The 110,974-nt window shown below is 45.6% G+C and overlaps 3 protein-coding genes across 6 annotated transcripts; 1 reads left to right on the forward strand and 2 right to left on the reverse strand.

Moving 5' to 3' along the window:
• Positions 1-294: 294 nt before the first annotated feature.
• B4GALT4 (beta-1,4-galactosyltransferase 4) lies at positions 295-27,850 on the forward strand. 2 transcript variants are annotated; one of them, XM_035314803.1, is made up of 7 exons: positions 295-418; positions 16,579-17,068; positions 18,383-18,615; positions 21,928-22,115; positions 24,422-24,544; positions 26,584-26,688; positions 27,169-27,850. In XM_035314803.1, the coding sequence occupies exons 2-7, from the start codon at positions 16,795-16,797 to the stop codon at positions 27,308-27,310; spliced, it is 1,065 nt and encodes a 354-aa protein (XP_035170694.1). In that variant the 5' UTR covers positions 295-418; positions 16,579-16,794; the 3' UTR covers positions 27,311-27,850. The 2 variants fall into 2 exon arrangements, with proteins under 2 accessions (XP_035170694.1, XP_035170695.1); XM_035314804.1 differs by lacking the exon at positions 295-418 and adding an exon at positions 3,497-3,613.
• Positions 27,851-28,589: 739 nt separating this feature from the next.
• On the reverse strand, positions 28,590-42,434 carry LOC118160254 (beta-1,4-galactosyltransferase 3-like). 2 transcript variants are annotated; one of them, XM_035314807.1, is made up of 6 exons: positions 41,984-42,434; positions 35,077-35,312; positions 34,002-34,192; positions 33,258-33,380; positions 30,451-30,549; positions 28,590-29,550 (listed from the first exon to the last, which is right to left on the reverse strand). In XM_035314807.1, the coding sequence occupies exons 1-6, from the start codon at positions 42,219-42,221 to the stop codon at positions 29,409-29,411; spliced, it is 1,029 nt and encodes a 342-aa protein (XP_035170698.1). In that variant the 5' UTR covers positions 42,222-42,434; the 3' UTR covers positions 28,590-29,408. The 2 variants fall into 2 exon arrangements, with proteins under 2 accessions (XP_035170698.1, XP_035170699.1); XM_035314808.1 differs by lacking the exon at positions 41,984-42,434 and adding an exon at positions 41,196-41,428.
• Positions 42,435-46,311: 3,877 nt separating this feature from the next.
• Positions 46,312-73,271, reverse strand: LOC118160253 (galactosylgalactosylxylosylprotein 3-beta-glucuronosyltransferase 1-like). Of its 2 annotated transcripts, none has more exons than XM_035314805.1 (6): positions 73,126-73,271; positions 55,806-55,956; positions 55,041-55,579; positions 53,477-53,773; positions 52,863-52,970; positions 46,312-49,699 (listed from the first exon to the last, which is right to left on the reverse strand). In XM_035314805.1, the coding sequence occupies exons 2-5, from the start codon at positions 55,915-55,917 to the stop codon at positions 52,884-52,886; spliced, it is 1,035 nt and encodes a 344-aa protein (XP_035170696.1). In that variant the 5' UTR covers positions 55,918-55,956; positions 73,126-73,271; the 3' UTR covers positions 46,312-49,699; positions 52,863-52,883. The 2 variants fall into 2 exon arrangements, with proteins under 2 accessions (XP_035170696.1, XP_035170697.1); XM_035314806.1 differs by having other exon boundaries at positions 55,806-55,952; positions 73,126-73,262.
• Between the last annotated feature and the right edge of the window lie 37,703 nt (positions 73,272-110,974).

Below are 110,974 nucleotides of genomic sequence, written 5' to 3' on the forward strand. Positions count from 1 at the left end.
AACGTGCCACATCTCCAGAGGAGGGGCTTCTCCTAACGTTTGAAAACCACCAGCAGCGCAGCAGCGCAGCAACGCCCGCAGCCCCCAACCCCCCCCCCCCCCCCCACCTTCAGCCTCACAGCGCCCCTCAGTACAAATAAATAAATAAATAAAGCCCTGAAAACCCGTCACAATTCCTGGCTCCCAGCCATAAGCACCCAGCGCACCATCTGACCCGCGCTGATTAAGCTGCGCCTCCCGAGATTGCTCCGAGGTGTAATGCAAACAAGCGGATAAGGCCCGGCGGCCCGCTACTCCCACCGGCCCCCGGCCGCCATGAGGGGGTAAGGGCAGCGCGCCTGCGCGGGGGGCGCCCGCCGGGCTGCGGCCGGCCCCGCGGAGCGGAGCCCGGCCTGGGGGGGCCGGCCTCGACCTCACGGTGAGAAGGGGGGAGGCGGCGGGCTCGGCCCGGCGGCGGGGAGGGGGTGGCGGTGCTGGCGCTGGGGCTGGCCGGGGTGGGGGTGACGAAGTGGGTGTTTCCATCGGCCCTAAGCCCTTAGCGAAGGGGGGTGTGCGTGGTTAGTGGTGTTTAGTGCTGCAGGTGTGATCTTGGAGGCTCCAAAAGAGTGGTCGGAGGAGGCTTGCGTGGGTTCCTGGGAGGAACCAGGTCCGGGTGGGCTGGGGGTGATGGAGAGGTGTTTGTTGGCCTTGGGGGAAAGCGCGTGTGGGGCTCTGCAAGGAGCCTTTGGGAAGGGTTGGCTTCTGTGTCGATCGATGCAAGCTCTGTTACAGCATCGCTCTGGTATGGTTAGAAACCTTGGAGATGTGTGATTTTTACAGCACCGTGATTGTGATACTCCATTAGCAAAGAAAACACCTATATATTCAGCTTCCTGCTAACGTCAGCTTGCCTCAAAGAGTTAACGGCAAAGCTCTCGTTTGCGGATTTAACTTTCTTTCCACCCTTTGGCTTAACAGCTAAGGAAGTTCCCAAGGGACAGGCTGAGGCTGGCTAGAAGATCTCAACTTTCAATAGAGAGGATTAGAGAAAAGAAAGGTGAAATTCTGCTATAAATGAGAGGGCTTCGTTTTTTTTTTGTTTGTTTGTTTTTTTGTTTTTTTTTTTTTTTTTTAAAAAAAAAATACATTTTAGTATCTGTTTTCATTCATTAAATATGTATGCTTAGTGGTAGTTATGTGAGATACTCTTTCTCTAAAGAATTTCTTCTCTGCAACTCTAATCACAGTTCTTTAAGTCTGCTGTTATCTACAAATACTCTGATTAGATTTAGAACGCTGAAAGCATGGCTTGTGAATTGTTTTATTCTCCAACTATTCAACTTAGTGAGACTGTTTTATAAAACCTCTTTTAACACTGAAGTTTATCCCTTTTTATCCAAGATAGTGCAAATAACTGTTCTCGATAAGCATTTTCTTTAAGTATGATAGGTCATGTTTTTGATTTATGTGGGTATTTCCTTGTTGTTGTTGTAACAGCTGTATTTCATTTCACAAATACCTTTCAACTTAGTGAGAAAGAAATCTATTGCTTCAACTTTAAAACGTTTGGATTTCTCTCTCTGGTTTGAGTTGCCCCATTCTTCTTTTAAGTGTCAGAAGAAGAAATTGAAGTTGAGAGGTGCTTGATTTCTGGTTTTGATTACGTGAGCCTAAATCTAAATTGCATGAATGAGTTTGAACTTGGCTGGAGATAGGGAAGTTTGGTTGAATGACTGCCTGCTTGATTTAAGTGTTGTGTTTTTTTTCTTTCCTTTTTTTTTTTTTTTTTTTTTTTTTCCAAACACAAAAAGCCCACCCTGTTGTTTAGGCAAATATGGAGGCCAAAAGTCACCCGGCAGGGTGTGTAACTGGCCATCTGGGCTAGTTGTTTTTTGTTGCAGAAGCTGTGTTTGTTTTGCTGTGTGTAAACAGGACCTTGAAAACTTTGTAGAACAACAAAAGAGAGCTTCTGTCCCACTTCTCTTTAGTTTTTAGTATTTTTTAGGGGGGGTTATAAGAATCAGGCCTTCATGCTTCTTTTCTTTTGTTGGAAATACTTTGGAATACTTATGCATAGCATTAATTACATCTATGATAGTTTCATCTCTGTGTCCTTAATTTTTTTTTCTTTACATATGTGCAGTGCTGCTGTGGAGAGTGACGACTTCTGGGTAGTATTTATTTGTCAGGCAGTGAATTGATGAAGTTATGCATTAAAGGGATAAAGTTAACATGCATTGTAATTCAGATAATCCTTTTAAATGGAAATCACGATGAGGATTCTAACCGTTTGCAGTGCTAAATAATAGCAAAACTCTAGGATCTGACGTTGCTGGGGCACGTGCGGTACAAATCTTCTGTTCCCTTCTCCTGTACCTCAGTCTTCAGTCCTATGGTTGTCTTCCGAACTCTTGCAGCTAATTCTATTCATCAGTGAGATGGGGAGGGGTAAGACCTGCACAACAATGAGGAAGTGAAGGGAAAGGAGCCACGTTTCCCTGCTCTGCTTCTGGGTTGTGTTGTTCCCTTCCCCCCTGCCTTGTTCCTGGAAAGAGCTAGGGCCCAGCTGCTGCTTGTGTGAGAAGGAGGGTTGAAGAAGGGGCAGTAGGAGAGGAGGACTCCCTTGCCCCTCACCTGTAGTTTTCCATACTCCCCAGCAAGATCAGATTAGATGAGACAGAGAGGTTGCTAGCTGAGTGGGAGCAATAGTGATGCGCTATCCCCCACTGCCTGAAGGTTTGCTGGGCTGCTTGTCCAGAAGGCTTGATAGTAATCTTGATTGACAGGCATACCATGGTAAGTGATCAGAATAGCTGCCACAAGCAGTTTGAATAAATCTGCTTGTTTGTGGCTTGAACTAGAACTGCTGAAGCAGTTTTAAGTTCTTCTCAAATGCTGCGCTAGACAGTATAATTTATGAATGATGCAAATTATAACTCTTACTTTGTACATGTGAACGTTTTTTTCTTCCATATAAAAATCCATCTGCAATTGGGTTGGAAATCTGTGTTGCTCTCAGTTGTGTTCTAACACAGAAAAAGGTTCTGGACGTTTAAGAGTTTATTAAAGTCATACCAGGTGCATTGTAACTTGATAGCTGTCTTTGTTATTAGGCACTGGCAATTTGTAATCTGTAATGAGGTAAGACAAAAATAATCCCTTTGTGTCAGAGGAAGCTTCAGCTGAAATGACTTTGTAGTTCTCATGCCGAAGTACTTTGCTGAGAGAGAATGGGATTCTGCTTCTAGTTACACACGTGTAATAAGATGTACGACTTTAAGCTTTGTGTTTTTTATGACTTTTTATAGAAAGTTACGCTTATAATTTTGAGTTTACAAGTATTGGACACAGATCTGCACTTCTTTCTGCAACTTCTGTCCTGTACTGGCTGTGGTTGGCACTGTTTAAAAAAAAAAAAAAAACTATTGTGAAGTACTTAAAGCTGGAGTAAGAATGTGTGATGATTTAATTCAATGTCTGCCATGGATGTAGTTATGCTGCCTGGCTTTTTGTGGAGAAAGGTGGGTGAGCAATTTGGCCAGAAATGTGTTCAGCTCTTCTGTAAAGTGGCAGGGTGTCTGGCATCTGTACTAACTGGCTGCTGTTCCAGCAAGCCAGCAGCTGCTAGAAGAAGGTAGGGTACTGCTGAATTCAGTCCTATCTGCAGATTTCCGTCATGTGTGAGATCCCTGTGTCTGCAGAAATCAGTTTTACGATGTGTATTTTCAGAGTATTCCACTGACCATGGAGGAAAGGTGTTTTAAACTGTGCTGTATTTTTTTTTGAAGTTGTCCCTGTGGAAAGTAGGGAGTGCCCAGTTCTGATTTCTGTACGCCTGGTACGCTTCCATCTCTTTGCACTCAGTCTAACAGTGCTGTGTCTTTTGCACTGAGGTTGTGGCTCAACTGTGTAACAAGGGAGGCCATTGTAACTGTGTAACAAGGGAGGCCATTCATAAATGTTTCTTGGCCTGGAGAAGTCAGATGGTGTTTTCCAGCCTAAAGCCAGAGTTCGTTACGTTTTAGGAAAGTGAGAACTGTACTGGAGCTTTGGAATAGCACCCACTCGGTTGGCCTGTGCTTGATGATAATGTTGGGTCACTTGCAGCAAAGGCTTGGGCAGTCTCAGAAATCCTAATGTGAAGTTGCAGGCACTGAATATTTGCCAAAAATTGGGCCTCTGTTTTATAAGTGAACTATGAGTAAATTAAACTTGTACTTGTGTTGAAGCTACACAAGTATTGCTGGGTGCCTGCTGTGGCTGGAGGTACAGGATGGAGAAGACTCTTTCTGGCTACTGGTACAGCCAGTTGCCAATGATATGTTTTCCGAATAAATGTGAGTTCATTAAGAAACCATGTATCTCAAGCAACGCACTGGATCTTTTAAGCTGCTGTTAATATTTCACTTCAGCTAAAGAAATGCTGCGTGGGTTGCAGGTGTCACGGTGTTGGCAGTGGAGAACCTGCAGAGCTGGCTCCTGGGAGAAGAAACCAGGGGCTGTATGCCCGTGTCGGACACAGCCGGTGCCAGCCAGCTCTGACACAGATCTTTTGCTGGAGCGAAGTGGAGCAGGTCAGTCAAGCTGGTGGCACCCTGGGAAAAACATTTAAGAAACAGCAAAATGCTGTGAGAGGAAGGAATGGGGGTGTGGGACAGAAATGGGAGAAAGGAGCAGCAGAGGAACTGTTACGGACTGACCACAGCCCCTGTTCCCTGTGCTGCTGGTGGTGGAGGAGCTGGGAACGAAGGAGTGAAGTTGAGCCCTGGAAGAAGGGTGTGGAGTGAAAGGTATGTTAGTTGTCGCTGCTTCTCACCATCCTGCCCTAGTTTTAATTGGCAATGAATTAAAATAACTTTCTCTAAATGAAGTTTTTGCTCGTTGGCAATTGGTAAGTGATCTCCCTGTCTGTATCTTGACCCACAACCCTGTTATTTTCTCCCAGTGCCCTGCTGGGGAGGGGAACTGAGGGTGTGCCTGGGTGGGCATGGGGCAGGCAGCCACGAGCGAACCACAGCAAATGCTCTTCTGGCTTTGAGCTAGCAGAAAACTAGTTTCAGGACTGACTTTGTCACTGAAGTGAGTAATCTATCCATTGTACTCGTCAGATGAGAAGAGAAGAAAGGCCGGTTGAGGTGAGGAATCCATGTAAGCTGAGTCTTTTCTCTCTCTGCTTGTTCGTGTCTCCCCTTTGTAAAGTAGAAGTAAATATTTATCTCTTAAATAGAGTATCTATCGGTAAAAGTAAATTATGAACCTGTTACAGGATTCTACGTGAAGTTTTGCTGTGTTGCTTTAGCGAGTTGTACTGTTTTGCTTGTAAGTCACCTTAGTGACATATACTGTGAAGACAACACACCTGGTAGCGTGTCATTTGGTTACAACCTGGTCGTTTTGGCTGTTATCACAAAAACAAAACTTGTTTCCTTATATTACTGATCAAAGAGTTCTGCAGCAGTAGTGGAATTAGAATATGGAGAAAAGTAGGTGGGCAGGTGGAAACTGCAGGTGGGGGCACGTTTTTCAAGGGTTGCTCTATGCAGACCTGCAAGCTATGCTTTGTGGTAAGACGCAAATACAGTAGTGCAACCTGTATTTTTGTTGGCTGTTCGCTGTTTGAGGCCACACTTTATTAATAGATACTGGAATTCTAGACTGGACTAAAAACTGCAATTGTTCAAAAATTGTCTTTACAGTGCATTTGGAGTACAGAGCTAATGAGCCTTTTTTTATTGCAGCTGAGTGCTCTAGTGTGTTCACCGGCTGCATGTTTTTACCTCCTCCTTTGAAAGGCTGCTTATTTGCACAGAACAGTTCCAGCTAGCTTCTTGTTCTGTGTCATCTTATGCTGCTTTAGAATTATTTGTTTGTGAGCCTTGTCTCTGACATCTTTCTGTTCTTTTTGTCAGGCATCTACTCTCATAATTTAAAGCCCTGGTGAGCTGGAATCATGTCTGCTGCATCTGCTTGCGCTGTAGCTCTGCGGGTGCTTAGGGAACCTCATGACTGAGACTGAGTTATGTGGATGTTGGAGATCAGAAGCTAGCTTTTATTTATTTACTTCTTGTTTACTAAAGCAATTAGGGTATTTGACATCAACTTCTGTAGTTAACTTTTAACATTTGACTGTATTCAGACATCTTCAGTGATGGTAAGCTAAACTACCGGGTGTCTTACGATGTTTAGTGACCTGAGTGCCATTTCAGAATGGGAGTGTGTAAGTTAATTGTTAATTTTCCATGTTCTGTTTTTTTTCTGCATACATTTCCCTGTCTCTTAAACAATAAGATTAATACCCTAAGCATAGTGATGCACGGAGATCAGAAGCTGTGCTTGGATGTGCTAGATTTACTATTAAAAGCATCCCCTTTACTGTCTAAATTCAAATTATAACGATAGGATGAGGAAGTTCATAATCAGTTACCATTCATTACATTCTGTTTCGGTTCTCATTTGTTTTTATTTTACCTATTTTTTTTCTCATTGCTATAGCTGTAGTGAGTTTATTCCTGGTCAAATTTGGCTGAAATCGATGCAGGAGCCAGAGTTGCATATAAAAGTTACTACTCTTGCAGAAGTAGACAGTCACAGAGAGGGAGGATTTACGTAAGGAAGAACTTAATCTCCTCTTGAGAAACCTGACAGCCAGAGAGACTGTGGACAAAACTTCTAGACGCTAAGGAAAATCAGTACCATGTACATCCTAAGGACAATGGACTTCATGTATACCAGCACTTAAGGACTGCTTCTTCTGTCAAGTGCATTTGCCGTGGAGAATTTTTTCAGATCTTTGATCATGAACCAAAGCATGTTGAAACGCAGGAATTGCGTTCCTCATTTGGGGCAGTGTTGGGCATAGGGATAGGTGAGATACTGACATGCTCCTGTTTTTTGTTTGTTTGTTTTCTCCCCTGCATGGAGAGTCCTCTTTTGGTGTTTTTTTTTTTCTAAGATGTTCCTTTTATGTGAAATGTCTTTATTTGGTTGCCAAGCCTTTTTTCATTCATATCTGCTGCAGTCTCTTCTGTGATGTTTGCATATGTGACGGTAATAATTTATGTAAACTGAACCACTAGATTATTTCATGCTGTGTTAGTATTCTTTCTCTCTTTTACTTTGTAAATCAGGGTGTTGAGGCTGCCAGTACTTCTGCTTTTACCCTCAATATCGAGTGGTTATCAAGTAGTAAGTAGCAAGAATAGTGTGCAGCCAGCGAGCACATCTGCTTTTATGTGAGGCGTTACTGAGTTCTTTATCTAGTAATGGCTGTTACTCATATCAGACCCCACAACTGCACTTGGGTCCATTTCTTTTTAACTTGTATGTTTCTTCTTTGAAATGGTCTGGTTTCCAGGCAATAACTGGCAACATTCTAGGAACTGTCTGAAATGTAATTTTGTACAGTCAACCTCCTAAAATAACCATTCCTCTTTAACAGCAAGCTGCGCTACTGTTTCTATTCTCCTTGTGCATGTCTTTTGACATCTTCAGTGGGAAGACCTGTCAGAGGATCACAGAAGGCTGTTAGAAATACTGCTTGCTTCCTGATCTGTCTAACCCCATGTTTGCATGAGAGTTAGTGCTGGTGCAGAGCAGGTACACTTTGGGGATCTGCTCCACAGAGTGGACAGGAAGGTGAGCCAGTAACAGTCGAGATCCAGGGTGGTTTGATTTTATGTGGTTGGCCAGATAAAACCAGACTGTAATCCTAAAAGGCCTTTCCAATACGGTAGGTGTCTGTAATGAGTTTTTCCCACAAACTCTTGTGCAGTTCTAATAATAAATAAGGTCTTTGTGTCACAGAGAAGGCTTCCTGGCAGGGCTTTGTATGTCTACCTGCTTGGAGCAGAGTTGCACAAAGAATTCAAACAAGTCTTGAATTACATTCGTCCTCTCTCTCCCTGACTCTAATCCACCCACCTTAGTTCTGTATCCAGTGCGTACTCAGGCCTCTCTCATCCTTGTTAAGGTGTTTCATTGTCATCAGTTCTTGTCTAGAAGTTTGAGGAAAGTATCACCCTAGCTTAGGTGCAGCTCTCCTGGTGTTTACCAGCTTAACATACGGATGCTGGGGAGGAGGCCTAGGGAAGGCTGGCAACAAAGCTCTTCCAAACTGGAGCTTGGCCAGCACAGCTAATGCTGCCACAACACTACTCTGTTAGCCTGGGAGAGCTCCTGGTGAGCAAGATGGTGAAGACACCACAACAGTCTTCATCCTGTTGATTCTGCAGGGTTGCTGGAGGGCATATTACGGGCCCACGTGGTGGGAAAAACACCAGTAAGAGGTGACCTTTTAACCATAACAGTATAGCTAAACCAGTTACTTGTTAGTCAGATGGCTTATTACAATAATTACTTATATTGCAGTACTGCTGCTGGCCTGCCACTCTGTCCAGATATGCTTGAGTGCCCCCTGTCCTGGTTCCCTTGCTGGGATGGGAGCAGAGGGAGGGATGTGTGGGATGGCACTACAGAGCCTCTTTAGGGCTGGGGAAAAGCTGGTTATGCTGGCTTTTTTTGAAGTCATTCTGCGAGTTTTGAGCTCACTCTTTCCTGCAGCGTGTGAGAGGTAACAGAGGGCTCTTTATGGTGTGGAGTTTCCTGGCTGAAAAGTGCCTGCTGCTTGCTCTCTATGCTTTTTGCAGTGACTGCTTTGCAGGAAGGTGGGACGTGACAGCAGCAGCAACAGTGAGTGGTTTAATAAGCTTGTTTTCTTTGGCTTGAAGTCTGGAAAGAGGGGTAGAAAAGGTGTTTGAGGATTGTGGGGTTTGTTAAATAGCCTGTGACTTCACTGTTACTCAGTGCAGTCAGTGTTTGTTTAATAGGAAGATGTAACAGGATTATACAAGTATTGTTTGAGAGGTATTAAAACCCATTACTGTAATGCCTGACAGCTAAAGAGGAAGAAATGCCTGCAAAAGGAACAGCTTTAAACTCAAAACTCAACGGCTCAAACTGTTTAGCATAGGGAAGCTGATGCTGTATAGTGATCCTTCTATCTTATCACCTGTAAAGCATTTAATTACTTCGTGGAGGGTTTAAGGAAGAAGCTTGCTATGCTTACCTATTGACACTTCTGATTTTTGCCTGGATAAAATACTAAATAATAGTCTGCATAGTACTGAGCTGATAGTCGCTGCTCCAAGGAACTCTTTCGTGACTCATTTCCTGCTTTCACTTAAGAGGGTTTTTCAAGTTAGATTCAGGTGAATCCTTTTCGCTGCTGTACCTGATGTGTCTGGAATCTGTGCGTTTCACCCAGTTTGAGGAGGCTGCAGAGGCTTCTGGAAAACTTGCATGATAAGAAAGGTCTCGTTACCTGGCAGTGTGAAACAGGAAGAGTCAGAAGGTTAGATTGCATACGTTCCAAAAATCACCTATTAAATGAATTTTCCATGCATCAAACAAAAGTCTCTCTAGAGCTGTTCCCCAGGTGTTCTCTACAGGGTGAATTGTTTTACATACAAGCACGTGAGAAAAAGAACTTGGGCAGCAAGTGGTTTCTCACTGATAACTTATCAAGCAAATTTAACAGTAAAAATTACCACGTGAATCTAGGTCTTAGTATAATTGTCATAATAAAAACCTTTATCTTTAAAACGTGTTGGTGGAAAACAAGTGTTTGAAAATAATAAGGTTTTTATCAACTCCAGTTGCATATCAAAGTTTGCTTATAAGTTAGTTTTCCTTCACTAATATAGAGATTAGGGCTACTGCTAATCCACCTGCTGATACTCTTTGTCTACCCAGGATTTTTGTCCAGATGAAAAAACAGCTTTTATTCTAGGGTTCCTGGACAGGCTATGTTTCATAGATCGATTAAACAAATCTTGCTATAAATTTTTTTGTATTGAGATTTTGTTCCTGTTTGCAAGTGATTTAATGTCTGACTGGGTAATCTCACCCCCATTATATCTGCCATGATTTGCTCACCTTCTGTACTTACTTGGTGATGGTTTAATTTTACCTGCTGGGAAGTTATAAAGTGCAGTTCATCTGCTGTGTTATTTCATGTGAGTTGTGAAGTGACTGTTAGACTTCAGGGCTGGATTACTTCAAGGCTGGATTCCATGTAATTATTCTAGTCGGTATTTTATTAAGGCTATTCTGTTTGTTATGGCTGTAGCTTTTATGCTGCTACTTGAAGTGTGACTTTAATACTAGACCCTGGGACTAACTTTCTTTTCCTTAAAAAGGCCAACACTAGTGCTCTCAAGTCTGGGTTAGCTGCCTTAGCAGGTATGCCAGTCTTTCAATGGTGAAAGGTCACTTTTTCAAACAAAAAAAGTTGTTATATGTAGCAGAACAGAACACGAAGAGTCCTTAGCTTGAAATGGTAAAACGGCATGGAGAGGCAACAGTCAACTTTTCCTTTTGTTCCTCTGATGGAGTCTAAGTATTAATAAAGACTTGTCTTTCTTGTCCTTTCATTTTCTCTTACTGTCATCTTATGTTCAGGTGTTATCCATTGTTAGTGGAGGCCATAAAACACCAGCTCTTCACCGTGTTATGCAACTGATTTCATTCAAGAGGGTGCAGTTTGAGATGTGACATGTACCCAAGGGATCTGTTCCGTGACAGGCCCCCCTTGGCAACACAACCTGAGGTGTTGGTGACACCAGGGGGGCTTGATGTGCTGACCCTAAGAGAAACACCACGGAGGGTGGGGCGGAGACACCGTGGCCGGGCTCTGCGCTGTCACCTCAGGGATGGGGAACTTGGTGACATTATGGAACTGATAAACTGCGTAGCCAGCCCTGAGCCAAACTGATAACCTCTGGGTGAACTCCTCATTATAAACTCATTATAGTGAAAATTCTCCTCATTATAATGCCAAAGCACACCTCCTCCCCAAAGGCTGCCCACCTCCACAGCGTGACCACCCCTTGCTGCGTGTGTGCTCTGAATTTCTCCGGGCCTATACCTTTAAAGCAGAAGCAAGGAAGTTTTATGCTGATCATGATGAAGGTACGCATGACTAAAATCACTTAAGCTCCACCTGAAAGTAAGAAAATAATATAAAATGTCTCGAGAGGAAGACTGTTATGGAAGACACCATCTCAGACAAGTCAGGAGGGCACTGCTGACTTCTGGGATCAGTTGACGGGCTGAACCTCTCTTCCCCCCATAGGGGTAACTATTAGGTGAGATCTGAACCCTCAGTTATACCTTCCCTGGGAAACTTAACGTTCTCTTAGAGATGTTTCGTAAGTTAACTCATTTGCGGTTGGCTCTATCAGTCTTGGTATCTGCGTGTGCTTTGCAGGCGGTGTATTTTATCACCGGCAGTCCAAAAGAACCTGTATTCCTGCTGCTTCAATAAACTGCCCCAGTCATTAACTTAGTAGACTGAAGGTGTGTTGTGCTATTTGTGCCTCTGGGATCATGGTGATTCAATATATCGAATGCAATTGGACTTAGTGCTGAACTGGGCCTCACTCAGAATCTAAGCCCGGCTGCCCCCAGCCCCTCTGATATTTCAGGGTGAGCTGGAACAGAAGGGGCTTTAGGTCCTGCCAAACCTTTTTACCCTTTAATGCAACAGTGTCTAAGGGGAAAAAAAAAAAAGCCTTTTAACTTGTGAAGCACTAACATAAATTATTGTGGGTAAACTGAATCATGTCTCTCCTTCCATATAAAAATACTCAGAATATCCCCATACTTTCCATATTTTGAAATACATACAATATTCCCATTAAAAAAAAAAACATCAAAATAACAACCTTCAAGTTTATGAAACATGAATGCGCTTCTGCATGTGTTGTGATGAGTTGAAAATGACTAATTGTTTGAGATGGTGCATGCATATTTATGCCACTCTGTAGAAGTGCTCAAGTGTTTTTTAAGCAAGATTGGCATTCAGTTACTGCCACAGAACTCAGTGAAGGGGTAGCTTTGGTTACCATATGAAATAATTTTGATTCTATGACTATTAATACTACTTTTAATAATAACTGCTTAATAATAATTAACTTTTAATAATATCTGCTTGCAAAGGAAACTCGTAAAACTGGTATGTGTGAGCTTCCACCTAGCTGAATAGTAGGGGAGGAAAGTAGAAATAAGATTATTGCAGTAAGTTCAGAGTTTTTCATAATTTATCCTTGTATCCTAGCAATTTTACATCTAAATGCTATTAATGATATAAAAAATAAATCTGAGCAATATTTTCTTCTGATACTTCTGATATGCCTCCCAATGTTTTTTCTTCCATCCAGGTGTTTTTCCCCCTTTGATTTTTATTTTTTTAGTGTATTTATGTGGGGGAAAAAAATAAATTACTATGGGGGAAGGCCCATCTGTGCTAGGCTGCGCATCAGAGTTAAGCGGCTATCTTAACTTTTTTAAAAAGAATAATGTAGTCCGCTTCTGAAAGACTGTATTTAAGAAATGGATTTTGATCAAACACTTGCTGAGAGTCATTCCTGCATTTTAAGTTTGGTATCTTAACCTGATGTCATCTGAGCTGAGGTTGGCCTAGAACAAGTAGGGGAGAAGCAAATGCCCCTTACAGGTGCTGATACCTTTGGCTTACTGAGAAGAAATTACCTTGATTGGGGAAAGTGCTTCAGCTGCGAGATGGTGCACAGTAACAGTGGGATTGTAGAAGGCAGTCATCTAGATCACTCCCTAGAAGCTTGCAAGTAGAGTTTACATAAGCAAAGGCCTTGATTCATAACTCCAGGCTCACATTGTCCATGGAGTCCACAGTGTTGACTGTTCTCAGGTCATTTGTATAGGTTATCACTGACAGCCTTCCTGTATGTGACTGCTGCAGGGTGAAAGCTGGCAGGGGATGGAGGGGTGGATGTCCTCGCTTTCATTGACATACCTATTGTTTTGGTGATGATGTACAGTGGGGTAACAGGGTAAAGCATCTGGGGCTGTTACTTCTTCAGTCACCGCAGCTGTGAATCGGAGTCCAGAGGGACCAAGCTGAAATCACTTCTGTCATGCAGCAGCCTTTTCCTGGTATGACAGCTAATTAGGAAATGATGATGGGCTGAAAGGAGCACGCTGATGTTTCAGCAAGCAGTATTCAAAAACAAACATTATCCTGTTTAATGCTCATTAGTCAAGCTTGAAACTGGAATTATTTAACTCAAAGTGTATCAGTATTTCTGCTGTTACCTCCCAGGGCATCATGGCTGCTAATTTCTGTTATTATGGCACGTCTGCCAGCAAAGCTCAGAGGAATGTAGGAAGTAAAACTCATCACTGAAATAAAATGCATACATTGAAAATCTCAGCATTTTTGTCTTCCATTGTCTTCCTGTAGTTTTCCCATTTAATTTCATTCCAGTCACTTTTATTTTGTCTTACACCTTGTTCCCTTTGGTATGTGATACATGGTAGTTTTATCTGCAGCTTGTTCTAGTTTGGGTGTTTTTCCCCCAACTCCTGTTACAGAGATTGATTGAATTGAGGTTCTAGCAGCATGGGGAGTTTTTTTAACTGATTTTAATCTATGTTACTGTTTAAGCCTGTATCGAGCTTTGATTAATTTTTCTTAATTTGTAAAGCAGCAACTACTTTCTTACAAAATTTCCTGGGCAAACTGTAATATTCTGCTTGCTGGAAAGTGAATTTCCTCTTCCCCTCTTTTTTTCCTCTCTTCTTGAGATGTTCCTCTTCCCTCTGATATGAAAAAAGCAACAGGCATAGTCTGCTTGCACCCATCTTCACGCATTCCAGGTATTGTTGTTCGTACATTATTTTGATACCTTAGCTGTAGCCTACACATCTGATGAGGAAAAGAATAAAGAATGTCAGAATAAATGGTGATGATTACTGACCGCAACTGCAGTTATACCGTAAAGGGTAAAAAAAAAAAAAAAAAAAGTGTTCAGGGCTTATGGAAATTCTCATCTCTAATTTCTGTTGCCATGCATTTAACCGGTGTACAGGTTTGAATATTGAGTTTCCTGCACGTTGCAGGCCTGTAGAACAATGAATTCCACCAAACACTTTCCTGTTCTGCATACAGGTGAAGAAAGAATGGTGTGCTTGCAAAGTAACACAGTAATTAGAAAACTCTACCTGTTGTAAAATAATACCTTCAGGTTCAGCTGTGACATGTGAGGAACCTCTGAAAGGAGGGCAGGTGGTGGCAGCACAAAGGAGCAGAGCCAGGTAAGGCAGCCTTTGGAGGCACACGGCGAGGGAAGACGAGCAGCTCATCCACCTGAGTGGTCAGGATGGCATAGTTTCGGGGAAGATGCAGCAGGGCTGTTACCAAATGCTACATCTCACCTTTGCAGGGGTTAGAAAGAACAGTAGGACTACGAAAATACCACAGCCTCGGTCTGTGTTTTTTTTTTTTTTTTTTTTTTGGAATGTGTATTTGCAGGTCTCCAGTGAGCATAGCAATCTTAACATGGGAAAATAATGGAGTGAGGGGTCTATTTTTGTCTTTAAAACATGGAGAACCACCACACTGTAATAAGGTGGTGAAGCTTCTGTAGAACAGGTGTCAGATGCCACCCTTGAGGGACAGAAGCTAGAGAATCCTTGTGCCTCACTGACCTCACACTTTTCTTTCTTTATTAATGACTTTTCTTCTGGGTATTTTGAAGGCTGTGTTTGAGGAGTTGTTCACAAAACTCAGAGCCAGTAGGAAGATCACCAGGTCCAAAGAAGCTTTGTGTATTTAAAGAGCATGGCAGAAATGTTGGAGACTTGAGACTTGGGCTCGCAGTAGTGGTGGTACCCACTCAGGCACTCAGCTGGCATGTGTTATACCCTGTGCTATACATACCAAAAGCTTTGGGACAGGAACCAGAAGGAGAATTGGGCTGCTGGGTGAGTTGGTGTAGACTGGCTCCTGTGCACCCTGCAGTAGGGACCCATGCTGTCAATACCTTACAGGCTGTTCTGATTATGTCCCATGAGGAAAAACGGGGGAAGGATGTAAATGAGAGCACTAAGCTAATCTATCTAAATCTTAAAACAATGAGGCAGAGACCTAGGTGGTCCTCGGTGTCATTTATCAATGAATACAATGAATTCACTGAAAATGTGGTCTCAAGGGACAAGAGACAAGGAGGGAAGGATGAAGAACGATTCAGGCTTTCCTTCCTGTTTTTTGGTGATACTTTGAGTCCTTGTGATATTGAAGACCAGGAAAAAAACAACAGCCACGTCTAAACCAGGTTATTAGCAAAAAGTGTATACTTTTTCCCTTGAGAACGTTCTTCTGTTTCTTTTATTTTTTTTCTTTTAACTAATACCATTTTCTCGCACATAGCCACTCTTTTTTGCTCTCGTCTGCCTGTTGTTGAAGTACCTGTGGAGTTCCCTCACTTGTAGCGGGAAGGTCACTGAATTTTTTCTGCCTCTTCCTTAAAGCAGCATGTGTAATGCGTGTGCTTGGAAAGAGGTCAGCCGCTCTGCAGGATACCTCCTGGGCACTATCACGGCTGCTCATTCCCAGCAAACCCTGAGGAGCTCAGGCAGTGTGTAGAGGAATTCATCTCCTCAGTCCTAGGTTTGGCTCCCATATGCATCCACATGAATCGGCAAACTTCTCCAGAAAATACCAGGGCTAAACTAACAGCAATGTTACTGTATTCCTTCTGTCTGTGATGCGTCTCCAGGGTCCCTTCTGTATTTTCAAATCCAGTGCAAAATAACCCTCTGTGGTTTCTGCGCTGCTGCTGTTTTTGATCTAGCCTCTTTCATATGCGTGGTCTTTAATCAGTGCTTTTGTCTCACTTAGCCTCCGTCTTTGTTCTTTTCACACGTAGCAATTTTCTTGTGTTTTCCATATCAAAGTTTTCTTTTAATAAAATTCTTTCTCTGCTGTGCTCTGCCAGACAGAAGAATTAGCACTGTAACTTTATAGTGTGATGGCAGCAAAAGCTGGGCTCTTAAAAAGGTCAGGAAACAGAATAAAGAATTGGACCCTTACAGACCTGACATTGAAAAAGTGAACCTTTCCCTTGAAAAGCAGGAAGATTTGCATTGGTCTCATTTATTTCTCATTGTAGTAGAAGGATGTGTGAGAGGAATACTGGTTGAAGATGTGAAGGTGGTATCGTCAGGCAGCAGATATGGAGGAAGGAGTTCTGATACTGATTGTTATTCACACTGCATTGCACGTGGCAGTGCAGCATGGGTTATATAGGGGAAGAATTTAACTGTGTTCTTCTGAAAGAGTTACCTCATGTTTTTCATTTTGGTGGGGAGAGCTGGCTTTATTCGTGGCCAGCAGAATCCCATGTCTTGCAGCGGTTGTTAGCTTTGATAGAAATAAAAGTAATACAATCTGTGTATTGTCAAGAATTGTGTACAGACATAACATGGGGTAGTGGTTGCACTTTCTGATCTTAAAAAAAAAAAAAAGACAGACTGGGAGTGGGGAACAAAGCAGGTAAGTGATTTGCCTAAAGTCACACAGCTGGTTGCGGCTGAGCTAGGACCAAAGCTTAGTTTCTGATCAATAGTTCATACTTGCTGTTCCTTCCATATTTTGGTGGTTTAATATTTGGTTCTTATTTCTGATCTCCCTTGGCTTTCCATGAGCTCTTTTCATAAAGTTTGAAGGTGCAGCGGCAGAGGGCAATAGAAACCAACTTTTCCCTTCCCTTTTTTTTCCAGGTACGTCATATTTTCTGACACTTGAAGAACAAACACCACTGCAACTCCGTGAATTGCAAAACCACACCAAGTGTGGCAACCCTCCCTACCTCCAGCTTCCCTTCTTTACTGTGACGTTCTTCTTGGGACCTTTGGTTTCATCCCTGCTGGGTGCACAGCGAGGTGCCTGCCACCAGGGTCAGAGCGGAGGAAGCAATTTGCAGGTCAGGGAGAGCCATGGCCTTGAACTTGTATGTCTTTCACGTCTTCTATAAATTCAAAGTGCTGCTGCTCATCACACTGTGTCTGATGGTGCTATGGGCCACATTCAGTTACTTTGTGGACTCTGGACAGACCGTTCCTAAACCTAAGAATGTGGTGGAGGATTTCAGAAAGGCAACTAGCCTGCAGGAGGAAGGCAACAGTTGGAAGGACGAGAAGATGAAATTAACTGCAGCAGTTCCTGCAACATCACCTCAGGGTCACTGTCCAGCTCTGTCTCCATACCTGCGTAAGTGATGTGGCTTTCCTCTCCTTGGGTTTGCTTTTCCTCCTTGCTGTTCTAGTTAGACACTTTTCCTGTGAAACAAATACCACACAACCAGGTTCAGTAAGTGCTTCTGGGTGAGTGGCTTGTGGCACTGAGTGACTGTGCTGTGTCGGGCTGGGATAGCAGCCCCACTGGTGCCATCCATTGCATTTGTGGGTAGAATGGCATTGATAACAGTTCTGGCTATGGCTGAGCCAATGTACACAGTATCAAGGCTTTTTTTCCTCTTCCCTGTCTCTATAAAGGCCAAGAGGCCGGGAGGGGACACATCTAGCAAGGATATAGCATGCAGCTGAGGTTGCGAGGTGTGGAGATGTACAGGGCATAGCTCTTTGCTGGGGGTGAACTTCAAAATACAGCTTTTAGTGTAAGCAAGCTCGACCAAGTCTGTATTTTCAGGCTGAATGTGGTAGAAATCCAGTAGTGTGAGCCATGCTAGTGCTGATAACTCAGTACTGCAGGCCTTTTGTGCATCACTTGTATTTATCTCCAACATAACCTGGCACGTGTTCTTGGCAAATTCCCTATTCCACTGCTGTTGTGGTAAGATGAAGTGGAAGGTGTTCCTACTTGCTGATATTCTTTTGGCTGAAAATAAAAGGGTACAAAGCCAATGGAGGATGCATCAAAAAACCTGCAACAGCCCAATATCTGTGCATTAAGCCTTACTCTGGCCTGCTGATCGGCTATTTAAAAGTATGCAGAAAGTTGTCTTAGCTGCTTACAGCTGTGTAATCTGCAGAGCTGGAGTACAGCTCATTACCTGAAGTGATGAACTCCACAGCAACAACATAAAGGAAAAAAAAGCCCTCTTCCTTTTCATGAACCTAACATAGGACTTCTTTGGGAAGCTGTATTCTTCCCTCCTCCCTGTAGTCTAAAAGCTTGCGGTCTAACAATTCATCATGTTAAACCTGCAATGCTTTTGTTCGTGTTTTATGTGGAGATGAATTCTCACAGCCACAGTCCTATCTCTCTCTCCATTTTGCTCTCCTTTGTCCTGGCAGCTGTTTCCAGCCAACCTTTCTGCAGCAGGGTGGAACTTCTCTTGGAATTTGCATGATCAGTGCTCAGTTATCAGTTTAAGTAAAAGCTCAGCACCTTCTCCTTCCACTGCTCCTATAATATCCTTCTAGCACTGCTTTTCTCTTAGAAAGCCAAGGAAACCAGCTGTGGGCTTGAATCTGGGTTTCTTATGCCAGTTACAGAGCACCTCATTAGGTGACTGGGCTAGCCACAGACAAATCAGGAAAATTTCTTGTGCTTTCTCTACAGGAGGTGCCAGCAAACTGACCTTCAAGCCCTCTCTCACACTAGAAGAAGTGCAAAAGGAGAACCCTCAGGTGGCCAAGGGCCGGTATCATCCCACCGAGTGCTCAGCACTGCAGCGTGTGGCCATCCTCATCCCGCACCGCAATCGGGAGAGACACCTGCTGTACCTCCTGGAGCACCTCCACCCCTTCCTGCAGAGGCAGCAGCTGGACTACGGCATCTACGTTATTCACCAGGTGAGGCAGCTCTGCAGAGGTTGGTTTGGGTGGGAAGGATGACACTGCTGCCACCTCTGCTGTCTAACATCTGCAGCTCCTCTGCCTGCCTGGAGCACTTCTGCTTCCTGAGGAACACAGCAGTGCTTGCAGCCATTGCTGCAGGAGCTCAGCGGTTGGTAACAAAGCTGGGAAGAGTTAACAAAGGGTGTCTTAGAGAAAGAGACACTGGTTAAAGTAGCTTACTATTTCTGAGGTACTGCTTAAGGTAAGCGTCTTCTGCATTACTCAGATCAGAAGTGCACAACTCGCTTCCCTTGCAGTATACATGCATGCAACTAGGCTGACATGCTTTTTGTCTTTAACCTCGGGGTTGTTTCTATCAAAGGCTTCAGTTTGTAGCTAGGTCTTTTCTCCCATCTTGCTGTCATGCTTAGTAAGCTCCGCTTATCATGTGGTCATACTTCTATCTGAAGACTAACCACACCAGCTACTGCTTGTAGGTGATTTACTTTGCACAGCAAGGGCCGTGGGAAGAAATTGTCATGGTAGAGCATTTGGTTCCATAGTGGTTTAGTAATTTCCTATTTTATATTCTTTTAAGCTCTGTGGAGTCAGTGGCTAACATCTGAGCATACAGACGTGTTACATTGTCTTTTTTTATGTGCTTACATTCTGATCACATGAGATAAAAGCAGTGCAGATTTCTCCTGTGTAATATGTTGCCCTTTTCTTGAACTCCTGTTGTATTTGCTTTCTTTTACTATCAATATCTGTGTTCTGCTTGGATTCTAAACAGGTATTTCAGGCAGAAGGAAGAAAAAATAAGGTGATTATTATAATTTCTTTTCCCCTCTGTTTGAAGAGGATGGAGTCAAGCAGAGGCAGCACAACTTAGGTGAAAGCTTACAGTTTTGCTCAATGGGAGTTGGAATTCAGTTGGAATGTACAGTTCCTGCATCAAGTGGCCTGTAGAGTGGAAAAGTGAGGCTTTTTTCTGCATTAGTATACACAGTAATTGGACGAATAATGCCTCACTCCAGCTTGCAAGTAGTGGTTACCAAAAATTCATTGGCAGAATGGGCATATACCTTATTTATTGAAATATGTGATGTGGGGACAGGCAGTTGTCATGTTAGCAGGAAGTAATAGAAGAGCCTGCAGGTTGTGTCTTATGTGAGCAGCAGCGCTGAGTCTGGACTTGTTCATTCAAGCTTTTACTCGGAAGAGTGGGAACTCTGGCTTAGCCTTTCACTGTGGCTAGGCACACCCAAACACTGCAAGGTGAGGCTAACTAAAACACTCTTTGTTGGCAAATCTGTCTTCACTCTCCATTTGTGATGTCATTAGTTGTTTTAAGTATATTTGGGGAAAGAAATAGAGGAAAAACATGCTTTAACTACAAAAATATACAGAGCTTGCTTTGCAGGAAGATTAATAAATGGGCCCTTTGTACTTTTCTCCTCTTTATGGGCTACTTCTAACATTTCAAAATCATATTTTGCCGCACAGACATGTGCGTACATGAGTGCAGTACAGAAAAAAAAACTTGTAATCTCTAAAGGGTGAATAACTTCCTTCTCAACATTAGTTTGTCATGTAGTCAGTGTTATGTTGAAAGTGAGGAGGAGAATTCTGTCTTCTGTAGCTGATGAGAGTAGACTTTGCTGTTTGTTCAGCACTGAAATGGCTCTTCCTGGAGGGCAGTTTTACTGCTGTTTGGCTGCCTTTGTGCAGGCTGGGGCTGTGCTGGCTGACTGTACTAGTGAGGGAGATGCAACTAGCCACTGGTAGATGCTGCTACTGGGTTTGATACACAAGTGGAGTTCTCTGTATGTACTTCACCAGTTACCTGAATTGTTCTGTTTTTCACCCCGTTACATATGTTTTCAGCATTAGGAGGAAGTTTTCTGACACATTTCTTTTTAATATCCTGTATATATCCTGGACTTTAAAATCATAAATTTTTGGGTGAATAGTATCTATTTTTTCTTGGGAAATATGCTTCTTCCCTGACTCAGAATGGAAGCAATTGATTATCCTTATGTCTCTTTTCTCAGAACGGGTCATATTTCCCAAAGGGTATGTACAGTAAGCCATAAAGCTTGTAAGTCACCTTTGCCTAGGAGCAGATAGTTGGTGGTAACAGAGAGCAAATTCCTTCTTTGAAGCAAAGTGTTACTTACTAGAAGGATAAAACATGTTATGTATACAACTACTTTTCCCTACAGTTACCCATCCCTCTGTCTGGGGATGCCAGCTTCTTTCTGATTTTCTGCGGAGCCTCTTTCTGTCCAGACAGCTTCTAGCAAACGAGCCCTTTACCTTGGAAGATTACACTTTTTACTCTGTCAAGGACATCAGGTCTGGAAAATGAATGGCCTTCTGGTTTCTGAAAGCACAAAGCCAGGCCTTTTGACTTGTGGTTAGAATTTGAAGCAATTTACCACCTTGTCCTCAGGAGCAGAAGGTGTTCTACAGGCTGGCTTGTGTGTACAGTCCAGATAAAAAATAAATAGCAAGATAAGCACCCTTGTTGCTTTTGAATCAGTGGTGTTGTGGTAAGCTTACCAAACTGCCAGGTGTGTGTGTATATTTATATAAGGTGGAAAATGGTACTTTTTAAAAGTGAAGATGCACTAACTTGATGTAAAAGCAAACAATGAAGATTAGTAAAATTAAAGTGAAGCTCTATTCTAAGAGGAATCCCTGTGCAGCATAATAATTTAGTTATAGGAGTGAATTAAAAAGGAAGAGACCTGCATTTTATTTCCCACTCTGCCACCTACTGTGTGGCTTAGGGAAACACAGTGTACTTCTTAAACACTGCTGTCCTCTAAACTGAGCGGCAAGCATAAGTCACCCGTGTCGAGTGTTCTGACATCTTTAAACTGGTAACTATAGGTTTAATTTTTTTGAAGCTTTCATAAGCCTTGCTGACACAGTTGCATGGATTGCCAGTTTCTAAACTGTTTACTGATACCTCTGTTGTTAATGTAATGCTTGATGAAGTGACGGGAACAGCAATCGTAGTAGAATTGCCCTGTGCAGCATGCATACTCCTCTGGTGGCCTCACAGCCTTAGGCTTTCCTGCCCCTACCTATGTTCACTCATGACAAGCAGAGGCCGCAGAAACACAAAACACTGCATCAGTGGCTATTTTCATGCTGTATCTAATATTATGGGGTAGCTCTTTGTGCAGTTATTGCTGGAAAGGCTTTGAGGTGCAAATGTGGTTGTGAACGACGTGATTAGAAGAAAAGCCTGTGAACAGTTCTAGTTAAAAAGGTTTGACACATTCTTCAGAGTTTTTTTTCTATTCTTTTCCCCAGGCTGGAAACACCAAATTTAATCGAGCTAAACTGCTGAACGTAGGATACCTCGAGGCCCTGAAAGAAGAGAACTGGGACTGTTTCATTTTCCATGATGTGGATCTGGTGCCAGAGAATGACTTTAACATTTACATGTGTGACAGACAGCCAAAGCACCTTGTAGTTGGCAGGAACAGCACTGGATACAGGTAGGAAACCATGAACATGAAAAGAAAACCAGCTGGAAAATGCCAACATACTGATAATATTCCTCTTCTCAGGGAGCTGTAAAAAGTGTTCCCTTCTATCTGACACCAGGTTTCTGGTGGTAATGCTCTGTCTTTTTGGAGCACCTTCTGACAAGATGCTTACAGACATCTTTGAAGTTAGCTCTGTAATCATCTTTAAGAATGGGCATTGTCATTGTTCTGATTTCTGAGGGTGTTCTGAAAGGAAAGCCACATGCCAGAGACCTTATGTCAAAGGTAGAAATACATTTGCAGTCTCGTGGTCCTGTGGTTTGACAGTATGATTTTAGGATTGTGCTGATAAAATTTGCCACTTTCCTTTTGCTGCTGAAGAGGTAACTTCCAATACTGAGATCTGCTCAAGTGTGAAAACTTGCCAAGGGATAGAGTTATCCTTTAATTATTTGGCTATAGGGTTGTTCTCTTTTTAAATGGATCAATTAAGTGCTACTGTGATGTAAATAATTTAAAATGAAAAGTCAGGTTTGGCCCACCTTAGAGGAAAAAGGGCCCCTGAGCTTGGTGAATTTAATGACTAGAGTGGTTTCATTGAACATCAGTTTTTCAAGCTTTCAAGATTCACTTCTTATGTCATGTCAGTCTAAATATCAATGAGTTTTTCAAAAGCTGATTGCAAAGCACTTTGAAGTAAAGCCCTACTTCACTTCAGTGTATCCTTTGCTAAATATATGAGAAAGAGGGGGGAATGTGCAAATTCTGATACGGAATAATATGTTCCAGTTATTTCTGGTCATAACCAGTTTTCACTAAATAAATTAGGTCCCTGACAGACTTCTGGAGGGCTGCGCCTTGCAAAGAGAATGATGAGGGTTCCAAGATAGTCAGTACAATAAAACAACAAACATTGCTTTGGTTATTTGACAGGCATGTAGAACTAGTAACATGGCACAAAACTTGAGGTGTTTAAATTAATAAATTAACCTCCTTAGTTACTGCAAGTGCTTTGGTGAGCTAAGCATGCAGATGGATTATTGCTTTTACTAAGGGATCTTCTTATGATTGATTTCCTCCGATTTCTGTTTGTGGAAAGGATCTGTTAGTTATAAGTCAGCTTCAAGTTTTGGCTTTAAAGAGTCTTATACTAAAAAAAGAATTACTGTTATTATTGTGAATACCCTGTGCCAGTATTCACTAGGATACTGGTGGTTTGGGTTTGATTCATACGTTCACTTCTGTGGCGCTGCCTCTGCTTACACATCAGTGAAGTGGGGATAATTGTGCTTTACTCCCTGGGGAATTCCTCTGTTTGTTTGAAAGAATAGAGATCCTGGCCCCAAGAGAGAGACCACAGGTTAAGATCTCAGTTGGGTGGCCTCACTGTTGTGCTTCGGCTGAGGTGGGCATGCTGAGATGCGTCGCTCGGATGAGGTTCAGAAAACTGAAGTCATAAATGTCCTGTATTAATGCAAAATGCCCTGGGCAGGAATGTGGTGTGTCTTTTTTTGGTAGGGTTGTTCTCTGTTCTTTTTCTTCCAGGGGAATATCTTCTATGGTGATGCTGGATGTGGTAATCTTGGCAACTGTACTCCTCTGGAGAGCAAATACATTGTTTAGTTATATAAACTGAAACTCAGATTCTTTATGAAAACATTTGTATATTCAATCTTTGAAGGCAAGGGGGTGGGAAAACTATTTGAGCTTAGCTATTTCCCTGAGGCCATAATATCCTTTTCTAAGTGACCATTTTTAATGTATTTTTATTAGTCCAATTTTAAAGATCCTAGAGGATCCAATGTTTTCTTGTCCTTGCAAGAGGCTGTTGAACACTGGGTTTACACCATATATCTGTGGGACCTGATGGGATGTAGCCATGAGCACCGAGGAACCTGGTTTTGCCATTGCAAAACCACTCTTACCTTTGAAAGGTTTGGGGGAGGTTCCTGAAGCCTGCAAGAAAACAAACGTCACTCCTGAAACAAATGTCACTCACAGAGGGATGACATTTGGGCAGTGAGGTGAACTGAAAACCAGCTGAACTGCTGGGCTCAGGGTGTTCCGACTGGTGAATGCCTTCAGTAGTGACCTGGGCAGTGGGGCAGAGTGCCTGCCCTCAGCAAGTTTGCAGAAGATACAGAGCTGGGAGGGTTGGGGTCCATACACCGCAAGGTTATGCCCTGCTGGAGAAGTTGGCCAACAGGAATCTCAAGAAGCAGATGGGTCTAGATCCAGGGTTTCAGGGTGGTATTCTTGGTGGTGGTGTAATTCAAGCTTTTAATTCTTCATGCGCTCTTCTTGTGTATTTCCAGGTTACGTTACCAGGGCTATTTTGGAGGTGTAACTGCTCTAACAAGAGAACAGTTTTCCAAGGTGAATGGATTCTCTAACAACTACTGGGGTTGGGGTGGAGAAGATGATGACCTTCGAATCAGGTAAAGGCTAGAGGGAAATGGGTGTGAGTGTTGCTGCATGGGGATTTGGAGTCCGAAGATGCAGTTCTGTAAATGGTTTCCTCTTTGAAAAGATGAGGCATGCTTAAAATCCGATTCTCCTGAGAGTTGGTTTTGTTTTTTTGGTTGTTTCTGCTTTTTGTCTCAGCCATAGAACATTTTTAATCTAGCTTGGAAATTGGTTGTAAGTGAAATAAGATTGCAGTCTGTGTTATGATTTTGCCAGTGACACATGTATTGAGTTGCACTACTTTTGTGGGAGTGTGGGAGTATTTGGGTTTTGGCTTTTTTTCCATTCATTGACTACCCTGACTTTCTCAGAAGGGCTTAGTTTGCGTGTGGGTGGTGTTGATTGTAGTTAAGATGGTGAATAACTTACATTTTAGAAAGGCTGCACATATATCCATACGCCCTTTGCTCTTGTTCAAACTAGTTTTGCAGATGTGCCTGGCAAAGTAGGAGAAGCGTGTTGGTTTGAGATATTGGGTGGTACTAAGAGGACTAAAACTTTCAGGTTGATCTGTCCCCCTTTGCTTAGGAGGAAACCTATAAACCAGCATTGCTATTGATGAAAGGAAGGAAAAAAATAAACTCTCATTTTGTAACTTGGGTATGCTCTGACATCCTTAAGTGGTTATCCTTTTCAGTTGCTTAAAAATGCAACCATACATTTCAGGGACATAAAATTCATACTCCTGGTGACTTTAAATGATCACACTGAAGAAATCGTGTGCTAAAGTTAGGAACTTCCAACCAAAAGCTTTTGTTTAGCAGGTTGGTCAGCTGTGTCTCAAGAAATCTACAAGGTCTACTTGGTGACATGAATTTCTGTCCCTTTTTATTAACTCCTTTCCCATTCCCCAAAGCTCTAGCTAGAGACACCAACTTCTCTGTGCTATCTTGGGGGCTGGAAACCAAATCGTATGAGCCAGAATGCATGTTGCAATTGGCTTTAGCTCGTGCCTTTCCTCCTGGGTAGATCTTGGGCTGGGCTGGTTATGGCATTTGTGGTGGGTAGGGAATGGGAAGCTTGCTTTTTCTCAATAGGGTGTTGTAGAGATCCTTGTAGCCTTCCTCTGCAAAGGCAGCAGATGGCAGCAGCCCCTGCAGTATCTTCAAGAACTCAGGGCTACTACCTCCTGCTTGGCTTCTGTGTCCAATTGATTTGCCTCAGTGCTAAACCTGATGCTCTCTTACGGGCCCCTTTACTCCAGTGAGCATCAGAAAGATTTTTCAGATCATTTTTTGTATTCGTTTGATAATTTACTGCTACAAACAGTCATTGGAAGGCTATAGGGGCTGGTTCTTGGGTTCTTGTTGCTCCTTCAGCTGCTGCTGTGTGACTAGCAAAGACCTGGGGTATTCCTTAATTCTACCGCTACAAAATTAAGCCTTTCTGCTGCTGACAGCAAAATTTTTGTGTTCCACAGATGTGTTTAAGGCCAAAAGTTCCAATCAAGTGCCTGTTGTCAAGCATTAAAATCTATGCATGAGACTTAGTATTTTTGATGCTGTTCTCAGAAATTTTTCTTCATGTGGACAAAGTTCAGAATTGTAGGGCTGTCTGCTAGCCATTAGAAAGCAAGCTTTCTTCCTCTTTTTGGTGGAGAACTATCAAGTATAGAAGCTTTGCTCCATCAGTTGAAATGAACTTGTTGGAAAATCTATAATCTTGCTATAGACATCCTAGGTTAACATGCAGTAGTAAAACTGGACCAGAAAATACTAACTTAAATGATTTTGGTTGTACAACATGTTCTTAAAGTAAGCTCTGTGATACCTGATGTAATTGCTACATGTTTCATTTCAGAAGATAGGGGTATGTGTCACCCTCCTGTCCTGAAACCCAACTCTGTAAGCTCATTTTCTAGCAAAATGGGTTGTGGAAAAGACAACTGTAGGAAACATCTTCAGTGCCTGCTTCTATGGCACCTACCAAAACTGAAGTGCCAGAATGTCATTTCTCCTTAAGAGCTGGCTTATAGGGGGTGTTTTGCTTATGGCGCTGTTGTTTCTTCTAGGGTTGAGATGCAGAAGATGCGAGTGGTGAGGCCATCTGCTGACGTAGCCAGGTACACGATGATCTTCCACAACCGAGACCATGGCAATGAGGAGAACAGAGACAGGTGAGTTAAGAACAGAGTTCCACTTTGCATGGCCATGGAGAGTGGCTAGGAGCCAAGCCAAGTGGTGGCCCAGTTCCTCACATTAGATCAACCAGGCATTCTGTAGTACCCAAACTCTCTGGGTGGTGGGTTTGACACCACTGTTAGCAGCTGGCAGCTGTTCTTCAGTGCACGAGAGCTGCCTATAATTGAGTGGGCAATGTTCTGTAAAACCTGAAGCTATAGTCACATGGATATGACTTAAACATAGATTTTGGAGATTAAATGGCTTAAACTTCTCCTCCCCAAACTGTAGGATTATTTCCCCATTTCTGACTGTCCATGCTGAGGACAGGAAGAGCATCAATTTACATTCTGAGTAGATACAGACTGGCTGTAGCTCTGCCTCTAAGGTTACTAGACATGGGAAAGAGCTCAAAACTCCTCTTGTGCATCTCAGTTTTTGTGCTATGAAGACTTTCTCCTCTGCTCTGTCCTCAGGATGAAGCTTCTACGCCAGGTATCTAAAATGTGGAAGACAGATGGGTTGAATTCCTGTTCATATGAACTGCTGTCAGTGGAACACAACCCTTTGTACATCAACATCACAGTGGATTTCAGCATACAGCCAAAGATCTCGTAAGGGTGAGCACCACGCAGGTTACAGGAAATGGCAGCTATCTTGTTTGTAGTTGCTGGTGCAGCAACTGATAGGCAGCACACTGCTTGAAAGAGTACTTCAGTAGCACAGAAGAAAGTTTCTCTTCACAGCATCTCGTTGGTCGGTTGAGAATCTCATTTTGTGAGACTGGACTGGAGATGGGGACTGACCTGGGGCAGGTCCTGGTGTTCTTGCGTGCACTTTCTGCTGGGGTGTGTGTAAAAGTTTTCTTGTTTGGGCTGGTCCAAGGGAAGGACTTGAACTAAGTCTCCTGGGAAAAAAAAATAAATCTTGCACCTATTCCTAAATTTCCCATTTGTAGGGAGGCAATATTGCCACAACTTAAAAAGGAGCAGGTCAGTCTTTGCCCCTTAAAAGCACAAGAATTATTCACCACTTACAAACTCTGAGATTTTTCCAGTCTAAGGAAAAACTGCTTGTATGGGGAGGAATGGCAATAATGGTAATAGGCAGGGAGATGATAAAAATCTCTCAATAAAAGACAGTCTACTTAATTCAAAAGGCATCTCTTGTCCTTCATAAGCTCACCTCGCCACACAGTGGGGATGCTCAAGCATCCTGGGGCAGAATGGAAGTCTCATTTAATTCTGCAGTAGGCTGCAGGTTGCGCATTATTCTGGAGAGATCTGGAAGGAAGTGCACGGGTTAACTATTAGAGATGGAGAAAGACTGCTGTCCATCCTGCCTCTTTTATCCTTTAGGTCACACTGTTAGCAGCATGCATGCTACTACAGCTACCAGGCCATTACTATTTAGGGGTTTTGCTCTAGAAGGTTGGTGTGAATGCTGTAGGACTTGTGCTAATGCTCTGGTTAGAGCACTGCATTATTGCATGAGATCTGTGTTTATGCCTGCTAGTTGTATGTATGCACGGCCCCTGCAGGCAGATGCAAAGCCAGCATTGGGAGAGCTTCTTTTAGGAAACCATACTAAGAATTACATGACAAAAAGCAACTTCTGATATTACTGAGGAAGGATTCTCTCTGGTTGACATGTATTAGTCCAACTGTAGAGAAGAATAGAGCCCTTAATAGATTCCTGCATGTTAGTGGGATAGACAGAGCTTTTCAATGAACAGAGAACAAGAACTTGACTGTAATATCTATGCCTAACAAGGTAAAATATCCCATCTTGCACTTACTGACTGACATAAAGATTACAAAAAAGGGCAAGGTGTAGAGAAGACTACTAGTGTTACTGTCAGAAAAGTACAAATGTATTCCTGCCCGGGTCACAGCTCCACTGTTGACAGATTTTACTTAAGTATTTTCCTCTAGTATTTCATTTCTCAGAAGTGTTTTATATTGAAGACAGATCAACCTTGAGAGACGATTAATGTTTGAGTAACAGCTGAAATACCAGATGAATTTCCCTAGACTAGGTGACAGCCTGGGGTTTCTTTCAATGTGAATTACTTATAGCTACAGTAAAAACACTTGCATACTGTTGATCTGGCCAGACAACCACAAATTCAAGCTCTTTTAATCTGACTTCAGGGCAACTTTGTCTTTTATTAAGCTCTCATTAAATATGCTAGAAAATCTTGATCCAAACATATACCTCAACTAACTTTACTCAAATTCACAAAAGTATTTACAGAACTGTAGTACCTTCCAACACTGGGTTCTCTTTCTCAAAATACAGCATTTCAGAGGACTGGCTGATGGAATGGCTGGATTCCCACTTGCCACTTGTGTAAGTGGCAGGACGGAGCTATCCAGCTATGGAACAAAGGTTCTAGAAATCTTGGGTCAGCTTACTGTCAAGGAGACCTTAATCCCCACAGCCTGAGGGATGAGAGGTGGATTTGGCTCAGTAGTTTTACAGTGCTTTAAAGGACTTCTACAGTAAGCCAGATCCTGTTTGTAGCTATCATACCCTCGTCCTGAAGCCTTTTCTTCTAAATCTTGTAGGCTCAGAAGAAAAGTTAAACGCATGAAAGACAACAGGATTAGCCTCGGCACTGCAGACTCTGCACTAGAACAGGAGGTAGAGGCTGAATGCCCATAAGCATGCTGCCGTGGAGAACTCAAACTCCACTTTTGTTCACATTCTCTTTTTAAGAAAATGGGGGAACGTATCCAATGTCCACAGTGATGTTGGTATAAAGAGGATGCTTTGTCCTAGAAAGAAGCTTGAACTCTAAAGAATTCATTCCATCATCCTTCCATGTCTTTGCAGTGTTGTGTCGGGAAGCAGGCCTGAAGAAGGAAGAATAGCTGCAGTTAGATAAAAGAACAAAGGTGATGTTTACAGCTGATGCTTTAAATAGAGATAGCAGAAGAAACAGTCTTCCAGAGGGCAGGGGTTTAGCTTTCATCTGCTAGAGCCCCCCCAAAATTCTTAGTGAAAGAGGAGGCTGAACAGATTTAAACTTCATGCCAAGCATTACAAATGAGGGCAACTTGGACTGGAACCTAATCAGAAAGGGAGACCGGTGGGGTGGCAACTATGCTCTGCAAAAAAAACAAGAGCCTGGCAGCAAGCAGAGACCTAGGAGTGCAACAAGGAGGCTTGCAGGAACGGTGTACATCGGCTGCTGTAAGTACACTTAAGACAGGGTTGTTATGGAAACCTCAGTTTAAGATGATAGAGGGAAATCTGCACTGTCAGTGAGAATCCTCCACCACACTTGACCCGACACCCTCTACCAGCTTTTTGTATGAAACTGGGTCTTTGCTAAGGTCTGGCGTGCACCTTAATCACCTCCTCAAACTAGAGAACTGTTTTCTTTTAATGGCACACTGTGAATCTGCACAGACTCTAGAGTAAGTTTTGTTTTTCTGGAAATTGTAACAAAGAGCCTCTTCAAAGAGAAACCTTTCATTGCAAGATGGACTGTGGTGGCATTTTTGAAACTGGTATTCCCTGAATAATTTAATGTTGACTAGGAAACTAGGAGAAACATATTTACCCTTCAGATGCGGAGACATGAGCAGTACAGTTCAGTTGAAGCTGACTGGGAGCTTTCTTTAAATAGCCCATGAAATCAGAAAATAACCAGTGGCACGAGGCTTACCCTCACCTTTTTCAAAAGATGAAGTAACAAACTGCTGCAAGGCAAGGAATAGTTTCCCACCTGTTCCTCTCTAGACAGTTACCTTCTCCACGGCTCTCCTGTCTCTTTGTTGTAGTTCATCATTTTGTAGCGTCCAAGGTGAGATGGTGTCCGGAAAATTTTCATTCCTGCTAACTGGATCCTTTAAAAGGAAGAATAGAATGTTTGTTTAGGTATAAGGATGTAAGTTTGAGGCTTAGCTATAGGGAAGGTCAAGGGCGGAGAGGCTGTTTAATGTTAATGCAATCAAAGCAAAATACAAAAGCTGAAGGGAATGAGTTTAACACAGTGCCAAATTATCCTCTCCAGCAGGTTCTGACCAGGCTTAGGCTAGGATGCTATCAGCTGCACTGTATTTTGACAGGGTACAAAGAGGATTAGTAAGCAAGGAACAAACAACAGCATACAGAGCATTCAAGAGCAACTCCCCTGCATCTGACAAGTGAGCATTATTTTCACTTCCTTTTAAGAGCAGAGCTGTTACTGCCTAGAGCTCCACTTTTTTTTGGAAAAAAAAAAAAGAAACAAACTTGTCCTTTCTGAAGGAACCCAGGCCTGAGTTTCAGAATAAAGTCTGTTTTTGAGAAGTGCCACTGGTGCAAATAGCCTTGATGAGAGCACTGCCTTCACGAAAGATTGCTACGTACAGACACCAGAACAGCAAGTGTGACCTGGTCAGCTGCAAGACAGTTTGAGGGGGAAAAAAGCAATCTGAAGGTTCAGAATTCTAAATTAGAGCTTGCTAAAAAATGCATTTTGTGTGACTTTATACAATCCATTACAAATGGCATCTGTTAGCTTAGCAACAGCAATTGCCAGTAATGCTGCTAGACCTAGCAAGCCTTCGTTATCATAGGGCACTGCTTATGTAAAGACAATTCCTGTGAATGTAAAAATGAATGTTTGCTTAATTTAGGTTATCTAACTGGCATGTTTGCAACATTTGATTGCCTTCTGTTGAGATCTAGTACAACAGCAAGCTGCACTGAAACAGGAATGTTCTAAAGCTGAAAGAAGCTACAGAACTGAAAATATTTGTTAGGCTGGAGATATCAAAATGATTACAACATTTCATTGACTGACATTTATTTCAGTTTGGGTTTTAGACAAGGCAGCTTTTAGAACATGACTTATTGTACATTCAATCAAAATGATAAGAAAAAGAAACACTAAACTAGCATTGCTGTTGCAACATTAACTCTTTCATGAGGTTATTAGTTTAATGCATTCATTCACTGTTCTAAGAACCCAGGTTTCTCTGTAGCTGATAATGTTAACACAGCAGCAGTTCCAATTAGAATAGCATTTTATTCTAATAAAAGGTAAGTCCTGATGTTTACTAGGACTAATCTAAGTACCACAGTCCAACTGTAAGTAGCAGCCATAATTATTACTATTTTTGCTAATTGTCTTAATGAGCAGTATCCCAGCATGAAATCTTTATACAGGACTTTTGGATATTTCACTGATGCTGATTAATTTTTTCTCTACCTTAAGAAGTGCTTGAGCACTCCTAAAAATCCAGTCCCGCTAGGGGCATCAACCTGGTTATCCCAAACCAGCCCTCTCCTTCCTAGCTTTTGCAAGGTGAGACTTCAGCATATGAATAAAGCATTAGTTAAGTCACTGTCTGTGGATTCCACAAACCTAGAACCCTGTTTCTCTGAAAGCTTATACTTGTGAGAACAGCAGTGCAAGGCTTACTTGCCTTCAAGAGGGGGCTATCTGGGGATCTACATAACCTGCTTGCCTTGAGACATTTCTGCAGGGAAGTGTGCTCTCAGGCATTGATTGAGATGACTTTACCACTGGTACTTGAAAAATCAAGTTAGAGACCCAAGCTGTACTGAGAACAGCTGAACAGACCCAGCATTGTAATGGTCAATTTAAAGATTTGTTTTCTAGGCATTCTGTTCTTGAAATAAGTGCTGAATCTCTAAACAATCATCTACCATTTCAACTAGCTTGCCTTGAAAGGAAAATGAGGATTTCTGTGTTAAATGAACTGATTTCATTTCTCAGAAGAAAAAAATGCTTTGTAAAACCTCCTACCGTTCTCAACCAGAAAACTCCCCCAAAACTGTAATTTTGTTACAGTCTTCAAGACCAACAAAGCATAAAACTAAACTGACGATAATGGCCTTATAAACCACCCTATAAGCTTGCCTCAGTGCAGGACAATAAAGATGCACAGTGCAACTACAGAGGTTAATAAAGAAGATACAAGCCATGATTTTGTACTTTAAGAATTTGCATGAGGCAGAATACTTGAAACTAAACTCATTGTATTCACTTCCATAGCATGCTGCTGCCATGGCAACCACCCTACAAGAAAAATTCCTGTCAGATCTTGCTGTCACTGACTCAGTGGTACACAGACTTCTCCATTGCTCAGCACAGAAATCAGAATTCCTTGTGTTCCTTAATTCCAAGTATTGGTGACTAGATAGTATTTAGGGCAGCCTAGGTTGGCAACTGTTTGGGAACTGATAAATCAAGAGAAAAATCAGGGTGGCTCATAGATTCCCTTCCTTGGGGCTGTTCATGTCAATGAAGTCACTTGTCAACTACAGGCAGTTACAACCCCTTGGAAACAATCCTGAGCAAGTGAGGCACTAGGTTGTTTTACCCCCCAGCGTCTGAGGAAAGCTTTGTCTTCCCATTGCACAATAATTAGTCATAGATACTGAGCATTTTCTGACAGCCATCACACCCAATGCCAATAGCATTTGGATTGCAATGACGCTGCAAGCATGTTAAGGAGTCACATCTTAGTTCTTCCTTAGAATAATGCTAAAAGTTTCACTTGACACCTGGGTTCTGTTTTTGGCCTGTCCTGTACATCAGTACCTTGTAGCAATGTCATCGTTTTCACCACCACTGCCCCAGTATGTGTTTGGAAACCCATTCATCTTCATGTAATGCTCTGGAGTCAAAGCAGATACACCTCCAAAAAAGGACTTATATGGAAGACTAGAAAGAGAAGAAAAAAGGATCAACAATGAGGGGCTAATAACCACTCCTTCACAAGCAAGTAACACAAAGCAAGTCAGACATTAATCTCATCCCTTACAGATTATTTGTAGAAGCAGGTGGATGCAGAGTGGTTAATTCAGAAGTACCTCCATGGAAAGTTTTAAGCCCAGAATTAAGACACATTATTTACTGAAACCCAAAGCAGCAAATTCAGCATAATTCCTGCCCCTCCCTCCCCCCGAGTAGGTCAAGGTAAAGCTGGTTTTAACATTAACTTCTCAAGTTAGTTCCAAATACCTACGTTGTATCATGCATCTTCCATGTACTCCTGTAACTCCCACCCCATGCTTTTATCCTGGAAAGACCTGGCAGATTTCTGATTGCCTTTATTTGCCAAGCTAAGCTAACAGTTGAACAGGGAAATACACGCACAGAACTGTTCATGTGACATGGCTTAGATCAGCCATACCCCTTCCTGCAGAAGCCACTGTTGCAAAAACAGAAAATGAACCCCCAGGTTCTTAAAGGTTGCATCTTTCTCTGTCCACATTCATGCCATCTACTTGGAAAGAGAACCCATTAGGGTACAAACTTCCCAAAGCAAAAGGAAGCACTTACTTGTAATGAAACTTATCGATGGCGCTAGCCATGTGTTTGGGATAGTATTCGTCACAAACATAGAGATTATAATCGTTCTCAGGTACTAGGTCCACGTCATGCAGAAGAAGGCAGTCCCAGTCTTCATCTTTCAGGGCTTCCCGGACACCAATATTAAGTAACTTTGCTCGGTTAAACGTACCATTCCCCACCTGGAGAAAAAAACACCACACCCTAAATTGCTTCACCAAAACAAGAGATTAGCTTGATTAAAACTGATGTTAGTGCAAAAGCCTTATCAACTGAATGACACTGGACTGTATCACCACAATGAAATTTCCATCCCTAGACCCTGAAAGTTTTACTCCCTCTCTTCAAATATTCTCAGCAATTGTGATGCATCAGGGGCCATATACCGCTGGCATATGAAGAAGACAGACTTTTAAGAGACCAGGTAAGTCAACTTCAGGTCTACGCATGCACATCAACACTTCTGTTCTGACTACTGCTTCCTAAAGCTTAGAAATAAGAAAACAGATCCCTGTCGCAAACAAAAAGCTTCCTTTCTCCCCTACTCAGCTATCAGTTTCAATTAATGAACCCAGAACTGTCCCTCTCTCCAGTGATTTTTTGCAACACCAGTCCCCCATCAGCTAAGTCGTAGCTGTTTGCCCTGCATAGGCTGGCACACAGCAAGGTCAAGCCAGATGTTTTCACTTAATGCAGTCTAAAAATACCTGATTTGAGTTCAGCATTTAGTCTCAACAGTTTTACTCAGTAGCTATGCTGACAAGCCACTGACAGACAACCCACATTCAACTCTTGAACTGCTGAAAATACAAGTTACCACTTAATGACAGCTTTATCCCTCTGGAACTAAAAAAGCACAACAAATCAATAGCAGAACAAAGATCTTGACAAGTGGTGAGGTATTTCAATCAGCAGTTGCCATGGAGGTATGATGGCATATAATTGACCTGCTTGACCCAGGCATAAAATGGTACTTTGCGTTACAAGATTCACTTTTTTTGCTCAGAACCTAACCCTTAACTGGAAAACTCAGCCCTACCACCAGGGGGATCTGATTTAAGTTTACCTGCTGAATCAAGTAGATTCTGTAACTGAGCTGCTGGCGCTGCAAGAAAGGATGAATATAATAAAGAAGATGGTGAAGGTACTTCTCCTGGTTGCTGTATGCTACGAGGATGGCTGATTTGTAGTGGGCCAAGCAGTGAGGTGGTCTGTAGAGGCCTCCGGACTGAACGAAAGGATTTTTTTTGATGATCGTTCTTTCACTAGGGAGCACCCTGAAGGAGATGATTAACGGACCAACTGTACGGAGAGACAGGAGAAAAAAAAAAAAAAAAGCAAGCTCACAAATGCTTCTCAACTTTCATTTAAAATACTGGATGAGTTGCAAATCATCACTGGTGAAGACACCAGCCCTGCCCTGGCAGAGAACAGTTAACAACACCATGCAGATGTGCCTGTGTGACCAGTTCCAGCACCACCCAACGGCCAGTCACCTCACCAGGGCTCTGCACAGAGGAGCACAGGGCCATCAGGCTGCTTGCCAGAGGGGCACCCAGAGTCCTGTCGCAGCCAGCAGGGCTCACCAGGCTCCTGCGCTTCTCTTTTTTCCTGGTATTGGCTCCCTGATGCACAAGCAAAGCGGTCTTGTGTTACTTAGATGGTCTCCTTGAATAAATGTATTCCCTGTAAGAGTACAGTGGAAAACAAATCCATGAGAGGCTTTTCCTTTTGGCTGCCCATATGGAAAAAGTCTCTGAGGCTCTTTCAGATTAGATTTGAGGACAAAGACATCCGAAAAGATAATCAGCAGGTTGGGAGGAAATAGTTTAAAGTCTTGATGAATAGAAATTATTTAGGAGATATAAATGGCATTTAGGCAATGTTAGCTTTATCTCAAAAAGGTTTAAGTTCAATTTGATGTTATTATCACATGTCACAAGGGCTGTATTCACACTTTCCTATCAAAATATTAGGAGAAACAGACAGCAGAGCTGAGAAAGTAGGGAGATGTTTCATATTTACAGGAATAGGCACGGGGCAGCAATATGAGGTACATAGTTTCTCTTCTCAGTAACTCAATTTTAAATGCAAAACATCCAGTGTGTTCAGCAGTTTTTCCCTAATCAGAAAATACACATTTTTCTGCATTTTGATCTGAATTCTTCAGAATGAAAAAGCTTGACAAGAAAGAAAAACAATATTAAGTATCAGTCACTTTTTTTAACATAAGTCTTGCACTATAGCGATATGAAAACAAAAACAAATACTATGGTTATTCCAATGCCTGTTCTTCTGAGTAGTGAGAAAAGGCTCCAGAATTAGCAAAAAAAAACCAACCAAACAAAAAAAAACATTACATTTGCACACAAATCAGAATATCTTAGTGGTTTCCAACCTCTGTCATCTTCTCTAAGAAAATAAAGCACAAATGCAGAACAAACAAGATTAGATCGATTATTTAAATAAGCTAGGAAGAAACCTTTTACCTAGATCGCAATTAAAATCTGACAATCACAAGATGATGGTTTTCAGTAGGCCCAACAATCCTCTGCAAGTCATGCTACTCAAAGACAAAATACTTTTTACTCCAGAAGCCTGTGAGACAAGTTACTTATTTATTTTTACAGCTATAAATAAGACTTTCTTTCTCTTCCAAGCTCATAGTTAATCCTGTGACTGTTTTGAAGCGAGCTTTCAGTATCGTCCAAGCCAGACTCCCTCTTCAGCACTGAAATAAATTATCCTCTCTTGAAACATCTGATAATGAAGCCTGGGAGAGAAAGAGTAAGTATTTAGGCCTGGTGTTTAGCAGCTTTCATTTCAGCGGGGAAAAGTACGGTTTTGTCTTAAGTCTAATGCATATTTAAGCAGGTGAGCCCACAAGGCATTTCTTGCAGCCCATCCTACATGCAAGTCTCTGCTACAAATCTAACAAAGAAAAGAACTGAACCTGCATTCACCCACATCCTGTCTAACTGATGGAGAGGAAGCAACACCCCTCCACTGGCTGGTTGTTTTTTGTGCAAGACTCGGGAGTAACTTTGGAGTAAGACTGAAGCTGTCCATCCAGAGCCAGAAGTTGGTATGCCTCACATCTCTGACAGGCAAACCTATAGTCAGTATCAGTCTCCTTTTCCTTCTAAAGGAGCAGATGTAAGAGTGTTGCCTGAAGATCAATAGGAACAGCCACGAATCCCATCCCTCGCACAGTCAAAAAAGGGCTAAAGGATTTGCTTTTGTGAATCCCACTTCATAGTTTTTGCTGTTTAATTTTGTTTGTCAGCAAGATCTTGCAGGTACTGACTCTTACACATCACTTGTAAATCCTTCCTTCAGGAAGGATTCCCTAAATTCCCCTAAAACTCACGGGCAGTTTGATTTTGACTACGTTACCCTATGCAGGGAACTGGAGGATGCTGCTGTACTTGCCTATCTGAAGCAGAAGAGTAGTTCTTCAGAGAATCGCGCTGTGGGTCCGTGAGTCTAGGTCGCATTTATTGTTTAATACTTTTAGGCAGACAGTTTCCTGTCCTGCCTCTACAGCCACCACATTTCAGTCCAACACTGTTTTAAACCTGTAATTTATGTTGCTTTTCAGATTTATGAACTCCCTCATTATCAGTTCTTTTAACTAAAGCACCATTAGCCAGCAATTTGATGACAACTGGAGCTTGCTGAAGAAATGTTATATTCAGATTGGATTTTGTCTACAGACCGTTGCTCCCAGGAAAACATAAAAAAAGAATTAATCCCTTTTGTTCTCCCACAAAGGCATGCTTTTGTTTTCCCTAATACAATCCAGGCTATTTGCATTACAGAGTAAGATTCTGGAGCAATAATCCTTAAATTCCAAAAATGAAATCTGGATTTAGACACAAGGGGAGGAGTTAGATAACATGCATGATCTTCACTCCTGTCATCTCCTTCCATACACAAATATACAATTGATGAGGATAACACCTGAATTTATCAGTTCTTTTCCAGACATCATGTTCTTCTGAGCTGCCTGGCTCTATACCTCAAAAGACTCAGCTCAGAAACTCAGCATATGTCAAGTAAAAAACAAAAAAGAAACAACAACAACAACGTTAAAGCCTGTGACATATCCCCCAAACCTCTGGCTGCTCTACAGTTTGGCTATAAACAAAATTCTGGCTCTCTGGTCTCCTTCCTGTCCAATTTCAACTAGCAAACAGCTACTGCGCTGTAATCCAATTAAATCCCACACGTGAACAGAACAGTTGCAGGCTGGCCCAAGTAGGGAAAAATACAACAGCTGAAGCTCATTTTTGGGAAAGGACAAAAAAAAAACAACAACAACAAACCAAACACCACCTTGGTCGTGCTAGAAAGCACAGGATCCCAATTCAGACAAGGTACAAGATCAACCCCTTGATATGTCCAGTCAATTTTCCCCACAGCCTGGTTCCTCAGCTCTTCCTGTGCCTACATCACCCCAGGGAGAGCGTTTAATTAATAAGAAACCTCAGTGCATAGAAAAATAAATACAAGTCCCTGCCCATATTGTTAGCTGGTGCCTGGGACAGCATACTCCCTGCTTGTTTTACTTTCTAGGCAACACATCTGAGTATCAGGGGATCCATTAACCGTGACCAGATCTATTCCACCCTAAGAAAGGAACTGCATGATTCTAAACACCATCTTGCTATATACATTTAATTGAGAATAAGCAGCTTTAATAATTGAGTTCAATAAGTAAAGCTTGCACAAGCTAAACAAGCTGTAACGGTAGCAGGGATGGATGTATCAGTGGAAAAGTGCAGCAGCACACAGTACATTACCGTAGTCATATTGTATAATTCTACCACTGCCTGGATGAAAAAAAATAAAAAGCAGACTGACAGCCTTAATTTAAGCATCAATTTCCAATGACAGAACATGAGGCTGTCTCAACAGCAGCTAAAGATAAATCTCAGCATTAATACCTTTTCACTTCTCTTTTAAGGAGAGAGAAGCTCTAGTGGGAGAGCACGCATTCCAAAACGCAGCGGGAACAGCTCATTGCCACAACAGATGGCCATGCTCATGAAAAGGTTATGACAGGAGTAAAAAGGAGTAACTGCTACAGGAAGGGCCTGAAAAAGTTCTTCCACTGCATGACAGTATTTAAAATAAATAAATAAATAATCAGAGTTACAGATGGAACATGGAACTATTAAGGCTTCATGAGCCAAATTAACTCGTTCAGCACATACCATGCATGAAGTCAGGTGCCCCTCCAAAAAAACTAAATCGGAACCATCTGCCATCAGGCTTTTTCCTGGTAAGAGAAAACGATGAACTGACAGAAACAACACATCTCACACACAATGTGAGAACACCAAATTTGGACTTTAAATGCTGCTCAGCTCATTTGAGCGACAGCAACTCGAGCATAAGAATGCTCTGCTTTTTCCAAAAACAAAGGTGGAAACAGGCAACTGGTTATTTGTACAGAAACTTCAAAGGAACTGAAGTAACATAGTCTCAATACCAATGAAGACATGGAGTATCCAGTACAATGCTTTTCAAGTTATGGACCACAAAAGGGTCAATGGACACCACTAAGCGTTAAAAAGCTAAATCCAGATCTTCTTCCCAAGCAGAGATGTTAAGCAATTACATTTTCAGTTAATTCTTACTCCACTGCCCTGGAAATGGATTCAGGTAGCTGAAAAAAGACAGATGGAGCTGCAATCTGATCTTCTGTTCAAGCAATTAGTTAAATGATCTACTGTATACATAAGTGGGAAAAGCACTGCACTTCATAAAAGCCCTGATCCAGGAAACATTTATGCCATTTGGCGTTCTTCCAGTTACTTTAACATGTTTTGGAGTGGACACGGTGAATTATTACCAGCTCTGAATAGCAGACTGGAGTCCACAAGAATTCATTTGAAATCTCATTTAATGGGTTTATGAAATTAATATTAATCATTCTCCCTGATGTAATGCTTCCAAGAGAGATCAGTCCCAGGAGCGATGGTAACAGCCAATCAAGACAGCTGTAAAGTATTTATACATCTGTTTTGTATGTGATGGGCACATATGAATAAAGGGCAAGCACCTCACAGAGCAGCGTGCATTTTTAGAGGGAAAAATAAACACCCTCAGAGGAGTCTGGCATATACCAATAACAGAAGGAATACCTTATTTCTTGTATTTAAAAGGCAGTATCGCCTAGTAGTAGCGGAATGCTTGTTTTTCTTAAGCTGGAACTGTATCAATGCTCCAAAAGATTGTTTCACAGCAACAGTCTTCACATGCTCAGTTCTAATTGTTGGAATTAGTAAAACCTTCTGCAAAACTTAGTAGAATGAGGCAAAGGAAATTTTTTTCTCCTAGTCAACTTTACCATTTGCTTCTATCTGTAACTAACACTCTTTTCATTTTAGCTCATGCAGGCCAACCCACCCTCTTCTTAACTCTCCTAGAGATGGGGAGAAGAGGTCTTAAGAAGATTTCACAGCTTAGAAAGCACCATTTACTTTAACGTAGTTTTACTTTGCATATGCTTCTTCCACGTGCATCATCACTACTTTTGCTTATCTGATTGTTTGCAGACAAGCTGCACAGAATCACACTTTTTTTGCAAGGTGCAAGTACATTTCTGCTGTGCTTTCAAGTAAAACAAGTCTGAAACACAGAATTGTAGCTTCCCAAAACAATTGATGGGTTCTGGTTAGAGGTGAACTGAGACTGCACTAAGACCATTACAAATAGCACTTGTGCAAAGAGGCTCTGTACACTCAGTATTTCAGTAATATAATAGAGCTGCTTCCAGGAGAAGCATTGAAGCACATACCCAAAAGTTATCATACAAGTTTATCATACATACTGCACAGATTTAATTGAACTTCACCAAGAGGAGGGAAGAAAACTCTGTGAAAGAACATGCATCCTTATGAGGAAAGAGTCTAAAAAGGCTTGTCTGGAGCACCCAAGCAAAGCTCTTTAACCTAAGTAAGCAACTTGACACAGGAGGAAATGCAGCCACAGTTTCCCACAATACTTGCACCTGTGAACCAAGGCCAGCCACTTTGCTCTCACTGGGTTCCATTTGCAGTCATCTGCTTTCCTAGAACACTGGCAGAACTAAGCAGTGCTTTACGACTACTGGCACGCACAACCTAAAATCACTGAAACCAGAACAGTACAGATAAACAGACAAGAGTAACTTACTGCGTTGTAGACTCAGAAGCAGAAATAGCCAAACCAACTGCATGTGCACGCTTACGGAACTCACCTGTGCTCAGCTGCCTGGGTAGAAGTGCTCCACTAATCCCACAGACGTGCCACCACCAGACTTGCTTTAGGGCTTTGACTTTGCATCCGCTCAAAGTTTCTGAGCTGTTTTAGCAGCGCAACAGCTGAGTTCACGCTGCCTCTAGGATCAGCTCTGACCTGCTGCAAACTGGATGCAATCTTTAGACTTTTAAGCCTAATGGAGGAGTTTTTAGGTCTGAATGGCACATAATCACGGGCCAAAGCCATCGCCACTAAGAGCAAGGTGCCAGGACACACTCTCTTTAAATATTCAGAATACTTAAAGCTAACGCCAATGTATATTGAATTACAGGTTCGACATAAGGCTGAAATAAAGAAACCAGGAGTGAGTCAGCGAGCATGGAGATCAAAATCCCAAAGCACAACTGTTGGCACACTTCACACAGGACGACCAAGCTTGGGGGGAATAAGGGAAGAAGAGAAAAGCTTTATTAGCGTGGTATTGCTTTGGTTTCACTCGTTTCCCTACACAATTTCTAACCAAATCCTTAGTATGGGAAGCTTGCGGATCACCGGAATAATTTACCTAGCGAAACCAATGAAAATGAGTCAATTAACGCCGCGAAGTTTTGCCAGTGCGAGTATAGCACTCCTAAAGCAGAAAAAGCTTGAAAAACATGCACCTGATCTTCACGGAGCGCTCGCTGCTGTGAAGCACCCGGGCAGCAGCCGTCGGTACGTACCCAGCAGCGGTGACCGGGCCGAGCAGTAGGGCAGAGCATCCTCGGCGGGGCGGCGGGCGAGCAGGCTGAGGTTGGCGTACACGTCGTGGGGCTTGGAGAAGTCCGGCACCTGAGGCGAGCCCGACAGCCCGCGGAACACACCGGCGGGGCCCCCTCGGTACAGGATGAGGATGAAGAGCGCCTGGAAGGCGAGGAGGAAGAGCAGAAAGCATGGGTTTTCGACGCGAGGCAGGGACATGGCTCTCGCACCCCCTCACACCGGCACCTCGCGAGGCGGCGCCTGGCTCTGCCTCACGGCCGATCCCACCCCTTTCCGCCGCCGACACCGCCAGGAGGGGACCGGCCGCCCTCGGCCCCCCACCAGCCCCGCTCCGAGCCCACAACGACCGCTCTGAGGAGGGGAAGGAGGGGGAGGCCGCCATTTAACGTGCCCCCGCCCTTCCCGTGAAACTACAGCTCCCAGCATGCAACGCGGGAAAGGGCCCTGCCCGGCCTGCGCTTCGCCGCCGCGAGGCATGGTGGGAGGTGTAGTCCCCACAGCGCGGCCGTGGGGCCCTGAGGGTTAACGGTGCTGTGGGGCGGAGGGGAGGCGGGTAGAGGGACCCGGTGGTGTGTCGGGGTGTCACGAGTTGTTTATTTATTTATTTATTTATTTAACAAGGCACTTTTTGCGTGATTCCTGTCAGGCACCTTTTGGGTAGAAATCAAAATTCCATGAAAATGCTGAAAATGAACACGGTAATACTGGTTTTCATTAGTTAAAACTTCCTTGGAGTAGTCAGGCTGGTGGTACATGAACCAGTTAGTCTGATGGTACAGTAAACGTGTGTTATTTTTTTTTTTATGACACTGATTTATTAGGGAAAGGTGGCAGTGTGTGCAGTGTGTGCAAAGGGGGAGTTGAAGTCACTGTTCCTGGTGATGGTGTTTTTCAGGATTTTTGGAAGAGACAGAAGTCACACCTGACACGGCCAACTTTCCCTCACAGGTGGGGACAGGGAAAGCTCTTCTGCGCTTCCAGCGCACAGTCATTGTCCTGCCTTTCACTGACTGAATTGAGCAAGATTAGATCAACTGAAATAAATACACTGCTCTCTACCTGCATCTCAGGAGACTACAGAAGCGTTTCACTTGCATAGACTCCACAGCGAGGAACCTCCTTTCATTGCCTCACTGCATATAAAAACTTTGGCTTTTACACCCCCCTCTTTTCTGTTTGTTTTCTTAATGAAATGGGGCATGTGTGATTGTGCTGTCAGTCTTTCTGCCTTCTCTGATAATGGATTTGTAATGTGCTGTCTCCTTTCACTTAATTTTGACAGAGAAAAAGAAGTCTTCTGTAAGAAGGCATCTAAGAAAAGGCAGCAGCTGGATTTGCACTGGGGAAAGCAGTAAAAAACAAAATTTGCCCCTGCAAGAAGGGGCAAATTCTTGCCCCTTCAGCTCGGCCTCCTGTCCCATTCCAAGACAAACCTGTCCCATGTGCTGGCTCATCAGTCATCACACGTGGCTCCAAACCAGGCAAAGCAGGTGCCAACAGGAGGTGGCATGGGAAAAAGATGGGGCTAGAGGGTGGTACTGTGTATGTTGGGAGAACTCCTGCTTCAGAGCTGATTGGAGGAGTGTAGGGGGACACATCTATGAGAGACTTGATCTCATTTATTCTGCAGGACAGAACAACCTGTTACTGCATGAGACCTGAATGTAAACTATTGCCATTTCACATTTATTTTTAAATAATTTGTTGTGGTTCTGTTGTTGTTGTTTTAAGAAAAAATGTATTTAACACTTCTTTTGTTGGGACTAAGTCTGTTTTTATTGAAACGTACCCAATCCTGCAGCAGAGTCTGCTTTTCTTGCACACTGCTTTGAAGCTCTACCATTTGTGTTCTTCCTGCAGCATTCTCTCCATTACCATGGCAAACACACCCTGCTTGTCTTCACGTTCATAAAACAAAGTGATGCTCTCTGTTCTTCTGAAAGCTGCAGTGAGTACAAAGCCATGGACAGGAATGAATTAATCTCTGCGTCCATCACAGCGAACCTCTGTGTCTAAAACGTGCATAGGAACCAAGATTTTAGCGCTGTGACAAGGGGTTGCTGGCAGTAATTGTTTTAGGAGCTGGTACTGCCTGAATGTACACTTCGCTTGCAATCCTCCCTTGGGTCACAGTGGGAAGTAATGGTGTAGGAAGAATTTGGGCAAGACTTGTCTGTCTGCATCCATTTCTAAGGCAGGGAGAAGCCAGGCACGCTGGAGCTGATCTGCATCAGCAGCTCTGCTAACTTACTGGCAGTCAGGTGTTGTAAAAATTGTCACCTTCTGCCTGTTCTGGGGCACAACAAGGTCAGCTCCAAAGGCAACAGCCTGCCCCAAACCTCAGTTCAGCCTGTGTGCATATACACGCTAGTTTCATGGGAAACTAACATATAACTAGCCAGATCAACTGTGCACAGAGGGAGCCAAGCAGCATTTGTTTCTGTGCTGGCTGTGAGAGCTGAAGCTCCAGGAACATTTCCTTCAAGATCCTTCCAAAACTAAATGCAAGAACCCTGATCCTTCTCGTTACCCTTCTCCCATTGTCACCAAAATGGGTAGGTCAGAAACCACCAGAAGCCATTTATTCCTCACAAAAGAGCAAGTGTGGACTGGAGAGCTGAATGCAGATCAGAACTCTGTGAGGCAGCAAGCCCAAGCCTTTTCAAGGTCACTGCACTCCTATTTTTTTCCCCTGCCGTAGAATGCCGGGAGGGATTTGAATTAAAAATGAATTGGATTGCTTAAATTAAAAACAAACAAACAAACAAACAAACAAAAAACAAAACAAAACAACACCAACAAACCAACCTGTCTCCACTGAAGCATGAAAGGGAGTTGGCAAGCATTTTAGCAACCCCAGTGCACAGATGTACTGGGGGCAGTGATGGAGGAAAACAATGTGAGACTGGATCTGTAAGGTGCAGGAACAGGGCTGTCTTGGCAGTCAAAGGTCTGCCTTTCTCATTTTCATGTCTGCTTGAGAAATTAAATGAATGCATAGGAAAATAAAAAAAGACAAACACCATCTTCAACAGAGCTTGAAATTGTTTGTGCAAGAGCCTCTGGATGTCCCAGGGGAAGGGGCTTCCCCTCCCTCCAAGTGTAATTTCACCTCCAATCAGTCCTGAATGTGATGAGGGACTGAGAGAAGTACCTCACCATTTAACAAGATTCATTCTTTCTTGCTCTTTCTCCTCCTTCTCCCCTCCTTAACTTCAGGAACCAGCACCAGTTCCTGCTGAAAATGTAGCCATGTGGCTGGGATGCTTAGCCTTGAAAATGCAAGGCTCAAGAAGGGGAAGAACTTGTACTGGTGTGACAGTGATACCAAGCAGGGTCCTCTGCCAGTATTGGTCAGTGCATCTTGTCCACTACCTTCCCCAATCCTCAGGGTTTTTATCAAGGAAAGCAGCATTAATCCTTGTGAAGGCACAGCAGAGGCTGAAAGCCACCACTGACAAGCAGAGCCGTCCCTCTGTTTTGGGGGGGTGACAGTTTTTTTAGTAGGGCGGACATTTCAGAGGCCTTTGGCCACCACAGTTCTTTCTCCACCTTTCATGGGATGTTTTGCTTGTATATGCCATGTTGCACTTTAAGCAAAACCTTTGTGAACATGATTTTTTATTACATAAGCAGCTACGGATTTTGCTTGTACTCCAGTATGCTAAATTTTTAGTGATGCTTCTTCAGAATGTTCTTAAAAGTGTTTCTATATTTCTGAGAGGTAGGTCCCTTGTTGTAATAAAAACAAACAAACAAAACAAAAACTCAAAAAGCATCAAAGTTACAGATAGCTGATGTGAGGTGCCTTGGCCAAATGACAGAGTAAATCAGTGAGAGGATCAACCTGCTTGCCCATGCCTGCTTCCCATTGCTTCCTGTCCTAAGCAACTGCTTCATCTTCCAGGAAGAAGGAAAAAGCCTCGGAGAGAGGCTTTTCACAGAGCAGACAGGCCAAATGGGTGCATGATCTTGGATCAATGTTTGCTGACACCTGAGATGTCGCCCGACCAACAGCTTGCTGCTAGAGATGTCGTGGGACTATGGAGCTTACACTACGTACCCCCTGTTCCCTTCTGTTCTCTTCCTTCACCTCCATAATGCAGACTTCAGTCTCGGGGACCTGAAATGTTTTTGCTTGAAGTTCTCTCATAGCACCTGAGTCAGATGAAGACTGAAGGGAATACCCTTGGAAAGAGAACAACTAAAACCAATACGTTTTCCATGAGACTCCACTCTGTTTTCCTGGAAAATAAGCCCTCGTGCTGCAAGACAGACAACGGTGTAATATTGTACTATTCACATCATATTTAATAACGCGCTAGTACCATTCAATATAAATAAATAACCATTAAAAATTACTTCCTTGACATTCTCTTTCCTCTGTCAACAGTATTTTCTGCAACAGGAAATGTTAGTAATATTCGTCGGTTGGCGAACTGGATGAATTTCAGAGAACATGAGTATCAGATACTAATATGCTAGTAAAAACCAGGCGCTGGGATGCCTCCTCGAAACACTTTGGGCTTGATCTGCAGCTTTATTGCACCCCTCATTCACTTTTCCCTGAAGCCTGTAACTCTCACTGCTGCTCCACGCCTGGGCTCTCCCACCAAGCTCTGCTAACAAACAAACATCTGAGCTGGTGGTGTCTCCTGCTGACCTGCCCTTAGCTGATGCACCGAGGCTGGCTACAGCCTGTGCCATCCTTAGTCAGCTCTACAGGGAAAGGAATATTTGTGCTGAACTGGCTGAAACATCTGCTAGCCAGGGGTAACGGTTGTGTACATCCACACAAGGTCTTGGCCCTGAACAATTTAGTGTCTGGCAGAACTTCTTGGTTCACAGAATCCCTTCTCCACGGGGTCAGGCTGGGGCAAGAGTGGAAATGGCATGAAAGGGACAGTGTCAGTCAGGCACTGAGCGCACCAAATCACTGCAATCCAGGGTCCCAGGGGGAAAAATAGGAGTAATCATTTTGCTTTCTTATGGGGATGTAGTGAGAAGTCATTTCTAAAAGCATGTGTGCTTTGCAGTGGGAGCAGACCCTCGCTACAAACATCCACTGTCGGTGCCAAAATCCTGTGTAGGCCCTGCATGAGATTAGAGGCCAGGGAATTAATCACCACATCCCCTCCTTTTCATACGGGCAGAAACCCTGCCCATCTTGGAGGGGAAAATGGAAGATCATAAATCACCTTTATTACCTTGCTCTCTGCTCATGCACTAAAACCACAAAGACGGGGATGTAATCTTGTTTTAATGGTGTGTGGAATCACTGGGCCCGCCTGCCTGATGGCAGGAACGGGTCAGCAAAGCCTGCTGGAGTGCAAGGCCTGGTTACCTCATGCAGAGGCCGGGACATAAAGCTCTGAGCAAGGCCTGGTTACCTCAGAGGCTGGGACATAAAGCTCTGACAAATGGAGAATGAAAAGAGCTTTGCAGAAGCCAGGCTTCCTTCATGCTGCCCACTTCCAATACGCCAGACCCTTGCTCTGTAAGGACCTTTCTAGGGTCTCGAGATGACACAGTGTTCATAGCCCCTTCAGTATCCCTTCGGTGCTGAGATGCTAGCAGGGTGGCCTTGTCACACTAAATGCAGCCCCTTTCCTCCTCTATTTGCTGCCTATTCTTTGCTTTCTCATGCCTTCCTCCCCACCACGCTGCGTCTCGCTCCCTTCACCCCTTCCTGTACTTTAACCCCAGTCCCACAGCAAGATGCCTGGGTGCTAGCTCCCCAGTGAGGGAACACAGACCAACTCTCTCAGATACCCTTCAAAGAGCCCCTTCACGGATGCTTCCCAAGATCCCATGGGGACTATCCGCTGAGCGAGGCACTCCTTTGCACATGTTTTTTACCTCGCTATGATTGCTTGGGAGCCAGAAGCTTAGTGCCACCCACGTCTCTTGCATAAAGGAACCACAGTTCCCTTTGCTGTACTCTCCTCCTTGCTGTGTTTCTGATTATTTTGCCAGTTTAAGACACCATTGTAAAGAAACCCCGGAGAGCAAGAAACATATGACATTCAGAAGTGAATGCCAAACTCTACTGTTCTTCTGTGAGAGTCTGGGGCGAGAGGGGAAATGTTCTTTCTTTATGAACATGTCAGATGATCTAAGTTAAAAAACAAAGCCGAACAAGGAATAGGCAGAGAACTGCAGTATAAATAAATCAACAAATAAATGTCTCCTGCCAACCCAGAATTTCTTGGGCAGGGGGTGGTTTGATTGCTCATAATTCCCCCCCCCCCCCGCCCCCCCCAGCTACGTGATCCTTGATGTGGTTTGAATGCCTGAAGCCTTGTTTATGGCCTGAGTGGAGATGGTTTTCAGGATGTGCTCAGAGGGGTTTCTGGGTCAATTCAAGGAATCTTCCTAGAAAAGTCAGAGACAAATTTCTCCCCCCCCACACATAGTACAAACACTTGTGCTTTTAATCCAGTGCATCCTTCCTTCGGTCCTCATTTGCCACCTGCTCTTTTGTAGGTTGCCTCCACGCAGGCTGTCTTCCTGTTTTATTAAGGGAAATCTCTCTGTTCACAGGGCCAAACGTGCTGTTCAGAGTTCAGTTGGAAAACTTGTCACATTTGCTACTTCACTTGTCATCTATGTGCTCAAGATACGTTTCCTGACGATTTCTCCTCACATTCCCCAACATTCACGCAGGAGATGAGTGCAGGCTCAGGGTTCCTCTTCTCTAAGCACTTCTCTCACCCGCCTCCACCCCAGAAAGGTGTCCTCCTCTCTGAAGGTTTAGGAAGCAGCTCCGCACATGTGATTTGAGGCTACCAAAGTGACTGAGGATGCTGCAGCAGGGTCGCAGGCTAGGAACAAAACTTTCAGGTCCACCCATCTTTGCCCCTGCTTTCTGGTTTTTGCAGGGGGATGCTCCACGTGGATGGCCTTGGAGGTACAGTACCTGCCAGAGGAACTTTATCCAGAGGGCACCAGGCCTGGGAACTGGGACAGCATTTTCTGAAACAACCGTATGTTAGGGCAGTTCAAGTTATCAGCTGAGGCGTAGGCACCAGATCCTTTCTGAATTCCCCAACCCAAAACGAGGTGCTCAGCACAGCTCCCTCCCCAGTACCGATGGCTGATCTGTGTACATAACTGAGTGTATCCTTCAGAGGGAGGGCCTCTCTCAGGCTAGCTTTGCCTTTAAACTCTTCTCTGAGCGTACCTCAGGGCGACAGATTCACATTTGTGCTTTTGTGACAACTCCTGTCCTTGAAACACTGCAGCTCACAACAGCCGTATCAAAGCTCAGGTTTCACAATACACCACGAGAAATCTTCAGAGACACTTGCACCCATCCTGGATTTCAGCCTCTTTGCTGGCACAGCAGAGAATGGAGATCGCGTCTAATAAATTTCCTGTTTAATGAATGGTTAAAAACACAAAGCCCACGAGGAAAGGGAGGCACTCCTCTCCCAGACAGGGAACGGGAGCCAGAGCACGAAGTCAAAAGTGAAGAGCTGTAGGATCACAGGGCACCACATCAGCTCTGTCCCTGCTCGTTACCACCTTTTGGGCAGTGGGAGCTGATTGACGTGGCTGCGTTTTGGGGCATTTATCATCCTCCGGTTGTGGAGCTGAGCACTGGGCAGAGCAGGCAGCGTGTGCAGCTGCTGTGGTTGCTGACAAACTTCAGGAGCGATCACTGCCCGCCGCCTCTGTCAAAACAAACACAAGGTGAGGTTAGAAAAAGACAGGTGTCTCAGCACCACATCCAGTGGATCAGGGCAGGAGAGGCATTTCCAAGAGAGCTGTCCCCTGGCACAGGTAAGCACTAGGCAGGCATCACCAACCATTTTTTCTCAACCACGCTACTTATAGCTTCAGGCTGCAGATATGGCGGGGGTGCTGTTTGTTCTATCTGCACTGCGGAGTCCTAGCAGGGATGTTTTATTTATGAATTAGCAAAAGTTTTTGAAGGATTTTTCCCCCCAGTATTTTTTTTAAAAGAAATAGAAAGAGGATGAGATCTGAGGATCCCTGTCTGGAAGCTCTGAAATGCAGGTGAACTTCTTTCCCTAATTCCCTATTTCCAAATATCACGAGGCAGCAGGAGTCCTATGCTAAACTGAGTTCTTCTTGTTCTGATGCATGTAAATACATGCTAGCAATAAGAATAAGTAGGTTTTATAACACTGGTCTTGAGTGATAGCTTTCAGGGCCTTAACAAAGAAAAAATACTGAGAGAAATTAATTCCCACCTCCTGCTCTCAGAAGCCAGAGTCTGCGTTTCTAGGGACTTTGGTTTCAATACGCAGTCTGCAGGGATGCATGCTGTGAGAGTTTTTGGATCTCACCCATGATCCTCAGTCCCGACACATTTTAGATCCTCCCTAATGGTTCTCAGGGCAGAAAAAAAGCAGAATTTTTAGTGCAGAAAAGCACTTTTAAAAAATAAATGTTGAACTCTTCTTTTTCATTTTGTTGCCTTACAAAAAGACAAACCGTGCCACACGCCTTATTGTCCCCCCTTGATAGATCTACCCTAATGGAGTTCTCTTCTCTAGACTCACAAACGCTGCCATGGTTCATCTAGACACAGCTAGGAGCGGTGGGAACGTAGGCAAGGAAGAAAGTGGACTCCAGCTGGGATAAAATAACTGCTGTTCATGCAATACCCACTGAAGCCTGATCTTTGCAGTTTATGTGATCAGCAGGTCCCATCATGCTGCCTCTGTGGCAGTCCAGAGAGCAGGCACACATGCCAAGAAGCCATGTAAGTGGGCTAACTGGAGATTAGCACAGCACCAAAACCCACATCAAATAATGTCTGCCTGGCTCGTGACCACAGGCATTAAAAGGGAAAGAGGTCTCTGGGAGGTCTGGAACTTGACTGGCCTCATCTAATCCTTAACAAGGACAAGTTCCCAGGAGGGGAAGACAGAAATACTCTCCCTATTGTGCCTAAGAACAGAACATTCCTAGGGGATTAATTTTACCTCCTTTCCCGCCCCCCCCCCCCCCCCAGCATTGCCTCATCTAGATCATGTCTGTCAAGGTTCTGAAGCTCAACAGCCTCAATAGTAAGAACCTCCAAAACTCAACATAGCTGTCAGCAGACACGTCAATTTAAAACTTTACAGGGGATGTGGGTGTGGAATCTGATGATTTTGTTTGAGCGCTCTCAGCTGAATCCACTAAGCATCTCAAGGCAGCACACTCACACCCAAAGCCTTTGCAGGTGTTTTCTGGGGTGGACGCTACCTGCACACTTGGGTCAAAGCAGCTGCCCCAAAGGGCAGATGATGGTGCAGAAAAGATTGGGGTCAAATTCCCTGCTAATGCAAATGGAAAAGCTCCTCCAAAGCCTACAGAGCTGGCCCAGCAGAGACTCTGGCTTGAAGGCAGAGAAGTGATACCCCATACCAGTTAGCTGGAGTCTGAGTATTTATGAGCCGAGTTTAGGCAATTGTAGCTTTAGTCTACTGCAGACCCAGCATGGCTGGGTATGTAAAATGAACCCATTGCCACTAGAAGATTGCACACAAGTGCAGGTTAAGAGAGGTGCTGCTGCCTACACATAGGTCTAGCATCATTTTACATTTGCCAGGGTATCTGAAATATTAATGCAAAGCTGGCAGATATGATGGGGTTTGTGCCCTGCAGGAGGGCCAGGTAGGATCCCCACGGTGGCACCAGGTGTCTACATTTAGGCAGCTAACTCCCACGTCTGCATCTGCTGCTGGATGTGCAGGTGCTGGGATTGCTTTGTGCTTTGTATGGCTGTCACTCAGAGATGACGGGATGATGTGGAAACGCTGTACACAGCTACAAGCAATGCTCATACCAGATCAGTGCAGAAGCTGAAACGCTCATGACTGCCTGTATAACAGCTGTCAGTTTTGTTTCCCCTGCTAGAGCTGAGCTGAATATTGGGGTCAGGACTGAAAGCAGCCATAGAATATCTTCTAAAGCAGGAGTAAATCATTCAGCATCCTGCATCCTGCCACAAGTATGAGTCATTCCAGGAAGACCTGGGTACTCCTAAGGTGGATACCTTTATTATTATTATTATTTTGTTTTTGTGACTTTTGGGCTAGGAATCTGCCAAGGGCAGACATTGAGATCAAAGGGCATAGCAGCTGATGGAGGAGGACATGGCTGCTCTGAAGCCTGTTCATCGTTCTCTATTTCTAAGAAGATATCACTGAACTTTTATACATTCTTGCCCTCACCTATGGTGGTTGCCATAATCCCTCTTCCTGCTGCTTAACTTTGCTCTGTGGACCACACAGGAGCTTCTAGTGCCTTCAGCATTTCTCCTCAGTAGCAGGCGTGTTCCTAGCTCTGGTAATGTTGGTACCAAGTCCCTCAGGCTTTGTGAGAGCCTGTGTAGGTTGCCCTTTGCTGGTTCCTGCTTCCAGACGGTCTGAGTGTCCCATCAACCTTTCCCTACAGCACCCACACCACGATTGTTCGCACAAGATAAAAGCAGAAGGTGGAGGTGGTGGGGCAATCAGGGAAAAAAATCATCTGCAGAACAATGATCTCGTTCCACGTGCTGTAGGACAAATCCCCCACTGAAGGGAGTATGGACCTGGCAGAAATCAGGGAGGAAGGAAATTGGCTTGTCATTACTGAGTGAAACCATGAGATTCTTCTGCCGTTTTTCTCTTTGCTCCTATGCAGGCAAAGCTTCTGTGGGGACTGCAAGGAGGTGTGAATGAGTACAGCATGCAGACAGTGAGTAAAGACTTACTGTGCAAAGGATGACATGATAAGGGAGTTACTGGGACTATCATATATGCAGTCGTCGAGGAAATAATAACAAAATAAGGAAAGACATACAGATTAAAAAACGATAAAGAGAAGGGTACTCACACTGGGGAGCTGGCTCTCTGCCTACACCTCTACTCTGGGGTCTGTAAATCCACGTTTGCCTTCATTAACCAGAGTCGGCCTCTCCGTTCTCGTGTGCCAGACCAACACCTAGAGGGAATCACAAAGAGTTCAGGGGTTCTGGATGCCTTGCAAAGGCCGAGAGCAGTGCATCCATCGGGGGGAGGATCCTGAGCAAACCGGGGCTCTTAGTTCTTGGAAGCATGTGGTTTAAAGGACTTGAGACAAGGCCTGGGGAGGATTTACAGGAACATGAAACAGTGATGAGGAGGAGAGATCATTTTGGACTAACACTCCACTCGACCCTCTGCCAGTTCTGAGTTTTAGACAAGTAATCTGGGCACGGATTGTATGGCTGAGGCTCTTTATTAACACAGTTAGAGTGCACAGCACTAACTGTTCCTCAGCGCTCGCTGAGCTTCTCATCTGTAAAGCATTTGGCAGGCTCTGCCCGCCTGCCTTGGCACCGTTCGGAGCTGAGGTGTGCTGGCACAGAGCAGGCACGGTAGAAGATGGATGGGGCATGGCAGGAGGCCATGAAAGCAGCCAGGATCTAGCAAAGGGGATGTACCTTCCAGGCCTCTTGTGATGCTCACCTTCGTGCAGTTGGCTGCTTTGGGCTCCAGCCCATCCATAGTCACTAAATCCTTCAGCAGACTGGTTTCCTGGTAGCCTCCTTTAACTCCCTCCAGCTTGAAACTGGCTTGAGGCTTCTCCAAGATCAGCTTGATGCTGATGGCAAATCCAGCCATGTCAATAGCAAAGGGCCGGTTAGGGTCAAAGACGGTTTTCCACCCCACCACCTTCCCTGCTGGGCTCACTTTTGGGGATTCGTACCGTAGCCCCCCGACAAAAGCCACCGGCCAGACCGACACCCTCCTTGTGTAGCGCATCTGTGTGCCAGAAGGAAACAGTGCTGTGAGAACGCAACCCTGCGATGCCTGTCCCGGCCCATTAGCACACCATCCTCTGTTTTCTTTGGCACCTGTCCTTCCCCATTGACTTCCTACACAACTGCATAGCTCCAGGCAGCACAGACTCTTGTTTGCCTGTGCTGCTGTTTGAAGAGCTACAGCCTGCAAAGCCACGAGGCTCTCTCTGCTCTAGCACTTCCTTCAGTATACACCGAACTCACTGCTTCTCAATGCCCACGTTCAGTCCCTCAGAAGAGGGAAAACCTTTCTCATCTCACCTGAACTTTTATCATTTTTTTTTTGTAAATGACAAATACAACTTCTGCTAGGACTCTGCCTCCATATATTGTCAACTCCACTCACTCCAGCTTTACCCTCATTCATCTCCCTCCCTGACTGCTGGATCTCTGTCCTCCCTTACTGCAGCTTTCCCCCACCCCCATTCTTCCATCTGTGGTTGCTTCCTAAAAGAGTGTGGTTTTACTGAAATTGCCACAAAGAACCTGGAAAGAAATAAGAAAGGATGAGCTTAACAGAGAGCTAAAAAATTCTGAAAACTGGAAATGTGTTCTGATGCGTAACATGGTATTCTGACTGGTGTGTAACAGTTTGGCTTAAATTGGTGACAAGGGAGTTTACTGAATAATCATTTTTTTGTGAGTTTGCAACAGCCAGGTTTACTGCCAAAGTCTGGGCAAGCTTCTGTGATCCCAGGGGCACAGATCTGCTGTGGTGGCTGGAACCCAGAGTACGGAAGGGCAGGAAAGGAGAAAAAGTGGATTAGAAAGTCAGTCAGCTTTTCTAATATCCCCTACACATCACACCCCTCCAAGAGAACTGATTCATGCTTTGCCAGAAGTTAATCATCGGCGCTTATTTAAATCATCAGATCTCTCAGAGAAGAGGTATATATTCTGGGGTACGTATTCTCTGATCCCTATGAAAACAAACCCAGCAAAAGGAGGCAGTAGTTGGCGTAATGTTGTGTGAACGGCTATTCACATCTGCAGCCCACACCGCAGCAGATGTGCTTTTTGCTTTTTCAGCCCTTTAGAGAATGGCTACTGGGTCTGCATAGCTGTAGGCTTGTGTCTGCCCTATACCCAGCTGCCACTGAGTGCAGGGAGAGGAGGGCTCCAGGCAGCATGCCACAGCCCTCTTCTCCCATTTAATGCTTACAGTCCACACGGGAGACCTGGCTAACTTCATTTTTTTTTTCTGTCCCACGTAATTTTCCAGCTCTTACCTCTTCAAACAGCTCCAGGCTGTAAGTGTTATCATCGTCGGCAAAATACACTACCCCTTCTGGCGGTGCGGTGTTGCTGAAGCTGTCCCTCAGCCAGTGCAGCCCCAGGTTCCTCTGCAGTGTCCCCCGCGGGGTGTGGGATGGGATCCAGGACAGCCCCAGCTTCAGACTCTTGGGCGTCTCCACATTGAGGTGGGTGAAGTTGAGGCCTGCCTTCTCCAGCAGGTTGGACACCAGGTTGGTCCTCCGGGGGGAGTCCTCCACCACCACCCAGTGCAGGTTCTGGACGTGCAGGAAGGTGTTGGCCAGTCGGGTCAGCTCAGCTTTCTGCACCGGCCGCGTGTAGGTAGGGGTGATGACGAAGATGGTGGGCAGGGTGTCTGACCATGGAGGGGGCCTGGAGTACACATAATTCTGGATGACTTTAGGCGTTGCCCTTATGCTCTGCTGCTGCCGAATGCATGATGGGAGGCCTTCTTCTCTCAGCACAGAGGTACCATTGAGGAGAGCTTTAGAGGTCGCGTTCTCATCTGTCTCTTCTGGGACAAAAGGAAGAAAGGAAGAAGAAAGAAATGAGAGAACTAACCACTGCTGAGCTGCCTCCTCTCCAGGGGATGCTGAGGACCTATTTTTCTGGAGTCAACGCTCAACACATCAGCCTCCCCTCCCTGAAGCCAGCCGAAGGTGCATGCTTAACACACTTAAGAGAAGTCATCACACTCATCACAACCACAAGCACGGTGACAGCAGAGCTCTTGCACTTACTTCTCAGCAGGCTGAGGTAGCGGGTGGTTGGGTATTGGTGCCACAAGGTTAGGAGAAGAGCCCATGGCAAGGCGATCAGGAGCGTGGTAAGAAGGTTACGTCTCCTCAGCATGCTGCAGAGAGCTCCCAATGCCCAGGCATCTCTCTACCTTTCAGAACAGAGGAAAGAGTAAGAACTCTGAATTATCTGTCAAAAAACACTGGGACGCTTAAGTCTACAGGCCAAACTAATAGACTTAAGTTTGGTTTGCTTGGCAGGAGGCATGATAAATGTCAGGCCCTGATCCAGCAAAGCATTTGTCTAAGTGTAAGTTTACAAGGAGACCCATTAACGTTGCAGGCCTGAACCATTATCCAGCTGCCCTGGCCAATTCCTATGCTATTGAGCAGAAGCTTTTATCTATTTTTGTTGCTGTAAAGAACTTCCCGCTGCCCCACAATGAACCCACTGACCTTGACTTCAGGTTGGCAGAATCTTGTCAGAGAACTTGCAGAATACAAGCCCAGAGAGGACTGTTACCTGCTCCCTTTTCAGAGGAGCAGTATTCATTCCTGACCTGAGCTTGTTTTGAAGATTTTTTTTAAAAAACTACGTGCAAGATTTGGGTTCCTGCTTAAGCAGGAAAACCAGAAAATGTCAAGATGCCGAGCATCTCTTGCAGCCCTGCAGTTTTAATTCATCCTCCTTATGCAGATTCATTGTTGCGATCAGTGATGCACATTATCACCCACTAAGTTTTCCAATAAAGTCCCTGCCTCGGTCATCCCAGAGTGCTGGTGATGGTTGCTGCAAGTTTAATTATTCCACATCCCTTCCTACCCCTGGTTTGCTGTTTTTGGCCACAGCAGAATTTAGTTTAAATGACAGAATAATTTCTTTCTTGGTATTTCTCTAATGTACATGACTAAGACATCTGAGAAATCACAACAGTTAACATTTATTTTTGAAACTCCTTCTAAAAGGTGAGAGGAACTAAAGGAAAATAAAAAGAAATTAAGGACAAAAGTATCAGGAATAACCAAAAAGGGATGGCTTATTTACAGATGGTCCAAGCTACATTAGTCCCATGCTTCGTCATCCACAATTGTTGGGCACCCACTAAGTCAACATGACTAAGAGCAGTCAGTCTGCCAGGAAATGAGACCCTTGGCTGCTCGAGGAAGACATGCCTTCAACAAAGCATCCAACAATAATGGTCAGTTTGGAAAACACAGACTGAAGGACTTGGAAGTCTACTGCAGACTCCTTGTTCAGGGACATAACTCAGCCCTGTGTAAAGTCAGGGTGCGATGAGATGCCTGTCCTGGCTCACCTCTTTGAAAGACCATTAATAGCCTGTGTATGGTCATATGGGCATGAGATCCCAGGGATGACTTTGGGAAGTCCAGCATTAAATGGGGTTGCCTAGTGCATATGGTGCCTTTCGTATGGCTCTGGCACAGTCAGGAACATTTTCCTCCAACGTCTAGCTTCTGCTTTGGTCCCTCTATCAGTACGAAATCTCCCAATGCTGTTACCACACACCACCAACAAAAGCAGTGGTTCAGAAAGACGGATACACTGCAGAAACTCTGAAAAACACAAAGCAAAGTTACTTGTTGCCACCTAAGGACTTTCTGCTCTCTCTACAGCAGGATGGCTGATGTTCCAGAGACGTGCCATTGCTCGATTTTATTCCCTTCTCCCTCCTGGTAACATCTGTAATCTGCTTCCTCTGGGATTCCTGTTTGATGCCAAATACTTCTCCTGGTGGATTTCCTCCCTACCACAGAGATGCTCACTGGGAGGCTAAAGGCAGCATAAAACATCCATTAACCTCCTGCAGGGACTTTTCTGTTGGAAAACTGCAGTCACACCCCCTGGGAACTGGTGAGCTACTGTATGACACAGCCCCTCCGGGCCCTCTTGCTCTCCTAGACTGAATGCAATTTGAGGGAAAAAGGCTAAAGCATCACACACCTAAAGGAAGGAAAGGAGGTTCAAGCTGCAGGTCTCTAAATTCCTGCTCTGCAGTGTCTTTCCAAGGTGTACTGGGGGATGGCCATCTAAACCCAAGCTCTTCAAAGGGACACAGGCACACTGAATGCAAAGGAAACTCTCTTTGCCCAGGATCTGGGCCCAGCAGCTCCTCTTCTGTCCAAAGGGGAAGGATTGCCCTGCTTAAGCCTTAGAGAATCATCTGTGAAGAAACCTTGCTACTGGTCCAGAAGGGCTCTGCTTGGGAGTGACAGCAGCCACATGGTAGTCCCAGAAGACATCAGGGAATGCTATTCCAAATTCACCCTCTGGGATCTTCTTGGGCACTGTCTTTGTTTTCCCCCCTGACGTTTTGCCTTGGTCTCCTGCTAAAGCAAGGATCATGCAGTCACAGGGCTCATCGGTGCTCTACCACCACCAACTCTCAAACCTACTTCAGCTAAATCTGACAGAAGCCTTGTATGCCTCAGCTGGTCTTCTGGCAGGCAAGTAGATACAGGTAGCCATAGTCACGTGCCCCAGTAAGGAAACTGCCTCAACATGAGCTTATTCCTTATTAGACACCAACAGTACCGAGCTGGAGCAATCACAGTACAGAACCTGTCTCCTCAAACTAACCATTCAGGGTGACAATCCCAAATGCTCCTTACCCTGCACGCAGGGCACACCATGGTGGCTCTTCCTCGACTTTCAAGCTATGGAAAACTGACCAAGAAATGGGCCAACGAACTGGCTGTGGCTGGGGGTGCACAGGAGTGCTTTGGTGAAGCCTTGTGCAGCTGTCTCCGCATAACTTTGCTGCTTAGTGATGGCTGGGCCCAGGACAGGTACAAGAGGTCCCTGAAGCATCAGTGCCGAAGGCGCGGGTGCTTGTTAAGCTACAGGATGGTGTTACCAACAGCGGGGCTGCTCTCCCCCCAGGAATTCCCCTCTCTTACCAGGGCAGCGGCACAGAGCAAAGCTTCCTGTCACCTGGGGCCACGAGGACAGACAGAGACATCAGAGAAATCCAGGCCCTAAAGCAGAGCTCCTGTGCTACCTCTTAACGGTAGCAGACACCTAGGTCCATCCACCCAGGCTCTGGCTTGAGGTCATGGCAGCTCCTTGCTTCCCCTGAGATGCCTGCAATTACCAACAGCTCTGTGCTAGAGTCAGGCAGCCAGTGTTTCTTCCCGTTAACAAAAGGCCTTAATTATACAGGCACAGCTTCTCCACGGTGGGCATGTCACTGCTGCAAACTCGGGTCGCTTCTGGAGGGAAGGCGAGGAGGCGGCGATGGCAGCTGTGTTACCAAGAGAGCACGGAGGAGCGGGGATCAGAGCTTGAACGAATTCCCTTTCTAGTTCTTTCTCCTCCTCCTCACAGGCAGCCCTGTTCATGCTTCCTGAACGCTGCAAACAAGCGGAGATGCTGCCTGTGCGCGCAACTCCCCTGTGTGTGCTCTTTGCTCATTTATTTCTGTGTGTACCTTCTCGCTATTGCTTTTCTGCAGCGTGCAATGCTGGAGAAGTTAAGCTTCGCGTAAAGCACCGTGTCACTTGCGAACCTCACAGAGGGGTCTGACTTTAATTCTGTTTTCAGAAAATCTGCCTTGGGATATGATGTTTTCTCTTTAAAACCTTACCTTCTCTCCCCTACTGCTGCCCCCCTCATCCATCATGCTTGTGCTCTTCTCTGTTCCTTTATATTTTTTTCACCTTTCTTTTCTCAGTCTTTAAGAGTATTTTCTTCTTCCCTGTTTCCAGGACTACAGGAATGCCCTGCCCTACTGATGGTTTTAGCCTTCATCCTCCCTCCTTCCCCACAAAAATACCCTTAGCATTTTCTTAATGTCCACTCCGCATGAAATACTTCACACAAAGTGGTCCATTAAGGCATCAGCCCATCCTCTTGAAAACACAGCATCAAAACCCAGTCACGTGTCAATGCCTCTGGGTAGCTTGCTGATGGCCCCAGTGGGGCTTGCAGAGGTTTACTGCACATATTTTTACCTACATTTTATAATTAAAAACAAAGTCCCCTAAGTGGCTCAGATTAATTGCATGCCTGGCTGGCAGGCATTACCGCGCGTGTTCTTGGCACAAGCAGCTCCTTTCCTTCTGCATTTAAACCCATTCAGAGCAGATTCTGTTAAAAGAGGTCCAAGATCACAAGAAATTTTTTGTGATCATCTAAACCGATCTCCAGCAATCATCCCGTAATTCCTGGGTTTAAGCTGTAGAGGGCAGGGACTGTCTCTTAATGTGCTTGTACAGTCCTGCACTGATCCCAACAGGAGCCTTTGGATGCACTTGCAATACAAATATTATTGATTGTACCCTCTCTTGCAGGCTCTTCTCCTCCCTTGCTATTTCTCCTGTCCTGCCTATTCCCCTTTCTCCTCCCTCTTCTTTTTTAACTAGTGTCTCCTGCAGCCCTCGTTTGTGTTACGCACCCTTAACAACATTAGCTGGATGTTTGATGGATGCCTTCAATATGCTGCCTGTAGCCTTCTTGAGCTGTTTTCCAATTACACATCCCTCTTCTTAATTTCACCCATCAATCTTTTGTTCTCTATTAAAAAATAAACACACGCGCACACACAGAGTACAAAGCTGAGCACGATAGGGACAAAATGTTTCTTGTGCTACTCTCGGCTCATGCTGCTTTGTCAGACTTCTTAATTGACACAGCAGCATCCAGTCTCTGTTTAAGCCCGTGTGCTGGCGGGATTAATCTGAAGGGATTTGGGTGAAGGGAATGAGAAAAGCACACAGAAGAGCCCAGCTCCAGCTTGGATGCCCCAGACTGATGCTGAAGAGAAGCACGATCTGGCTGAGGCTTGGATCATCACGTGTGACCAACCCCTCCGTATGCTAGGACCACACGGAGTTTGGTACTTCTGTTTTGAGATTTCAGTTCTGCTCTCCACCTGCCCAGTTCAGCATCAGAACGACACCTTTCAAAGAGTTTGCTCTGCAAGAAAGGCATTGCAGCCTCTGGTTCAGGGCAGCCAGTCTGTTTGACCCAGGCACACAGACCCTGAATGCTGGACCAACCCCAGCCCTGGGACTGAGCATCTGCAGTCCAGGATGCAGGCTGTAAATATCATTATTATCCCAGAGGGACAAGTTTCACAGTTCAAACTGTCCCCCAGGGACATCACGCCATCCTTTCCAGGGACTTTTCTAGGCAAGCACCCAAAGCAAACAAATTGCAGCTGATGGAGCCAAGAAATGCCCCTGGTCTTGGTCTGAGCAGTGTTTGCAACCTCCCCTGCATGCCCTGGAGGAGAGGAAAGAGGAGTAGGGGGATGTGGGGAAAGGAGAGGGGCTGAGCCAGAGCAGTGCTGCCAGCAGGGCACAGATGACTCCTAATTTCATGCACCAAAACAGTCAGTAGGGTTTGGGGTTTGTTTTGCCTGCCTTTTGCTGCCTCTCTCCATCAGCCCCTAGCCACCTTGAGGAAGTCCATGCAGATTTCATGAGTTCCCTAACTCCTGGTGTGGGAGATGCGATGCTGAAGGCAGAGCAGGGAGCTTTCAATTATTGATGAGAGCGACCTCTCTTTAAACAAGGAATGCATAATTCATGGCAGCACCGGTATTTGTGGTGATCAGCAGCGGCTCTGTCTCTGCTTTGCTGAAATCCACAGGAAGCCGCTGTCCCCTCTCCCCCACTCCCTCAGGCCCCTCGGAGCCTTCAGCCGAAACTTCAATGCTGTTTCAAACCGAGACAAGCCAGGATGCTGCAGCGCTTCCTCTCACCGGGCAGCCTCCTGCCTGTTACAGATGTGCACAATAAAGTGGGAGGACGGATCCGAGGAAGCACGGAGGTGGGTGGAATGGGTTATTGCTCTGGGATAAGCACGGGTAATTACTGTGCAAACACAGCCACGAGAGGACATCGCTCAGCAGCGGGACCTCAGACAGGGCCGCAGGCACGGTGCTGATGCCGGACAGAAAGGGCAGACTAGATGTGAAGGACAGCACCCGAGGGCTTGCACCCAGCAGTACTTCTTGTGGGAACAGAATGGGAACTGGGGGACTGAAAAGCAAAGAGACAAAATCAAGGGAGAGACAAAACCCAGAGAACCACAAATAATGAAACAATATGGGGAAGGATGGCCCGGTCCTTCCCCAAGGCAGGAAGAGCGGGGCTACCAGCAGCTGTGGGGTTTCAAGGCTTGAGCCCATCTACAGGCTGTTGCTCGGCACGTGGGCTCCCGCGGGGACAACTTCCCCGGGAAGTGAGTCACTCTGAGTGAGGCAGCCGCGCTCCCCAAGCCTCCGCTTCTTCCTCGGATGTAGCACAAAGCCTTCATCCCGTCCTTGGCAGCTCCAATCCCTTCGCCATATGGGACTGCAGTTCCTTCAGCCCAGAAGCCAGGCTTTGGGGAAGCCCAGAAGCCAGGCTTTTCATCCTTGGGGAGCTCGTGGTGTGTCTCCCCAGACCTCCTATGCCTGCATGAACCCAAGTTAAGCATGCTCCTCCAACCTTGGACCCACCAGGTCTGTGGGCAGCTTGACACGGCGTGGTTCCTGAGAGCACAGAGCATCATCATCCTTATCCTGGGTTGTGCCTAAGCAGCGCAGAACCGGGGACGGTCACCCTTTATACTGGGTTTTGTTCCAAAGTTAAAAAAAAAAAAAAAAAGCAGAAAATGAAAAAAAAAAAAGTTGAAGAAGCTAATTAGATCTGCTGGGGAGGTCCCACGGGAGCCAACACTTTTGAGACAGCTCAGCCTGCTGTCCCCAGGTAGATCAAGGGTATGCAGGCACTATCTGGGCTATCAGCGGGAACGGAGATAACCCAGTTCAGATATAGACTAGACCTTGAACTTGTCTGTGAAGGCCAGTTATGCGGAGCCTGAGAAAGGAGGTCTAAAAGAGGTTATTTTTAATCAGCATGGACCCAAACGTCCTTCACGACCGACCCGTCCGACCTGTAGCTACCTTCCCTGAGCATCAGCGAGGCTGGGCTGGGACTCACAGTAACGCAGCCCTCGACCCAGTTCTCATTTCCCTGCATCCGTGCCGCCTGTTCCCAACCAGAACTGTAATCCAGGGGTGCCAGAAATACCCAGGGAAAGATTGGCAGCCTGGACCCAAACTGAAGCAGGAGGGACCAGATGTCTCCTGAGAAAGCCAGCTCTCTCCAGAGAGACCTATCTGCCTGGAGTTATCCTTTCTCGAAAGGAACTCGGGGGCTTATTTAAACTACGACTTCTCTCCCCTGCTGCCAAGCACTGGCAGAAGTGAGGTCCTTTATAGGCCCTGATGACTGTTACAGAATAACTAAGGTATCGGTGACAATCAGCCCCGAATCGACATTGTCAAAAAAGAAAGGAAAAGAAAAAATCTTTTTTTTTTTTTTTTTTTTTTTTGTTCCAAGGAGGCAAAATAATTCTAAGGAAGCAAAAACAATGCTGAATTGTTCCAAAGTGTCTGTGCATTTCATCCAGAGCTTTCCCTACTGAGTTAACAGCTGATGCCTGTACAGCGGGAGTGGGAGCTGTCATTTTACAGGTTTCTTACAAAAGCAGAAAGGAAAAACCCATAGTTTTTCCTTCCAGAGCGTTTTCAAAGTGGGAGAGGAATTACTTTTTCAGAGAAAAAGGCATTAGGTATTATTTGAGGGATAATTACATTTCACGGATGCTTGTTTGGGGGGAAAAAAAAATCACCTTGATCACAAGCTCCTTGTAAAGATATGGGGCCCAAAGGCCTCTGGTAGCAGCCAGGATGCAGAGATGGGCTTTGATCTTAGCTGTGTGTCAATACGACATCAAATGCGGACCTCCAGAGGAACACGCTCTCACTAATGCATGCTCTTGATTGATTTAGATAGCTTGTTTTCCCCCTACTTTCAAAGGCAGTGTTGAAATGCTCTTCCCTGCTGGACTCCCCGGATGCTCCCAGGGAGGGCAAAGGAAACCAAAGGAGAGGCTGCTCTGGCTGAAGTCACACTGCCAGCAAGCAGAACAGCCTTTATGCCACATACAACACAGGCAGAACCAGAGATGTCAGCTGCCTGCCTGAAACTGGTGGAAATACTGACATTTTAATGCTTACACGTGTGTGCTGCCAGAACCCAGAGCCCTTCATGCATGGAAACAAGCGAGGGCAGAGGATGCACGCAGTGTAGAGGCACCAACCCCCCCCCCCCCCCCCCGAGTTTTTATTTGGGAATGCTGGCCAGATTGCATGATCAATGAAAGCATCACAACAACAGCTAGCCTGGGCGGCGTGTTTTTGATGAGCTGCCACCAGAGCACGCGGGCACTGCTGAGGTTGGGAGCGGAAAGGGGAGAACAACGCCTTGGTCTCCTTGATGGACATTTTTGCTGCGGCGGCTCTCTGAGCGGCATGAAATATGCTAGCTCCGTAACTAGCTGAGATGGTCCAAAATGCTAATTCTGATCTTTCCCTCCAAACAAATCTTCAGCGCTCATTAGATCTGCCACTTGCTGTGTGGCGTCCAAGTGTTGTGCAGACGCCTTTAAAAACAAATGGAGAATGGAGAAATAAAGTGGCACCTCGAGAATTTTCATTTGCAGTAGATATACGTTATGGTCCACTGCTTGATTTGTACCTTAAATGTCACAGCAGATCTGTACGGCTTTGGTTCGATTAAAAGAAAGACCGGGATGAAAAACAGTGAGCCAGAAAGCTGCAGTGTTTGTCCTCTGCCTTTTGTGGGTGAAATGAAAAGGGAGGAAGGGAGTGAAGGGAAGAAGTGGCAGGAGGATGATGGCCAGGGCGTCCTTCCCGGTCCTAACAGAGGCGCTATTGCCACTGGTCCATAAGCAGGAAACATCCAAAATACATGTCATGGCATCTGGGACCATGTGTGACTGATATGTCTCCCTTCTGGGAATGCCAGCACATCAGTCAATATACCTGAATTAGGCACCTGCAGCAGCGGCCAGAAAGTAGCCCCACATCATGATGTTGAGGAGTTTTTCTTTGTAGAAAACGTGTGGAAAAGCACTTAAGCAGCGGATACATTTTGGTGAACAGATGGAGCTGAGGAACAGCAACAGCCACGTACCCCTTCCTGACAACAATCCAATCCTTCCAGAAGGAAAAGGTGCAGCTTTTGTTTTCTGTTTCTCCATGTCTTGCACAACTGAAATGAAAGAGGTTTGTCTGCTGGGAAGGCAAGGAAGGCTGTAAGGGAACCGAGACAAGCTCACAGCATGAGAAAGAAACTGCTCTCTCACATTGTTGTCCTTCTCTGTTGTGTTCCTTAATTGCAAATGAAAGTAACCTGGTCTGGAAGTGGTCTTTGCACATGGCATCTGTGGTTCTTCCCTTGGAGGGAGGTCGGTCTGTGCTGTACTGTACTCCTACCTGTGAATTTGTGTCCTTCAGGACGCTCAAGACCTGGATGCTTGACGCTACCCTCCAAGTTGCTAAGTTGTGTGCTCTGCCTATCCCTTCAGCTTTCAGTGTGATCTCTGCACAAATTACAGCAAGAAAATACAGGGAGGTGCCTCTCCCCAGCTCTCACATCCCTGCACTCACTGATGCTGGTAAGATGCCCTTGCCACCTGCAAGGGGTGCCAGCTGGCCTGGGGCAGAATAGCTGAGGAGCAGAGACTTTGGGTTGGCGGGGAGAGGTGAATTGGGCTTTTTTTTGAGCACTGGGAGCTCACTTCAAAGGCAGATGCTGCTGCCCTGAGACATCAGGGCAGATAAAAAGCAGTCTCTCGCTGAAAGAAGAAATGGGCTGCTGCTGTAAGTCTCTGTGGTGGATTTGAATCTCCCCCGATTCTGCGGGTGAATTCGTCCCTCTCCTCATGCTGGGGGGAGGCAATGCCCTCTGGTTACCAAAAAGCTCTCTGAGCGCTGGGCCAGGGTGCAGGCTCCACAGAGAGCGGCGCTGGTAACAGCAGCACTGCACAACGAGGAACTGGATCTCTAGAAACTCAGGAGGGGCTTAAAACAAGGGCACAATTTGTCCTTACTGGACTATAAACTCCTGCTCCCAGGGCACGCTGCTGGCTGCTTCCCATAGTTGTCTTCCTTCACCAGATTTTATACATGAAGTGACTGGTGCACGGCCTTTTCTCTCTTCCTGCAGTGAAGTCTCCTTCAGCTCCCTAATTCTGTCCCAGCAGAGGGGTGCTAGGTGTTACCCAAACCGAGCTAACCCAGGAAACTGGCCTCCTGGTTCTGGTGCTGTAACTAATTTCTAGGCCAGGTGTGTTTGTTGTCTGATGCTCAGGTCAGGACCCATGCAGGAGAGAAATACCTAGCATCAGATCTTAGCTGTCTGCTCAGCAGCATGCAGAAGGGAGCACAAAAGGGCAGAAATCACATCTAGAGCCTATTCTGCACCAGGGTTTACCAGCTACAGGGCTCAGCCTGACTTTGAGGGAGCAACAATCCCGGTGTGGCCTGGTCTGCTGAACAAAACTAGCTGGTGGCGGCTTATCAAATGCTGAATGGGATCCTCCAAGTAGGTGTTGACACCACGGGTGTCCTCTGCAGCACCTCCAGAAGAGGTTGTTTGGTGGGATGAAGCACACAGGGTCCATCTAGCAGGGTAATGTCATGACTGGGTGTGCAAGCGGGGAGACTGATCGTGATACGGGGCCTGTGGGGAACTTGTTGTCAAAGCACAGGACAAGGGAAGGGAGTGCTAACACTCAAGGCTCTTGGAGGTGGTACTTTTAGGAGCAGTTTTTAATTACCCTTCCCCAAAGAATCCTTGGGGGTAGCCTATATTCACCCACAGAAGTCTTTTTTGTATAGAGGTCAGCGGTGATGAGCTGATGCTAATGAAGTGCTGAACAGTGTCCTGTGCTCCCCTTGTAATGGAGCTGCCGGTGCGTATCAAGAGACTTGTCGTGTTTTCCTCACTGCTCCAGGAGTCCTGTTCTAACACAAAAGTTAGAAACGTCACTTTTGCTGTCAAGAGAGCTCCTGCTTGATAACACGCTTTGGGAAAGCCACATCCAGCTGCTGACAAAACGGAGGCTGCAGGAGGTTGTTGGGAGTAGGAGGATGTTTCAGGGAACGAAAACGGGGTGAGGGGAGAAAAGCTGTCCATGGTGAGGTCTGCCGCTTGCTAAGCCACAGCTAACTTCTTCCCAAAGACCTGCCAGGGGCTAGCAGGAGCCAGTGGTTAACCCCTCTGGCCTCCTTTCTATTGCTCCAAAGAGATGGCACATGTGCCTGAGGCAGGGATGAAGGAAACTTGCTGTGTACCTTGGAGCCGGAGGGCTTGCCAGCTTGCCTGCAACGCTGCCCTGCACAACCCTGCGATCCAGCTTGGCTGGGCTCGCGTCTGGCTTCAGCAGATGCTGCCTGTGGGCTTTGTAGAGGTGCACTGGGATAATCAGGATTTGCTTTCTGTTTGCTTGCTAATTTGAGCCCCCGCTGTGAGATTTGGATGTTTCTGAGGATTCTGTATTAGCTTTAATGATTAAAAAATTATTTCAATGCTTAGCGAAGAAGATGCATGATCTATCATTGAAGCCGCTTAGCAACAGGACTCATTAGGACATGTATTAGTGCAGAAAGATACCCTTGCCCCAGTGTCCTCTTGCAACGAATATCCACTCATCTAAACAAGATAAAGGTCTTTGCTGGCCTCCTCTGAGGCCAGAGGATAAAGCACTCAACTGTGAAACAAGATTTCTCACTTCTTTTTGCAGCTTCAGCTATGCATATGTATGCAGATCTGGGCAAATCACTTTACCTGCCGCAGTGCCTCAGTTCCCCCACAGGTAAGATAAGCACAACGATGTATAAGCACACTGGACAAATGACTTTCGAGTGCCAGAGCTCGTTACAAACAAAACAAAACAAAACAGACTATAAAACCAAGCCCTCGCAGTGAATAAAGCGTCGCAGCCCCTTTGACTGTAGCTTATACCAACCACACAGTATGCGTTGTGCTCCTGAAGCCCGATGTACTGTTAGTTAATTATGGGGGAGAACAAAGATCTTCTCCAAGCTCCTCCATGCCTGATAGTAGGGGTGCGGAGATGTTAAAAACTTGATTAAAAAAAAAAAAATATTGGCAAAGCCTGGCAAGGTTTTTGTGGTTGCCCTCGGGGCTATAAGCAGCAGGATGCAATTTTGCTCACAGGAACGCTGATAAATGCCCTCTCTGGGAGGAGTGCTTGGTGCTTTTTATCTCTAGTCATTCATTGATCCTCTCAGGCAGCACCATGCTACATATGAGGAGAGGGAAACTGAGGCAGGGAGGAGGAAGCGGGTATAAAAATTTTGGTTCAAAGTATAGGAACTGAGGTGTTCCTGGGCTTGCACTCAGGACACTGAATTTTATACCTGACAGCAAGAGGCAGAGTCAGAGCATCTGAGCTCTTTTTGTGGAGATTGCCTTTTTTTTTTTTTGTGATCCTTCCTTAAAATTGCAGGAATGTGGCAGCACAGCATTGGCGCTCTGATTTATTAATTCCATCCCATCCCACCAGCCCATAAAACAAAAGCATCTGTGTTTGCTCAAGAGGAGCACATGAAGGGCCTCATTCACGTCAGAGGTGGAGAGGGAAGCTGGCAGATACAGGCAAGTCGTCGGCGCCTCCTTCCTTTTCACCTTTGTATGGATTCGGGCTGGGGGAAGGGTGCACGGAGGTGGAAGGCAGCAATCCATGGGGTATCAGGAGGGAGAAAGCTAAGGTGACTCCGGTGGTCTTCATGAGCTGGGCAAAGTGGAGGGGAGGAAGGATCCAAGGAACGTGCAAGGCTGGGCTGCCTCCAGCAAGGCAGGCATCCCTGTACTTCAGAGAGGCCTCTGGATCCTTTGTGGCCACCAGGACTCATCCAGCACTGTCCTTAGAGGTGGCCCTTCATAACAGCTTGTCCTAATGAGCCCCACTCTGCTGCTGTGGACATAGCCAGGGCTTTCGAGAAGCCCTGAGGTTGTCCTTGCAGGGAGCCCAGCACTGCTGCCGAACCCACAGATACGGGCATCACCAGAGAGCAATACATTAAATCTGCCAGCCAGAGGAGAAAGATCCCCTTATAACAGTTTGTAGCACGCTTTCAGAATGAGAAAGGCTTAGAGTGAGACAAATATTAACCATCCTACTTTATGGGGAAAGCAGCCAGCAACCTCTACTCCTGGTGGGCTAGGACGGACCGTCCTGCTTCTAGCAAGAGGTACTGGGAGAGTTCTGTCCCGCACAGAGGACCTGGCTGAGACTGCTTTTCTACCTCTGCCCTCAGAAGCCTTCTGGAGCTGGGCTGCCCAGTGGCACTGCACTGGGAGCATCACTGCAGGGCAAGCAGGGGCTGCAAGCTGCTGCCTGCCTGGTCCTCGGCTTTTCCCCAAGCTCTCCCACACAAGGGCTGCCTAGGAGCGATCCCGCTTTGCTAGCAAAACGCAGTTCCCATGTGCCCTGTCCTCCCACACACAAACCCACTGTGAACTCGCAGAAGGAAACAACGCCGCTGCTCTAAAATCATAGAACCAGAACCGCAACTGTCTGACTGCTCGCCCCGTCCAGCTCCGAGTAATCCCAGTGCTTCGCTCGGCTAGAGGCAGGCTGAGATGGGAATAAACACCCTTGCTCTCATTGCTGAGGGGTAGCATCCAATTTTCTTTTGTAATGCAGCATTATTCATAAAGCAGCAGCACACAAAGTTGCCCAGGCTGCTGGCAGTCTGTTAAAATCAACAGCAGAGGTAGGGGAAGCAGCAGCGTGAGCACCACTGGACCAGCTCAAATCTCATCAGAACTTAACCTGAATCAGCTCCAGCTGACAAAAAACAAACCTGTGTGAGCTAGGTGTCAGCAAGCAGGCTGGAAAACACGCGTCTTTTGCTTCTGCATAGAAATGAAAATAGGCATTGCCCCAGTGGTCTCCATTCAAGCACATCCATCTCCTTTTGTCCTTTGTCTCCCATTGATCACTGTTGTGTGTTTCAGAAGGTACAAGAAATCTTGCGCCAGACAACCATGAGAGGTTGAGGCCTGAAGATTTAGATCTGTTTCAAATGGACTGTCCTGTCCAGTGACGAACGATCCATAATCCATCGAAATGCCTCCTCCTCCCTCGAATCCTTCACCCAGCATCAGCAGCACCTTGTAGCAGTGAATTCCGCATGTCACTACGCACTGCACAGGAAAATACTTTTCCCATCAAATTGCTACCTTTCACATTTTCCTGAGTGCAATCCAGCTCTTCTGCTAAGGAAAGTGATATAGAGAAGCATTTATTCTTGTTTTATGATGCTGACTGCTTTGTTTTTCACCCCGGTGTCCCTCCTCATTTTTCTCCCTGAGCTAACTAGCCCCATCTTAAGGCACATCGCTGTGAGCATGAGGCTTTTCTGGGAACACCTGCGTGAGGAGGGACAAATGGCAAGCACAAGCTAAAGGACCCTGTGCTGGAGCTACTGATCCCAGCTCTGTGTCATAGCCCTGGGAAAAAGAGTCTCTCCTGGGGAAACTTAGCTCAGATTTTATAAGTGTGAGGAACGTGCAGAGTGCAGTGGTTTTATCTCAGGGAGAAGGCTCTCAGCCCCCCGCGCCGTGCGGCAGAGGAAGCCAACAAGGCAGCTGATTGAACACCTGGGAACACGGGCAAAACAGATAAATTCAAGCTCTTAAGGGAAGACCTTCGGGAGCACTAATGTCACTTGAGAGGGAGCTAGGAGAGACTTCTCCGAGCTCTTAATTACGAGCCTGCCCGGCTTAAAACAGGATAAAGGATGGAGCTCTTTACAAAGGCACCGACCACAGCTTGGGGCGCAGTTTGGAGGCACATTGCAGCCTGGAGGGATGGGTCAGGTCCGAGAGGAGGGCGATGTTAGCTGCAGGTCTCCTCTGCATGCTGTATTTCTCAGTCTGTGTACTGTTTTAAACTGCAGTCCCGTTAGGCTGAGCTGCTCCCCGGTGCTTCTCAGAGAGGCAGGGAGACACCGATCTGATCCAGGGCTGTCTCAGCTATCAGCTGCAGCGTCTCCCTTGCAAAGAGGGGGTAGTCACACTGACAAACAGCTCTGCATGTGGGCAGGGAGTGCTCCTCATCACGTATGCGGAGTACTTGGGGATCTCTGGATGGGAGGCTGTGCGGATGAGCATAATGCTTATTGTTAAGCAGAAAGGCCGGGAGCACAAAGAAGATCCCCGGGCTTCTCCAGGGCTCTGCAGGTGCGTTGGACCTGCTTTCCAGCCTGCCTTATTACCACCTCGTTAGGCTTCTTCTTTTATTAGGAACAATTAAACACAAGGAGGAAGGGGACGGATATCATCTTTCCTGTGTACATCCTGCAGAATAATTGCAGAGCTTTCCCAGGGCAATTTTGCATGCTCAGTAAAGGGCATCTTTGGCGCCTATCAGATATCTCATCCCTCACCATCTCAGCGAGGCTTGCGGCTTACGTCGGGAGCACTCTGCTCCTCCCAGATGTTGCCCTGATGGAACAAGGAGGTGAGGGGCAGCGGGGGCCAGCTCTGAGAAATGGGGGGCTGCGAGGAGGTGACCTTCACCAGGGACCACCCTGAGGACGAGGGGAGGAAAGAAGCCCAAGGGTAAGGCTGGAGTGAGTCTGCCCCGTGCTCCTTGCTTTGCTCTTGGGCACTGGGGACGGATCCTGGCCTGCTGCTGAAGCAGGGGGACGTGCCCTGCCATGGAGCACCTCCACCAGCATGGACAGGCAAGGAGACAGGGCACTAGGTACACAGGAGACACCGCCTTGGATGCTCTGCAGGGAAGATGCCATTGAACAACGCTGAGTGCTGGTCACAAAGACACTCCCAAATCACAGAAAACATGAATTTAAGGGCCGTGGGGCTGTACGCCCCGGAAGTACACTTTCTCTTGCATACATTTGGCTGCTCTATAGCTCCGTACAGCTCCCTAGGCAACAGTCTTCCTAAATGGCACCGTAACAAAACCCAAAGGTGCAGGAGCTTTGCTCACTAAAAAACCTTTCCACGGGCATGATTGCTCTCAGCCCAGCTGCCTTACTTTCTGCCCATGTCTCACGAGTCAGGCCAAGGCCCTTCCCTGTGAAGGTGGCCACATCTCAGCCGTCCCCTGTGCCAGCCGCTGTGATCGCTTTGGAATTGCAAGGTTGCCTAAATGGTTTATCAATTATTGTAATTATCATTATTATTACTACACTGAAAATGTCAAAGAAGCCAAGAGGCTCTACTTTGACACCGTCCTATTCCTGAAATACCTGACACCACAGGCGAGCTGCTCAGCGCAGCCACCTCTGGCACGGGCTGCCCTGCAGAGCCCTAACTCAGCACCGGCTCAAGTGCCCTGCAAGCGATACCGAAGCAGCTCCCAGGAGGGAAGCGGGGGGGGGGGGGGGGGAATAAATAAATCACAGCCTTGTGCCAGGACACAGCATGTGCTCAGCTGCCGGTGCTCCCGTACAGCGTGTGCCCTGCCAGCAGAGAGCTTCCAGGAAACCGTGGGGTGAGCAAGAGGTGTCCTGCTTTGAGGCACGGAGGGAGGGGGCTCAGTGGCATGCAGACAGATGTGATGCACAGCCCCACTGGTGCCCACCTCCCTGTTACCTGAGGCTCATCTCCCCAGCATCTCCTCCAGTATCTCATTTTGGAACAGTGGTGGCCTCCTTTCTGCCAGGACCCTGTCCTGCTGCTGCTGTGCACTCAGTCTCATTCTCTGGTCCCTGCTCTGAGCCTTGGGTTCTCCAGCAGGGAGGCAGAGCTCTTTGGCAGCACTGGGGATGTGAGGCATGCCCCTCACCTTTTGCACCGGAGGAGATTTGAACCCGAGCAGCATCAGGGGACCAGACCTGTGTGCGTACCCTGCTGTACTCAGCATACCAGCTCTGCACCAGGAGGCCTCCTCCGAGCGCAGGGAAGGCGCCAAAAGCACCTGCAGAGGCTGCATCGCTCGTGCTCCGCGGCTCACTCGCGGAGCCCTGCGAGCTTCAAGTTGCCAGCTGGGTATTTATTGCCAGTCATCGCCACTCTGCTACAGGGATGCTCGGCGCTGCCCCGAGCACCCCTTCTCCCAACAAGCGTGCATGGAAATCACCCCTGGCAGGCCTGCCGAGGGAGATGCTGAGGAACCAGCTGCTTCTCCCCAACCTTGCTAGCTGGTGGCGGGGGAGCTGCCAGCTCCAGGGTGAGTGGCAGGAGGACGAGGAGGGGGGAATAAAATAAAATAAAATAAAAAGTACTTTCCAACTCACCCAGGAGCATCCACCCCAAACTCAGCCTCCCCAAAGAGCCCCCTTGCGCGTGGCAAAGCAGGAAGGGGCAGGGACCCCCCCGGAGCTCTCCCCCATTGGGGTCTCCCCCCCTCAGGGATTTTTTTGGGGGGACACACACAGGACCCCAAGGTCACCGCCCGACCCCCCCCCCCCCCCCCCCCCCCCCCCCCCCCCCCCCCCCGGGGGGCCCCCCCCCCGGCCCGGGGGGCGCCGGGGGGGCACGGCGGTGCCGGGGGGGTGCTGCTGCCGGGGGGCATCGCCCGACCCCGCCGCCGCTGCCACCACCGCGGCCGGCAGCAAGCCGGGAGGGCTCGGCGGAGCCGATTTAAGGCCACGCCGACGGGGCGGGAGGGGGTGGGCAGCATCCCGCAGCGCCGCCCTAAGAGGGGAGGAGGGGGGGAAAGGGGGAGCCCTGCACCGGGTCGGGGGGCTACGGGACCCCCCCGATCGCCCTGCGGTCGTGGGTAGGGTGCTGAGGGTCTTGGTGTCCCTTATGGGGTCGTCCTCCCGGTTGTTGGGGATGGGGATGGGGGTGGCACGGCTCGGGGAGCGGCAGGGGGTGGAGACAGCCAGGGTGGGGTGGGGAGGGGTCGTCGGGGTTGGCCCCCGGTTCCAAGGTTCCTGCTGTGGTGTGTGCTGAACAGGGAATGAGGTTTTGGGGTTTTGAGCTGCTCGCCTAGGAGGTGCGCTTGGAGAAGGGCAGGGCGGCTCCGACTCCTTCCTCGGCTGTGCTCCTGGAGCAGATGCTGCTGAAAATACTCTGGGAAGGGAGACAAGGGGCGAGGCATTGCACCCCAAAAGCCATTTATGAGGCAAACCCAACCTGGCCTCTCAAACGGACAGTGTGGACCCATGACCGTGCCCACCAGCACTTTGCCCCCTCATGTCTCCCTTGGCCAGAGCAGGACGCACGCAGCCCCCCTCCTGCCTGCCTGGCTGTCCCAGGCTGCCCTCACTGTGGGGACACAAGGCACAAAACCCTCAGTCCCCAGTGGCGTGATGCCCCTGGGGAGGCCTGGAGAGGGCTGAAAGCCAGCGTGTGGGTGTCAGGAAACAGTGAGGCGATTCCCTCTGGCTCTGCAGAAGTCTGAATTAACCCGGCGCTACGGGCAGAGGTGTCACCCTGCTCCGAGAAAAGGCTTGCTGAGGTGCTCCAGCTCTGCAGTGCCATGGTTTTTGGCAAGCCTGCCTCACAGAAATCGAATTTGCCTCCTCCCTGCAATACATACCTTCTCTCAGCATCCCCATGAGACGTGACAGGGCCCCTCTGTGATGATGGCCCCTCTGTGGCCAGGGAAGGCCTTGTGGAGGTGATGAATGATGGGTTATTGGCCTTGGGCCTCTTGTGTGGTCAGTGGCTGGCACCCAAATTGGGATGAACACCCTGGCCCTGTGCCTTTCTAGGAGAGGCTGGCTAAGAAGGATTTTGACCCCTGGGAGTTCCCCCAAGTGCAAACCCAGGAAGAGATTAGACTGGAGAGTGCTGGCAGCTCTAGGAGTTTTGGGGAGATGCACAGAGCATTTCTCTCTGTGGAAAAGCCAGAAGAGATTTACTGGAGGTGGCAGCGGGGCATCCAGCGTGCCGTAACCTCCCTTATCCTGAAAGCACTGCCCATGGCAGCATCCCCAGCTGCATGGCAGCAGAGACATACTACTTCCACTGCCACCACAGTGTCCCTCAGTGCCAAGTCCACATGTCTCTTGAATACCTCCAGGGATGGGGACTCCACCACTTCCCTGGGCAGCTTGTTCCAATGCTTGACCAAGATCCTTGAAGGTCCTTCTGCCAAGGCATTTGGCTGCAGGACAGCAGGGCCTTGAGCATGTCCTCTGATGCAGGTTGGTGTGCGACTGCGGGCGCCTGCCTGTTGGGAGCTTGCCACTTCGCCACTCTCAGGGCAGGGGAGAAGCAAGCACAGGGTTAGTGGCTGGTGTGGTGCATCTCAAAACCATGCAGGAACTAAGGTGACACCTTCCCCTTGAGCTGAGGGAAGACAAGTGGAAGATGCACATCTGAGGGATGCGCTGGGACCCCGATGGTCTCACCTACCAAGCCCCTGGTCAGCCTGCAGCCTGATCCTGCTTTCACAGACTGCCTTTACTCAGCTGTACCTCCCTCCCCAGGACAGAAATCCCATCCAGAAATCCCTTTTCTTCCCAGCCTCTTGGTCTTGGTGAAGAAGCGAGGGCGGGAGGTGGGGAGGGGTCAGTGCATGTCTCCCCAGGCCCCCGGCCGCTGCAGTGCCTCTTGCCCCGCTGGAAATCAGCCTCTGAAAGTGTGTGACAGAACAAGCAGTCCTTGATCTGAAGCCTGCCATCCTTTGAAGAGCCCATGCTCCAGCAAAGCAGCCAGCAATTGCTGCCTTGAAGAAAGCTGAAAAGCTGCTCTGCAAGCTCTGCAGTTTCATTCCTCTCCCCCTTGAAGCACCAGAGCTGTACACTAATCAAGCTATTTCTGCTACAAGCCGGGGAGGAAAGAAAGGGAGATTGTTAGTGTTATTGCTATTTTTAAATACTTTGCAGGCTTCTTGAATAGGATGATGATGGGGGCCACGTAAGGACCCAGACAGAGACAGATTGATGTGTGCTGAACGCATCTGTTATTCTTCAGTCGGGAGGCGGCTCTGTCGGTGGCACGGCTCCGAAGGTGCAGCAAGAAGCTGCACCGGGGATGGCTCCCGGCTGCCAGCAAGGCTTCAGCTCTGCTCTGCCAGGGCTCTCTGCCTCCTTCTTTACCATCGTGAGGTGCCGTGACTGTAGAGGGGCTCCAGGCTTGCCAGAAACCCCTGGGAATTGATGTACAGCTACACAGTGTGAATCTCTGTAAGGGTCGCTGCGTGCGTGCCTGAGACTTCATGCACCTTCGTCTGTATTTGCATATGCCTTGCACCCTAGCGATGAGGTCTATCCCTGAAAAATTAGCCTGAGTGACTGCCTTTTCCTCGACAGGTCCTAGAAAACCAAATTCCTCCTGCCCGCCAGCCAAAAAAAATGCAGCGGAGGAGGCACTCTCAAGCTTTGGCCTCACCCCAGCAGCGAGGAATATTCCCAGGTGGCAGGGGGAGAGCAGGGAGGGAGCAGGGAGGTGAGGATGAATATAACACTGACGGAGGAGTTTTTAAAAAATGCAAGCTCAGGTGACAACTGATTGAATTTTCCCTAGCCCTTGGAGCAGGTGAGAAAGTTGAAGCTACACAGTCATCACCCGAAGGCAGCCAGCCCCTCTGTTCTTCCTGAACTCTTCAGTGTTGTGTGAGAGCTCCACGTGCCACTGTGGGATGATGCTCCAGCATCCCACCCCTCTGGAAAAGTTTTGCAGAAGGAAAATATGTATTTAGCTTTCAATCGATTTATATGCCATCCTCTGATATCGAGCAGAGAGTTATTTGCTGACGGTTGATTTCTATAGGATAGCTTTGGAAAAAAAAAAAAAAAAAAAAAAAGAAAGTCACTCTCTATTAATATGTCAGCTTTAAGAATAGTTTTTATGCCATTCTGCCAGTCTCACCTCTGTTAAAGTCGATAAGGCTCTTCCATAAAGGTAAGTAACTGCTTTTATATATATTAAAAAAATGACTTCTGAAGAGAGCTATCTGTTGAAAGCAGGGGTGCAGCTTTTGAAGGCACTGCTGTAGGGAACCCATCTCACCACGAAGGGGGAGCCAGGGCAGGCCCTGCCCCTCGACACGCATGGGACCCGCGTGTGCCATCATTTGATTAACTTGAATGTTCATCTCGAGTCCAGAAGGACACGGAGGGCCCTGCTTTCTGCAACTGCTGTGCTGACAGCGATGTCAAGCCCTCCTTTTTCCAGTGGCGGATCATGACACGTCCTTTGTCTGTCCCCGTGGGGAGGCGGAGGGAGGCCGGGGGTGGAGAACAGAGGCCAGTTGTCACCCAGCTCCTCGGCTACATGAGAAAGTGGCTTCTGTTTCCGAGCTCCTCTCCGCTCCACGTCTTTCATCGACATCAAATTAAACAAGACTTTCTTTTGTATGACGGGAATGAATGGTCCGCGTCAGGGTCAAATAGCACTGCCTGCAAAGCCTGGGACCTGCCTCGCACAGTATTGGCTTGTCCTGCAGGCGCACAATCGCCATCGTCGGACGTGCCCTGGAGGCAGGCTCCCTTCCTGGCACTGGACACATGGGGGCAGAGTCCAAGCACCCAGGCAAGGAAGGAGGCACATGCTGGGGTGAGATGCCCATACGACATCCAGTGGTGGAGCAGGGCTCGTCTCAGCTTGGTCCCCACTCTCTGGTTGGGGCTGGGGTGTGAGCCGAGCATGCCTGCAGTCTGCTGGAGCCACAGCTGGAAAGGCCTTTATGAGAGACCTGCACCTGGAGGTTGGATTGGAAATCTCTTGATTCGGTGGTGTCCTGATTTGGGTAACAGCTTTGATTCTGATTTTTGGTCTTTAAATGAGATGCAGCCCTAAATCCATAGGGATTGTCCTAGTCAGCCGCATGCTTCCTCCAACGTGAACCTATGAAGGGATCTCAAAAACACAACAGAAGCTTTTGATCACCTTGCTAACACAGATTCAGCCTCCCACTGCAGATTATGGGCACAAAGAAAGCTTACTGTTCTTCTCTGGGATGCATTAGATTTTCATTCACCCAGTCCTGGTGAAGATGTGGGTTCCCCCAAGAACATCATCTACTGATGCCAGCCTTCCCATGCTGGGTAGCAGAGTTTGGGCAGAGCCTTTTCTCATGGGAGGTGTGAATCCGTTGCTGAAAGAGCAGAATTTGTAAATGAACACCATTTGGTTGTCTGCAGTGAAATTTGCAGCATGGTTTGTCTAAGCCCATGACCTCTCCCTCAACACGTGCAGCCTCCACCAGTGCAATGGAGTCATCCTTAGGAGGTAGCCTGGACATTTCTGCTTCAATGCATTTAATACTCCACTTCTGGAGATCTCCTGAGCACTGCTCAGGCCAAGCTGATTACAACTGTGCTGAGTGGCACTGAAAATAAATAAATAATAATAATGATAATAATAAAAAAAAGCTGGGTGCCAGGACATGCTATTCCCATGTCAGTCAGCAGTGAAGAAGTGCATGCCATCGGCAAACCCAGGGCTTGAACAGGACAGCAGCCTGAAAATTAAAGGTTCTGCAGAAGTCTGAAGGAGTCTTGGTGATTGCTGTATTGTGTTACACTAGCAAATAGAAGGGTCACTGCACTGGGTTTTGTGTTAAAGGCATCTTAACCTTTAAGCTGTCATTTTTGAGTGCTTATAATACAGGGCCAGGTAGGTCATTTTTGCAATGTGAAACTCTCCTGCTTGAAACAGAGCATCGAGCACAGTGGTGCTGAGACAATGTGCTGTGGCAATGCCATAAAGGGGCTCGGAAAGCTCTCAGACCCCACGTGCGATGATCTGCATGCGTTGTACTCATGCTGATGAACTGCCTCTAAGATTAAGAAGCAACCCTACCCAACCTGAAATGGGAAGACAGACCCCCTGAGCACAGCACTGGGATGATCTCATGAGCACGGATATGGAATTCCCTTCCTCTCCATCCTCCTCCATCTGATGACCTCATCCCAGCTCCGAAGAGGCCACTCTGTGTGGGCGACTCAAACGGCAATTCAGTCCTCGGGCTCGTTTGGCTCTCAGCACCTCACCCACACAAATCCTGCCAATAGTCATTATTGTGATGCCTTTAGAGCTGCTTCCAGTGAGAAAAATCGGGAGAAAAATGACGGGTGGGTGTAACCTGATGTGCCTGCACCACACGCACCTCCTATCCCCTCCTTATTTCAGTCTCATCCATTATGAAAGGCTTCCTTGCTATTCCTGCACTTTCTCAGGATCAGGCCAGGGACATGAGATAAGTGTGAATGCACCAAGTCTCCACGCATGTGCACACATGCGTGTCTGTCCAGGGATGAGTGTGCACACCTATAACGCACACCAGTGCTGCTCAGCAAGTAAAGCTGGCATTAGCTCCTCAAACGAGCCACGGTTCATCCTTCACCTGTCTTTGCAGCTATAATGCTTTCAGGCAGGAGTAATCTTGTCAAGAGGGCCTCTGTAAATGACATTGACCTAAGGAGAGCTAATAGTAAGAGAAAGAGTACACATTCCCTTTTGTAGCCCTTAACTCTTGAATATACTGGGAAGTTGACTGGTATGGCAACAAATAGCTGTTATTGCTCTAGCTATATTGTTTTCACTCCCTCATGTGCATAATCTATTCTGGAATATGAGTAATTACACCAAAGTGAAGAGGATGCTTTTATTCTGGAACAGCATTTCCCCAAGGGTGAATTATACTAAGAGCAGAAAATGAACTATTTTTTCCTGTCCCACCAAACTTTGGGATGCAAAAAAAAAATAAATTTCTTATCTGCACCAGAATGAAAATCAGATTCTTTTGAGTTTCTTTTTCAGGGATAATAAATCAGAGAGGTCAGGAAGAACTCCCTAATAGCCTGGTGATCAGAGTGTCCATTATGGGTGGAGAATCCACACTTGGAGGTCCCTTGATATCCTCATTCACGGATGGATATTCACCCAGAAATCCTGCTTGGAGTGAAATGTCCTGATAGCACTGCACTGTTATAAATGCGTGTTCTGACTCCTATTGTCTTCTCTGAGTTGAAACACGCTTGTCCTTGAGAGAAGTTTTGTCTTTGATAAAATCGGTTGGTATTTTCCAATGAAACGCTGGTTTGTTAAAAAATTCATGACCAGCCTTAGTAGTATTAGCATAGATTTAATGGCATAATTATCTAACTACAGCTATGCTGGCCAGTTCCCCGAGGTACAAAAGCTCTAAGATTTTTTTTTTTTTTCATTCTGCCTGCATGTGAGCTCAATGTGATAATGTGAGCCAAGCAATCCTCTCCCCAAATGCCAGCACCTCATCCCTTCCCTGAAGATACCCTTGCTTTGGTAGCACTTACAGGGTCCTGGCCTGCATCCCCCTGTTCTCCCTCCCCACACATCCTTGCTAACATCCACTGCAAGTGGGACCCTCCCGAGGTTGCAACAACACCTCTCCTTTCTGATAAGCAAAATGCAGCCATTCCAGGGCCTTCTGCTGCTTGCAGCACTGCCAGCACCCAGGGCTGCTCTCGGGCTGGTGACCTTGAAGCAGCGAGCTCTCTCCTCTCGTCACCAGCCCGCCTGCCCGCCAGCTTGCCTTGGCTCCCTGCTGCCTCCCCCCTCTCCACAGGCACGCTCTGAGCACGTTGTAGCATCTGCTGCCCTCTCATTTGGAGCCTCACGGTGCGCACTGCTGCCCTCAGCTAACTGTCAGTATTTATCATGACATCCCATTAGCACGATCCCCGCTAATGACTGTGAAGGATGCATCCACTTCCATCCTCTGAAGGGCTTCCTCTGGCTGAAATCCAGCTGCGGGGTGAGGGTGGGGAGGGCAGCAGGGGGACCAGCCCTGGTGTTGACAGAGCAAAGCGTGCACATCATTACCAAGTGCTCTTCTCTCTAATGACTCGGCAGCTGTCACCGGCGAGTGAGGGGCTCCTCCCCACCAAATGGCCTTCAGCGGGGCAGGATTCACCTGCGGAGACACCCAGCATCCTTCTCCCACTCCTTTCCTTGTTAGTCCAAGACTTGTTTGTGTCCCTTACGTCTAACTGAATGGGGCTGCACTGCAAAGGAACTGTGTGTCTTGGCCAACATGTGTGCCTGGAGAGAGGGAGCACGTCCATGGAGATGCTTGTAGATCCCACTGTACTCTGCCATTCAAGGCAGAGATGAGAAAGTCAGTTCTGCTATAACGAGCCCCTTAATGCATTACCAGACACAAGTGTAGGATTTGGAGCCAAACCTTGGTCTCTTGGAGCAAACCCTGGTAGACGTTTTGGTTGAGAGGTAGGTAGAAGAGCATAGAGCAGGCAGACACCCAGAGCAATTGAAAGTGGCGACACTGTTGCCACTGCAACAGTGTCTGAGGACACTGGAACAAGTAAAAAGACATAAAAAGAGCAAACAACCTAATTATCTGAACAAATACCTCGTGCTCAAACCCCAAAGTGTCTGAGGTAGGAGCTCTTCCATCTCTGCCCACAGGGAACTCTTCCACGACTCAGTGCAACTTGTCCAGGTACCTTTCCTGATACCAAGTTGGAAATATCTTTTCTTGCACCTACTCATGCCGGCTTGTCTCCCTGCATCCTTAGCAGCCATGCCCTTTAGCTATTGATGAATAACTGTGTTCCCTTTTGGTCATCTATTATCCCACAGATATAGATTCCACTTGTGTAATATCTGCTGTAAATTTGACCTTCCAGTCCTCTGACTGGTCTCATCATTTTTCTCTGATCTCCAGTTCCAGAAATTGCCAGAAGTGCTACAAGCAAACAGCTGATGTAAACTCTTGCCAGAGTCAGATTGTTCCCCATCTTTGTTAGGTGCCCAAAGCAACAAGGAACATTTTCATCACATTTTTGTATTAAAACCTTCTGTTTAGTTGCTGCTTCCTCTCCCTAGGACCTATGCTGTTACCAGAAATGTTTCACATATCTTCTGTTTGCTGAGTATGTGCTAATAATATTTTAGCCTTGACTTTTTTAAATGAATCCCATCTGGACATTTCTTGCTGAGGTTTTCAGTCTCTGTTGCTCTGTTCCTTGTTTGCTTTGGTCTTCATTATTTCATCCCCAAGGATCCAAGAAATGGTTCTATACTATTCCTTTGATGTCTATCCTTGTCTCCACTTTCTGTATGCTCTCCTTTTGCATTTTAATTCATTGCGACATTCCTTGCTTATCCAAGTGGGCCTTATGCTGCAATACCCGGTCTTCCTGCCCAAAAAGATGGTTTGCTCCTAGCTCACAGCATTTTTGCTTTAAGAATTAACCAGCTGTCCTGACTACCTTAACCCTTCATGGCAGATTCTCAGGTGATTCTGCCTAGAATGTATTTTTAAAGAGGCAAAGTTTGTAGGCTGAAGCTCGGGGTTTTAACTCTGCCATTTACCTACCCAGCCACCCTCTGGATCCTAAACCCAATGACTGCATAGATACTGTAGGCCAAACTGCTCTGTGGGCCCATTCACCACCATTTCCCCCCCCCCCCCCCCCCCTCCCCGTTTGTGATCAGGAAGAAGAGCTTTGACCTTGGGTTGTCTCATTCCCTTCCTTCTCTTGGCCAAGTGGTTTATGACGGATCCCAACACACCATCCCTACGTTTCTTTCTCTGCTGACCTTGATTCAGAGACTCTCCAATGCCACGTCTACCTTTTCGTTGCAGCTCTCTGCAGTCAAGGAGCTCCTCTACACAGGGCTAAACTCCTCGCCTGTCTCTGCCCTGACTGTCTTACCCAAACAACCTGTACTCATCCATGACCATGGCTCCAGTTTTGAGTAACATCCCACCAAGTCTCTGCGATCCTTCTTTACTCACTGCAGGCTGAACTACGGAGAGGCAGCTGGATGCAGGTCTGGCCTGCCCCTCCACGAGACCTCCCTTTGGTCAAGAAACCTCTTACACACTGTGTTAGCTTTTGGCCACGTTTCCTCACCCTGTGATCATCGGTACTGTGGCACACTGCTTCCTCCCCTCCTGCCGTCTGAAAAGCTTTTATTGTCTGGTGCTACTGAGCAGAATGAAGTGCTTTCTGAGGCCTGATGGCAAGGAGAAAAAACAAAAAACGAAGCCTAAAATAAACAGAGAAACATGGATATTGAAATGTTCAGATTCAGAACAGGGATAAAAAGAATAAATAGGCCTTACCAATAAAACATTTTACAACCATAACCTGATTTTCACTGCTGCCCTGTCAGACGGGTACTATTTATTATGCGCTTTGACAGGGTGGTCTTGCTAAAAGCCAAATGATGTGTGATGTGAGTGAGATATTCATGGTGCATTGGAGACTGTCTTGTCCTGCTTGTCTGGCTGAGCTTTGTGTGAAACTGATACGCTCTGATTATCTGTGATAATATGGCCTGATGGCCAGAGGGAGCTCCATTATGCAGCACTACAGCAAAAAGAGCTCTGCAAGGCTTGGTTAAATGTTTCTGAGTAGGCTGCAAAAATTTTGATGGAGTAGAAGACTGCTTCCAGGCTTTCCTCCTCCAGCTGTTTGAATGTCCTGTGGTCACCACTGGATGGATGAGTTGGAGAGGATGAATCGGGACGGAAGAAGAAATGTAAGCAGGTGAATGGAGTCCAGGTGATTTTGTCCCATGCTTTGTCCAGTGGGAGGTCACAGAGGATTCAGTGGGACCTTATCCATTTGATGTGTTGTATGGCTGACAGCCTCCTGGGCTTCAGTCCAAAGCTAAACCCCAAACACTTTCACCACAGTTTAGAGATAAGAAAGAGAAGCTTGTAGGGGAGAATCTCAGAAGAAAAAAAAAAAAAAGAAAAAAAAAGAAAAAAAAAAGCAGGCAAGACAGGCTGGCGATAAAATGAGGCTGGCAGTGAGGAAAAGCTTTGTTGTTACTACCTGCAACTGAATATAAACTGTAGGCTGAGTGGAAAAGTGGGATGTGAAGACTATAGGATGGAGCAGTCAGAGGAGAATTTTTGGCATTGATTTACTATGACTGTGGCCTCAACAAAATCCCAGGAAGCTTGAAGCTGTACTTCATGATAAAAAATAAAAAAAAATAAAAAAAAGGACCATCCATTTTTTTCTTTTCGTAGGTAGAAGCAAAGTTTTTTGGGGGGGAGGAGGGGAGGATGTATCTGAAGACATAGCTAGTGGGAACAGCACACAGCCTTAACAAGTTTGGCAAAGTGTTTGCACCTCAGCAAAGGCAGGGCAATGCAGGGCAAAGCAGGGTGTCAAAAAGACATGCTTCTCTCCACAGTCTTCCAAACTTTGGGTGAAGAGAGGAAACAGCACAGCTGTTGGTGTCCAGAGAAAACAGAGTCACTGCCTTTGTTGTCTGTTCATAGCATTCAGTTTTTCCCAAGAGTTAACTTCTGCTTTGAAGCACCACAGTTACCCAATGCTTCACCTAGATGATCCGAAATTAGTTCTAAACAAAACAGTCAAACTGGGGCCAGCTGCTGGTCTTCTTCCTCTGTACCTCCTCTGCAAAACATACACTGGCTGGTTCAGAGATCCAGTACCTCGAGCATCCGATGGGCACTGGGAAAATCAAACCCAAGTACTCTCTAAAGTTGGAGCTGTAGGGAAAGTGCTCAATCCCTAGCTCAAAAAGCAAGACAGTTTTAGGGACAGAAGGTTATTATCTGAGATCTATTTCGAAGTTTTTGCCTATTACCGTGTGCCTCTGACCAATTTGCTGAATAAAGCCAAAAAGAAAAGAAGTAAATTATACAGAATAATGTCGATGCACCTTTGATGCAATAAAGAAGCCATGAGCCCAGGGCCAGTATTGATAAGCTCTGGTTTTAGGAGACCATTTATAGCACAAATTTATATGACCAAAATAGGACTGGGAGCAGTATTCAAGAGAAGGACGTGAAGAACAGTGTATTTTACATTAGGAAGAAAATGTGCCCTTGGGAACCAGGGTACAGTGCTGTAGAGAGACTGCCTGGCAGTAGCACAGTTCTGCAAAGCCTTCAGGTCTCTGCTTGTTGCAGTGAGAGTCCAGCATCCTCTGGCTTGATTAAATGCACAGAAAGATAAGGATGCACATATAACAAGGTGCCCTGAGGTGAAGAAAAAAATAAAAATAGGAAGCCAAGGGAAAAAAAAAAAAAAAAACAACTCATTTAATAATGTGGAGGATGTAATCTAGGCATATGGGGATATGGGGAGGAGCATCCGTGTACGTGCACTGTGCAGTCAGGGGGACAAGGCTGTCTGTCCATGGTGGCAGTGTTTTTTTGGCTTTCCCAAAACTGCAGTGGTTTTGCTGGGAAATGGGTGGGTTAAGCACGCTGGCAGGCAGCCTGATGAAGACAAGCTAATTGCCCAGCAGCTCCTGTGTGGCCAGGTGGGCGAAAGCAGGGCCAGCAATGAACGAGAGGGAAGGAGCTGCTAGTTCTGGGGTGAGAAAACATTTGTGTAGCTTTCATGAGGAAATTAGAACAACTGGAAAGTTATTCCAATTTATGCTTGAGATAAGGCTGATCACTATTTCTCTGGAGAAAATAAATCCTCCGGTTTTATGAAGCCAGACCTAATGCTGGACTCTGCCAAACACTATGCACGCATGCATGCCTAATTGCTCAGTCTCAGCAATTGTTTTTTAGATGCTGGAGAAGGTGTGACTTACCTGATGTGTGCTCACCCCTATGGCTGTACCTCCTTCCCTAACCTGCCCCCAGGCTCTGGCTGGGATTTCTGCTCTCAGCCAAGGCATTGCTCTGTGTGTCAGCAAAGAGAGGCCACAGAAAGTCATTTTACTGACAGGACAGTGCTGGATGCTGGGGGTTGGGCTCCAAAATATCCCCTTCTCTGCACTGATCTCCCCCTAAATGACCCAGGGAAGAAATGGCCATGGAGGAGTATTGGTCTGGCAGCCTCGATGCAAATGGCCAAAGCAGCCAGGTCTGGATGACATTAATCCTTTCAATGAAAGATTGCCGCAATAAATCGGCTTAAGGGGCGGCGAGGTCTGATGTATGAAGACAGTTTAAAACAACTAAATATGTGTACTGTAGCTTGCCTGAACGACTCACACCTGCCAAGTGACACCCACACATTTCATTGTGCCTGTCAGTCTACCCAAGCCCAGAAGGAAAAATGATTTTTTTTTTTTTTGTGCAATTGTTGTTTTTCCTCACTACTTCTCTCTTACTGCCCTTCTGGGTGTTTATGGGGCAGGCCACCTCCCTTTTTCTGCTGCGCTGCGATATATCTGCTGCTGTATCATGCTGTGACATTGTGTGGTCCAGAATGGAGCCCAGGCTGGTGGAAGTGCCTGGATGAAGGGCGGAAGACACACAGTGAGGAGCTCCTGTAACAGGGCTCCTCGGGGTAGCGTCTTAGCTTCAAGAAGTGTTGAAGACCATAGCTTCTTATAGCTCTGACCTCCTGATACCAATACTGGAGACTTCACTGCATCCCAAGCCTCCTGATTTCTGCCTGACTGCATGTCCTGCAGCACTGGTGCCTGCTGGAACAGCAGCCGTGCCTGTGGCATAAAGGACACATCTTCTGCAACCTCGCCCTCCTCCTGGGGTGGAAAAGGCAGCGAGGGCTCCAGCAAGAGGCAGTCTCACATCCCTCTGAGCACAGAAAAATGCAGTGAGAACAAAACAAGCCCAGGGTTCCCCCCCTGTCAGGCTTGGGAAGGGAAAGAAGACATTGCTAGAGCCATCACAAGGAGGGGAGAGAAGTGCTCAGCCAGGAGCAGATCTGGAAGACTGAGGGTGCTCAGGAGGTAGGGGTCTCAGGATCACTTGCAGGAAGGGAGAGGGAAAAACCTGGGAACTCTTCCTCTTCAACAGAGGCCAAACCAGTTCAGCTTTGTGCCTTTTGATTGAGAGTGAGTGACAGGGTTTTTTAATCCTCCCTGCCACTATACGTGGACGAAGGGAGGGGGAGATGTCCCTCTGCATGTGTGAGTGTCTATATGTGGCTGAGAGACAGAGAGGGAGAGAGAAAAGCACATACTCATCTTCTTCCCTTGTTCTGAGGTACGTGGGGAGGGATCTGACTCAGCATCTGGTGCTAGGCACTCCACCAAAGAAAGATATAACTCGCCATAAATGCTGGAGGGCGGTGCAGTTGTGGGGAGATTTAACAAAAGCAATACAAGGGCTTCACAAACGCCGTTCCCCTGGTTCTCAGACTGGCAGCAGGTTGTGCTCCATCTAAAACCGAGAGGTCTGGCTGTAAGACAAGAGGGGATGGTCCGGCAGGCTGGCTTAGCACTCCATCAGTTAAACAGAAACTCTGCATTCAATTCTTCCCTGGAGATTTCATGCATCTGATTTAGCATCCTAAATAAGGTATCAAATATTAATGCAAAATATTACCTCTACCTCAGGGACTCGCAAGCCATTCTTGCTGTATACTCAAGACTTTTATTAAACAGGCTGGGCCTGCAGTTGTATTATTCTTCATACAGGAACAAACCACATTTTCTGTGTCAGGGCGCTGCTGTTGTAGAGCTACGAGAGAGGAAAAAAGAGAGAAAACAGTACAGAGCAAAAGAGACAAGGGAAGAGAAAGCGATGCAGGGAACCAAAACTGGAAAGTAGGAGCTGGAGAAAGAAGGATCAGAGGAAGGAATGAAGGTGTGTGGTGGTGGAAAAAGGAAAAGAGGCAAAAGAGCAGGAAAAGCTGTGGCAAGAGAGAGAGAAAGCGAAAAGCTTATTTGTGATTCATAAGGTGAAAGCACATTTCTGCAGGGACTGAGGAGCTATGCTGGAAATGCAGGGGAAACATATGATTAATAATTAGCTGCAAAATGAAGTTTTTTTTTTTTTTTTATTTTTTTTTTTTTTTTTTTTTTCCCCCTTTGGCTTTTTCCATTCTTTTACCTGTTCCCTTTGCTAAATGTGTAAAGAAGTTAACCTGTGTGACCTGCAGGACCTAGCCCCAGTACGTCTTCATCCTCCAGCAGGAGGTGAGCTGCAGCAGCTTCCTGCGAGTGGACATTAGTACATGGACTGTTGGTGGTGCAGATCCCCCTAAATACAGGCAATTCTTATCCTCCTATGGTCTGTGCTATGCAGCTGGTCTGACTAAATGACTGAAAAAGCCATGAACTGTTCCTGAATAGACGTGGGAATACTACCTTGGATTGCAGTGCTGCTTTGTCCTGGAAATTGGAAGATCTGCCTGGACTCTGCAGCTACCTTTGCTGGTCTTGCTTTATATGCACGTGTTCTTTCCCTGCTACACTACAGTATAGCACAATATCTCTGAGTAATACCCACAGGTTTGGGTTAAAGACAGTCTTCCAGATGAGAGGAGTGAATCCAGCCCTCCTCACAATGCTATGTCACAGACGACCTCGTGTTCACGTTTTGCTGATTTTTAGGATTTGCTCCTCAGACCTCTAATGTCAACAAAAAGGAAGACAGATCATGCAGGAGCACAGTGTTAGTTTTGATTCTCCAAGCTCCCCATCTGCTTCCACAGCAGCTGTATGGACTAATGTGATCACAGGTGGCAGGACCAGACCCTCTCTTTACTTCTTGGAGATCAGATTTTTACAGCATGGCTCATTTGACAGAGCAAACGCAAATGTAATTCCTGGGTCTGCAGAGTTTCTGGCTAAAAGGAATCACAGTTTGATCAAGCAGCCTGACCTTTTGTGCACTGCGGGTCTTTTACATTTTTATTCAACTGTAATGACAGGAGAGAAGTTGTGTTTGATGAAAGCATCTTTTTTTATTATTTTTTTCTTTTTTTCTTTTTTTTTTTTTTTTTCAGTTGAGTATTTAGTTTTGATTTAAAGACAGCAGGGGATGGGACATCCACATTTTATGTCTGTGACTGTTCCCTGGTTAACCACCTTCCCTCTTGAAATTCATGCTTCATCTCCAGTATAAATTTGTCCAGCTCCAGCTTCCAGTCAGTGATTCCAACTCTTTTCTTTCCCCCCTCTAGATTAGAAAGCCCTTTAATAGCTAACATTTTCTCCCCATGAAGGTACTTGTGCATTGCAGTCAAGTCACTTCTCAGTCTTCTTTTCGACAAGCTAAGCAGACTAATCTCTGAGAGTCCCACAGGCAGCCCTTTACAAATTTCTGTGTCTATTTCCTTCCCTCTTTGCTTTTCCTGCATCCTTTTAGGAGTGGACAACAGAACTGAACATACTATTCCAGACTTACGTCTCACTAGTGCTATTATACAAACAAAAAATAACCTCGCTAAACCACAGAAATAAAGAAGCATTTTTTTCTTGTACATTCAAGGCTCTTACTAGCCCCTTTTTATCACGCGATAGTACAAGATGATCAGCTTCGTCTGCCTTAACCACTATATCCTATTCAGAGACAATGTGTACTCGGGCACTTTTGGTAGAAAAGGCTCGCATGCTTTCCTCTTAGCTTCGCATTGAACCATGTAAAAATGCATTTTGTCTGCAAGCGCATGCTTGCTGTTGAATGCATTTCAGGGTGCCCTTCAGGACTGCCTTTTTCGTTATATTTACCAGTCTGTCAAACTTTACGTCTCAATAGACATCACTGGCTGTGACTTCTTATTTACTTCCAGATCATTAGGCATCAGGCCCAGTTCTGGTGGTGGGTCTGGATGAGATGCAGCCCCCATTTGAGGAGAAGTTCTTACTGACAACTCTTTTCAGAGGTCTTGCATCTGTTTGTTCTTAACTCATTTATGATGTGCTTTATGGCTGCTGTAAATCATCACAGGTCTATTTTAAATCAGAATATCATGCACTACTAAATGAACAGAAATCTTTGTGGTTATCCTTATCAGCTCAACTTGTGAATCCAGGAAAATCATATCAGGTTTGACATGTTCTCTTGCAGTAAGAACACATTGATTGGCATTAATTATATTTCTGCTCATTACTTTGTCAGCAACTGACATCTGGTTATTTGACCTACCATTACTTGGAACGGGCTGCTTGCATCTTTTGCTACATTAACAAAGCATTAGCGTTCTCCCAGGCTTCTGAGATTTTCCCTCCACGCCAAGATTTGTTTATTGTAGGCTGCTGCCTGTAATCAATAGGTAACACAGCACACTCTTCACGAATCGCGTACAAGTCATTCAGATCTGGAAACATTAAAATATCTAACCTTAGCAGGTGATGTTTAATATCCTCAGACACTAATGGACTGGAAAGTACTTCATCCTCTTATGATTTTTTTTTTTTTTTTAATACAGACCAGAAGAAGTACTTAAGCTATTCTCCCTTCTTCCAATAAATAAATAAATAAATGTTACCTCCATTAGTTATGGACCCATGCAACTGATAAAAATTATTTTGTTCCTAACACACTGGAAATTCTCCTTATTGTCCTAAGATCTGCCAGTCACTTGTTTTTAACTTGTATTGAGTTTCCTTTATAAATGTTCTATATTCATAGCTTCTAATTTATATTGACTGCCACCTATTTCTTGATAGAATTTAGCTCATTTATCAAACTTCTTTTCAGTTTCTGATTGCTGCTTTGACTTTGCAGCTGAATAAGGATGATGAGCTCTCAGCCAAAGTATGCCTTTTGTTGATTGCAAAGCCATACATTTTTTTTTCTAACAAATTCTTCTGTAAGACCTGCCAATTTTCAGTCATCTTTTATGCCTAATTTTTCCCCCATCAATTTCTCTTCTACTGTTGAGAAATTAGCTCTTTGGAACTGCCCTCTGTTTGCCCACATTTAATGTAATCATCTCAGATTCATTATCATCTGGAGTTTTAGAAACCTTTAAACTCCATCAGCTCCAGCACATATCCTTACAAAAATCAAAGCTCCATAAAACAGTGCTTTCATTTTTTTCCCTCTGCAGCAAGTATGAAGGAGAGAGCAGTGCTTAAAGAATAACTCATTTTCTGGTTTGATTTAGTGGTCTCAAACATCCTCGTACCAGCTTGCCTCTGGGGGTTTATTAGGTGACACATTAATCCATGTGCATTCAACATCCTTTGGTTCTGGATAACTCTAGAATAACTGTAATCAAGTAATGATGTCCTTAGTGTAGACTGCCACCTCCACTCCTTTTGTCTACTCACTTATCCCTAAACTGATTAAAACCATGGATTTTCTCATTCTAGTCATGCAAATTGTCCCACCAGATTTCGGCAATGTCAGTTATATCAATGAGAATTTCTAATTTCTCCTGCTTGTTACAGAGTCCCTTTGCACTGCAGCATGAACAGCTGAAACATTTCTTCCCATTCATGCCGCCGTGTCAGTGCTGTTTATCTGTGATGAGATGAGCTTAACGTCACTTTTTCACTCCTGCTCTCTGTGGCTAGAGTCTTAGGGTGTGGAGAACTTGATCCAGTGTGAGGATATGTATACACAGCATCCTTGATTTGTCACAGTGCTTGAGACTAGCTTTGGAGATGACTTGCTCTTTTGCCTACAAGAACTGCATTGGAAGTTGGCGCATGTCAAGTCCCCCTGTCTTCAGTAAGCTCATGATATGGTATTTAATGACAAGAGATGCTAAATAAGCAGGGCAAAAATGTCTTTATGCTGATATTTACAGCTGCAGGGAGATTTGTGGGGAGTCAATGGGAGAGGCGGTGCTTGTACTGGGTCTGAAGACAATGAGTCCAGAGTGCAGCAGGATCATGCTATGGAGCGTAGGGAGTCTCTTTAGCTGGTAGCCAGAAGGAAAGTCAGAATATTCCCTCTACATTCCAGCTAAATGTCTTTTTTTTTTTTTTTTCCTGAGTTGCTCTCCATCCCTCCATGCGGTTAAAGTTTGCAGAGTTCACTGAAACCGGGCACGCTGTGCTGGCCATGCCAGATGCAAGGTTGGTTAGCAGCAGACTGGGAATCAGTGACATCTCTTCATCTTCCCAGGGTTTTCAGTGGATAACGTATTAGGTTTTGCTTGCAGGAGCTTCTGAGGCAGATGAGCAACTGTCCATCATAACAGGATATCTCCTCTGTAGTTTCCCTGGGGCACAGATTGCCATGGCTATTTGCTGAGCATGGGACAGCCAGTTAGAAGGGAGAAAAATCTTTGCAGCAGGGGACATCAAATAGCAGATAATAAATCTGAGACAGGAGCTCTTGTGATGCTGATAGTTGTACACATATAGATAGAACGATAACATGTGGGAGGATGTTTTGAAACTCAAAACAAGATTAAAATTTCAGTATAATCCCCTGAAAAAAAATATCTTGTCCTTACAAAAAGAGCCAATCTCACAGGTTTGATGCCTCAGTTTCAAACCTTTGGGCTCACCAAGAGATGGAAGTTAACTCAATTGATAAATGGTTCCCAACCCAGAGCAGACTCCTCCTGGAGGAGGCCGGGGGAGAGAGCCAACGTTTGTCTATCCTGGAGCAAGACAGGCATCTGCCCACCTTCTCTGTAGGGGAAAGACTTCTTGGTTACACTTCTTGGTACACCTCCAGCAGAGGCCAACAGGGAACAAACTAAGCAAGAAAAAATAAAATAAAATAAAATAATCTCCCTAGCACACGTACCTCTATCAGAAACGTGCTCTTGATCCATGCTCATCATTATTTTAGGCTTTCAGTCACAAGTCTCTGGCACTACTGTCACTAGGTACAACACCAGACATTGTTCTTGTTTGCATCAAGCTGTCAAGCACCAGCACTTGTGTCACCCTCCACTGAGGCAAAGCTCAGGTGCCTGCTCCAATGCAAATCATTCAGGAGATGCTTGGTCACCTCTCAGCTGAGTCAAGCATTTCAAAGAGAACACATCACAGGAAGGGACACGTCAGCTGCTTCCTCAGCCTTTCATACTGCTGGCTGCTTGATAACATGGAAGAGGAGCTCGGCTCCATCTGAACAGCATTAATCATGGCTGGATTGTCAGCAGTACTGGAGGCAAAAGGATTTAACAGCAGTGTGGCTGAAGAGAAACATATTTGTCACAAAAGCCTGGGGCTCCCCTGATGGTGGCGGGGGCTTCTGGGGTGAAACCCTGGGCTGATGGGGAGGTGCTGCTCCCTTTCCTGGCCCTCAGAGTCATGGAGTGCTGATGTCCCAGCTAAGGACAGATGGAAAAACATTGCATTGCATTGCAACATGCCTTGGTAGTGCTTAAAGAGAGATCTTGCAGGGAGCCACCTCAGGATATGGTCACCACCGTTCATGCTGCCTAAGGTCTGGGCAAAGCATGGACACTCAGAGCCTCCCTGTGCAAATGTGCTCCATACCTTCAGGACTGAAGTGTCAGGATTTATTGTACCAGACTGAGATAATATGACAAATTTGCATTTTCAGCTAGGTCGTGCAGATTCCACCACTTCCTGCAGCATGTAGCCATGCTTTGCACCGTCAGGAGTGGCTCCCTTTGTTTCAGCAGGACAGCTGAGGAATGAGATATTATTCATCATGAATAAAAAACCAGCAGATATTCATCATGATATTCATCATGAATAAAAAACCAGCAGATAACACTTACGGAAACTAAGATGAGTAAACTGTCCCATGGGTCAGATGCTCTGTCCACAGCAGAGGAAACTGGGAATATGACCAGAAGTTTAGCTTGCAGTGGGGCAAAATGCTGCAGGGTTTCATATCACACAGGCTTTGCTAATTAGCCAGCTGGAAAACTCTACAGATAGATGTGCAATTATTTATGAACATATGATTGCAAGAACTCTCCAAGGTGACTGAGTCCAGCCCCTGCTAACACAAACAACTATACCACAACATTTCTTCTAAACTGATCAAGTGCCAAGTAGGAACAAGGCTTGACCCCTCCATCCCTTGGACCCCACATAATGTAAGACCAAAGACTATGAAAGACTTTGGAGTATCTGAGCAAAGACAGGCAAAAAACCCCACACTGATAGAGAGAGTTCAGCTGTTGAATGCTGTCTGACATTTGGAGGAAACATCTCATTGAGCCCTACATATTACAGGACCTAAATCAGTGCTCCCTAATGAACAGGTCATTGAAAACTTGTGCTCTGTTGCAGTGCAGGATGAAAACAAACAGATAGAGGAAGGAATAAGGGACTTCTGTGCATGTTGGCAGAAATGTTCTGTACATGTTGGCAGAAATGTTTACTAAAACCTACGTTTGCAATGGCAGTTTTCCTTCTGTGATGGCTTGTTCTGACTGAGAGTGGTGACGACTGTCCTGCAGGACATTGAGCTTGAACATTGGGTGAATGCTTCCCACCTTTACACCCGTCTGTAAAACAAACAGTGTTAAATGAGGCTGTATTAAATGACATTTATTACAATAATATATAATAAACCACTCCACAAAATGATCCAGGCATGGAATTTTCAGAGTGTTTGTCTTAAAAGGGAGAGTCCCAGGACGTGATAACTCTACTTTTCCTGTTCCATTTGCTATTTTATATTCCCCTAACCTAACAATTCTTATATGTCTCTTCTTCAAACTAATGGATCACATCCTTCTCAATCTTTCTTCAACAGCAGCCTCCCAGGCAGACAATCATTCATGTCACCGGTCTCTGAACTTCTTCCATTTCTACTGCAACCACTTTGAGGGCTGGTGGCTAGGACTGAACGCATCATTCTGAGCAAAAGCACACTATTGATTTATTGATGTCTTTATAATTTTGGTAATCTCTTTCACGCGCACGTTCTTACTGCTGATGCCAGAGGAGTAAATGGATGAAGCAATGTCTCTCGAGTACGCTGAAATGGAAGATCTCAGGTACAATCCCTTCCTTCCCCCTGGAGAAGTAGCACATCTGACAACCTCTATGTTGCAAAAAGTGTACATCCATCTTGGCTTTTCAGGCAGCTGAACTTTTGACTTTCAGTGTGACTTTCAAAAATGCTGGTGTTTATTGTGTTACTGCACATTTTCAAAGTATCCGTGTCTCATTTATAGAGGTGGAATTCAGTTAGCTGAAAATGCGAATATCTTATACTGGGTTGAGATACATTGAAGGAGGGAATGCTGAAGGACTTCTCTTTGCCGATAACCATTTCTGTAGGTGGATTTTACCATTAAGCACCTGCTACTGTTTTAACAAAGGATTCTTTTTTCATATAAAATATATGGGTCATCTGTAGTATAGTGGTGGTGTTCAAGGAAAGGTTGGACCTAGTGCTTAGGGACATGGTTTAGTGGGTGACATTGGTGGTAGGGCAGTGGTTGGACCAGATGATCTTGGAGGCCTTTTCTAACCTTCTAGGATTCTCTGTTTCTAATATCTTATAAATATGATGACATAAAATACATATATGAAAACGGAATTCCTGAAATCAGACCCAGAATATGTACCATGGCACTTAGATTAGGTATTAGAAACTTCTTGTTCTTTTGGGGCTTCATTTTGAAAAGTTTGCCTGTGGAAGAATCTCTCCTGTGCATATACCAGCCCTTGGAATAAATCACTTCAGCAGGCTAAATGTTTGTTATGCCCTAAAAAAACATTTTAAGGGGGGAAGGAAAAGAAAAAAAAAGTTGTATCTTCTGGAAAAAGCAAGAATTTTTAGGAAGTCAAAAGTAACTGATTCCTTCCAACCTCCTGGCATGCTCTTCTCAGCTAGCTCCTGGATCCCTAAAAGTTGCACTTGGCGTTTAAGTAGGGGAGCATATTTGTTTAGGTATAAGGAGCAGATACCTTTTGTCCTAAAGCAGCACTGCAGATGCCCTCAGAGGCAGGTTTGGACTGAGTGTTAGCCTCCATGCTGACTCCGAGATTTTTCTGCTCTGGTAAGGACTTAAGGATGAGGCTTCTGGACATACAGCCCCTTAGACTCTATTTATCTTGGCATATGCCAGTGTAGATAAAAGAGTATATGGCTGTATGCTGAAGCTGTCTGCTAGAGCCAATTGACAAGAAATAAATGAAAAATGTAGACATAATTATGACTAAGTGTCTTCTAGGCAACAGGGATCATCCTCACCTACAGGAGACCAATCTCACGGAGTGCCTAGTGAAACAGGCAGTAAGATGATTTTGCATCCAACTTACCATCCCTTGCCTTCCTGCAGTGCTCTTTCTCAGTGTATAGTCACACTGTGTGGTCCACTAATTGACTCAGGACTAAGTCATATTAAAAGAGGCAGCTATGTAAACAATGACACTTGCACCTAATTTCCTAATTTCCTTTTATTATTATTATTTTTTGACCACTGAAAGCCACCTGAAGTTATTGGTGTCATGGGAGAACATACTCAGTCCTGAGAGTAACGCAGCCACGACTACAGCAACGAACATCAGGGATCTGCAGAACTTTGCTGCTCACTTGTGACAGCACATGCATTAGACAGGTCTCCTACACACAGAAACCTTCCCCAGGTGCTTATAACAAGCATTTAGCTATCACAATAGACTTGCAAATATGAAATATTAACACTGAGGGTATCTTTGGGGATAAGAACAGTTGTGCTTCTGAATTTAAACTATTCACAGCACATATTTGATGTCAGCCTACCTATCAGCAAACAGCAGAGGTGATTAACAGACATGCATCTACAAAAGTGATACCTTAGGAGGTTAGGACTCCATGCAAATGCCTGTTATTTGATCTTGCTCATGTTTATCACCAAAGAATCTGATCATTTAACAGTGAATGCATGCAAATCTTGCAGTGAGACAGCAGGGAAGTGCTGGTCAGTCAGCAGGGTAGTTATCTGACAGGAACAGTTCCTCTTTGAATAGCTCTTTGAGCATCACATTTTCCTGCTATGATCAGATGCAGAAATAAATGGTTGGAGGATCTGGTTCAGACCATTAACCACGAGGCTGATGGGACACGTGCAGTGTCCATCCTTGGAGGTTTCCAAGATCAGGCAGAACAGAGCCCTGAGCAACCTGGTGTGACCTCACTGTTTGACCCTGCTTTGAGCAGCAGATTGGACCAGATGATTTTCTGAGGTCCATTTCAACCTGAATTAAATGACCCTAGGACCCTTTTTATTTTTTTATGGGGGTTGGTGGGAACAAGAGTAATTTGCATCATCTGACAGTTCCTGTTGCCAGGGCCCCAAATCACTGCTCTGATGCCAGAACATCGAACATCTTCAAAGTCCAGCATGCTTTCTTAGCTGACAGCAACCTTGCTATTAGTTTCACTCTTTGCAATCTACGCTTTGAAAGCATTCTGCAGTCGGTGAAGCCACAGGTCTAGAAAAAAATATCAAGAGGGGGTCCTTGGCTGTGAAATTTGTGTCCAGAGAGCAGACTAAAATGATGGACAGTAGCTATAACTTCCTATCACTTTCCCCAAACCCGTTTACTTTTCATTAGAACTAACAAAATATGGTGGCTATTTTCCACACATGACTTTCCCCCACAAATGTACAACTTTCATTTTTTTTTTTTTTTTCCAAAGTTTTCCCTACCACCGACTTTGTTTTCTTTAGGAATGAACACTGAAACATACTTTCTGTTTCACTTCATGTGGACTTTTTTTCCTGTCATATCAAACAATTTCATTCCATTTCAGTTCTAACAGAAAGTTGTTTGTTTGCTTTAGTACCCCTTCCTCAGACTAAACAAACAAAAAATTGGAGAAGAATCAAATGCTTTTTTTTATTATTCTGAAGAATTAAAATCTCTAAGGGAACAAACATTTCTCATGAGCATCCGTTCCTTTGAAAACTAGTTTTTTGCCCAGAAAAAAAAAGAAAAAAAGAAAAAAAAAAAGAAAAAGCAAGCCTTTGATGAATGTATTAGCAACCCACTCTAACTACATTAATAAATGAAACCCTCTGGAAGCAAAAAGAACTAAATAGCCTCTTAAAACAGATAGCTGCCTCTGTTGGCTTTTTATGGACTGATGAACTCGGCACAGCGTGCTCCCAGAGTCCTTCTGCAAGATGCTCTGCCACCTCGAGGTGCAATAGAAGTCACTATACCATGGTGGGAATCCCTCTGAGAATGGGTATCGTGCACACAGGGGCTATATATAGTCTGAAATCAGGTTAATTGCCTATAGTGCACCCTTCATTCTCTTTCTTGAGTTTATTGCTGCTGAAAGATGTCAGCCTGACAAGTGTTGAGACTGAAAACCCTTGTCTTCCTCGAGGTAGATGATTGCAAATGTAGGACAGGCTCCAGCAACATTTCGTCCCCTCCGCTGAGGCTGGGTATAATGGGACTAATGTGGTGACGTTTTTGTGATGCAGACAGTTCCTCAAGAGCAGCAAGACAGGATCGCCATTGTTAGACAGAAGACACGGCTACTGCTCAGTGGAAAAGATTTGAGGTTAGTCATATTATTTGGAGTTCAGAGGCTTCACACATTTTGGTGCACAGGCAGGTTTCTATCTCTTTTCAGCTCTCTAAACTCCTCATGAGGTGATCAGTCAGGTCCAGTGTCTCACCAGGGAACCCAAGCAGGAGCAGCAGAGACAGAGCTTGACACAGAGATAGAGAAAAGGCTTTCTGCAGTGCAGGGCCAGCATCCCTCCTGAAATGCCATTCACTGAATCAGGACAAAGCTGAGCATGGGTTCACAGGCAACACAGACCAGGAGCCTTATTTAAGCTGAGGTCTGGGCTGCTGGGCAGAGGGTGCATGGGTGGAGAGCCCAGGTAAGCTGGCTGGGGTAATTAAGGTCTGTCAGTGCCTTCAGGGCCTGTCAGATAAATACCATAAAGGTCATAAATAAGGGGAAGCACAGTTAAACAGAATGTGAGCACAGAATCACAGGGAGCTGGCTCCAAACATCTTGTGAACAAGTGCCTCAGGGCTAAGCATGAATAGATAATCACTTTTTTTTTTTTTTTTTTTTTTTTTTTTTTGCAAAGGGCAGAAAACTTTTTATCTTTGTGCTGGGTTACAAACCGCAATACACGGGCACAAAGGATACACATCACTCAGCAGAAAAGCTGTGGATTCAGGGGAGAAGAGAAAGGTATATTAGGAGAAAATTGAAGGCGGGGGGAGAGGAGGAGGCTAGCAAGTGCTAAAGAATTTGTAAGGCTACCCAGCAGGTGAAAACAACCACGGCTACCAGCTGTCATGTGTCAAGGTCCAAGTGGATCACCAGCTGGGGTCAGGAGGGCATTTCCTATCAAAGTAGACATGAAAACATGAGATGAATCGTCAGCAATTTTATGGTATCTTAAAATGTGTCTGGCTGGTCCTGGTTAGGGAGAGGATTCCATGGAAGATGATGAACAGAGCTGCCCTAGCACACAAGCTTCGATTATTCCTCTGGCTCCTTCAGATTTGCCAGGCTCCTCGGAGAACAGACTTGATGGAGCCTTATCCCATCAGAATGCTTTAGGGACATAAGGTGTGAAGATATAGTCCCTATACATATACCCTATAACAATCAGAAGGATCTTCATTTCTGTCTGGAAATGTTATAGGACCATATTAACTTCTGTGGGCCAGCCCCTGGAGAAATGCGGCACACCACCGTCTCCTAGCACACCCTGCACACACTTCATGTGCTATTTGCACTTGAGAAAGAGCCTTAGACAGCAGATGCTGCAGAAAAGGGAACTGCTGAATGTTTATTCAGATTCTGCACAGCTGCTCAGCTCCACTCCTCCCCCACTCCCTTTTGTCTCTTATTCATGAGCACTGGTGTGAATGGGGTTCTGCCTGGCGTGTAGTATTTGGGACACAGCTGTGGTGGGGGGATTTCGTGCACGAGGAAGGCGAAATCTTGTCATTAAAAGGATTCTGATGCACAGTGCAAGAGCAGGAAAGCACAGCGCGCATCGCCTAGGGAGCCACTTAGACGCCCTGAACAGGAGAGGGGAGCATGCTGCAGACACATCCCACAGACAAGTTTATTTGCATGAACCATTCATGAAATAATTACCAAGAGCAACAAAAAGCAAAGTCTGTTTGCTAATGATTCATGAGCTGGATAAAGGGCTGAATTAGTCAGATAATTTATTTGTAAAAATAATCTAGCCAGCTGTAATTAGAAGGCTGGATAGAGTGATCTAGAAAGAGAAGGGAAACATTCCCAACAGCACACGACCTTCCAGAGGTTATTGTTATTTTTGAATAGAAGCAGTCCTAAGAGCTTGTGAATTTGCCTGGGTGTAGGGTGGATCTGGTGGAGGCCCTGGAACTAGGATGCATTTTTATTTATTTATTTATTTGGTGTGGGGATCCTTTCCTTTCTCGGCCTTGGCCTGTTTGAGCACTTGGTGCTATTCCCAGTGGCTTTTGGGTGTAGATCAAAGCATTGCTGAGATCACTTTCAAGTTAAGCAGAGAGCATTTGGAATTAGATCAGCAACTAGCTTCATTTTAAAGGAGTTAGAGATTTTCTGGTGAGTTTTTTTTTTTTTTTTTTTACATTTATTATTATTATTATTTAAACTTAGTAGAGCATTAACTTTCCTAAAAGCCTCTCCATACAGCCCAGGTCTTCTCCCCAGCTCCAGCTCTGTGACTGAACAGGCTGAGACAGGGATGTCCCTTGTGTGAAGTACCGTCCTCTGGGAATGTGCATCTAGCCCATGATGAACATCTACATGCCTGTGTGTGAGGGATCGCACACTGTTCATGTAGCTTGCCAAAGAGGTGACCTCCAACAATTCCTTGTCTGCCAGCTGGCGTGGCTCTGACACCAGCAGTGGTGGCTGGCAATTCTGCCTCGTCCTGGGCCTTGCTGACGGGCTGTTTTCTCCTCTTTCTCTTCCAAGCAGGGAGTGGGGAGGACAAAGAGCTTATGTGAGAACATGAAGGGGGGAAGAGGGGCCACAGGCAGGTAGGAAGCTCCTGCTGGTGCCGTGATACTCTGGAGGAGAGGAGTAAGGAGTAAGCCAGCCATTTTCTTTGTGCACAGCATTGCCACGTCCTCATCACAGAGCCATCAAGGCAGCATTTGCTAGGACCCCCCCGAGCAAACACCTCCAGCCATGTATGCACACTACCAGCCACGAAAGTGTCAGGGCAGTCCCTTTGGATGTTAACTACCTCCCCTGGGCCACTGCAGAGTTCAGCATGGTGAGCTGTGTGAATAGAGGCAGGGCCCTCCTCTGCCAGAGGAGAAATCCTCTGGAAGGAAGACAAGCTCTGGCTGACCCCAACAACAGCAGTTGTGTCAAGCTCACCTCAGCCGGTCTGTAGTTTAATCATCTTTGCCTGTTTTTGTTGGCGTGCTCCGAAGCCCTTGGAACAACACTCAAAGGGGCCTTTCCTTGGAGCTGCAGTGAAATGTTAAAGGGATCGCTGCAGCTCTCCGTTGCACGGTGAAGCAATGAAGGAAGATAATACGCCAACTGTGCCACGGATTTTCGAACAAAGGGCTCTCATAAGTGTTCTCCCTCTAAACTATGCTGAGTCCTCCATCCCAGCAGGACGGGCGACAAAACTCTCTTTCATACCCATGGGATGCTGCAGCACAAGCTGACCCCTTCCTGACCCGCATGCTGCTGGAACGAGCTCCATTCTGCTGCCAGGGACCCGGAGGGTGTCAGCCAAGGCGGGGTGAAAGCTTCATAGAGGGGTTAAAAGGACCTCACATGGAACGTCCTATTTTTGAACAGCTATGCAAATTGGTGTCATCATTTCGAGGATAACAGGGATTGTTCTTATAAGGTATATCTGGGAGCCACAGGGGATTTTTTCTTCTATCCTATGTGCAAAGTTAGTAACATCCAAAGTGAAGCAAATCCCTTAGGTATTGAAAAGTAACCATTCACTGCCAGCTATGTAACAGATCTATAGAGATGGAGAAAAGAGTGGATGGGAAGGTTTTCCACTGGATCAAAATAAGATTGTAAATCATCAATGTCACATTGTTGTGACAGTGTGCAAGACCATACTAAGAAGTATGGTTAGACTCCTGCTAAGATTTGGGAAGTAATCCTTCAGCACTATCATCAGTATGAACTCAGCTCGACAGCTGGCACCACACTTCAAAACCTTCGTGGATCAACTGGGCAGAGTCTAGGAAGGTCAGTGGTCAAGAAAACACAACCTGTGAGAAAAGACAGAAAGAACTGGGCTAGCTTAATCTAAAGAAGAAGACATTGGCCGATGAGGAGGAAGTGAAGTACAGTCTCCAACGCATAAAAGACCATTGCAAAAAGGACGAGAATAATTCTTTCTTAAGATCTGTGCTGGGGAAAGGACAAGTAGTGAACGGCAGCAAGAGAAATTCAAGCCAGACATTTAAGTTTTATGGGTAAGGTTAGAAATGCAATGAAGTAGATCATTTGGGAAGAGTGAATTTCCATCACAATAAACTTTAGAAAGATATATACTAAATACCTGCCAGGAATGATCCAGATATTGGTAATTCTCTTTTGGGCAGGCAATGGATGAAATGAATGCTTGAGGTCCCTTTTAGCACATATTTTTGAATAGTCTACAACAACTGTCATAAAGCCTCACACTAGCCACACACAGCAGATAGGATTTTGGCACTGGAAGAAGGGGAGAAGGAATGGAAATTCATTCCAAAAGATGCTGCACTTTAAAAAGGGAATCAGAGGGTATCCAGCTTAGAATATGCAATCAGCAAATATCTGTCTCCTGCATTAGCATGCCAAGCAGAACACTGTCCACTTGTCATTACGAAACACGGCCTGTAAATCTGCTCTGCAGTGGCACAGAAGACGAAATAATTTCCCTGATAGGCTGTGTAAAAACAGAAAAAAATCTCCCTCATGCCTAGCTGCTCCACACTGACTTCTGAACACAATTTGTTTGCCACTCCCCAGCCCAGTGATGGCTGCAAGTATAGCAGGAAGGTGTGCAGAATACTTCAGGATGAAAGTTTCTCCCTACAGAGCCATATGGCCACAAGCAGATAACGCTGTGAGCAGCATTCATTAACAATTTCCAAATCTGCAGCAGCTGGAGCGTGGGATCATTTAAAACATGACTGATTTACTTCCTGCAGCCTTGAAAAGGAGGGATCGGTTCGAACCCAAAATGCACAACACATTTCTCTGGACTTATCAAATAAAGCCACATGCCTCTCATTACAAACACACACGCGCAGGAGTTACCTCTTGGGGAGGGAAAGCTGCAGAGGCTCACAGGACAGATGCTCGGTGGAACATTGGCAGGAGACCAGGTATCCCAGTTTGCTGGGGCGCCTCCAGAATCTGAGCAGAATGGCACAGAGGAAAGAACATCCATAATAATTCCGATGAAAGCAAAGTATCGGGCTACTCGTTTATTTTAGCAGCGGCAAGAACAACAATAAAAGCTGTTAGAGGCAAGACCATTCTTTCAGCAAAACTGGTATGTGAAGGCTCGCAATGAGCGGCACTCACCTAAAAATAGTGTTCAAGTTAACACAGTATGCCTTAATTTGTGGGACGGTGATCCAACTTTGCGCCCACCAGATGTTACCACATTAATTATTGACAACGGCAAGGCATTTCTATAGCACTTCATAGGTTATAAATAGATAGATAAAAAAATTAATCAATCAATTTTGTTAGACAATTAACTACCATCCACCATTTTAGTCTGAGATGATGCCAAGATGATGTTGTGTTTTTTTTTTCAAAGCATGCAAGAAGGGAGAGACTGAACTTGCCAGAAAAAAAGAGAAATGCTTCCAACCTAAAAAAAAACCCACGGAATAATTTCTGAATGTTAAGCAATGGGGTTAAGTGTTTAGAGCCTCCAAAAATTTTGGGCGCTGGGACGGAATTCATCTCCCTCAACTTGATTGAATGCAGACGTTCGCAGCTAGGCTCATCATCATGGACTCCCTTTATAGTCAGCGGAAAGAAATGAACCATGCCCTTCAACTGTCTGTTCCTTTTGGTTGATCATAAAAAGAGATATTGTAGATGACAAGCTCTGACGTAGGCATGGCACATCTGGGGGAGAAGAATCCTCCCCTGACCGCTCCTTTGAAAATCCATCAGGAAAAACATTTCCAGCTCCAACCCCGGAGCTGCTGCAGTTCAGTTCTCTAAAGCTGAAGCGAGATGGGACCTCCAGAGGGCATGGAAAAGCTCTTCTCCTCCAGCAGTTCAGCACGGGCTGTGCCTGTGAACTTCTCTGCTGCAGAGAGTAAGTGTCTGAGGTTCAGCTCATGGTGGATGCTCTTGTCCAGAAAGAGGCTGCTTAAATTGCAGTGATGCTGGGGCTCTGGCTGGGATCTCAGGGGGGATGCTGGAAGCATGGGAGGTAGTAATCACCAGCTGCTGCTCATACTGCCATCCCAGCTCTGTGCTCTACACTGCCTGCGTGGCCTCGGGGAGCCCGAGGCAGTAAAATGACGCCAGCACCACAGTGAGCTGGAGGGGCTTTAGTGACAAATGGCAACAATATCCAGAAGTGGATTACAAAAGCCCCAACTCCGTTGTCCTTGGAAAAGGCATCAGAGCTGCTGATGCACTGCAATACATGGCTTCCTTCAGCCAGTTCTCCAAAACAAACAAACAAAAAAAGTGTTTTATTGTGCTTTTTAGGACGTCAGAGGTCAGCTGGGTAACAGGAGCATAGAGAGCCGATAGTGTTCAGGAAATACAGTGTGTCCCTACGGCTGAGAGACTCACAGAGTAGAACAGTAGGACAAGCAGAAACCAGCACTCACCTGATTATTCAGGGCTGGGGGAGAGAAAGGGGAAGGGGTAACTTCCATAAACAGAGACGAAAATCCTATGTCTTCCTCCCATTTTGGAGGCCAAGACCAGGGCAAATTTTACCTTGGGGACAGAAGTGTCCAATTCCATCAGAGTTTTATGAATTTCACTAAAATCTTTCCTTCTCTTTGTTTTAACTGTGATGTACAGTCCCAGCACAATGCAACAGATGTTTAAGGGAACAATATTGTACAAAGCAAGAACAGCACTGGTTATCATTATCAAGATAATACTAACAAGACAAGAACATTTTGTTGTTAGAAGACACTATGTTAGAAGACATACAGCCATTACTTTGTAAAGGACCAGCCTTTGCAACTTTCTCCTTCAGAGGCCTTTTTGGGATCATCTGAGTAGTACTCTGCAAATATTCAAATGTTATTTAAAAAATACATCCAAGGAAATTAGTTACAAGTACTTGTACTGAGCTCCCATAGACTAATACAGTTTGTAGTAAGGCATAAACTTTTTACAGTTCTTTTGCATTTGCACTCCTGTGCAGGAGTCCTCAGCGGGGATTTTATTGCATGGAGACAGGCTCAGAGATGGGCATGCAGCAACATATGCTGATTGCAAAGACAGAATGTGTAGAGGAAAGCTACAGGGTCTTTTTCAAAGTAATTGGTGTTTTTCTCATCTCCCTCTTCACCCAAACAAAACAAAACAAAACAAAAACCCAAAACCACACACACACACAAAAAAAAAAAACAAAACATACACACAAAACCATGTATGCTCTCCTCATGTAGAAATGTCTTGATTATGAATTCAGTGCTCATCTGATATTCTTTCTTTAAACCTCTATCACATTAGATATGCATAAGCAAATCTACTACATTTTTTTATTTTATTTTTTATTTTATTTTTTTTTTCCCAGGTTTTCCATCAGTTAGAACACAATAGAGCTGCCTCTGGCCAGGACGCTGATACTCTTGCCCTGGATCTTTTGCTGCTGCTGGATTATCTCCTCCTCCTGTGAAAGCGCCTGCTTTCTAGAGGCAGCATGATTACGTTTGGCTTGTGCCACAAATGTTTGTGGCACCCTCCTGGCAGACAGGCAGACATAGTTCCTGCCCTGAGGAGCTCTTGACTGCAGCTAGGTTAAAAAGACCTAATGACAGACGAGATGGTGAAATGTGAGGTTTTTATGGTATTGCTTGTGCAGATTTTCTCTGATCCATGCTGGGATGGGTTGCTCTGTATCTCTCCTCAGAAGTAAGGGGGTCATTAAGGAAACCATGCCATCTCTTTTGAATGTCCAAGGAAGCAAGCTGCTGTGAAGTGCATAAACAGGGCTGCAAACAGACTCGGAAGCCTTGAATGAGTTAACCTTACACTCAGATCTCGTGTCTCTTTGTTGTGTGTGAAAGACCCACAGGACAGAGCAAGAACAGGGTCAACAGGGGATTTCCCTTACCACAAATTGGTGCCAACTGGCACTTTTTGCTCCTTTCCACCTCTAGCACTTGGAAACCTCTGCAACCTGGAGACCACTAGTTAGGGAAGCCCTGGTTCCCATCTAACTTCCAGGGGAAATGAATCCGTTCTGCCTCTCCAGCCATCCAGGCCCTCTGCCTGGCCAAGATAACAGGAATATTTCCAAGCAGGGCATCTGATAAAGCAGGCCTAAGCTTTTGGCCTTTACAGTTGAACATCCCCATGTGTACACTGTTGGACTCTTACAAATCTTCGGCTTGCCTCTGCCAGGAAAAGGCTGGCAAGGTGATTTTCAGGTGATCAGCTGAGCTACATCCTGAGGGGAGTTAAAACTGCACACTTCAACATAATCTTGAGACTGAGAAATCGCTCTCCAAGGAGCAAATATTATTTTACTGCACCAGAGAGTGGACTTCAAATGTGGTTTGCACAGCAGCCCTATAGGGTTCACATAATGGTGCTACAGAGACTGAGCACTAGCCCTCGCATTAATGTACAGAGAAAATGTGTTTAATTCCCAAAGAAGGAAGGGGAATAGAGTCTCTCTACTCTGATATATCTGGAGGATAGGGAATGTGATTTCAACAACTCTAAGCCATAACTGCTATTCTGATTTAAACATTATTTTAATTTTCTCTGTCAGAAAATAAATAAAAAGAAAGCAATTACTTTAAGTGCTCAAAAAATCTTAATATAATTTCTAATTAACACTTGTTCTTTTTTTCAGAATGTGGGCAGATATACAGTGGACAGAATTCATTCCTGGTAAAATGTTACTAATCCCTGTACACCTATCTAACCTAATGTTTGCAGGCAGATGGAGAAACTGCCCAACCACTATCTGTACAAGTATGATTTAGTAGCAAGAAGAAGACCTTGCAGGTTCAGAGGATCTGCTCACGCTTGCACCCTAAGCTGAGTTTCTTTGAGGTAGAAACTAGCCAAACTTTTTAAGAGCATGCATGAGATTTTAAGTTGGGCTGGAATCGTGTTTCTAAAGGGATAATGATACTTTCCCATTCTGATCATAGGAAATGTGGAGAAATACAAAAATAAGAAAGATTTCAGTCTGTCTATAACCCTCAGGTTGTGCTGCTGCTCACGTCACCTGAATCATTTTGCTCTTTGCTACATTTTCTTTTAATAAAGGCAGCTCTATCTGTGCATTCATTATTCATCTCCTAGAAGCACATCAGTTCCACAGGACTCTCCTGGTTGCAATCGTAACTGGCACCAATCAAACCTAGAGCTGAAATATCTCAAATTTCTTTAAATTTGTCAGCCATCAAAATTAACTCTTTGGATATCTGTTGCTTCACTTAGGTTAAGACCCTCCTCCAATTGCTTCATTAGCATGGAAAAAGCATGCATAATGACACAAGAGATCAGAAGCAGAGAGATCAAAACACAAATCTTAAAAGATGTTGCTTCTCTGGATAAAACATGACCTGGACCTACCTACTAACTGTTTTTCTCCCTTAATCTAATGTCAGTGGAGGACAGATGGTTCATAATACCAAGGTGCATGGCCGTACATGCAGCATACAAGTGTGTCCCCTGCTGAGAAGTGGTGGATCCTCTCCCAGCCTGCTTTAACCGTGAATGTGACCCTTGCACTTGCCAGTGCGAGCTCTGGGATTATACCCAGGCGTTACCACTAGATGTCCAACTCTGTCCCAGATCCACAAATGCCTCCAACGCCGAGTGAGGAGGCCCCTATGTGCTCTTCCAGCTGCAGCCATCTCAGCAGCAGTGTCAGGGTGGATTTTAAGTTTTCCCCAGAGGAAAATGATTGACGTATTTAAAGGGCTTTAGCTACTGCGGCCGTGGGGATTTCTAAGGGGGGTACTTTGCCCAGAGAGGCAGGCTCAGTGTTACTAACAGCTACTAATCATGATTGTGTTCAAAAATTAAATCTACCTGCTCATACTGTTAATGAAAAAAAGCAATTAATATAGGTCCATTGAGAAAATGTTAACTTATCAGCAAGAGAAGCTACATGCTTCTTTGTTCCCTCTTGGACAGTTTGAATTGCTCAGAAACCAAAATCAGTAAAGACAAAAAGCTGGGGAGCCTTTATCTTAGGTCTGCAGCTCTGGCAGCACTCATATGCGAAGCACAAAAAATCCTAATCAGCATGTGGATCAACGATTACCCTGCACACAATAAAACCCACAAGAACAGACGAGTGGCTTCATTTAGAAATGGTGGAGATGCTCCCTTTCAGATGAGCTGAACACTGAAGCACCTAATGAAGAGTGTTTATTAGAAGTCCCATTTTTATTTCTTCTAGAAAGGTCTATTGCACTGATACTCTGGCCAGATTTGATGTGTTTAATCTACCTTTCACGTGTTTAATTTCTCAGGTGTGTGCTTCTTTCCATTATTTTTGCTGTTAAATGACAACTCTGTTCCCTCCCAGAGGGGGTTGCTTCTCAGCAGGAGATGAAGAAATTTCTATCTAACTAAATACCTCGTCCACAAAAACGTATTACGTGGGGGATGAGATCTTGCTTTTACTGTATAGAGGAAAATATATGTGGTTTGTTAGGAGTAGGCTTCTGAAAGGACACCACTTGGCTCTTTTTAGCTTCACCAGCAACCTTCCTGTTTCAGCCAAAAATAAACACAGCGAGGCTTTTCTTCTTTAGCGGTTCAGTCCCTCCTGGCTTTGTCACCAGTTGTGTGACAGGATGTCCCACATCACCGCAAAGCACCACACCTCCACAGTGTGACACAGGCTGAGATCACCCCAGAGCTCTCTCCGCTGAGGCAGTGGCCAGGCCCCCTCATGCCCGCGGTGCCTCCTTGTCTCCTCCCTGCAAATTAAGGGTGGCCAGAGACAGCCTCAGGGATGTGTAGACTCCACAGGGTAATGAGGAGGATTTCGTCACCTCAGTTTGGCCTTCTTGTGTAGCAACTGTGCCTTACACCTCTGAAAGGGCCAACCCAAAACTTCTGAAACCTGCGTAATTGTGGGGAAGAAGGATGCAGGGCCCCAGCTTGACAGCAGGGACTTCATCTCATCTGGGCCACTGAATGGTCATCAGAGGGGAGCAAACATTATTAAAAAAGTTGTAAACTTAACAGGGCCATTTTGAATAACCACATCCGGGGCCTTGCCCAGCTCCCACCCTGCATACAGACACCGTCATCCTCCACAAGGCCTAGCCATGGCTCACATCTCATATCGGTTTTTGCCTCCATGATACCTTCTGTGGTCTGTTTCTGTGACTAATGAGCCAGTCAGAGGCCCTGAGGCACAGCTTTGAAAGGAGAGAGGGCCTGTCAAGCATGGTGTGGTGGTGGTGGTCTGCTCTGGCTGTATACCTGACAGCCTACGAGCGGTGTGGGAAGGAAAGGCTGTCTTGAAGTGCATCGTCCAGACCTGGGACATTACCTGAAGGCCCATGGCAGGGCCTCCTTGGCAGTTCTGCTTTTGTGCACAGAGCAGCAGCACATGTAAAAGGAGAGCCTCCTTAGCCAAACAGGCTGCAGAATGAGCATGGTTAGAAATGCTGCTGCTGGTTACTTGTTCCTAGAGCTGTTTTGTCAGCCAGAAGATTTCATCTTGACAGGAGGGCAGACTCCTCAGCAAGTGTGCTCTATCGCGATCGGGGAAGAAAGGGCCTTGTGCCAACAAAACCAGCCCAAAACTATGCAACTGGACCTTCAGTACATTTAAAAATTTCTCTGGGTTCCTGTACATCCCACTTCTTCTGGCTCCCTTTCCAGCCTGCTCCTCATTGTGAGGAAGGACTCAGCTGCTAGCTGGGCTTTGGGATGTGGTTTAGACGTTTCTGTGGTAAGAGGTAAGAGGGTGGAGTTCCTCTTTTTTTCTTTATTTTTATTTTTTTCTGCTCCCAAAGTACTCTGGCCCTTGGTCAGTGCCTGTTCAAATAAACTGTCGCTCTCTTTTTTAATCACTGGAAAGGTAAATTAAGGATCTCTGAGATGATGGGAGCCAGCAGCAAACCTGTGCTTTCCACCAACCCTCTCATTACAGCAAGGTGGGGCCAGCACAAAACCCAGCAGGGCAGCTAAGCCAAACACATCCCTTCCAGGTGCCTCCTTCATACTGTACCATCTCTGGGACACCCTTTTCATGGGATTTCCTTTGTATGGCAACCCACACCCACATGGTGATTAAAGCAAAGATGGATTTGTTTTTTCCTGTGCCACTACCTGATCTATTTGCCTTCAGAGCCACCTCCTGCAGCCAAACAACAAATTCACAGGGAGTGGAAAGGGGATGTAGAAAATACTAGGGCACCTCAGGATAGCAGTATATAGCAAAGAGCCTATATAGAGCATATAGCAATATGTAGCAAAAAGCCTGTTTGCAGCTTGACAATATAATTTCTCAGTCATCATTTCTTCCTCTGAATTCTGAGAACAGGCTTTATCCTGTTCTGCATATAATGGGAAAGTTATCCCCCTTCAATGATATACACCCCTGTATGTAAAAGATTCTCCCTGCAGTGTTCATCTTTCCCATTCAATTGTGAAGGATCTAAGTGTAAAAGTCAATTGTAACTTAAAGTAATGATGATGATCATTTTGTGGTCAAGCAGTGTCATGTGTCTATGCACATGATTTTTCTCAAGCTGTGCAGTCTAGCTGACCACTACAGGCCAATGTGCTTGAAACCACAACCAGCCATATAGCCCCTTCAAAGTCCACAGCAAATCCATGGACAAGAATAAGAAGCTCTAGAAGACTTGCCCGTTAACATAAGACAACAAAGAACCTAAAGAAATTGCGGTCTCCTCTGGCATAGTCCACAAATGGAATAAGAAGCTCGGTTTGCTGAATAAACTATTAATTGCAAAATTATTTGCTGATCTCTAGGAGAAAAATAAAAGGAGGCAGAAGGACCCAGAAGATGTTAAGGTAACAGAAGTTACGGTGTTACTGACACAGGAGGAATAAACTTCCTAGGAAGGATGACAAAGAGTATAGCTCTTTACTGGCATTTTTCAGAAGCAGAACAAGAGGTAAGAATCTAGAAGAAAAATAGAAGCAGTTTTTATCCACAGCCCATAGATTCTGGGGCCCCAAAGCTGAGCTGTCACTTCTTATTTTTATATCCTACTCCCAGTGTGTGAGTGTTTTACCAAGATGTTTTCTTTTCTTCCATTTCATATTTTCAGCAATTGCTATTGTTCCGCAGTCTACACGCGAGCTCTGGGAACCCAAGGACGGCATGAAAAGCTGAAGTACAGGAAGCATTGTACCAGGAAAGGGCAGAGCTAGAGGAATGATAGGGGTGACAGGGACTCCAAGGTCTTCTGAAAATGTGGCGCCTAACCACGTCTGGTGCAAGAGCTGTGCTCAGATGCAGTGGCATTTCAAAGCTTAGGTAGCAAGTTAAAAAAAAATTAGTCTTAAGGTACTGAGTGTCTGTGGTTTCACAAGTCTGTAATAAGCAGCAGATAGTGTTTGACTACAGACAACAGAAAGGGTGTTGTTTTCTTTCTTTCTTTCTTTCTTTCTTCTTTCTTTCTTTCTTTCTTTCTTTCTTTCTTTCTTTCTTTCTTTCTTTCTTTCTTTCTTTCTTTCTTTCTTTCTT

This window comes from Oxyura jamaicensis, chromosome 1, assembly GCF_011077185.1.
Source record: "Oxyura jamaicensis isolate SHBP4307 breed ruddy duck chromosome 1, BPBGC_Ojam_1.0, whole genome shotgun sequence".
Lineage (NCBI taxonomy): Eukaryota > Metazoa > Chordata > Aves > Anseriformes > Anatidae > Oxyura > Oxyura jamaicensis.

Coding starts and splice junctions, on each gene's coding strand:
- B4GALT4 (XM_035314803.1), top strand. CDS start 16,795: ATGGCCTTGAACTTGTATGTCTTTCACGTCTTCTATAAATTCAAAGTG. Junction 22,116..24,421: donor AGGAACAGCACTGGATACAG/GTAGGAAACCAT, acceptor GTGTATTTCCAG/GTTACGTTACCAGGGCTATT. Junction 26,689..27,168: donor AATGAGGAGAACAGAGACAG/GTGAGTTAAGAA, acceptor CTCTGTCCTCAG/GATGAAGCTTCTACGCCAGG.
- LOC118160254 (XM_035314807.1), bottom strand. CDS start 42,221: ATGTCCCTGCCTCGCGTCGAAAACCCATGCTTTCTGCTCTTCCTCCTC. Junction 33,381..34,001: donor ATCGATAAGTTTCATTACAA/GTAAGTGCTTCC, acceptor TTCTCTTTCTAG/TCTTCCATATAAGTCCTTTT. Junction 29,551..30,450: donor ACAGGAGAGCCGTGGAGAAG/GTAACTGTCTAG, acceptor TTCCTTCTTCAG/GCCTGCTTCCCGACACAACA.
- LOC118160253 (XM_035314805.1), bottom strand. CDS start 55,917: ATGCTGAGGAGACGTAACCTTCTTACCACGCTCCTGATCGCCTTGCCA. Junction 53,774..55,040: donor GCCTGGAGCTGTTTGAAGAG/GTAAGAGCTGGA, acceptor TCTGGCACACAG/ATGCGCTACACAAGGAGGGT. Junction 52,971..53,476: donor AAGCAGCCAACTGCACGAAG/GTGAGCATCACA, acceptor GATTCCCTCTAG/GTGTTGGTCTGGCACACGAG.